The 123847-nt window shown below is 43.0% G+C and overlaps 3 protein-coding genes and 1 non-coding gene across 10 annotated transcripts; 3 read left to right on the top strand and 1 right to left on the bottom strand.

Moving 5' to 3' along the window:
- The first annotated feature begins 806 nt into the window (after nt 1–806).
- DGCR8 (DGCR8 microprocessor complex subunit) lies at nt 807–72559 on the top strand. 3 transcript variants are annotated; one of them, XM_067473186.1, is made up of 14 exons: nt 807–911; nt 48873–49863; nt 50192–50351; nt 50868–51010; nt 51604–51886; nt 52334–52531; nt 55274–55375; nt 56564–56662; nt 56931–57013; nt 57789–57889; nt 59509–59615; nt 62181–62308; nt 62747–62860; nt 64653–72559. In XM_067473186.1, exons 2-14 carry the CDS (start codon nt 49144–49146, stop codon nt 64734–64736), a joined length of 2322 nt encoding a protein of 773 aa, XP_067329287.1. In that variant the 5' UTR covers nt 807–911; nt 48873–49143; the 3' UTR covers nt 64737–72559. The 3 variants fall into 3 exon arrangements, with proteins under 3 accessions (XP_067329287.1, XP_060641694.2, XP_060641695.2); XM_060785711.2 differs by lacking the exon at nt 807–911 and adding an exon at nt 42646–42901; XM_060785712.2 differs by lacking the exon at nt 807–911 and adding an exon at nt 47626–48087.
- A 1090-nt stretch (nt 72560–73649) lies between these two features.
- Nucleotides 73650–91089, bottom strand: TRMT2A (tRNA methyltransferase 2 homolog A). Of its 4 annotated transcripts, none has more exons than XM_060785704.2 (12): nt 91007–91089; nt 87450–88079; nt 85788–85896; nt 84961–85142; nt 82215–82329; nt 81838–81953; nt 79152–79263; nt 78204–78326; nt 77469–77544; nt 76040–76156; nt 75141–75237; nt 73650–74239 (listed from the first exon to the last, which is right to left on the bottom strand). In XM_060785704.2, the coding sequence occupies exons 1-12, from the start codon at nt 91027–91029 to the stop codon at nt 74005–74007; spliced, it is 1935 nt and encodes a 644-aa protein (XP_060641687.2). In that variant the 5' UTR covers nt 91030–91089; the 3' UTR covers nt 73650–74004. The 4 variants fall into 4 exon arrangements, with proteins under 4 accessions (XP_060641687.2, XP_060641689.2, XP_060641688.2 ...); XM_060785706.2 differs by lacking the exon at nt 91007–91089 and adding an exon at nt 90549–90978; XM_060785705.2 differs by lacking the exon at nt 91007–91089 and adding an exon at nt 90523–90978.
- Nucleotides 91090–91530: 441 nt separating this feature from the next.
- On the top strand, nt 91531–105912 carry RANBP1 (RAN binding protein 1). 2 transcript variants are annotated; one of them, XM_060785709.2, is made up of 6 exons: nt 91531–91650; nt 98607–98743; nt 98847–99004; nt 99713–99841; nt 101311–101376; nt 103187–105912. In XM_060785709.2, exons 1-6 carry the CDS (start codon nt 91636–91638, stop codon nt 103306–103308), a joined length of 627 nt encoding a protein of 208 aa, XP_060641692.1. In that variant the 5' UTR covers nt 91531–91635; the 3' UTR covers nt 103309–105912. The 2 variants fall into 2 exon arrangements, with proteins under 2 accessions (XP_060641692.1, XP_060641693.1); XM_060785710.2 differs by having other exon boundaries at nt 103190–105912.
- Nucleotides 101856–101986, top strand: LOC132782231 (small nucleolar RNA SNORA77). Its single transcript, XR_009632064.2, has one exon. It is a non-coding gene; the product is annotated as a small nucleolar RNA SNORA77 (small nucleolar RNA).
- Nucleotides 105913–123847: the final 17935 nt, after the last annotated feature.

The following is a 123847-nucleotide window of genomic DNA, read 5'->3' on the forward strand; positions in this document are numbered from 1 at the left end:
AGGAGGAGAGAAAAAGAGGAAAGGGGGGAGAAAGAGGTAGGGAAAGGGAGAGGGAAAAGAAGGAAGGAGGGAGATGAAAGGAAAGGCAAAAGGGAGAGAAAGGAAAGGAGGGAGAAAAGGGTTAGGAAAGGGGGAGGAGAAAAAAGGAAGGAGGGGAGAAAAGAGGAAAGGAAAGGGGGGAGAAAGAGGTCAAGAAAGGGAGAGGGAAAAGAAGGAAGAAGGGAGATGAAAGGAAAGGGAAAAGGGAGGAAGGAAGGAGGGGAGAAAAAGAGGAAAGGAAAGGGGGGAGAAAGAGGTCAGGAAAGGGAGAGGGAAAAGTAGGAAGGGGGAGATGAAAGGAAAGGCAAAAGGGAGGAAGGAAGGAGGGGAGAAAAAGAGGAAAGGGGGAAGAAAGAGGTAGGGAAAGGGAGAGGGAAAAGTAAGAAGGTGAGATGAAAGGAAAGGCAAAAGGGAAGAAGGGAGGAGGGGAGAAAAAGAGGAAAGGGGGGAGAAAGAGGTAGGGAAAGGGAGAGGGAAAAGAAGGAAGGGGGAGATGAAAGGAAAGGCAAAAGGGAGGAAGGGAGGAGGGAAGGAAAAAGGAAAGGAAAGGAGGGAGAAAGAGGTCAGGAAAGGGAGAGGGAAAAGCAGGAAAAAGGGAGATGAAAGGAAAGGCAAAAGGGGGATGGAAGAGGAAAGGAAAGGGGGGAAAGAGGTAGGGAAAGGGAGAGGGAAAAGAAGGAGGGAGGGAGATGACAGGAAAGGCAAAAGGAGGAAAGGAAGGAGAAAGAGTTGAGGCTGAGCTGTGCGGCAGTCCCAGGGCAGGCCAGGAGGGGGAGAAGTTGGGACAGGAAAGCGAGGGAGGGATCCTTGAAGAGGCCCGCAGCGGGAGCGGGGCTTGGCGGCACGATGGCGGAAGCTGGGGGTCTGGACGAGTGAGTGAGTGAGTGAGTGAGTGAGTGAGTGGGGGGCGGGGCAATGGGGGCTCTTTGTGGCTGGCACCTATTGAGAGAGAGAGAGAGAGAGAGAGAGAGAGAGAGAGAGGGCAGCAGGAAGCCCTGCCTGGCGTTTCCAAACAAGCCAGTTCCAACAAGTCCTCCTTGCCTAACTTTCTGTGCGGGAAGCCCCGCCCCCTTGGGCCGCTTTGGCTCAAGGCAATGGCTTCCTGGTGATATTGCTCGACCACACTGGGAGCTGTAGTTTGGCAAGCCTCCTCTCCCCAGGAGGGCAATTCAAATGTGTGGCAGGAGGGCCTCTGCTGAGCATCTCAGGGCCTGGGCATCACCTGCACTGCCCTGTCATCCAGTTGAACTGCATGATATGAGGCCACACTGCTACAGAATGCCACCCCACTGCATCACATGGCAGTGTAGATGGGGCCACAGTCTGCCAGGTTTTTTGTTTTTTTTATCGTGTCAAAAGCGACTTGAGAAACTGCAAGTCGATTCTGGTGTGAGAGAATTGGCCATCTGCAGAGACATTGCCCAGGGGATGGCCGGATGTGTTACCATCCTGGGGGAGGCTTCTCTCATGTCCCTGCATGGGAAGCTGGAGCTGACAGATGGGAGCTCACTCCATCTCACGGATTCAAACCACCAACCTTCAGGTCAGCAGTTTAGCCGACACAAGGGTTTAACCCATTGCTCCACCGTGGTTCCTAGTCTGCCAGGTAGCCTGAACCCAAGCCATATAGGGCTATAGACTTTTGATTTCCTAAAAGGCTGTTGGAAACGCAACGCAGTCCTGTTTGTGTCTTCCGCCTGATCGCTCCACTTAAAATATAAGTTTCTATTCATTAAATTGGGAAGGTGTACAAGAGCGGAGGAAAGAAGTTCCTGGGTGCAGCATTATGCACTGGCCATTTGGTAAGAGTCTTGGTCCATGTGTTACAACACAAACATTAGTGGTACAGTGGCTAATAATAATAATAATTATTATTATTATTATTATATACTATGTAACAAAATTTGAAAAAAAATCTGTTCCTGGTTTGAGAGTGTTATTTCCTGTTTAATTGTGCAGTACAAGCTGGAATGTGTTCAGAGGAGGGGGACTAAAAGGATCAAGGGTCTGGAGAACAAGACCTATGAGGAGTGGCTTAAAGAACTGGGCATGTTTAGCCTGCAGAAGAGAAGGCTGAGAGGAGACATGACAAGGGCCAGGGCTGTAGCCAAGGGGGAGGGGGTTTAGGGGTTCAAATGGCTATATCTCTAAGGGCAGTCTTTCTTTGCGGCCAATATTGCGTCCACAAGGAACCATCCAGCGGAGCAGTTTCAAGTAGTCAGAGGGTTGTTAAATCCCATCTCCCAAGACGGGATCCCTGACAACTTTGCAGCTCACTGTGAAGCATTTGCTCGGTTCTTTGCGGACCAAGTTGCTCTGATCCACTCCAGCTTGGACACCATGTTAACGGCAATGTCTGAGGATGTAACACAAGCACCTGCTTGTCTGGTTTTGATGGCTTCATTTCAATTGGTGCAGCTCAAGGATGTGGATAAGATACTAGGAGAGGTGAGAGCAACCACATGCATCCTTGACCCCTGTCCATCCTGGCTGGTAAAGGAGGCCAGATGGGGCTTGGCAGAGTTGGTGAAGGTGGTGGTTAATGTCTCCTTACAGGTAGGTAAGATTCCAGCCAGCTTAAAACAAGCTGTAATAAAACCGCTGTTGAAGAAACCATCACTGGGCCCCACTCAATTCCTCAACTTTCAGCCAGCTTCCAATCTCCCCCTTTTAGGCAAAGTCCTGGAATGTGTGGTGGCCTCACAACTCCAGGTGTTCTTGGAAGACATGGATTATGTAGATCCAGTGCAGTCTGTTATCTAGATCCAGTGCAGCCTGGCTTTAGGCAAGGTCATGGAACTGAAACAGCCATGGTTGCCTTAGTGGATGATCTATGCCAGAAACTAGACAGGGGGAGTGTGTCCCTGTTGGTTCTGCTGGACCTTTCAGTGGCCTTTGATAACATAGACCACAGTATCCTTCTGGGACGCCTCGTGGGAATGGGTCTTGGAGGTACTGTTCTGCAGTTGCTCCGGTCCTTCCTGGAGGGCCGTTCCCAGAAGGTCTTTTTGGGGGACACCTGTTCATCCCCACAGCCATTGTCCTGTGGGGTCCCGTAGGGCTCAATACTGTCTCCCAAGTTGTTTAACATCTACATGAAGTCGTTGGGGGAGATCGTCCGGAGTTTTGGAGTTTTATTTCATCTGTACGCAGATGACGTTCAACTCTATCACTCCTTTCCACCTGCTACTAAGGAGGCTGTTCAGGTCCTGAACCAGTGCTTGGCAACTGTGATGGTCTGGAAGAGGGCAAAGAAATTGAAATTGAATCCAGACAAGTCAGAAGTACTCCTGGTCAGTTGTAAGGCTGAACATGACATAGAGTTACAGCCTGTGTTGGATAGTGTTACACTCCCCCTGAAGGTGCAGATTCACAGTTTTGGGAGTTCTCTTGGACTCATTGTTGAGCCTGGAACTCCAGGTTTCAGTAGTGGCCAGGGGAACATTTGCACAATTAAAACTTATGCACCAGTTGCCTCTGTATCTTGGGAAGTTAGACTTGGCCATGGTAGTCCATACTCTTGTTACATCCCGTATAGACTGTTGCAATATGCTCTATGTGGGGTTGCCTTTGAAGACTGTTCGGAAGCTTCAACTGTTCGGAAGCTTCGGAAGCTTCAAGTGGTCCAATGTGCAGCAGCCAGATTGCTCACTGGAGAGGCATACAGGGAGCGCACCACCCCCCTATTACATCAGCTCTACTGGCTGCCAGTCTGCTACTAAACACAATTTAAAGTACTAGCTTTAGCCTATATAGCCCTAAATGGTTCCAGCCCAGCTTACCTGTCCAAACACATCTCCCCCTATAAATCTCAGAGTTTAAGATCATCTGGGGAGGCCCTGCTCTCAATCCTTCCAGGCGCAATTGGCGGGGACAAAAGACAGGGCCTTCTCGGTGGTGGCCCCTCAGCTGTGGAATTCCCTCCCCAGGGATATTAGATCAGCTTCCTCTCTCCTGACCTTCCATAAGAGAGTGTAAATGTGGCTCTGTGACCAAGCGTTTGGAGAACTTGTGCAATAGATAGATATGGAATGATGTGCAATGACTATTGGAATGGCCTGGATTATGCTTGAGGATTATGTGATTGATTGTGAAGATATTGTCTTAAATGTTTTTAATTGTTTTAATGTATTTTATAATTCTACTAGCCGTCCCCTGCCATGCATTGCTATGTCCCAGTCTGGTGATTATAGAATTATAGAATCATAGAGTTGGAAGAGACCTCATGGGCCAGTCCAACCCCCTGCCAAGAAGCAGGAAAACTGCATTCAAATCACCCCTGACAGATGGCCATCCAGACTCTGTTTAAAAGCTTCCAAAGAAGGAGACTCCACTACACTCCGGGGCAGAGAGTTTCACTGCTGAACAGTTCTCACAGTCAGGAAGTTCTTCCTCGTGTTCAGATGGAATCTCCTTTCTACTAAAGATCAATAGAGGCAGATGGACCTCAAGGAGGGCGGTCTGTAAATCTCTGGCCTAATTCTATCAAAGAGACCACCAGAAGTCAGAGTGAAGGCCATAACATGGTTCCATAGAGACTATCAATCATGTGATCGCTCTACTTGTCTTCTAATTACACCTGAAGACAATTCGTGGCTCAGCGAGCTGTTAGCAATTCGATCTTGCTTAAAAGAATGGGGCATTACCATCAGAAAGGTGTTTGTGGATCCCTATGTTCGCCCCCTTGTTGACACAGTGGAACTTCTCACCATGTTCCATCTGCCTTAGCTAGCAGATGTGGTCTCCAATTCGGCTCTGGTCTCCCAGCACTTGATTGTGCCATGTTCCATCTGGTTCCAGTGATAAATCCACAAATAACTCACCGGTTAGGACCCCCACATCTGCACAGTATCAGTTTGAAACCCCAACTGTACTCGTCCCCACTCAATCGGCACACTCTCCTGCCCAAAGACACTACCTCTTTTTAGCCTTCTTAGTTCCCTTGATGATTCCCTTTCTACGTTGACATCGGAAACATCTTTATATGACCTCCAAGGGAAATCACACCCTAGCTTCCCTTCTTTAGAGAGTTGACTAGCCACTGAATCTAATCCCGGGGGGGGGGGGTTCCGGAGGAGACGGGCACCATTCAGGTCGTGTGGGGGAGGAGATTTGCTGGTCACCAACATCCCAGGGAGAAGCGCAACAGAGTTCTTGCGACCCTGGAGAAGGTAGGAAATGGTAGACTCCATGACAGACCCCCTGGTCTTAGGGTCTTGCTGGTAAAAATGCCAGATCCGTCAATGGAAAGACTGCTGCCATTCAGGACTTGATCCTGGATGAAGGGACGGATCTGGCTTGCATCACTGAGACCTGGTTGGATGAGTTGGGTGGGGTAAATCTCACCCAGCTGTGCCCACCTGGTTTTGGGGTGCACCAGCAGGCTAGGTCTGGGGGGCAGGGAGGAGGGGTCACAGTAGTCTTTTGGCAGTCCATCGCCACGATCAGATGCACTGTTCCACAATCTTCCGGGTTTGAGTGTGTTCACCTGAGTGTGGGGAACCGTGATGGCTTGGGGATTCTGCTGGTGTACCGCCCACCCCGCAACTCAGCAGTTTCCCTGCCTGAGCTAGCAGATGTGGTCTCCAATTCGGCTCTGGTCTCCCAGCACATGATTGTGCTGGGGGACTTTAACATCCATGCAGAGACCTCTTTAACAGGAGCGGCTCAGAACTTCATGGTCGCCATGACGACCATGGGGCTATCACAAGTTACCCACCCATCAGGCTGGACATACACTCGACCTAGTTTTTGTTGCGGACAGAGGAATGGTCAGAGTGGAAGAGCAAAATATTCTTCCATTGTCATGGTCTGACCATCATCTGATCAGTTTTAGACTTGCTGTGACCAAGGGGTGGAGGACCAACTAAGATGGTCCGCCCCAGGAGACTGATGGATCCGGATGGATTCCTGAGGAATCTTGGGGCTCTTCCTATCTTGGAGCCTGCCGATCCTGTCGACACCCTGGTTGACTGCTATAACATTGAGATGGCCAGAGTGATAGACACGATCATTCCTGAACACCCCATCTCGTTGCACAGAGACACACCATCTCCTTGGTTCACTGGGGAGTTGGCTTTGATGAAGCGCATAAGAAGGAGGCTAGAGTGCAAATGGAGGAAATCTCAGGACGTCTCCAACCGAACACGGGCTAGAGCCGCACTTAAGGCCTATACCATGGCTATTCGGGTAGCCAGGGAGTCCTTCACGACTGCCCTCATAGCGTCTGCATCTAATAGATCTTCGGAGTTGTTTCGGGTCGTTGGGGAACTCCTTCACCCCCCTGAGGTGGAGGAGGCCTTCGATGACCCGACAACTCGGTGCTGCGAGTTTGCGCACCATTTTGCAGATAAAGTCGCTCGGATACGCCTTGAGTTGGACTCCAGTTTAAATACAGTGCCAGGAGAGGTGACCGAGGCATCTGCTTATCCGGTTTTGTGGGATTCTTTCTGGCTTGTTCATCCTGAGGATGTGGAGGAGGTCCTTGGGGCTGTGAGGGCAACCTTGTTCACTCTGGACCCCTGCCCGTCTTGGCTAATTAAATTGGCCAAAAGTCGTTTGATTGATTGGTTTATGTTGATCATTACTGTATTGTTGGAGCAAGGGATTTTTCCATCTGGACTAAAACAGGCTGTGGTCAGACCACTCCTGAAAAAGACCTCCCTGGACTCCCCGGTCTTGGACAACTATATACCAATCTCCAACCTTCCTTTCTTGGGCAAGGTGTTGGAGCAGGTGGTTGCCTCTCAGCTCCAGGGTTTCCTGGACGACATCAACTATCTGGACCAGTCACAGTCTGGCTTCAGACCTTGTCACGGCACCGAGACGGCTTTGGTCACCTTGGTAGATGACCTTCGTAGGGAGCTGGACAGGGGGAGTGTGACCCTGTTGGTTCTCTTGGACATCTCAGCGGCTTTCGATACCATCAATCATGGTATCCTTCTGGGACGACTCTCCGGGATGGGCCTTGGAGGCACTGCTCTGTCATGGCTCCAGTCCTTCCTGGAGGGTTGTTCCCAGATGGTGAAGCTGGGAGACACCTGCTCGGATCCCTGGCCTTTGACCTGTGGGGTCCTGAAAGGTTCCATTCTGTCTCCCATGCTTTTCAACAGCTACATGAAACCGCTGGGAGAGGTCATCCGGAGTTTTGGAGTTGGGTGCCATCTCTACGCAGATGACACGCAACTCTATTACTCTTTTCCAAATAACTCAAAGGAAGCCCCTCGGGTGCTGGACGAGTGCCTGGCTGCTGTGGCTGTCTGGATGAGGAGGAACAAGCTGAAGATCAATCCTGACAAGACAGAGGTCCTCCTGGTCGATCGTAAACCAGATCGGGGTATAGGGTGGCAACCTGTGTTGGATGGGGTTGGACTCCCCCTGAAGTCACAGAATAAGGAAGCTCCCAGCAGTTTGGGTGTCTTCCTGGGCTCATCACTTACGCTTGAAGCTCAGGCGTCGGCGGTGGCCGGGAGGGCCTTTGCACAATTAAGACTTGTGCACAACTGCGACCGTACCTTGTGAAGGCGGATCTGGCTAGGGTGGTCCATTCCTTAGTCACCTCCAGTTTGGACTACTGTAATGCACTCTGTGTGGGGCTGCCCTTGAAAATGGCCCAGAAATTTCAATTGGTTCAACGGGCGGCGGCCAGATTGTTAACTGGTTCTCCTTACAGGGAGTGGTCAACCCTCCTGTTTAAGGAGCTCCATTGGCTGCTCTTCATTTTCCGGTCCCAATTCAAGGTGCAGGTTCTTACCTACAAAGCCCTAAATGGTTTGGGACCCAGCTGCCTGTGTGACTGCATTTCTGTGTACGAACCCACACAATCTCTCCGATCATTTGGAGAGGCCCTGCTCGCGTTCCCACCTCCATCGCAGGCGTGATTGGTGGGGACGAGGGAGAGGGCCTTCTCGGTGGTGGCCCCTCGACTCTGGAACTCACTCTCCAAGGACATCAGGCATGCCCCAACTCTGGCAGTCTTTAGAAGGATCCTGAAAACATGGTTGTTCCAGTGTGCCTTCCCAGAATAAGGAAACTCCCAGCAATATGTCCCTAAATGCATTTTATTAGTGATCCCTCTCCGAAAATTCTATCCTAGTTATATTTCAACTGGTCACGCTCAGCCTTATTTCTAAAATTTTAGTTATTACATTTGGCCCAGCCATAGGTTTTTAAATATCGTTGTGTTATTGTTAATGTTTATTGTTTATTTTCTGTTTATGAGTTTTATTTATTGTTTTGTATTAATGTTGTTTTTTGTTTCTACTGTTGTATTGTGGGCTCGGCCTCAAGTAAGCCGCACCGAGTCCCTTGGGGAGACGGTAGCAGGGTACAAATAAAGTATTATTATCATTATTATTATTATTATTGTAGTTTGAAGCCATTGTTCCACATCCTAGTCTCCAGGGCAGCAGAAAACAAACTTGCTCCCTCCTCCCTGTGGCTTCCTCTCACATATTTATACATGGCTATCATATCTCCTCTCAGTCTTCTCTTCTTCAGGCTAAACATGCCCAGTTCCTTAAGCCACTCCTCATAGGGCTTGTTCTCCAGACCCTTGATCATTTTAGTCGCCCTCCTCTGGACACATTCCAGCTTGTCAATATCTCTCTCCAATTGTGGTGCCCAGAACTGGACACAATATTCCAGATGTGGTCTAACCAAGGAGGAATATGGGGGTAGTATTACTTCCCTAGATCTAGACACTATACTCCTATTGATGCAGGCCAAAAATCCCATTGGCTTTTTTTGCTACCACATGACATTGTTGGCTCATGTTTAACTTGTTGTCCACAAGGACTCCAAGATCTTTTTCACACATACTGCTCTCGAGCTAGGCATTGTCCCCCATTCTGTATCTTTGCATTTCATTTTTTTTGCCTAAGTGGAGTATCTTGATATGTCCTTGTTGAACTTCATTTTGTTAGTTTTGGCCCATCTCTCTAATCTGTCAAGATCATTTTGAATCCTGCTCCTGTCCTCTGGAGTATTGGCTATCCCTCCCAATTTGGTGTCGTCTGCAAACTTGATGATCATGCCTTCCAACCCTTCATCTAAATCCGGGGTCCCCAAACTACGGCCCGCGGGCCACTTCCAGCCCGCCAAGGGCACTTAGCCGACCTGCGGAGGAGGAGCACCCCCCCACACACAGTGCCTCTCCCTTGGCTGGCTCACACTATCTGTCAGACCCGATGGGCAGCGTGAGCCAGCCATGGGCAGCTGCTCCGCGTGGCCTACTCGTGCGTAAAGCACCTCGCGAGTAGGCTGCGCGGGGCTGCTCCTTCCTTGGCAGGCTCACGCTATCCGTCAGGCCCGATGGGCAGCGTGACCCAGCCGAGAGCAGTTGCTCTGCGTGGCCTACTCGCGCGTAAAGCACCTCGCAAGGTGCTTTACATGCGAGTAGGCCGCGCGGGGCTGCTCCTCCCTTGGCAGGCTCACACTGCCCATCGGGCCCGATGGGCAGCGTGAGCCAGCAAAGGGCAGCTGCTCCGCGTGGCCTACTTGCGCATAAAAACCTCGCGCAGGGCTGCTCCTCCCTTGGCAAGCTCACGCTGCCCATTGGACCCGATGGGCAGCGTGAGCCAGCCAAGGGCAGCTGCTCCGTGTGGCCTACTCGTGCGTAAAGCACCTCGCGAGTTGCGTTACGCGCGAGTAGGCTGCGCGGGGCTGCCCCTCCCTTGGCAGGCTCACGCTGTCCATCGGGCCCGATGGGCAGCGTGAGCCAGCCAAGGGCAGCTGCTCCGCGTGGCCTACTCATGCGTAAAACACCTCGCGAGTTGCGTTACACGCGAGTAGGCCGCGCGGGGCTGCTCCTCCCTTGGCAGGCTCACACTGCCCATCAGGCCCGATGGGCAGCGTGAGCCAGCCAAGGGAGGCTGCCCCGGCACTCCATGCAGTCATGCCGGCCACATGACCTTGAAGGTGTCTACGGACAACGCCGGCTCTTCGACTTAGAAATGCAGATGAGCACCACACCCCAGAGTCAGACACGACTGGACTTCATGTCAGAGGAAAACCTTTAACTAGGAAAATTGTGGAAGATCCAGGGTGGGAGAAAGAACTTTTGTCTGTTGGAGGTAGGTATGAATGTTTCAATTGGCCACCTTGATTACCATTTCATAGCCTGACAGTTTTTAGGGAGAATCCTTTGTTGAGAGGTGATTAGCTGGCCCTGATTGATTCTTGTCTGGAGTTCCCCTGTATTTGAGTGTTGTTCTTTATTTACACTTATAATTTTAGAGGTTTTTTTAAATACTGGTAGCCAGATTTTGTTCAGACTAGAAATAGGAAGCTTTCCCATTCTCTGCTCCTGGAATTACTGCCTAAAGAGGGCTAGAAAGAACCCCCTCTAAGGGCCCTTCCACACAGCAAAATAAGATATATGCAATGTGCACAGGGTTTTTTAAATTGATTTTTTTTTAAATAGTCCGGCCCTCCAACGGTCTGAGGGACAGTGAACTGGCCCCCAGTTTAAAAAGTTTGAGGACCCCTGATCTAAATCATTAATTAAGATGTTGAACAGGACCGGGCCCAGGACGGAACCTTGGGGCACTCCGCTCGTCAATTCTTTCCAGGATGAAGAGGAAGCATTGGTGAGCACCCTCTGGGTTCGTCCATTTAACCAATTTACTGATCCACCTCACCGTAGTTTTGCCTAGCCCACATTGGACTAGTTTGTTTGCCAGAAGGTCATGGGGGACCTTGTCAAAGGCCTTACTGAAATCCAGGTACACTACATCCACGGCATTCCCCGCATCTACCCAGCTTGTAACTCTATCAAAAAAAGAGATCAGATTAGTCTGGCATGACTTGTTTTTGATACATCCATGTTGACTATTAGCGATGACCGCATTTGTTTCTAAGTGTTTGCAGATCACTTCCTTAACAATCTTTTCCAGAATCTTGCCTGGTATCACAGTGAGGCTGACTGTACGGTAATTGTTTGGGTCATCCTTTTTTCCCTTCTTGAAGATTGGGGCCACATTGGCCCTCCTCCAGTCTGCTGGAACTTCTCCCGTTCTCCGAGAACTCGAAAAGATGATTGCCAATGGTTCTGAAATGACTTCTGCTAGTTCCTTCAATACTCTTGGGTGTAGTTGATCTGGCCCTGGGGACTTGAACTCATTCAGAGCGGCCAGGTATTCCTGGACGACTTGTTTCCCAATTTGGGGTTGGATGTCCTCTAATCCCTTATCCACTCCATCTTGCTGAGGTTGAAGATGACTTTCTTTTTGTGAGAAGACCGAGGCAAAGAAGGCATTAAGGCTTTCTGCCTTTTCCCTATCTCCTGTCAGCATTGCCCCATCTTCTCCTCGAAGAGGCCCTATCGCCTCTTTGTTCTTACTTTTTCTACTGACATAAGAAAAGAAGCCCTTTTTATTGTTTTTAATGTCCCTGGCAAGCCTGAGCTTGTTTTGTGCTTTAGCCTTGCGGACCTTTTCCCTACAGGAGTTGGCTATTTGTTTGAATTCTTCTTTGGTGATTTCTCCCTTTTTCCACTTCTTGTGCATGTCTCTTTTGTGTCTTAGCACAGTTAGAAGTTCTTTGGACATCCATTCTGGCTTCTTTGCACTTGTCCTATTTTTTCTCTTTGTTGGCACAGTTTGCAATTGTGCCTTGAGTATTTCACTCTTGAAAAACTCCCATCGATCCGTAACTCCCTTGTCTTTTAGTATCTGTATGCACGGAATGCTGCTCAGTGTTTCCTTGATTTTTCGGAAATCAGCTCTCCTAAAGTCCAAAATGCGGATTTGACTTGTCATAGTTTTGGCCTTCCTTTATACCTCAAATTGCAGGAGCACATGGTCACTTGCCCCTAAGGATCCAACCACTTCAACCACATTGATCAGGTCCTCCGCATTTGTTAGGATGAGATCAAGAGTAGCCAGCTCCCTTGTTGCCTCTTCTACCTTCTGGAACATGAAATTGTCTTCAAGGCAAGCGAGGAATTTGTTGGACTTTGTACTCTTGGCTGAGTTTGTTTTCCAGCAAATATTGGGATATTTGAAATTGCCCATGACTACTACATCTCTTCTCTGTACCTGTTTGGTCAACTGTTGGCAGAAGACTTTATCAAGTTCTTCCTCCTGGCTTGGAGGTCTGTAGTAGACGCCTACAACGACATCTTTTTGAGTCCCAGTTCCCTTGATTCTTATCCAGATGCTTTCAAGCTGGTTTCCCAGATTGCTGTCTTGCATCTCTTCTGCAGCGTAACAGATTTTGACATATAAGGCTACTCCGCCTCCTCTCCCCTTTGTTCGGTTTCTGTAAAAGAGGTTATAGTCCTCCATGTCTACATTCCAGTGATAGGAGTCATCCCACCAGGCTTCAGTTATGCCTATGACATTATATTTGTGGTGGTGTGCTAAAAGTTGGAGTTCGTCTTGTTTATTTCCCATGCTCTGTGCATTAGTGTAAAGACATGTGAGCCCCTGAGATCTTCCCCTGAGCTATTTATTTGGGATTATTGTGCTTTCGGTTCTTGGTCCTCGTTGTATTTGTAGAGCTCTCCGCTTAGCCTTCTGGCGGTTCCTGACATTGGGGGTAAAGTACTGTTCCCAAGGCTGTTGTCCCCTTCCCCCAGTGGACCTAGTTTAAAGCGTGCCTAATAAGGTTTGCGAGTCTGTGAGCAAAAAGGTGTTTCTGGAACATAAAGTAATGAGAAAGTGTTGGATTCAAATATATGTAATTTCTGTATGCTTGTGAGTAAACAGTATTTCTTCTTCGTGAGTCTGTGAAATGCGCACATGCTGGGTTTTCCTGCGCCTGCGCAGTGATTTCGGAACATTTTAGCTCTAAGGGTTTAAGGGATATATATACCCGTATATATATACAGTATATAAGCCAGGAGGCGGGGCTTCACCTCCGTTCTTCTTTCCGAGCAACAGCAGCAGCAGCATTTCGGACTCTCTCCTTATTACTTACCTGACTTGGACTGTATATCGATTATCTCCCTTCTCCATCCCTCGACCACGGAATGGCAAAGGACAGGCTAAGATTATGGCTACTTTATCTTTTAAGAAGTGTACCGCTTGCGGAGCTAATCTCCCCGAATCTGACAGGCATACTAAGTGCCTTTTATGCCTTGGGGAATCCCACAACTGCTCAGTGTGCGAGATTTGCTGAGCATTCACCTCTCGAGTTCAAAAGAGCATGGATTCCCGACTAAAAGCTCTCTTGTACGAGTGAGCATTGGCACCAGAGGAGTCGCGCAAACCTCCTCCCTACAACCACTGTCTTCCCCTCTCTCCGGAGAGGCCCCTCCTCCCTAAATGTGGAGAAAAACTCTATGGCTTCAGCTCTTCCTGCCTTGGAAGAGCTGCCCCAAAAGAGACCCAGAGTATCCAAACAAAATGCTCACAAGAGCAAATCAAAGGATAAACAAACCGGAGCCCCCGGTGGTGCAGTGGGTTAAAGCCCTGTGCCGACAGGACTCAAGACCGACAGGTCGCAGGTTCGAATCTGGGGAGAGGCGGATGAGCTCCCTCTATCAGTTCCAGCTCCTCATGCAGGGACACGAGAGAAGCCTCCCACAAGGATGATAAAAAACATTAAATCATCCAGGCGTCCCCTGGGCAACGTCCTTGCAGACGGCCAATTCTCTCACACCAGGAGTCACTCCTGACACGACAAAAAAAAACTTAAAAGAAGGGACAGCAACTCTCTGGCTCACGGCCCCTGAGTCCTCCCCCTCCGGTACCGCCAGCTCAGCTGCTAGAGCTCTCCCACTCGGAGCATACAACCGCAGCTTCCTTTTTGGAGCTACAGGAGCCGCCTCAACTTCTCCCAATTGAGCTCCTTAATAATCAGTTTGACTCCAACCTCATGGATTCTCCATTTCTCCAGCCTGCTCAACCTCCCCCCTCCAGAGAACACGCTCCCTCCCCGGTACCGACGCCTTCCAATCTCCAGGAGGAGCCCAGCCGCTCTCGGCCGAGGCGCTCCTCCAGGCGTCAGAACCGTTCCTCTTCCTCTGACTCTTGGTCCCAATCCCACAGTCCCTCTTTTCCTCCAAACGCCCCCGCGGACCCGACCCCCGCTTTTACTATTCTAGTGACTATCCTTTCCCCCTTTACCCCCCTCCCCACTTTCCCATCTACCCTCCCTTCTATCACGGAGATTATACTAAACAGCAGGGTCCTCCTGTTTATCCCTACCCACTTCCCCATCCTCCTCCCACAGCTACTGTTTCCAAGCCTCCTCCTGAACCTTCCCCTTCTCACCATCAGGTGTCACCACACCCTGATCCTTCCACCCCTCAACAAGATCTCCAAGTGGAAACAGAAACTGTAGATCTTGAATCCTCTAGTGATCCCCCCCCCCCACTCCTTTTCCTCTACCTGAGGCTGATTCAGACCCTCTACAAGCAGTGGAGTTTAAAAACCTCTCTGATTTACTTATCAGACTCTACAGGGCGTCAAATCTCGCAACCCCTCAACCTACCAATGTTGTGCAGGACCCATGCTTTACTTCATCAGAACAACAACCTCCTATGTCAACTGTGTTGCCCACTTTACCATACCTCTTACAGATTTTAAAGACTACAGGCATCTCTCCAGCCTTAGTCCCAGAAACTCCAAAGCGAGCTGAAAACCTTTACCGTATTGACCTTACGGAAGCCTCCTGGCTTGCCAAGTTACCTAAGGCAAACTCAGTTGTGACAGATGCCCAACCAAAGCCAGTTGTCTAGTGTAAAACAAAGAAATCAATCTTCTCCTTCTGAAAAAGAAGGCAAGAAGCTGGATGCCATGGCAAAAAACCTTTATTCATCAGCCTGTTTGTTTGCTCGCATGGCACACTATGGAGTTTATATGAGTGTATATCAAACGTTCCTCTGGAACAAAATCTCTCCTTATCTTGACTCACTGCCACCATCTGATCAGGACATGGCCAAGGCCTTTGCTCAGGAGGCACTCCTCCTTTCAAAACTCCAAAAAGATTTGGCAAAAAACACGACCGATACCTCCAGTAAACTCATTGCTGGAGCAGTTGCCTTGTGACGCCACGCTTGGCTCAGGGCTTCCACCCTTTCTCCTTAGGCCCACACTTTGATTGAAGATCTCCCTATGGATGAAACAGGCCTGTTTAATCCAGAAACACTCCCAATTGGAACACTATCATAAAATGAAGCAGACTGTAAATAGGTACGACCAACAACCTTACCTACAACAACAGAGATGGGGAAATTACTACCAATACCCCCACTATCAGCGAGGATGCTACAACCCTCATTCCTATAGAGGCAAACAGCGCCCCCAACTCTCTTCAGGAAACACTGGGAAACCTCCTCTCCCTTTTAAGGGTCAGTATCATGGCACTAAACCTCCCGATAACTAAAAAGGCGCTTTTAGCCCCCTACCTTCCCCTCAAACTGACCCCCAACCCTTCCTCCCAGCAGTTCACAACAACTTACCTGTCACAACTTCATACTTCAATAGGCTCCATCCATTTTTATTGGCATGGCAATCCATAACCAACGATAACTGGGTCCTTTGCATAGTCGACCAAGGCTATGCCATCGAATTTGACTCCTTCCCCCCATTGGGAAGAGTCCTACCCACTCAATCCTCTCCTCTGCTTTGGGAAGAAATCCTCTCCCTCCCTCCTCTCCCATACCTTCTAACCAGTCACACACCTGCTTTCCCCCCGCTATTTCTTGGTAGACAAGAGGGACAGAGGCCAACGTCCCATCTTGGACCTTAGAGGCATCAGCAAATTTATTAGACCCCGCAAATTTCGCATGGTCACACTAGCCACCATCCTCCCCTTTATCAAAGGCGGAGCGTGGCTTGCCACGGTGGACCTTTGGGATGTCTATTTTCATATTTCAGTCAGACAAAATCACCGAAGATACCTTTGTTTTACACTAGACAACCACGTCTTCACGTTCAATGTGTTGCCTTTTGGCCTTTCATATGCACCTAGGGTATTTACGAAATGCATGGCAGTAGTAGCAGCCCATCTACGCCAACGCGGCATCACTGTTTACCCATATATTGATGATTGGATGCTCTGTGCAGACTTTCACTCTCAGCTCCTCTCTGATATCTCCTATACTTTGTCTCTCCTACAGGAACTTGAACTTGTCGTAAACCACGACAAATCCCATCTGATACCGACCCAGCATATTCACTTCATAGGTGCCCTAATAGACTCCATATCTCAACGGGCCTACCTACCAGACGACCGTTTCTCCAACACCTGCCAAGCCATCAACAACATCCGCTCATCAGGCCAATCCTCTTCTTGGGCCATCCAATCTATACTTGGCCATATGGCCTCCACCACAAACGTGACACCTTTTGCCCACCTCTGCCTCTGCAATCCTGGTTCCTCAAAGTCTTCAACCCTATCCAAGACTCCCAAACTATGATTCTCCACCCTCCCACCCCAGTTCTTCAGTCCCTCTTAAGGTGGACAAAGAAATCCAATGCGTGCTCAGGACTCCCATTCACGCACACATATACACACCCCGCCCATCCCTCTCACTAATGACAGACGCCTCCTCCCTGGGCTGGGGCACGCATCTCCAAGACCTGACGATCAGTGGCCGCTGGTCCCACTCAGAACAACAAGTCCACATCAATGCGTTGGAGCTGCTTGTGGTAGGCAAAACCCTCCGTGCCTTTGCCCACCTAATCTCCAACCGTACAATTCAGATAGTCACAGATAACACATCTGTGAAATTTTACCTCAACAAACAAGGAGGAACTCACTCCCCAACCCTCCTCTCCATTTCAACCAAGATCTGGGAATGGTGCATTCAAAGGAACATCTTCCTTATTGTGATCCATCTCCCCGGCAAGGACAACACCCTAGTGGATTGTCTAAGCAGAACGCCTACCACAAGCCACGAGTGGCGCCTACATCCCAGAGAATTCAAATTCCTAGCTCGTCACTGGGGCCGCCCACAGGTGGACATGTTAGCCTCCCTGGAAAATGCACATTGCCCTCACTTTTGTGCGAGGCTCCGCTCTCTTGTCTAAGAGATGCCTTTCTTTTTCAGTGGACCCAGGGTCTCCTATACCTGTTCCCCCCCACCCTCCCTCTACTCTCCAGAGTAATAGCAAAGGTCATAAACAACAGGGCCAACTGCATCCTTATAACCCCATGGTGGCGCAGACAACCATGGTTTCCCCTCTCCTTCAAACATCACGCAGAACCTTTCTCCGCCTTCGAGCCAACCCAGACCTCCTCACCCTACAGGATGGCCTGATCTGTCACCCAGATCTTCCCACCCTTCGCCTAACGGCCTGGAGGATCAAACCATGAACCATCTTTCTGATGCTGCACGTTTCATAATCCAGGCAGCACAGAAATCCTCCACTAAGAAATCCTACACCTATAAGTGGTCTAGATTCAAAGCCTTTACCCAGCCCCTAGGCTTTGACCCCTTCTCGGCCTGATACATGTCGTTTTGGACTTTTTTGTCCACCTTTCCTCTGTAGGATTCTCCTTATTATCTATTAAGTGCTATCTTGCGGCACTTTCCTGGTATAGGAGAAAGTCGGGACTACTGTCCCTCTTTCAAAACCCCTTGATACAACTGTTTGTTAAGGGATATAAAAATGTTCACCCCCCAGTTTCTCCCCCTCCAACGGCTTGGAGCCTTGAACTTGTGTTATCCCAACTTTCCAAGCCCCCCTTCGAGCCCATGTCCTCCTGTGACATCTCCCACCTTTCCTGGAAAACGGCATTTCTAGTGGCCGTCACTTCCGCAAGAAGGGCCACCAAGCTCACCGCACTTCGTGCGGATCCCTCCTTTATCAGGTTCCACGAAGATAAGGTGGTCCTTCATACTGATATCACCTTCTTACCTAAAGTTGTTTCCAAGTTCCACATGTCCCAAGACATTACCCTACCTGCCTTCTTTCCCAAACCCTCCACTCCCCTAGAGGTTGCTCTCCACTCTCTGGACGTCAAGAGACCTCTCTCCTTCTACATATCCAGAACTGCCTCCTATAGAAAATCTCAGAAACGTTTTCTCAAATACAGGAAAGACGCTTTGGGCTCTCCAATATCATCCCAGAGGCTATCATCCTGGATAATATCCACAATTCGCCTAGCCTACCAGTTGGCAGACAAACAACCTCCATCAACACTCCATGCTCACTCCACAAGATCCCTTTCGACGTCTCAAGCTTTCCTCTGGGGTGTCCCTGTTCATGACATCTGCAAAGCAGCAACGTGGACAACACCCTCTACGTTTGCCACTCACTACAAGCTTGACATCCTCGACAAGAGAGATGCAGCCTTCGGCAGAGCGGTTCTCTTCTCCTGTGTGGCATGACCCACCTCCAGGTTAGTAGCTTTTCAGTCACCCAACATGTGCGCAGTTCACAGACTCACGAAGAAGAAATATAGGTTGCTTACCTGTAAACGTATTTCTTCGAGTGTCAATCTGTTAAATTCGCACATTCCCGCACATCCTCCCCTCTTATGTCATGCCTCTTTCTTGGCTGCTGTCTGGCGGCAAGGAACTCAGGTGAAGCCCCACCTCCTGGCTTATATACTGTTTGGGAGGACGGGCAGGGCTTCCCTCAAACTCTTAAAACTAGAATGTTCCGAAATCACTGCACAGGCGCAGGAAAACCCAGCATGTGCAAATTTCACAGACTGACACTCAAAGAAATACGTTTCTTTGTCAGTGTTGATGTAAAGATTGTCTGATTTTCCTACTCTGAAACATGCAACATATAATTGTCCTTTAGGGGTCCCTTTCAAATCCATGATACTCTATCTGTCATATGCATATATGTGTGTGTGTGAATCATATCTATCTGTATCTATGGCTGGATGGCTCTTTGTCAGGAGGGCTTTGATTATGTTTTCTTGCCCTGGTGAAGGGAGTTGGACTGGATGGCCTTATGGCAGCATTTCTCAACCTGGGGGTCAGGAACCCTGGGGAGGGGGGATCGTGAGGGGGTGTCAGAAGGGTCGCCAAAGAACACCAGAAAACACAGCATTTTTTGTTGGTCATGGGGATTCTCTGTGGGAAGTTTGGCCCAATTTTATCATTGGTGGGGTTCAGAATGCTCTTTGATTGTAGGTGAACTATAAATCCCAGTAACTACAACTCCAAATATCAAGGTCTATTTCCCCCAAACTCTTATCTGTGTTCACATTTGGGCATATGGAGTATTCATGCAAGTTTGGTCTAGATCCTTCATAGTTTGAGTCCACAGTGCTCTCTGGATGTAGGTGAACTACAACTCCAAAAATCAAGGTCAGTGCCCACCAAATCCTTCTAGTATCTTCTGTTGGTCATGGGAGTCCTGTGTGCCAAGTTTGGTTCAATTCCATCGTTGGTGGAGTTCAGAATGCTCTTTTATTGTAGGTGAACTATAAATCCCACCAACTACAACCCCCAAATGACAAAATCAATTTTTTGAATGATGGTCACTCCTTGGGTTAGTAGGTGTCTTGTGACCAGATTTGGTGGCAATTTGTCCAGCCGATTTTGAGTTATGATGTCACTCAAAACGAACAGAGCATTTATATATATAGACTAGCTTTACCTGCCACGCGTTGCTGTGGCCAACCTTCTCTCCCTCTTTCTCTCCTTCTTTCAGTCCTTCCTTCATTTCCTTTTCTTCTTTCCTTTCTTCCTTCTCTACCTGTTTACTTCCTTCCTTAGCTTTTTGCTCCCATCCTTCCTTCTCTTTATTTCTTTACTTACCTCCCTCTTTCTCTCCTTCTTTCTCTTCTTCCTTTGCTCCGTCTTTCCTCCCTTCCCTTTTTTCTTTCCTTCTCTCCTCCTTCCTTCTCTTCCTCTTTCCTTCCTCCTCCCTTTTTTCCTTCCTCTTTCTCTCCTTTCTTCCTTCTCTATCTCTTTCCTTCCTTCCTTCCTTCCTTCCTTCCTTCCTTCCTTCGCTCTTGACTTCCAGACTTCCTTTTCTTTCTTTCTTTTCTTCTCCCCTTTCTCTTCTTGCTTCGCTTTTTCCCCTCTCTTTCCCTTCCCAAATTCCCCTTCCTTCCTTCCTTCCTTTTGACACCTTCCCTTCCCCTTTCCTTTCTTCTTCTTTTCTATCTTTCTTTCCTTTCCTCCTTCCTTTCTCCCTTCTTTCCCATCCTCCTTCTCTCCCTTTCTTCTTTCTTTCCTTCCTTTCTTCTTTCATATACCTTCTCAACTTCTCCTTTCTTACTTCCTTCATACACCTTCCCTTCCTTCCTTTCTTCTTCCTTTCTTTCTCCCTTCTTTCCCATCCTCCTTCTCTCCCTTTCTTCTTTCTTTTCTTCCTTTCTTATTTCATATACCTTCTCAACTTCTCCTTCCTTCCTTCCTACACCTTCCCATCCCCTTCCCACTTTTCTTCTTTCTTTCCTTCTTTCCTTCTTTCCTTCTTTCCTTCCTTGCTATTTACACCCCTTCCCCTCATTTCCGTCCTTCCTTCCCTCTCCCGCTTCCTTCCCTCCTTCCCCTTCCTCACCGATGGCAGAGCCAGACGGCGGTGTGCGGGGGCAGCCTGGGCCGGGCGTTGTGGTGGCCAATGGGCTGTCCTTGGCAGAGCCGGGCCGCGGCCTCTCCCGGCCGGGCCAGGAAGGCACGCAGCGGGGGACTCCCAGGCAGCCTCCACAGGTCGCGCAGCATCCTGGCCCCCAGCGAGCACAGTCGGCCGAGCTCCAACTCCCAGGCCGGGGCTTCAGCGTCAGTGGGTAGGCCGCGTTCTAGAACTACAGTTCCCCTGGCGTTACCTAATATAAAAAAATATTATGAAGCAAGTAGATTAAGTTTGGTTATAGAAGGAATGGTCAAAAAAGAGGGAATAGATTGGCTTAGTAATGATTCAGGAAAAGTGGAAGATGAAACTTGGAATATATTTTTTAAACAGTTTACTAGAAAAGAAATGAGGGAAATTAGAAACCCAATGTTGAGCAACATACTGAAAGTATGGAATAAATATAAGGGGAGGTTAATAAAGGAGGGATCAATCATAACCCTAATAGTGATGGAAAAGAAGTTCCCAAAAATTTTTAAAAAAGTAATGGATAAAAAGGTAAGGGAAATAAACTTAGATAGGATAGGGGATTGGATGAAGGTGGAAATGAAGAGGGAAATGATGTTGGAAGAGTTTAAAGAAATAAAATTGTCATGGTTTCATTGTATACAATTAGAACAATGGTTAATAAACTGGAAAAAAATTAATAGAAGTGGAAGCCAACTCAATCAATTCGAACAAATAATACAGAAGGGAAGGGCTGTAGAAGAACACGAAAACTTGAGAGGTATAATTAGCAAAATTTATAAGATACTAATTGAAATGAAAGATGAAAAAACAAAAAAGTACACCCTTAAAGAGATTTGGGAAGAGGATTTAGGGATAAAAATAAGTGAAATAGAGTGGCAACAATTATGGGGACAAAGACACTTAAAAAACTTATCGATACGAGTTAAAGAAAACTATTACAAGTTAATATGGAAGTGGTACTTGACACCGGTAAGAATAGCATATATGAATAAAAATAACTCAACAAATTGTTGGAGAGGGTGTCAAGAACCAGGAACATATATACACATGTGGTGGCAATGTAAATATGTAAATAATTTTTGGGAGAAAGTATTTAGAGAAATAGAAACTATAATGAATATAGAATTAGATAAAAGCCCTAGTATAGCCTTACTATCAATATATAAAGATAAGCAATTGAAAAAGGAGGATAAAGAAGCGATAACAAACTTACTAACTATAGCAAGACTGCTTATAGCAAGGAATTGGAAAAAAGAAATGAATATACAAATAGAGGAGTGGTATAAAGAAGCATGGAAAATAGCAATAAATGATAAATTGACATGTATATTAAAGGTTAAAAAAGGTATATGGAAACAAAGTGATTTTGATGCTGTATGGGGAAGATTTGTGGTAAATGGATTAAAAAACAAGGAAGGAAAATTACCGTCACAAGAAGAAATGAAATTTTGGACAGATGAAATGTAAGAATGGTGGCTTGAGACGGGTGGAGGGGAACACTGTGGTGAAAAAGGGGGGAAAAAAAGAAAAAAGGGGTGGAAATGTCAGAGCAAAACAACAAAACAACATGTTAAAGAGGTTGATGTACAAAATGTAATAGTATGTAATAAATGTGATAAAACAATAAAAAATTATTTAAAAAAAAAAGAACTACAGTTCCCAGAGTGCATTGTGTGTGTACTTCCTCCCCTGGGCACTGCGCATGCTCAGTTGGTTTTTGTAATTGTGAGTTTGTTTGGAATTTTGATGAGTGTTGTGCATACCTTGTGGGTTGAGGTATGTGCACGGCAAATTTGGTGAGTTTTCGTCGGGGTTTTTTCGCGTTTTGCTGTCCCGTTGAATGCCCTTTCCCTTTTTATATATATATAGATTAGCCGTCCCATGCCACGTGTTGCAGTCTGTGTATATGTGTTTTGTGTGTATATATGTGTGCGTATATATTTGTGTATATGTGTATATATATGTGTTGGCATGTTTATATATGTGTGTGTGGTTTTGTGTATGCATTGTATTTTTTAAAAATTTTGGGTTTTTAAGTCTCTTCCGCTGTGTTTTTATGAGTGATAGTCACTCATTGGCCTGATTGGCCTGAAGTATTGTGTCCAAATTTGGTATCAATTCATCCAGTGGTTTTTGTGTTATGTTAATTCCACAAATGAACATTACATTTTTATTTATATAGATATAGATAAATAGATAGATCTAATTAAATGTTTATTTTAATTGTATATTGTTTTATGGCATTGAATAGTTGCCTAAGTGTAAGCTGCCTTGAGTCCCTTCCAGGGAGGAGAAAGGTGGGGTAGAAATGTCATAAACAAATAAATGAATAAAACACCCCCCCCCCCCCAAATTCAGCTTAGAAAAACATAGTTTGCTCATGAATTTTAACTGGTTAACCAAATCCCCATGCCAAGCACTATCTCAAGCAAATTTTGACAGTTTATTCACTGTTATTACTTGCAGCAATAGCTGATATAGTGGAAGCAACCAAGTTGGCCCACTCATAACTGGCAGGCAAAGCCTAAGGCATGAGGGTTGAAGGCTTCATGAAGGAGACCAGACTTGGTGGGAGCAGTTGACAAGCTGTTTGAGGTTGTGCTGCCCCCCTGCTGTGCTCTTTGCTTCAGCGTGAGGTAGGAGGTAGGTTCCTAATAGGAGATTAGGCCTTTCCCTCCTTGCGCCCTTCCTCCCCTTTTGCAGAGAGTAGGGTTCCCATTGCTATGCCTTTGCCCCAAGGAAACACCCTACACTTTGGGCAGTTTCTGCCTTAGGCATTTATTGGCAGGGATTTTCCAACAGAACGTAAGGGCTGTAGCAGAGCTTTGCTCCCGCTCCTTTAGAATAAACTCTTTAAAATTGTTGCCTGGTTGCGTCACACTTTCTCAGCCTCAAATGATTGCTAGGCTACAGAAGAAGGTTGCAGACAACTCCTTCCTTTAAACAGTGGTTCCCAACAATGTATTCATACTGTCCTCCAGGTGTTTTGGACTTCAGTGGGTGTGATTTTGTCTTATGCCAAGCCTCATCCATTTGAGGGATTGTAACCCCAAAAAACTCCATAAGAAAATCTTAAGTTTAAATACACTTTATGATGTTTCCAGGTATATAACAACTGTGATCATTTGTGCTTGCTTTAAAAGTTTATTCTTTAATTTCTCCTGATTTATCAAGTAATTTTTAAACAATTAAATATCAGATTAAAGGTATTTGATGTAGTTTCTAAAAATTGTATAATCTGTATGGGCATTGATCTTGGTTTTTAAATATGCCAATTTAAAGTGTGTGTTTGTGTGTGCGTGTGTATATACACATACATATACGTAGGTCATTTTCAACACTTAAACGTTTGAAAATATACATAAGAAGCACAATGGGGCAAAAAAGACTGACTGGGCTTACAATTTATTGGTTGAGTCTGGTTTCTGTCAAAGTATATTGACATAGTTTTCAAGTGTTTCCAACAGACACTGTGGTATTCTTTTGTAACTATAAATTACCAATCAACAGTCATTTTGAGTTATTTTAAGACTTGAAACCTTGTAACTAAAATAGACAATTGAATTAAGTCTATATGAAAATATAGAATGAAGCATACTATTTAATTTTTTTGTATTATGATTTGCTTTTTAAAAGTTTCAACCTCCCCCCCCCCGGAATATTTTTCTGGCTACGGCCCTGACGTATCAAGATGTGAAAATAAGTCACAGGGAGGAGGGAGCAAACTTGTTTTCTGCTGCCCTGGAGACTAGGACACAGAACAATCGTTTCAAATTACAGGAAAGGAGATTCCACCTGAACATGAGAAACACCTTGTAGGCTATGATTCTACTAACTTTTAACTTTATTTGTGGTTTTTTATACCTTATAGCTGTATTCTCAATTCTCTTCTGACATGATAATGTTTTATACAGTTAGAATGTTTTTATACATTATAACTGTATTCCCAATTCTTCTGACTCGATAAATAAATAACTTTGAAAGTATCTGTTCTACTCCAGAAACTTTGTTTTCGTGGCTGCCACAAACTGTGTTGAATTGGTTGAGACTTAAGGAGATATTCATTGAAAAACTAGAGCCAAATGTGCTGCAGGATGTCCTTGAAGAACAAAGGCTTTGCAGTTTAATAAACTTTTTCCATTTTTTTGTGACAGAACCAATTAGGAAATGACATTTCTAACCCAGAAACAACAATCATGTCACATAATATAATAATAAAAAAGGGAAGCACCTTTGCAATGTTCCTGAACCAATACGATATTATGTTTATGTCTAGAAGAGACCTTTTAAAATCCGAGAGTAAGCCAGATCCCTGTTTCATTTTTTAAAAGGTTTCTTTTGGGTCTAAAAACACCTGAAAACATATTTGGTCCTCTTTGGGCATCTGCGGAGCCTCCAAAATTACCTTTGCTGCCTCCTGGATAATTCTTAGACCCAAGGAGAACAGACCCTTTGAATTAATGGGATTTACATAAATACCAATAGGCCGTTTAGCAACTGAACAAATTACACAATGTAACACAATTTTTGTTCTTGGCTTAGAAATGTCATTTCCTAATTGGTTCTATCATATTAAACTGCAAAAACTTTGTTCTTCCGGGACATCCTGCAGCACATTCTGCTATAGTTTTTCAATGAATATATTCTCAACCAGTGGTCTGCGGGCAATAACTAAAATATGGTCCGCAAAACATTTAAAATTTTAAATCTTTATTCATTTTAATGAATCCGTTGCTACGCGGGCAGCACCAGTGAGTAAGACGTGGGATGAGTGCAGAAGGCCAGGGGGATGTCAAGCGATTGATGTCACATGTCACATACTCACACCACCCAGCATCAGTCAATAGCATGCATTCTTTTGTCTTGCTCGACTATGTCAGTGATTCTGTTTTGCTATTTACTGATTCGACAGCTCCAGATGCTTTATTGACTGTGAGTCCTCAATATTCATATTAATTTTGAATCTGATTCTCTTGAGGAGTTTTGGTGTAATAAAGCATTTTTATACTAACATTCAAAGAATTGCCTTTAGCTATCTTATGTTCTTCTCCACAACTTATTTATGTGAACAAGGGTTTTCTGCTTTGGTGGTAATTAAAAACAAGTCCAGGAATTGATTGAAAATGAGTGATGATATGCGTGTAACTTTGAGTGATAATATTAGCCCAAGGATTACCCAATTTGTAAAGAAGAATGCAAACTCAAAAATCACATAGATGCAAACCGAATTTAATTTTCTATTTCAAATGTTCTTTTTATATTATAATAGTACTCATAATTCATGCTAAATATGCTAAAAGTTTTGATTAAAGTTTATTTTAAGATCAATACAGTTTATTATTTTTGAACCTTGTGGTCCCTGCTAACAACAATAAAATCAAAGTGGTCCCTGGTCAAAAAAAGGTTTATTTATTTATTTATTTACTGTATTTGTATACTGCCCTTCTCAGCCTTCAGGCGACTCAGGGCGGTTTACAATGGCAACAATTCTATGCCCAAAAACACCATAAAACATTTAAAAACATTAACACATAATATAAAACCATAACAAGAATATTTAAACATAGATCATTTGATCATAGATCATATTTCATAGTTCTATTTAACCATTATTTGTTAATAGAGCATTCTGTTAATGTTACTATTAATATTATTAATATTTGTATCCTAAACGTGGCATGTACATGCCGGCTTAGAGGAAAGGTCTGCGGAACACACTTATCTGACAAACACCAATGTCATTGGCAGAAAGGTTGAAAGCGAAGGCTGAAGTTGTTATGAGCTTTGAGAACATGTAGGAACAGACGGCTAACATTCAAGGGCGCTGTAGATGGAACAGGGCTTATGGAAAAAGACGCATGAAGGTTCTGTATGGAAGAAATTAAATTGCTTTCTTCAATCCAGAAGGGGCCAGGTGTTCTAATTTTAAAATCAATTTACTTTCCTTTTTTCATTGGAATTTTCTCATTACTAGGATTTTGTTTTTGGAGTGGTCAGAACCTAATATCTAATAAGAAATGCCTCATTAAACGGTGCACCTGCACTTCTCTTCTTTGTTTTACAAGATGTGCCCTTGTACAATGGATGAGAAGTAGAGTTGTTGTTACTTTGTGCCTCTGAGTCAACTCTGACTCATGGCAACTCTGTCCACTGTTTCCGGGCAAGGTTTCTTTAGAGCAGGGGTCCCTGAGGCCCATGGGCCAAATCCGGCCCCCCAAGGTTCTTTACCCGGTTCCGCTCTAAACTCTATTGCTGTTGTTGTTGTCGTTGTTATTTATCTCCCCAAAGGGGACTCAAAGCGACTAGGTTAGACTACCGCTGCCACCACTATTTGCGCCACTTCTTGCTCCACAACTCTCCTTTCTGTTCCTCTCTCTATCTCCTTTCCAAAACAGAGGGAATCCTCTCCATTCCATTCCCACTCCCTCCAAAACAGAGGGAGGGAGAAGGGGAGAAATAAAGAAAAAGAGGAAGGAAGGAAGGAAGGAAGGAAGGAAGGAAGGAAGGAAGGAAGGAAGGAAGGAAGGAAGAATGGAGGGAAGGGGAAATGGAAGAAAGAGAGTTAGGAAAAAGAGAGGGAAGGAAGTGAAGAAAGGAAGAAAGGTACGTAGGTAAATAGGGAAAAGAGTGGGAAGGCGTTTATAAAGCATGGTGTCGTGGTTTGAACCTCGGACTGTGGCTCTGGACCCACTGGGTGACTTTAGGTGAGTTACACATTCTCAGCCTCAGATGAAGATGACAGACAAATCCCTTTGGAAAAAAATCTTGACCAGAAAATTCTGTGCCTTAGGATCACCCTAAATTTGAAACTACTTGAAAGCACACAACAAAAACAACAGCAAACCATATTTCAGCCTCCAGCAGTCTGAGGGACCGTGAACTGCTCCTGTGTTTTAAAATTTGGAGGACCCCTGCTTTAGAGGATGTTGGCCAGCAACGTCCCTGTAAGAAGGCTGAGTGTGACTTCCCCAAGGTCAACCATTGAGTTTTTTGCAACTTGTTAATTACAGTTGCTTATTGCAACTACTAGTTTCTTTCCAATTACTATGTGTAACAAGAACAAATTTATTAAAAACCTTCCTAGAAAGAGTTATACCTGAAAAGTTAAAGTGAACACGAAAGGAGATACATTAAGTGGCAGTTGTTTTATAATGTAGTTACCTATTTCTTAGTTACTTGGAGAAAGGATCTGTCCAGGTTGGTCTCATAGTTCCAGTACTAGGGGTCCATCTCATCCTTTGGACCTTAGGATCTCATATGACCACTATACTGGTTAAGTTGATTGGTGGGTTCAATCTGCTTATGTGTCTCCCAGTCCTCCCTATAAATTCATCAGTTATTGTTATTGTTGTTATTATGTTTATTTATACTCCACCTTTTCTCTCCACAAAGGAGACTCAGAGTGGCTTACATTAAAGGCATTTCATAACCATTTAAAATAAAAAATATATACAAACATTAAAATAGAATTAAACATCAGTGATATTAATTTAAAATTAACAGTTAAAATCCATACGACTGATTTAAAAAGCACAGGCTGAATCCTTATTCCCTGATGTGCCTTCCGACTGATGAGGAGCACCTCTATCTTGTCTGTATTAAGTTTCAATTAGTTTGCCCTCATCCAGTGCATTACAGTTGCCAGGAAGCAACTAATTCCTTAGAATCAGATGGGAAAGATTAAGAGTTGAGTGTCATCTGCATACAGGTGGCACCGCACTCCAAAACTCCAGATGATCTCTCCCAGCAGTTTCATGTGAATGAAAACATTCAAACAGAACTGTAGAAAATAAAACCAGTATGGATTGATTTCCTAATAACTGAACTGAAGGTGAGGAGGGAAACAAAGGGAGAGAGGATAGAAAAGCAGGATTTTGCTTTGGTGGGGAGGTGTGGAGACTGCAATGGAAGAGAGGGTTGAAAAGTGGGATGTTGTTTTGATGGGAAAATGATAAGTAAGCAATGGAGGAGAGGTCCATAGGTTCAAATTACAGGAAAAGAGAGATTCCACCTGAACTTTAGGAAAAACTTTGATAGTAAGAAGAGCTGTTCAACAGTGGAACTCCTGCCTCAGAGACTGGTGGAAGCTCCTTCTTTGGAAGCTTTCAAACAGAGGCTGGATGGCCATCTGTCGGGGGAATTTTGATTGTGTTTTTCCTGCAGGGCAGAATGGGAATGGACAGGGTTGCCCCTAAGGTCTCTTCTAACTCTATGATTGTACGGTTCCACGAGATGTGACTGACTACCTAGTCTTGTCCAGTTTCTTGCTTCACAGTACAGACAGTCCTCAAGTTACAAGCAAGATAGGTTCTGTAGGTTTGTTATTAAGTTGAATTTGTATGTAAGTCAGAACAGATACAATTTAGTTTAACTCCAGCAAAAAAAAAAAATCTTAGAGAAGGATCAACAACCCTGTGAGGTCTCCTTTGCTGTCTGTGCCCCTGTTCAGAAGATTTCACCTCACTTTCTGTCCCTGAGATATGTAGTTGGATTTTGAAAATTTTAGCTTATTGTGGGTACAAGGATTAGAGATAAAGCTTCCATTGAGACACCTTTTCTCCATGGTAATAACTCTTCTAGGAGTGAATTTCCCTTCCGAGGGGTAGATTTCTCTCACTTCCTGTTGACTCATCCTCATTCTTAACTATGAGACGTTTGTAAGTCAGATGTTTGTAACTTGGGGACTGCCTGTAACTAATTAAATATAAGTTAACTGAAGCTAGTAACTCCCAAGCTCTGGTACCATTTACTTGTGGATATCTAGTCTCCATAGAAGGGTGTGTGTGTGTCTCAAATGTACGGTCTTATTGGGAGAAAGTGTTGGTAGGGGGAAGGCCACAGGTGCAGGCTCTAGCACAATGAATTGCTCAAAATTGTGAGGTTTTGTCTCTCTTCCTGTCCCCTGCAGTTCAAAAACATACAGCTATTAATGTGGTGCACCAACAGCATTTTAGCAATATTTGTATCCTATATCCTATCATTACATGTGCATGTCTGCTTAAAGAACAGGACTATAGAAATATCTGGTCTGAAAAACTCCAATATCATTTCTTGATGACTAAAAGCACATGAAGAGAAGGCTGAAGTTGTTATGAGCTTTGAAAACATGTTGGAACAAATTGCTAACATTCAAGGGCACTGTAGGTGGAACAGGTCTTATGGAAAAAGATGCTTGAACATTCTGTATGGATGAAATTAAATTGCTTTCCCAAGAACAGAAGGGGCCAAGAGTTTTAATTTTAAATTTAATTTAATGTTCTTTTTTCATTGGAATTTTCTCATTACTAGTATTTTGCTTTTGAAATGGCCAGACTCTGGTATATGTTCTCATGTGCTTTGTTCCAGGGAATGTCTCATTAAAAGATGCATTTGTGCTTCTACTCTTTCTATTACAAGATGTACCCTTAGACATTTATTAAGAAGTAGAATTGCTGTTACTTTGTGCCTCCAAGTTAACTCTGACTTATGGCAACTCTGTCAAAGTTTTCTGGGCAAGATTTCTTTAGAGCAGTGGTTCCCAACCTGTGGTCTATGAACCACCAGTGGTTCGCAAGAACGAAAATATGGTCCATGGCCTCACCGTTATTACACCGTTGCAACGAGAGCAACTGGTCTCATGAAACCCTCTTGTAGTGCCAAGGCTTATTAAAAATAATTTTCTGTGGGTGAGCAGTTGGCAACTACTGGATGGCATATATTCTGTATCAGAAACTAGAGCTGATGTACTCTATCCAATGCAGTTTTCTGAATCAGCACCCCAAATATCCAAACCGAATCTAACCCTTTGGAATTAATGTTGGAGAGTGGTCCCTAGTCAAGTGGTCCTTGGTCAAAAAGAGGTTGGGAACCACTGCTTTAGAGGAAGTTGATCAGTAACCTTCCTCTAAGAAGACTGGGGGGGGGGGCACTTCCCCCAAATCAAGCAATGAATTTTATGGCAAATGGTTAATTTCAGTTGCTTACTATAACTACAGCTACCCCCTTTCCAATTCCTATGTATAACAAGAACAAATTACTGTTAAAAATTCTCTAGAAAAGTAGCTGAAAAGCAAGGATTTCAATCCTGGTCTGGCCAAGTTCTAGAGTGACACTTCTTACTATATATTCAGTTATATGCCACTGTTTTGCTAAGATCAAAACCTATGCAAATAAATCATTCTGACCTCTATTCTGGGTGATTTCACTCTCCACCAAATGGTACCACAGTTTTTCAGATCATACATTTCTGCAGATCTTTTTTTAAAAAAAGTAAGCATGCAATGGCTGTATGAAAGGCACAAGTATTAATATGAATTACACTTAATAATAATAATAATAATAATCAACTTTATTTCTACCTCACCACCATCTGCCCGATGGGGCCAAGTCCGGACAACATAATACAGCAATAAAATCAAAGCATATACAACAGACAACAACAACATTATCAAAATGACATTAAAAATAATAATAATAAAATAAAATAAACATTCCAATAGACACAATCACGATAGGGATGACAATGGGCGGGCCACATATTCCAGATAAAAAACAACTAACAAACTATAATGAGATAAAATAGGAGCAGGACGTTTAAATGGAACTCATAAAACACACAGAGTTGTGGGACAAAACATCCTATTTGGAGGGCACGAACTCCATTAGCCGAAAACGTTGAGGGGGTGTAAAATATAATGCTGTGCACCTACTCGCCAAAAGCGCAGGGGAAAAGCCAGGTTTTGAGGTTCTTTTTCAATGTTTCCAGTGAAGGGGCTTTCCTGATCTCCCCAGGTAATGAGTTCCAAAGTCGGGGGGCCACAGAAGAGAAGGCTCTCTCCCTTGTGCCCACAAGACGAGCTTGTCAGATTGGTAGAGGTGAAAGGAGGACCTCCCCTGAGGAACGAAGGACCTGGGTTGGTACGTGGAGCGAGATACGGTCACGAAGATAGGCGGGTCCCAAACCATTTAGGGCTTTATAGGTGATAACCTGTACCTTGAATTGGGACCAGAAAATAAACGGCAACCAGTGGAGCTCCTTAAACAGGGGGGTTGACCGCTCCCTGTAGGTTGCCCCAGTTATTAATCTGGCTGCCGAACGTTGGACAAGTTGTAGTTTCCGGGCCGTCTTTAAGGGTAGCCCCATGTAGAGAGCATTACAGTAGTCCAGTCTAGAGGTAACTAAGGCATGGACCACCATGGTCAAGTCAGACTTCACGAGGTATGGTCACAGCTGGCGCACAAGTTTTAATTGTGCAAAGGACCTCCCGGCCACCGGCGACGGCTGCGCATCAAGCGTCAGCGCTGAATCCAGGAGGACCCCCAAGCTGCAGACCTGTGACTTCAGGGGGATTGCAACCCTGTCCAACACAGGTTGCCACCCAATACCCCGGTCAGATGAGCGACTGATCTGGAGGACTTCTGTCTTGTCAGGATTGATCCTCAGCTTGTTTGTCCTCATCCAGATCGTCACAGCGGCCAGGCACTGATCCAGTATTCTCGGGGCTTCCTTGGAGTCTGGTGGAAAAGAGTACTGGAGTTGGGTGTCATCTGCATAGAGGTGGCACCACACAAAATTCCGGATGACCTCTCCCAGCGGTTTCATGTAGATCAGTGGTTCTCAACCTTTCTAATGCCGTGACCCCTAAATAAAGTTCCTCATGTTGTGGTGACCCCCAACCACATTTTCGTTGCTACTTCATAACAGTAATTTTGCTACTGTTATGAAATGTAATGTAAATGTCTGATATGAAGGATGTATTTTCATTGTTACAAATTGAACATAATTAAAGCATAGTGATTAATCACAAAAACAATGTTTGGGGGAGTGTGGGCAACGGATGATGGGATGTGAAGTACCTTCAACCGATGCAGCTCTGACTTCCAGAGACCACTGAGACACCCCCCCCCCCCCAAAATACAGACCAGGACCAAACTTGGCACACAGAACCCTAATGACCAACAGAAAATACTGGAGGGGGTTGGGAGGAATTGATAGTGAATTATGGGAGAAGTAGTTCACCTACATCCAGAGAGCACTGTGAACCCAAATTACTATGGATCTGGACAGAACTTGGCACAAATACTCAGTATGCCCAAATCTGAAGACTGGCGGAGTTTGGGGAAAATAGACCTTGGCATTTGGGAGTTGTTGGGATGTATAGTTCCCCAGCCATCAAAGAGCATTCTGAACTCCAACAATTAAATTGGACCAAACTTGGCCTGCAGAACTCTCACGACCAACAGAAAACACTGGAGAGATTTTGGGAAAATAGACCTTGGCATTTGGGACTTGTTGGGCTGTTTAGTTCCCCAGCCATCAAAGAGCATTCTGAAATCCAATCACAATTAAATTAGACCAAACTTCAGTTGTGTGGAAGGGGACTGGGTTATCTGAGGCCCCTTCCATACAGCTGCATAAAATACACATTGAAGTGGATTATCTGGCTGTGTGGACTCAGAAATCCAGTTCAAAGCAGACAATGTGGGATTTCATTCAGCTGTGTGGAAGGGGACTGGGTTATCTCGATCCCTGTTCCTTCGCTCTTTCGCTTGCCTTGCAACCTCTTCTCTTCCCTTCAGTCTCCTCTCACGCTGTTGCTTTCCCCATTCACCTCGCGTGGAGGCCATTGGCGAGAGTGCAAGGCAGGCGACGGGGGGCTTCTGGGACGGCAGGCGTCGCGCGGAGGCCTCCTCGCCTGCCTCGCTCTCTCGCCGATGGCGACGGTGCAAAGCAGGCCAGGAGGCCTCCGCGCGAGGCCTGGCATTGCGGAAGCTCTCCTCGCCTGCCTCGCTCTCTTGCCGATAGCCATTGGCGAGAGAGCGAGGCAGGCGAGGAGGGCTTACACGACACCAGGCCTTGCGCGGAGGCCTCCTGGCCTACATCGCACCCTCGCCATCGGCGAGAGAGTGGGGCAGGTGAAGGGCGCTTCCGCGACGCCAGGCCTTGCACGGAGGCCTCCTGGCCTGCTTCGCTCTCTCACCAATGGCGATAGTGCAAAGCAGGCCAGGAAGCCTCCGCGCGAGGCCTGGCATCGCGGAAGCCCGCCTCTCCTGCCTCGCTCTCTCGCCGATGGCCATTGGCGAGAGAACAGGGCAGACGAAGAGGGCTTACACAACGCCAGGCCTCACGCGGAGGCCTCCTCGCCTACCTTGTGCCCTCGCTATCGGCGAGAGAGCGGGGCAGGCGAAGGGTGCTCCCGCGATGCCAGGCCTCGCGCGGAGGCTTCCTGGCCTGCTTTGCACTGTCGCCATCGACGAGAGAGCGGAGCAGGCGGAGGGCGCTTCCGCGATGCCAAGTCTCGCGCGGAGGCCTTCTGGCCTGCCCCGCTCTCTCGCCGATGGCCATTGGCGAGAGAGCGGGGCAGGCAAAGGGGGGTTCCATGACGCCAGGCTTTGCGTGGAGGCCTCCTCGCCTGCCTCGCGACCTCGCCATCGGTGAGAGAGTGAGGCAGACAAGGCGGGCTTCGCGCGAGACCTCGCTTGGCCCCGCCCTTGGGGCGGGGCCAACGAGGCAGCCTCGCGACCCCGCCGAAATGGCCAGGCGACCCCCCTGGGGGTCGCGACCCCCAGGTTGAGAACCGCTGATGTAGATGTTAAATAGCATAGGGCACTGAATAGAACCTTGCGGGACCCCACAGGTCAATGGCCAGGGGTTCGAGCAGGAGTCCCCCAGCTTCACCAACTGGGAACAACCCTCCAGGAAGGACCGGAGCCACAGAAGAACCATGCCCCTGAGTCCCATCCCAGCAAGTCTTCCCAGGATACCATGGTCGATGGTATCAAAAGCTGCTGAGATGTCCAAGAGAACCAGCAGGGTCACACTCCCCCTGTCCAGTTCCCTGCAGAGGTCATCCACCAAGGCGACCAAAGCCGTCTCAGTACTGTGTCCAGGTCTGAAACCAGACTGCGAACAATCCTGAAAATCAGTGTCATTGAGGAATCTCTGGAGCTGCGATGCAACCACCCGCTCCAGAACCTTGCCCAGAAAGGGGAGGTTGGAAATTGGTCTGTAATTGTTACATAGTCGGGTCAAGGGTGGTCTTCTTTCACAGAGGTTTTACCATCGCCTGCTTAAGGCAGATCGGGAATTTACCCTGGCCCAATGAGGTGTTTATTATTATTATTATTATTATTATTATTAACTTTATTTGTACCCCGCGAGCATCTCCCGAAGGACTCGATGCGGCTTACACAGGCCGGAGCCACAACACACAATACAATAGAAACATAACAAGTAATAACAAAGCAAATCAACATCAAAAGCGAAACAAATCAAAAATTATCAAACAGCAATAACAATACATCAAGACATATTAAAAACTGGTTCGGCCGGCGAGAGGGGTACATGGTTAAAGTGCTGAAAATGGCAGGAGGGGCATAGGAATTAAAGTACGGTGTGCAGCAGTATTAATTGTGCTAAAGTGCTACTAGGACTTGGGATGGGGATTCTTAATCCGGGAAGGCGCAACGGAACAGCCAGGTTTTCAGATTCCTTCTGAACACTGCTAGTGTGGGGGCCTGTCGGAGATCTTTTGGGAGGGCGTTCCAAAGTCGGGGGGCCGCCACGGAGAAGGCCCTGTCCCGTGTCCCCACCAAGCGCGCTTGCGACGTGGGTGGGATCACGAGCAGGGCCTCCCCAGATGATCGAAGCGAGCGTGTGGGTTTGTAGATGGAGATACGGTCACGCAGGTAGGGTGGTCCCAAACCGTTCAGGGCTTTGTAGGTGAGCACCTGCACCTTGAATTGGGCTCGGAAGATGAATGGCAGCCAGTGGAGCTCCTTAAACAGAGGGGTAGACCTCTCTTGATAGTGAGCTCCGGTTAGCACCCTGGCTGCTGCACGCTGAACCAGTTGCAGTTTCCGAGCCGTCTTCAAAGGTAGCCCCACGTAGAGCGCATTGCAGTAGTCCATTCTAGAGGTGACCAAGGCGTGGACCACCCCGGCCAGATCAGCCTTCACGAGGTATGGTCGCAGTTGGCGCACGAGTCTCAGTTGCGTAAAGGCCCTCCCGGATACCGCCGACACCTGAGCCTCAAGTGTAAGCGAAGAATCCAAGAGGACACCCAAACTGCGGACCTGAGGCTTCAGGGGGAGTGTAACCCCGTCCAACACAGGTGACCACCCTATACCCCGGTCCGGCTTACGATCGACCAGGAGGACCTCTGTCTTGTCAGGATTGATCTTCAGCTTGTTCTTCCTCATCCAGATCGACACAGCGGCCAGGCACTCGTCTAGCACCTGAGAAGCCTCCTTGGAATTAGGTGGAAAGGAGTAGTAGAGTTGTGTGTCATCTGCGTAGAGATGGCACCCAACTCCAAAACTCCGGATGACCTCTCCCAGCGGTTTCATGTAGATGTTAAAAAGCATGGGAGACAAAATAGAGCCTTGCGGGACCCCACAGGACAAAGGCCAGGGGTCAGAGCAGGCGTCTCCCAGCTTCACCATCTGAGTTCGTCCCTCCAGGAAGGACTGGAGCCACGACAGAACCGTGCCCCCAAGGCCCATCCCGGAGAGACGACCCAGAAGGATACCATGGTCGATGGTATCGAAAGCCGCTGAGATGTCCAAGAGAACCAGCAAGGTCACACTCCCCCTGTCCAGCTCTCTGCGGAGGTCATCCACCAAGGCGACCAAGGCTGTCTCGGTGCCATGACCAGGCCTGAAACCAGACTGTGACTGATCTAGGTAATTGGTGTCGTCTAGGAAACCCTGGAGCTGGGAGGCGACCACCCTCTCCAGCACCTTACCCAAAAAGGGGAGGTTGGAGATTGGCCTGTAGTTATTCAGCACCGTGGAGTCAAGGGAAACTTTTTTGATGAGTGGGCGAACCACAGCCTGCTTCAAATTAGATGGGAAAATTCCTTGTTCCAACGATGCATTGATAATCTGTACAAACCAGTCAAGCAACCCCCCTCTGGCTGATTTAATGAGCCAAGATGGGCATGGGTCTAGAGATGAGGTGGTCGCTCTCACAGCCCCAAGAATCTCCTCTACAGTTTCAGGAAGAACAAGCCTAAAAGAATCCCACAAGATTGGACAAGCAGGTGCCTCCGTCACCTCTCCTGGCACTGCGATGAAATTGGAGTCGAACTCAAGACGTATCTGGGCGACTTTACCTGCAAAATGGTGTGCGAAGTCGCGACACCGAGCTGCAGGGTCGTCAGGGACCTCCTCCACCACAGGAGGGTGGAGGAGCTCTCCCACGACCCGAAACAGCTCTGATGATCTATTTGCTGCAGATGCAATACAGGCGGTCGTGAATGATTTCCTGGCCACCCGTATAGCCACGGAGTATGCCTTAAGAGAGGCTTTAGCCCGTGCTCGATCAGATACATCTCGAGATTTCCTCCATTTGCGCTCTAGCCCCCTTCTCGTATGCTTCATCACAGCCAGCTCCTCGGTGAACCAAGGAGATGGCCTGTCACGACGCAACGAGATGGGGCGTTCAGGTGCGATCGTATCTAACGCCCTGGCCATCTCCCCGTTATAGAGAGTTACCAAGGCGTCGACAGAATCGCCAGGCTCCAAGGCAGGAAGAACCCTGAGATTCCTCAGGAATCCATCCGGATCCATCAGTCTCCTAGGGTGGACCATCTTAATTTGTCCTCCACCCCTGCGGAGGTTTAGGGTCGCAGCAAGTCTAAAAGTGATCAGATGATGGTCGGACCATGACACTGGAAGGATGTTTTGAAATTCCACTCTGACCATTTCGTTGTCCGCCACAAAGACAAGGTCGAGAGTATGTCCAGCTTGATGAGTGGGGCCAGATATTATCTGTGACAGTCCTATGGTCGTCATGGTGGCCATAAAGTCCTGAGCTGCGCCAGATAGAGTGGTCTCAGCGTGGATGTTAAAGTCTCCCAGCACCACCAGGCGCTGGGAGGCCAAGGCCGAATTGGAGACCACCTCCGCTAGCTCAGACAGGGAAGCTGCTGGATCTCGGGGTGGGCGATACACCAGCAGGAACCCCACACTGTCACGGCTCCCCACCTTCAAGTGGACACATTCAAACCCAGAAGCCTGTGGGACGACGCATCTGGTCACGGCGATGGATTGCCGAAAGACTACTGCGACCCCTCCTCCCCGCCCCCCTTGTCTGGCCTGTTGATGCACTCCAAAACCTGGTGGACACAGTTGGGAAAGGTTTACACCCCCCACCTCGTCCAACCAGGTCTCGGTAATGCATTATTGCCACAAACCATTCCAATAACCCCTCTCTGGCCAGTCACTAGGGGGCTCCCCAACTTCAGGAGGTCGAAGGAGCTCCCCACAACCCAGAACAACTCTGATGGCCTATTTGCTGCAGACACTATGCAGGCAGTTGAGAATATTTTCCTGGATGCTCGCAAAGCCCTAATAGCAGCTTTAGCTCGTGCTTGGTCAGATACATCGTGAGATTTCCTCCAGTTGCCCTCTAGACCCCTTCTCCAGCGTTTCATCACAGCCAACTCCTTGGTGAACCAAGGAGTTGGTGTGACTCTATGCAACGAGAGGGGACGTTCGGGAGCGACTGTGTCAATCGCCCTGGTCATCTCATTATTATAGCGATCAACAAGGGTGTCGACAGGATCGTCGGTCTCCAGGACAGGAAGATCCCCAAGAGACCTCAGAAGTCCTTTTAGATCCATCAGCCTCCTGGGGCGGACCATCTTAATGGATCCACCACCCCTGCGGAGGTTAGAGGGCACGGCTAATCTTAGACAGATCAGATGATGGTCAGACCATGACAATGGTAGGATATTTTGCTCCTCCACTCTGACTGTCCCACCATCCACAATAAAAACAAGGTCCAACGTGTGTCCCAACATGTGTGGGGCCAGATATTACCTGAGTCAGCCCCATGGTCATCATGGCAACCATGAAATCCTGAGCTGTGCTTGTCAACGTGGCCTCAGCGTGGATATTAAAGTCTCCCAACAACACAAGTTGTTGGGAGGCCAGGGCCAAATTAGGTTTTGGTTTCAGCGTTTTCAAAATTGAGGTGCCTGTTAGATTCAATTTTATTTATTTATTTATTTATTTATTTTTGGGTACTTTTACCCCGCCCTTCTCAACCCCCGAGGGGGGACTCAGGGCGGCTTACAAAAAAGGCACGATTCGATGCCTATACAAATTACACATAATGTACAAAACACCATAGTTAAAACAATTATCACAATTAAAACAATCAAACATCAATATACCACACATCATATAAACAATTCACATGCTCAGCGTAAGTCTTTCAGAGTTCTGATTTCCATTCCATTAGTCATTTCCTGTCCATTGTCAAAGTCCTTTCTTTATCTGCCTGACTGTCCGAATGCCTGGTCCCAAATCCAAGTTTTCAGTTTTTTCCTGAAGGAAAGGAATGATGTCGCTGATCTGATTTCCCCGGGGAGCAAATTCCACAGGTGGGGGGCCGCCACTGAGAAGGCCCTGCTCCTCGTCCCCACCAACCTCACTTGTGATAGAGGCGGGGTCGAGAGCAGGGCCTCCCCAGAAGATGTTAGATTCCGGGGTGGGACGTAGAGGGAGATCCGTTCGGACAGATACACTGGGCCGGAGCCGTATAGGGTTTTGTAGGTCAAAACCAGCACTTTGAATTGTGCTTGGAACTGGATCGGCAGCCAGTGGAGCTGACACAACAGGGGGGTGGTATGCACCCTGTATGACGCTCCGGTGAGCAATCTGGCTGCTTCTCGCTGGACTAGTTGGAGTTTCCGAACAGTCTTCAAAGGCAGCCCCACGTAGAGTGCGTTGCAGTAATCTAATCGGGATGTAACAAGAGCGTGGACCACCGTGGCCAGATCCGACTTCCCAAGGCACGGGCACAGCTGGCGCACAAGTTTTAATTGTGCAAAAGCTCTCCCGGCTACCGCTGATACCTGGGATTCCAGGCTCAGCGATGAGTCCAGGATCACTCTCAAGCTGAACCAATTGAAAAGAATCCAACAAAACTGGACAAGCAGATGCTCGCATTACATCCCCAGAGACTGCTGTTAATATGTCGTCAAAACCTGACCGGATCCGCGCAATTTTATCTGCGAAGAACCCAGTAAATGCTTCACAGCGAGCCACCGAGTTATCAGGGGTCTCGCTTTTCGGTGGGTTTAACAGACCCCTGACAACTCGGAAAAGCTCAGCTGGACGATTCTTCGCAGATGCAATATTGGCTGCAATAAATGTTTTCTGTGCCGCCGCTATTGCCACTTCGTAGGACCTTAGAAAGGCATTCAGAAGTGTTTGGGCTGGATTGGTGGGGTTCTGGCGCCACACGCACTTTAGCCTCCTCTTCTTTCGCTAAATCGCTGCCAGGTCCTCAGTAAACCAAGAGGCTGGTTTAGCTCGGTTACTCGAGAGGGGGCATTCCGGAGCGATTGTATCAATAGCCCTGGTCATTTCACTGTTCCAGCGGGAGACCAGAGCATCGACAGGATCGCTAGCCAAGGAGTCCTTGAGTTCATTAGACTCAAGGAAGTACACATAGTTGTACCTCTGTGAATCCCAGATGTCATATGCATCAGGTGTTGCCATTGCTGGCAGTTTAGGCAAGTGCATCTATTGGCCTTTTCAATATTACTCTTTGTGAGAGAGAGAAAAGGCAGGATACAAATAATAATAGTAATAACAAACATAACAACAACCACCCAGATTTCTCCATGAATTTGAAAATTTCCTGTTCCTTGTGTGTTAAAGGGAAGCATTTCTATGCATGTGAATGCAGCACCAGTATTCTGATATCTGCATTGACAGTATTTTAATGTAATGTAGCAGTGGGTGCCATATAACCCACAAGGGTTACCAGATGGTGAATTTGCTATCGCAGCTTAAGGAAGGAACGTTGAGCAGGCCTTTGGGCATGGCTCTAAATACTTCACTATTCTTTACTGCTTCTGAGAGACACAATTTCTCCATGTGGACTTTATTGACCTATCTTCCTATTGGATAACTGCCTGCTTCATTGAGGCTTCCAGGTCACAGGAGTTTTTGGCCAGCAAGTCTTCCAATCCAGATGCAAGCTGAGGGAGGGGGGCAGCAGGACATGCCATAATCCTGTTGAGAACCCTGCATTTGTCCATTTCCTGGTTAATTTGCATGGAAAACAATCTAGAATTGACAGAGAAAATAATCTGCCTTCTGCACACATCATGTGTCTTCTGTAGCAAGAACACATGCTTGCATGGCTAATAGTCTCTAGCCCACTAGTTCTCAACCTATGGCTATCTAGGCGCTTGGGACTTCACCACCAGAATTCCTGTGAACTGGCTGCTGGAAGTTGAAATCTGAACCATCTGGAGGACCAGAGATTGAGAACCACTGCTAAAGGCCAGATCCAGCACTGAGCGCAGAAACAAACCACTGATGTTGGGATCAACAGTTGAACCGAGGGAACTGTATTCTGCCCTGACCGTAGTTTCCAGACTGTCTTTGAGGCCTGGCCAATGTAGAACTCAGTAGTGCATTGGCTCGTGTATAAGTCTGCTTCACGTATAAGTCTAGAGTGCGTCTTGTGGCCAGAATTCTGGATTTTGATGTGCCTAGTGGATAAGTCTAGGGTTCTTCTGTAGAGAAGGGAAAGCGTACTAGTGCTGCCTGCGGAGGCTATCCATCCTTGGCCACTGCCAACATTTTCCCGCCTAGAGATTCCAAAAAAGCAAGACGTGGAGCCATGACAGAGAGAATAAAAGCAGTTGGCGCTTCTTTTAGCTTCTCTCAAGACAAAACTTTCACCTTTTCCCACTCTACACAGATAAGGGAATGGTTTCTTAATGCACAAGACTGACATTGACCCATGGCTAAATGGCTCTCATTTTTTGGGATTGGTTTTCCATTGTGTTCTACATTGGATGGTGTGGCTTGGCTTATGTTCTACATTAAGCTGCTCTTGAAGACAGTCTGGAAACATGGATTGACTTACTTGGGTCAATGCGAAAGCTTTTGTCTCCACTAAAAGAAGCACCAACCCCTTCTAGTCTCTCCATCATGGCTCCACTTCTGGCCTTTCCGAATGGAGGGGAAATGGCAGCTGGCGGCACTGGGGCTTTCTGTTCTCTGCAGAAGTGTCCCCGACCTATCAATGGCTCATATCAAAATCCATCATTTTGACCCCTAAACCAGCCCTCAACTTGTACAAGAAATAGATGTATACACCCCTGGATAAGTCGACCCTGTTTTCTTGGGGGGGGGGGGGGTGTTGGTTGGTTGTTGTTTTTTTACTACAATTTCAAGACTTGTATATGAGTAATTTCATCAGGCGATGGCTGGGACATATTGGCAGGAGGCCTGAGTCAAATCTCTCCAATGTTGTGAAACCTTGGGCACAGCTTTGCCTCTCGAAAGAACAACACGACTTGCACTCGCTTTTCTCAGACCTTCGGGATTAAAGCCCTTATGCAACTGGGGATCGGATTCCTCGGCAAAGGGCTGAAAGCTTTAGGCCAGATGCGCTGGGCTCCCGATAACCAGCTGCCTGTTTACCTTGTGGCACCACTGAGGGCTGTTGTTGCGCAAAACCCCGATTGTGTTTGACCCACTTCCGTGTTTTGATAGCAGGGGGATAAGGGAGCAGGGCTTTGCCGAACCGGAGGGGAAAGTCAATCCCTGAAGCCTCAGGGCAGCTCTTGGAGAGGAAACCCGAGCGACAAGTTCAACCGTAACAAGCTTCTTGGAGAGGCATGGGATACACACCAGTGTTCTCTTTAGCGCCCCCCCCCCCCCAATTGCCTGGCCTTCTCTGGGTTTGTTGTGTATTTTTGAAGCGAATTGGCCTTGAGTTTTACTTTTGCTCAGTGTCATTTGCCCTGTGGATCTTTATGGCATCAAAAGGGAACGAACTGTGAAGGGGGGCTGATATGTAGGGAACGCGGTTGGCGTCCTGGCTGTGCTTATTAAGCGGTTGGCTCATATTTCCGTGTGTGTGGACGACCACCCCACCTCCCCTGAGGGCCGGCAAGCGGCAACTGCGCTCCTACCCGTCCGCCGAATTTCCCCTCACACCGTTTTGGTGCCTCCCTCACGCCATTGGTCTGACCGTCTCCCCTCTCCCGCTCCTATTGGCTAGTCCGCCCAGTCCTGTCTTTTCTATTGGCGACCGCGCTCCAAAGCAGTTGCTGAGCCGGCGCTCGGCCAATGAGGAAAAAAAGCGGGAGCCGAAACCCGACGCCGATTGGTTGGGGGCCGCGAGGAGGCGGGGGTTAGGCGAGCTGACTTTAAAGATGGCGGCCAAAAAACAGCGGCGCTGAAGAGGCGCCGCGAGGGGAAAAGGCGAGACGCAAATTCTGGCCGGGACTAAGGAGAGAAGGCGTGGGAAGGAGCGGGCTTCGGCGCTCATCCCATTCCCTTTTCTCCCTTGTACTGGCTGCAGCGAGGAAGAAGAGGAGGAGGAAGTCAGTGGCGAGGCCGGAAGGAGCGGCAGGGACGCGCCGGGCCTCGGGCAGGTGAGTGCGGGACCTCTGGGAGGTTAGCGGAAGCTCTACCTTCGCCCTCACTTCCGGTCGCCTTCGCGGGGAAGCTTTGTCTCTCGGGGTCTTTGAAGGAGAGGCTTCGCAGGCGCCTGAGGGGCCTCGGCGATGTCCGAGCGGGCAAGGCTCGGAAAAAGGGGAGACCGGCTTGATTTGCAGCCTTGTCGGGCCGGGGGGGGGGGAGGGGGGCAGTCGCCTCGCGCGACCCTTTGGAATGCGCGCCCAAGCGGGAAAGCGCGTTTCCACTCGGCCAGAAAGGCTCCTTTTCCCCACGCGAGGGAAGGGTGCCGTGTCTCCTGGCAGAATCCTGCTTGGAGGGTTGGCGTCCAAGTTGAGAGAAGAGGGGCTGGCGCACTCGCTCGCCTTCCCTTCCCCTTTGCAGAACACGAGCCGCCCCTTCAGGCCTCAGCTTTCCAAACATTTCTCCTTGGGGACACGCTTTTTAGACCTGCAGCATTGAAGTAACCCCGTAATACAGTTTGACTCGCAAACTCTGGAGGGTGAAGCAACTCCTTGTAAGAGACTCGGGCAGGAATTGTAATCCCGAAATGTATGGGCAAACGCACAACATGTCTCATGAAAACCTTTCCATTTTATTTGTAATATATATGATATGCTTTGTAAGAGCATAACATCCGTTTCCAAGATTATCCAAGAGGAATATACTAGTGCAGGGCATCCTGTTGTTGTTATTATTATTATTATCATTATTATCATATTATCATCATCCACTCTCAACCCCTTTCTGCCCAGTAAACTTTTGTGTGAGCCCAAGTATATAAAAGAGGTATAACACTCACATTTTTACTGATACAAAATCAGCATTTGCAGGTTTGCTAAATCCCATGTTTCTCCTTTTTATGAAGTACAGCTGAAGCATTTTCTGCAGGGCCCACATTAAACACTTCACCTTTGTTGCTAACAGATTGGTGTAAATGGGTGAAACCTTTTCCTGTTGCCAAATTTTTCGTGGGCTTAGAGGACCCACAGTTGAAGTAGCAGCGCCCTAGTAATTGGCAGTTTTGCTGTGTAAAAAGGTGTACAAGTTGGTATTGCTTATTTCACATTGACTCGGACACACTTGCACACTGCAGCAGACTCACAATGACACACACAGTTTGGAAAGCTGTGCCCTAAAGGGTGTCAGGTGAACAGAGCCACCCCTCAGTCTCTCTTTCTCTCAAACAGTTCCTGTCTTTTGGGTCTTTTGGAGGCCATCTGTTAGGCAGGCCAAAGTTGCTAGGGTGGGATCCTCAAGGGAAACGCAAAACAAACAGGCTTGTGGTGTTTTAACTCCCAGATGGGGTAATGGGGAGTTTTTTTGCAGCAGAAAAGTTCATTGGCAAAGACCCAACTGATAATAGTCATTTGGTTTTCAGTGTGATGATCATGTTACACTTTGTACAAAATTTGTGAAGTTCTGTGCTAGGTGATAAGGAACTTAGTTGTTTTTATTTGGGTTAAATTTATATTAACTGAAATCTGTATAGGTTATTTAAGTTTTATTGTTGATTATTTTGTTTGTTATTAAGTTTAGAGTTAGGTTGCTTTTATATTGTTCAGTATGGTTTGTCCTGAATGAATTTTGTTTGATTCCCCCCCCCCCCACTTTTTTGGCATTGAATGTTTGCCATGCATGTTGGAAACTGCCCTGAGTCCCTTTGGGGAGATAGTGTGGTCTATAAATAATAAATATTATTATTATTATTATTACCTTTACCAACAGTATTTCTGTGACAAATCCTTGTATTTGTTAGCCACCTTGAGTCCCTATGTGGAGAAAGGCGTGATAGAAATAAAGTTAATAAACAATAATAAATGAATATGTAATTTACAGATAGTTGGTATACTCTTAAAGGAATGCTCAAAATGTTTTGCAATATAATCATAAAGAAATCATTTGTTCTTCACACTCAACTGGACTACTAAGAGGTACCTTTTGAAAGGTTCAATTTTCCTTAGAAAGGTGACGGGAGCTGGTTTTTAAAAGCACATTCTGCTATTATTGAAAAGAGTTTGGGACATTTTTGAATTGTCCGTAAAAGCTGCCCAAACTTCTCTGTTCTTGTAAACCAAACAATATCAAGTATGCCTTACAGTTCTCTTTTGTTTTCAATGGGATACATGCTTTTCTTGCGCTTTTTAGCTTCTTGTGTAATACCATTAAGGGATTCTTCTTAATTTTTTTATCAGTAAGAGTTGGTAACGGTTTTCTTTCCTTAGCTTAATTTCATTTTCCTGGGGTTTTGTTTTCTGTTTTCTAAACTTGTAAAAACTTCTCCAACCCTGTGCCCCATCACTTCATCTAGGAGCAAATACTGACCAGTCTTGCAGAAGCAGAGATCTACCTTTCCACTTACAGTTTTGTCTAAAAATTCCCTACAAGAGGAATGTGGTATTCACATGTATGTGTGCGTTCAAGTTACCTTAGGTTTCTATAGGGATTTCTTAGGCAAATAATCCTTTGAGATGATTTTGCCAGTTCCTTCTCCTGAAATATAACCTACAGCAGGCCTCTTCAACCTGCGGCCCTCCAGCTGTTTGGGCCCCAAACTGCCAGAAGCCCTAGCAAGCTTGTCCAATGCCCAGAAATTCTGGGAGTTGTGGACCCAAACAGCTGGAGGGCCACAGGTTTAGGATGCCTGTTCTGCAGCAACTGGTATTTGATGGTGGCTTCCTATTCTAGTACTAACCAGGGCTGACTCAGCTTAGCTTCCAAAATCAGGTGGGATTTGATGTCTTTCAGAATTTTAAATGTGTATTTCATAGTGTTGGAGGAATGACGTTAACTTTTTTGAGAATCATTCTGGCCCAAAACACCAGTTTTGTTGTAGTATGTGTTGCTTACTTTTGTTATGCAGGAAGTGCATGGCTGAAGTGTTGGACAGAGAATGTGTAGCATGTTCCTTCTGATGGAATCTTCTTCACTATTCTGGTTTAGCAGGGAAAGATCATTTGGTTCATTTTCCTTTTTATTCAGCCAACCATTCCTCTTTTCCACCAATGGCATTTTGTCTTTAAAAATAAGATTCAAATATCTTCCTGCTTTTTCAGGAGCATCTTGCGGACCGGTTGGTGGAGTGTTGGAAAATATATCTGCCTCCAGTTTACCAGTTGGGAAAGATAGGAGTTGCTTGTTCTTGTGTACTATTAAAAGACATTTAAGATGTCTGTGGGCTTTCTTTTTCTAGAAACTGGTTTGGGGTGATGATGATCTATGCAGCTTTGTGATCTAGAGACAGGACAGTTGAAATATCATTATGGTTTTCTTTCAGAATGTGAATGTCAGGCCTACAACGTTATGTGACTCTCAAGGGTGAGGGAACTACTGGCTTACAGAACCTGTTTCTGTCTGTGCTCACAGCAATGTCAGCTCTGAATTTTGAGCAGTTGGCCTGACCCTTATATATTCTCTTTTCGTCTCCTCTTTGTACTTGGCCATGGAATTTGTCAATACTGTACTTTTATGCTAACCAAAGCCAATTTAAGTGCCGAGGAAAAGAAAAGAGTCGTACCATTATATTTAAATAGTATAACACCATGCAATTGATTAAACAACAACTGTAAACCTAGATGCACTTTCATGTCCAAACATTGTTTCATAGTAGGTAAATATATTTAGGAATGAATAATTGCATACTGACATGAACACTATGGTTCTTGCAGCTATCCCATGTTCGGCATGTTTATTATTTAACCAGAAAATCTTCTAAGCTACATGTTATGACTGCAAGAAACATTGGCGTTGCAGTGCTGTTCTCCTCAGCAGATGTATGCATTTAGTAATTGATTTTATCCAAGCTTTGTAAACATGTTATACAATGTGTTTACAGGCATTCTTTACCATCTTTAACCTTTATGTTCACTGCAGAAAGTGTTGTTTATTTTATATTTATCGTGTCAGTATCAACCAGACAATTGTATTACATTTTTAACAAATTTTAACAAACGGAGAAAGTGTTGTTGATACATATGCACTCACGTTTCCTACAGCAATTGTAGTAATATTTAGTGGTGCACTTCACAGTCTGCATCTTTGTATTCCAGAAGATACAATGTAATGTGCAGAAAGTGTCATTATAGTATATCTCCCCACCCACGTCCTGCATCACATCTTAGATGGGCATTGGCAAGGTTGGGACTTTCCTTTTTCAGAAGAGTATTAATTCTTTCCAACTTATGTAGAGGTCTTCTTCCAGTTACCCAAATGGATGTGGTGAGGGTTCTTGAATATTCCTTACTTCTTATAGCAGGAATATGAGAGCTTTTCCAGATTTCCATCCATCTGTTTACCTGCCTTCCTTTTTGTTCTAAATGAAAATGTGTTCGCAAGATACAAGTTGTATCTCTCGAAGTCCTCAGTTTTTCTGATGCATTCATGAGTTGAAAGTACAGTGGGGAGAAGGCTGCTTATCTTGAGGTGGAGGAGATGGTGGTTGAATGTATTGTGTTTGGATGCATTTGATTCTCTTGAAATATTTGAAGGTATTATATACAGGCAGTCCCCAGGTTACAAAAAAGATAGGTTCTTTAGGTTTGTTCTCAAGTTGAATTTGTTTGCAAGGTGGAACAGATACATTTTTGATGTAACTCCAGCCAATAGTAATAATAATAATAATAATAATAATAATACAACTATTTGTACCCCACCCTATCTCCCCGATGGGACTCATATATATATATATATGGAGAGGGGGAGAGAGAGAGAGCGCTTTGGATAACACAGGGAAGGTGTAACACACCTGTGGTGTTCGTTTTGCTGTCTATGTCCGTGTTCAGAAGATTTAACCTCACTTTCTGTCCCTGTGATAATTGGATTTTGAAAAATTTGGCTTGTTGTTGAAACAAAGATGGGTGATAAAGCTTCAATTAAGACACCTTTTCCTCATGATAACTCTTTTCAGGGGTGACTCTCCCTTCATAGGGGTAGATTTCTCTCACTTCTTGTTGTCTGACCCCTGTTCTTAACTATGAGTCATTTGTAAATCGGATGATTGTTACTCAGGAACTGTCTGTATACTACTTGGGAAAAGTTTGACTTAAGCCAGTCAATGCAGCTGCTTATGTGTAAAGAGGAGTTATTGCTTTATTATCCTGCTGGTAGGAGGACTTAAAACCTCTGGGTATACATAGAGGGACTTGGTGAAAACAATTAGCAACAGGTAAGAAATTTCCATCTACCTCTACATGGTCATTGTTGATCAAATTGAAAAATTTGTGAAAATACGCATACTTGAGAAATTTTTGTGTTTACTATAGTTATCAACTGACAGTAAAATAATGTTTGGAATATGACAGATTTTTGGCAGGTTCTTTAGGATTAATACTGCTTTGTCTTGCGGGCTGTATCTAGTAAGATAAATGTCTTTGCTGGATGTCTCCCAGTCAGAGCAAGAAAAGGTCATTTATTTCTTTTGGTTGAGCAGATTATTGTAGTTCACGTATGCAAGGTCCCCTGTGACAAACACACTTAATGTGTTTTGCCATGCATACATTCTACAAAAAAAAAAAAAAGATTGAGAATTTGTACGTACCCTAGAATTAATACTTGTTGAAGTTATTTTTCAGATTGCCGTAGACTTGTTATTGAAGGGTCGTGCTTGATTTTAATTAAGAGTGCTTTTCAAAATTGGCATTTTCTGTATGTCAGTCGGTATTAGCTTTTCATAGCATAAGGAACAGTAAATGTGTCACAGAGCTGTTCGGCAATTTGTTGCTTAGATGGCAAGATGGTTTTGCATAACTGGTTAAAAATATTTATTCATTTTCATCCAATGACGTTTAATATCACTACTGTACTTAGAACATATTTCTAATTGTGATACTGTTTAACAGCCTGTAGGTAAAAGGTGTTCTTCTGAATGTTGTAGGTTAGAATTGCCCTATTTGTTCACAAACAAATCGGAAGTTAAAGCTTCTCCGTGACAACACATTTTTTTCTTCATAGGTTGAAAGAAGAAAAGGACACCTGCATTTGGCCAGTGAAGATGCGGTTTACTTCGATGCCAGCTATTTAAGCTGAATGCATTGTGATTTCCAGTAATTGAGACAGTGATTCTGAAAGCTGTCTACATTAATGAAAAGAACAATGTAGTCAGCTTAATTGAGTCATCAGTGTTGCAGATTGACAGACCCGATCCTGATGGACTTCTGCATGTTAGGAATAGATTTATTTGCCTTTAAGAAAATTAAATCCTTTTCTTTTGTAAGTTTTAATTATGGAGAGTTCTGAGATTGCACCTCCCCTTCCAAAAGAACCGGCAACAGAAGCGAATGTGGAGACTCCCTCTTGTCCCCCACCACTGCCTCCTAATGAACAGCCTCCACCACCTCCCCTGCAAACGTCCAGTGACGCAGAGGTAATGGACGTTGGCTCTGGTGGTGATGGACAGTCAGATAACCCTGCTGAGGACGTGCACACTGCCGGCGGAACACAGCTTCTCACAAAGGGATCTTCCTGTTACAAGAGTAGTCTTCTCATAGAACCTAATAGTGACCAAAGCCCAAGAACGGCTCGCCATGCGCCTTCAGTTAGAAAATTCACCCCAGATCTTAAGTTGCTTAAAGATGTAAAGATCAGTGTTAGCTTTACAGAGAGCTGCAAAAGTAAAGACAGAAAAGTTTTGTACACTGGAGCTGAGCAGGATTATGAGGCAGATTCAGATTTAGGTGTCAATAATATTAATGGGGATATGCATGCTTGTCCTCTTGCTGGGGAAAGTGATTGCCAGGCGGCTTGTTTAGTTGGTGAAAATGAGGACAAAAAGGAGGAGGACAATGAGGTAGATCAGGAAAAGAGAGTGGAGTATGCAGTTCTGGATGATTTAGAAGATTTTACTGAGAATTTGATGGAAATAGATGAAGAAGGAGGGTTTACATCTAAAGCAATCATTCAGAGAGACAAAGTGGATGAAGAAACTTTAAACTATTCATATGAGGTAAGTACATTTCTATTTTGAATTTTATGGGCAGTTGAAAACTACAAAATGTGTCTTGTGTTAACTGTCTATGGAGTAAAATATTTGAGGGACTTGGGAATCAGTTTTGTGGATTTGGGGCTCAACCATTTAAAAGAGATTTTTTTAAAAAGAATGCCAATAATGCCTTGTCTTCAATGTTGGTTTTATTCCTCTACTTTCTACCAATCATCACTTGACAGTATGCCAGATTTATTGTTAGTGCTTTATGTGTAAATCAGTCTTGCTTATCAGCTTCATCTGAGAGGAATAGCTATAGGGGCATGGTGTCTGATAATGTGTTTTTCAGGATGAATTTGATAATGATGTGGATGCTCTGCTGGAAGAGGGCCTCTGTGTTCCCAAAAAGAGGAGAATTGATGAGAAATACGGAGCAGAGAGTGATCATCAGTCTGATGGAGAAACAAGTGTGCAGCCAATGATGACCAAAATTAAAACTGTCCTTAAAGGTAAGTTACATTATTATGTTTGTGACATTGTACATAGACTGTTTGCAGTTAATGATGTGGCCATTCAATAAGGGCTCTGGGATTCTTCATAAATGTTGTGACCTGCTGTACCTGTCAGGCATAGCCCTCCCACCCCCCTTCTTCATAGGTATTTTCATTTCATGCACTAAAAGAGAATTCAAAATTAGGTTTACAATTTATTATTTCATTTTATTTGGACTGCAACTTCTCGTAGACGGAGGCAGGGTGTGTTCATTATATTGAGGAGAGAAATGGAGAATGTTCAGGTCACATATCTCAAATTTGGAATGTCTCCACAAGATCTTTTCTTCTCTATGAAATCTTCCATGCAATATGTTCATGCATTTTGAAACTTGAATAGCAACAGGGTCCTTCAAAAGTGTCGGGGTTTTTGAAGGGGTGTGTGTGTGTATTTTGATATTCTGACAATTTTAGAAAGGTTTCTAGTAATTATTTGAAGCCTTGTTCAGTAAATAGTCTCATTTTCTTTTAAAGGTCGTGGCCGCCCCCCAACGGAGCCCTTGCCTGATGGATGGATCATGACATTCCATAACTCAGGCATTCCTGTATATCTCCACAGAGAATCCAGAGTAGTTACCTGGTCCAGACCTTATTTCTTGGGAACGGGAAGCATCAGGGTATGGATCGTACTTCCGTAATCTTGGAAATTTATTAAATTTTCAATGTTTCTACAGGTGTTTATTTTTTTTGGTGGTGGTCTAAAACTATCACTGTTGCTCATGGAGAATTGATGAATTCTTTGTTCAAAGGCCAGATCTAATTTTATTTAGAATATTGATTTGTGTCTGTGATTGAATAGACCACATCAGCTCTAGTTTCTTCTATATGGTTATCGTTGTTTTCTATGGGCAAGCAGATGGTGACTGGTAGATGGCATATGATCTGTATCTCACAAACTAGAGTTGATGGTGTGAAACTGGTGCCATTTTTGGAATCAGGAGGTCAAATATACCCAGAAACAGGCATAACCTTTGAGGCACCAAAATGTGTACTGGCTAGAGTAAGACATGTCAGAAGGAACCCTTAGACAACCAGGTATATCTTTTTTCACATTTTTCACATAGTGAAGCTATTGAAAAATCTCATTTCTGGACCCTCACTAGTAAACATTGGGACATACATATGGTACACTTTGATCATCTTTGAAAATGACTTCATTTAGGTTTGTAATCTTGTTCTCATATTTTAATATGTAATCTTATACTTGCAGAAACATGATCCTCCTCTGAGTAGCATTCCTTGTTTGCATTATAAGAAAATGAAAGAAAACGAGGAAAGGGAACAAAGCAATGACATCACGCCAAATGGGGAAGTATCGCCTGTTAAGCTATTGGATAAGTCTTTGGAAGTGGACTGCCAGGCAGAGGAACCAGACTCCACGGCTGCTGATTCTGGGAATTTAGAAGAGAGAGAGACTTCTGCAGGAGATGCAGCACAAGGAGCTTTAGGTCAAGTGAAGGCCAAAGTTGAAGTGTGCAAAGATGAATCAGTAGGTAAGTGTTGAAATCAGTAGTTTGGGGGTTCTGAAAATCTGCAGCTACATATGTGATGGAAGCTAGAAAACCTGTGAACTGGATGGCTTCAATACTATATGATACCTAGAAAGTATCCCATAATTCAAGCCCTATTGAGTATAGATTGTTTATTTAATTTTTGAGCTTTCAGCTAGTATGTGATTTTTTTAGTGTACCATCTGTTCAGTATTATCATTGCATTGTTGGGACTTGATATATATTGTAAAGAAACAGGTTGCCTACTTTTTTTCTCCTATCCAAACTATGGCACACATAGTCTTTTCTGTGAGTTACAGCTCTGTGTGTGTTAAATAGCAGTCAGCTCTCATTTCAGACTTCATTGAATCCATGTCTAACTAAATGAAAATGCTAGCTTTTTAGACACATGTGAAATAACCAGGGGGCGGGTGGGATTATTCCTTCTAGATCTTGAAGATTTTAGACACTACCTTGAAAAACGCTTTGATTTTGAACAAGTAACTGTAAAGAAGTTCCGAACCTGGGCTGAGAGACGACAGTTCAATCGTGAGATGAAGAGGAAACAGGCAGAATCTGAGCGACCCATTTTACCAGCCAATCAAAAGCTTATTACCTTGTCTGTACAGGACGCACCCACCAAGAAAGGTAGGCATTTTTACTATAATCGTTTTAGAATTCCTAACTATATAATGTTTGGTTTTTTTAATTGAAAAAGTGTAATCAGGTTTGGTCATATTTTTCTTTCTCCTGTCCCAGAGTTACAAATTATAGCATTACAGTAGTTGGTTTTCTTTAGCTTCAATGGAAGAATGTGACTATCACACCAGTATGAATCTTGTTTTGTCTGTACTTCTGCTTCCTATTGTAATGAAGAGCTGGTTTCAGATAGGATACAGAGCTCTCTAAAGTTACCATTGGGGTTTTTTCCCTTATGCTGTCTTTTACATGCTTAAGGGAAAACACAAAGCCTCCACCACCTCCCCTGCAGGTTGTATGCTTGTTGGATATGTATCATGGTTCAGGTCCGTAGGGCAGAACTAAACAATTTGATGCCTGCTAGCTGTTTTGGGTTACATCATCCTTTATTATGAGCCCTGATGACTATGAGTTATCAAATCTGGAGTAAAAAAAACAAAACCAAACCAAACAAAACCCAAGATAGGATGTTAGTGTCTTGGTGATGTTGGAAAGGGAGGGCACCCATACCTACCCCATCCATTAGTTCAGAAATGTTATTTCTTGTTTGATTTTGCAATAGCTCAATTAGCTTTACAAGACATTGTCTTTCAAACCCTGCCATGCTATATGACTTATAGTTTAGATCAAAATGGAAAACAACGAGGGGTGCAGGGGTTGTCTTCCCCCCACCCCAAACTTGAAGTAACTTCTGTCCTTGGTCAGTTTTCATTGTTTTGTTTTGGTGATGGGAGGCTTCATGTATCTGATAATCCTGGATTTGGACTGATTGGGGGTAATTGCCCATCTTCTATCTTGCTTTCAAAGGTACGGCATAGACTGAAATGTTGCATTTGGCAGGTATAGGGTTGGGCTATTTGTTATGCATCTTTGGGGAACAAGAATTGTGCCTGAGAGAAAATGAATCCTAAATTACTATCTTTATGAGTCTTGAGGATGAAACCTTGGAGGTGTTTCGTGATGTATTTATTTCCAATATGCAGTGTTTGGGATTCACAAACTTCATCCCTCCAGGTATTTTAGACTTCAACTCCCACAATTCCTAACAGCTAGTAAACTGGCTGGGATTTCTGGGAGTTGAAGTCCAAAACACCTGGAGGGCTGAAATTTGCCCATGCCTGCACTAGACAGTTAGGTTGAAGTGTGAGGTAGATGCTTCAGGCGATGCTGCCTATTTAAAAACATTATGTTGGGCTGGATTAATAAAGGGTTAATCTGATTCTTCACCGTGGTCCCTGTGCGGCATATGAATGACGTTGCAAAAGCACAGAAGCCCTGTTTAGAAAGTTATAGAGCTCAACAGCTTGTTGAGAGCATCCTTGGCTCCTCCCTTCTATTGCGCGTGTCTCAAACATCAAGTGACTCTTCCCTCAGATTCACTTTGTCCACCGATGAAGAAACTCCCCTTTGGTTGCCCTGCTGCTCTTTAGCACCCAGTCCTCCCTTAATTATTTTCTAAACCCCCTATCTTTAATAATTTACTAATTTAGTTCATCTTTTTACTTGATCGTAAAAAAAACCCAAAATTTATTTCCAGTTTTTTGTTTTGGCTCTTGTACTTTCCCATCCTCTTATGGCCTCTTCAAGCCATTACAAACGCTGCTCCCGGTGCATCCGCAAGCTGCATTTGTGGGACGGGCATTCCGAGTGCCTTTTTTGCCTTGGAGAAGGGCATATTGTCGACGAGTGCTCCATCTGCCAAAGCTTCCTCCCGGAGACACTGAAAAGCAGGGCTTTCCGTCTGAAAGCTTACTGCTGGGAGCAGTCTCTACAAGTGGCCTCTCAAGCGGCAACTAATCAGCCTCTGTATACAGCTTCTGTGTCGATCAACAAGCCTCAAAAACGTCCATTAGTGCCTTTGACCGACTCTCTACCAGTAGCTGTTCCTACTTCGGTACCAACATCCACGACTGACCAAGTGGTTCCCATAACCCCAACACCTGTGGCTAAAGTTGCCAAGTTTGCAGTGCCGCGCAAAGCAAAGGATAAATCTAAACATAGAAAATCAACGCACAAGAAGTGTGATCAACCTGAGGAAACATCAGACTCGGACGAAGACTCTGCACCAGTTTCTCCCTCTCATCAATCTCTCCAATCTTCTCCTACCTGGGAAAGGTCTCCCTTTACTAAGGAGTGATGATATGCATCAACCAGGCAATCTTATCATGACAGTGAATGTGTCTGTCATCTTTCGTGTCGTGTCAGTGATTGTGTCTGTCATATTTTGTGTGGACATCTTACATCAATGAATTACCTTTTCTTCAATTACACAATGACTTACCCACTTTCCTATGGTAAGTTTCTTAGTTGCTCATTTGTGTAAGGCACAGAAACCATGAAGAATAATAGCTTGCTTACCTGTAACTATAATTATTTGCATGGTCATCTGTACCCTCACAAACTTACCCTACCATATCCCTTATGGGTCCTTGACACTTCGTTGGCAAATTTCAAAATTGAGGGAGCAATAGCTTGATGCTTGGATGTTCCCAATAGGCCGTTGAGCTGTAGATTTTTCTATATGCAGCTTTTGTACAAGCCCAAGCCTATTTGTGTGAAGGTACAGGTGACTGCTGGAAGAATCTGTTATAATTATATATTTTCCTCTTTGAACTCACCAAAGTTGTTAATGCCTAAGCTGCACTGTTTTACACTTAAAATTGCATTCATGAAATGCTTTTATATTTCTAGAGTTTGTTATTAATCCCAATGGGAAGTCTGAAGTTTGTATCCTGCATGAATATATGCAACGAGTCCTGAAAGTCCGACCTGTTTACAATTTCTTTGAATGTGGTAAGTGTACAGTCTAATACATTTGATCAGGTAATTTTTATGTGCAGTGTTTATACTTGATTTGATTCTACGAGTATTAGGGAAGTATATAATTTACAGTGCTGCATAAGATTTTCTGTGGAAGTATTTGCATTTCAGAATGTCAACAGGTGCACATTCTTCCTGTTGTAATTCTTTTTTATAATATTTGTAGAATTGTAAAAAGAAAATCTTAGTATTATAACATTCACATATGAGTTTTACTTAATTTTATTTAAATCACTTCCACCCAAATGATTCCCTGAATGGTTTGCAGCTCAGCAAAATCAAAGCAGTCAGGTGTATAACCTAAAGTAAAAATAGGAAAGGAAGGGGGATTGGTGGAGAAAAGGCAAACAAGCAAACTTTGACCTGTTTCTTAAACTTTTAATAGTATGAAATCTGTAATTTAATCACAAAGAAATAGCCTCCAAAACAATATAACATTAAGACATTGATTGGATAACGTAGAGTTTTAGGTTGCAAAATTTAGAGATGTATTCTTAAGAGAAGGGAGAGGGATGCCGGAAATAAGATGGGAAAACTGCCTTTAGCTCTGTTTGTGTTGTCTGTCCTTGTTAATTATATAATTGGTATTGAATGTTTGCCGGTTGTGTGTTCCGTAAGGTGCTCTTAAGTCCCCTGCATCGTGAGAATGGCGGGGTATAAATAATGTAAATAAATAAATAAACTTGTGTCCTCATACTTACAGATTATGTTAAAATTATTATATCACTTGAGGACTATCAGCATTTCAAAAATTACTTTTGGAGTAGTTCTGTCATATTAAAATAATTCTGAAAATCAGCAATTTTTGTGTAAACATTGTTTTGAACATCTCAATAACAAACATTTAGGGTTTGTTGGATGTGACACAGTAAAATGTTATATAATTTTCCCCTTGCCTCTATACAGTTTTCTTCACCCTCATTGACTTACTAGATATTTGTTAAGATTTAATTATCACTATCATAAGTACCTTACCTGTTCTCTTTGTCCTACCATACCCTCTAGAAAAAATATTTGGAAATTATTAATAAAAATCACAAAAAATAGCCCCCAAAACAATATAACATTAAGTCATTGATTGGATAATGTAATAATAAATAAAAGAATTCGGGCTTGTTTAGATCCTGTGCTTTGCAGTTTTTCTTTCCTCCCTCTTTACAGAGAACCCAAGTGAACCTTTTGGAGCCTCAGTTATTATTGATGGCGTCACATATGGGGCAGGAACTGCAAGCAGCAAGAAACTTGCCAAGAATAAAGCTGGTAATATATACATCAGTACTACCTTTTGAATGTTTTTGAGTGATGGCTAGTGCCTATAAGTTTTCGACTATAATTTCCATGCATGATGAAAATAAAATAGGCATGAAGTCCCTGGTTTAAAGTTAGCACTGCTTTTAAAAAAATTAAAAATTCTCTTTCCCATTTAAAATATGTTTTGTGATCATCTGGCTTCTTGAAAAGAAAGATAGACTAGCCGAATAAGTGCTTGCACCAGGATCTTAAGTGTTTCAATGATTTATTTGTATAGCTCGAGCCACACTGGAAATCCTAATTCCTGACTTTGTGAAACAGACCTCTGAGGAAAAGCCCAAAGATAGTGAGGAACTGGAGGTATGGTTTACTATACAGTCCTTTGTGTGGTTACTTGGCAGTTGGGTTTGCATGCATACTATGTATACAGGTTTTCAATTTAATGGGGTCTGATCTGATGTTCTATCTACTATTACAAAATGTCATACTGCTGGTTTTATTACAATCAGCCCTCTGCTGGGGTTTGGGGCACAGGTGCCTTTCTTATTCTTTCTCTCATCCTACCTTTAAAAACCATCTGTCCTTCCAGTATTTCTTACTAGTTTTTAATTTTAGACTTGTCAAATCTTCAAATGAGAATCAGGCTAACTCACCTTTTTTCCACCTTGATGGCTTCGTCTAGATCCTTGGGTTAGGAAGACTATTACAAGGGAGGGATATGGGAAGGTGGTGGTAGAAGTTAATACACCATTCTATACGAAGCACATATATTTCAAGTAGACAAACATAGGATTGTACTTCAATTATTTTAACCAGAATTTGATGGCTGTGTCTTTTTGTAAAAATGGAAATGTTCTGTTTTGAATGGCTATGCCTTAAAATACCTGCAAGCTGTCTAGCTAGCCATCTATATCCATAGATTCTGCATTTAAAATATTCCCCAGTCCCAAAAGCAAACCTTGATTTGGCAATATTATATAAGGAAAACATCCTGGAGCCAAATCCCAGCAGATGCCTAGGACTCACTGTATATCCAAATAAAACTTTAAAGATGTTTGGATATAACATTTAAGTATCTCAAAGACTACAGATAGGTGTTCGACCGTTAAATGACAGCATGCCCATTTTGTTGCAGTATTTCAACCATATCAGTATTGAAGACTCACGGGTATATGAACTGACCAGTAAAGCTGGACTTTTATCTCCATATCAAATCCTTCATGAGTGCCTTAAAAGGTAAGCCTGAATGCTTACCTTTTATCAATCAGGAGATGGTCTTAAACCACAGTTTTTGTAATACTGGGTGCTAGGAGGAAAACCTTTTAGTAACGCCTTGATTATGTTAAGAATCATATCCGTTCTTCCATTTTTCCATTGGGGAAGTCGGTGTCAGACTCGAGGGTTGAAGACAGCTTTAACTAGGAATTGTTTGGTGTTTAAAACTCAGGTGCCTGCTTGTGTCTGCTTTGTGGGCATAATACGAAATATCTGGCTTAATAATAGTAATAATTTGTAGACCATGCAGCATATAATGCATTCTGTTATGTGCAAGTACAATGAATACTTCTGGGAGAGGTCAATAGTTTGGTTATTTCCCCTCGAAGGGCTCGCTTTTAGTTTTGCTCACATTGTAGTATAGTCACAAATGAGAATGGGGTTTAGTTATGAATAGTTCAGCCAAATTACTTTAGAAGGAATAGCTAAGCATGGGACTGTTGTGATTCAGACATACTTAGGTTTAAATAAAATATCTATAGTTTATTTCTATGCATATATTAGAGCTACAGATTTTTGGGAGGCCTGTCCTTTTGTTGAACAGAACTATCAAAACTTCATGTTTTCAGTAATGTTGAGTAGAATATTATAAATACTTTTCCACCATAGAGAGAGTTATATCAGTCCAATGTCTTAGGCTTTTCTATTATTGGTGCCAAACCTATTTTAATTTACATCGAGAGCAAGCAACTGTGTAGAAGGACAGAAGATTGATGTTGGATCATTTTCAGTTCCAAGGAGTGATGTAAATATATTTGAATGTTAATATTGGGAAGGTTAGCATACAAACTGCCATGGTTTTGTGGTGTCTTGAGTGGTTTTTGAATTTTTTAGATGCAGTTTTAAAAAATAGGAGTCTATTATTATTATTATTATTATTATTATTATTATCTTTATTTATATCCCACCTTTCTCCCCATGGGGACCTAAGGCAGCTAACATCTGTTCACACTAAATAGTTTAAAAAGAGCAAGACAAGAGTTAAAAAACAAATAATAACAGTGTGATAAAAACAGAATTAAAATAGAGAAAATGCATTAAAATGGCCTTTGAAACTCATATTCCACCAACCCTCCCCAGAGCCTCCCCTTATCCAAAAACCTCCAAGAACCTGTTGGCAGAGGAGTCAAGGGGCTTTGGAGTTAGATAACATAGGCCAAAAAATGTCTTCGTATCTTGGTTTTTGGGCCTGTTCTGGGCTTATTTGGGGCACTGATTCAGAAAATGGCATTGACTGAACCACATCCGCTCTATGATGATAATCATCTTTATTTTTAACCCGCCCTCTCTCCCTGAAGGGGCTGAGGGCAGCTTCCAAAGGTGAAAAATAGCAAACATTCAATGCTGTATGCAATAACACAATAAAAATTATAACAGAAAGTTAAAAATAAACAAATTAAACACCTTGGCTCAAACATATAAATCAGTCAAGCATAATAAAAAAACACATTGAACAGTTAAATATCTATAAAAATATAAAAATGTAGCTCTTTAATAGGTTAGGGTAGTCTCTTAGTCCCTTAGATGGGGTTATCATGCTTTAAGATAAAGATACTCATGGTATTCTCTCTGTCCTTAAGAAATCATGGCATGGGTGACACATCCATAAAGTTTGAAGTAATTCCTGGTAAAAATCAGAAGAGCGAGTATGTCATGACATGTGGGAAACATACTGTGCGTGGCTGGTGTAAGTATGGCATTTTCTTTGGGAGAAATCTTGTTACTTGTAATTGGTTTGCATTATCTAGCTGGCAGCTGATTTAGGGTTTTCCCAGATCTGTCTTTTGTGTTCATCCTTTGTATTGTGTTTACACAGGTTCAATGGCCACAAGGTCCTCATTACTTTTAGGACATGTTTCCAGCAAGGGAGGGAACATTAGTCTGCAACCTGATAAGCCGAGCCTCCTGTAACAACATTTTAACTCCATCTGATGGAATGGTGGAATTTGTAGTTTGGTGAGAAACATAGAATCCCTGACGCTCACTTGAATTGGAGCTTTTTGGCAGAGAAGCTAAAGCCTCTCCCCAAACTAGATCACAGGATTTGATAGGAAACAACCTTGACAATTTAAGTGGTATCAAATTGTTATAAATGTGTAGTGTGGCTAAACCTTTGGATGCTGACTTAATCAAGGAGGAAACCATAAAAACAAACAAAATCTGGCTACCAGTATTTAAAAACTCTAAAATCAGGACAATAAATAAACAGCAACACTAAAAAAACAAGGGAATTCCAGACAGGAAACAATCAGGGCCAGCTAACACTACCCAATAAAGGATTCCCCAGGCAGGAAGCAGCCAGGCTTTGAAGCTGCAAGGTCATTAAATGTTTGCTATAGATGCCTTGGAGAGTTCTGAAATGATGTTTTAAAAGTTTGGTTTGCATTATTTTCATATTCCATTTGATTTCTTTGTTGTGGATTAGACAGGGAAAAATTCTGAAGATTTGACGCTATTGGGAAAAACGTTTCTCCTGCTTTTCTTCCTCTAAAGAAGAAACTTTAAATAATTTCCAAATGCAATATTCATCCTTTTTGCAGATTGAAAATCACTTTGTTACTCTGTTATGCACATGATTTGGCATAAAATCACGATGCTTCATGAATTAGCAGTTTGTTCAGGTTATACAACTTCTGTCAAATTAATTTCTTGTTACATCTCAGCTGTAAGAAACTTCTTTAGTTTTTGCCACTTCAAGGAGCAGCCAAAAAAAAAAAAACCCAACACTAAAAACAGAAGAAGCCATCAACATTAGTAAAACAGAAAATTCACCAATTCTCATAGTGTCAGACAGACAGAATTGCACTAATCCTCATAAAAAGAACAGAAAAAGCAAACCAACACTAGGGATTGTGTAACCATGCATGTAAGTCTTCCTCCTACATAGTTTTTAGACCTGGCTGTTTGAGCAGGCGTTTGAATAGGCAGTGTAACTAGTATAGAAATATGGAACAATTGGATGACGAGACTGGATCTTGATTTCAACTATGAGACAATATGAGATGTTGATGTTTATTGATTGTTATAATTGTTATTCTTAAACTGTTTTCACTGTTTTTATCATGCTTTATGTATTGTATTGTTGTTGTGAACCGCTCTGAGTCGCCCTGAGGGCTGAGAAGAGCGGTATAAAAATGCATATAAATAAATAAATAAATTTTTAGAAATGGGTTTTGGGGCAATAAATATATGAAAACCTTGTGTTAAACGTTTATAAATCAAGTTAAAAGAAAATGTATATATCTTGGTTGCTGTGAGTTTTCCGGGATTTATGGCTATGTTCCGGAAACATTCACTCCCGACGTTTCACCCACATCTATGGTAGGCATCCTCAGAGGTTGTGAGGTCTGTAGGAAACTAGGCAAGGAAGGGTTTGTATATCTGTGAGACGATGTCTAGGGTGGGAGAAAGAACTCTTGTCTGTTTGAGGCAATGTTACAACTGGCCACCTTGATTAGCATTTAATGGCCTTGCACCTTCAATGCCTGACTGCTGCTGCCTGGGGGAATCCTTTTTTGGGAAGTGTTTTATGGTTTTTTGTTGAAATTGTCCATGTTTGTGGATTTCAATGGCTTCTCTGTGTAGTCTGACTTGGTAGTTGTTAGAGTGATCCAGTGTTTCTGTGTTCTCCAATATTCTGTGTCCTGGTTGGTTCATCAGGTGCTCTGCTATGGCTGACTTCTCTGGTTGGATTAGTCTGCCGTGCCTTTTGTGTTCCAGACAGGAAACAATCAAGGTCAGCTAACACCTCCCAATTAAGGATCCCCCCAGACAGGAAGCAAGCCAGGCTTTGAAGCTGCAAGGCTATTCAGAGCTAATCAAACTGTCCAATGGCAACATTCCCACTTACCTCCAACAAACAAGAGTTCTTTCTCCCATCCTGGACATTATTCCACAGAGATACATATAAACCCTACTTGCCCCAGTATCCAACAGATCTCACAGCCTCAGAGGATGCGTGCCATAGATGTGGGCGAAACGGAATATGGAATATGGCCATACAGCCTGGAAAACTCACAGCAGCCCAGTTATTCCGGCCATGAAAGCCTTTGACAACACAGTGTAAATATTGTAACCCAGTTTTCCCAGAACCTCATATCCCTAGCTAAGTGATGTTAAATCAACTTTTTTTGCTGCAGAAATATTAGCAATGAAATACGAGAGCCAATACAGTAACTAAACTAGACATGGGTGCAAAATACTATTTAGTATGTGAACCTGACTTTAAGACTTTGTTTCATGGCGATTTTAGGTAAGAACAAGAGAGTGGGAAAACAGTTGGCTTCTCAGAAAATCCTTCAGTTGCTGCACCCCCATGTCAAAAATTGGGGCTCTTTATTGCGCATGTATGGAAGAGAGAGCAGCAAAATGGTCAAGCAGGTAAGAGTAATGTCTTGCAGGCTACTTAAATGCCTTTGTTTGCAACAGTCGGATTCTGTTGTTCATTCTCCCATCACCGCCTGAAATAGTAAAACTGCCTTGGTTTTAAGTTTAATGGGTTTTAATTGATTTTACATAGTTCTGTGTAGTAACCAGTTATGATTTCTTTGTGTCCTGTATGTTGGCGTTGAAATTTTGTCATTAGTATGTTGTAAACCGCCTTGAGTCCCCCTAGGGGTGAGAAAGGCAGAATGTAACTACAGTAAGTAAACGAATAAATAAAGTTTCATGGCTCCTGTCTTGCAAAGGAATGGATGAACTGACCACTGAAATGAACTTGCATAACAGAAAGAATTACATGATGGTGTTTTCAGAAATGATTTTAATCCTGGTGAAAATGAAGACGTTCAGTTGAGCACTCTTCATTTCTTTTTGCAGGAGACTTCTGACAAAAGTGTGATCGAACTTCAGCAGTATGCCAAAAAGAACAAGCCAAATCTCCACATACTGAATAAGTTACAGGAAGAAATGAGAAAGTTGGCACAGGAAAGGGTGAGCGGTTGCTTATGGCCATGCATTGCTGTTCAGTGCTGAGAACACTGAAAGTCAGTGATGGTTTTGTCTGGCAAACTTCTTTCCTGATTATTGCTACTTAAACATGTGTCAGATCTATGTGAGTACTATGACATTTAGGTATACTTTTTTTCCCCTTTTTATATAATTTTTTCTCAGCTTGTTTGAGTCGATGGTGTCAGTAGGTCCCCAGCTTCTCACATTGAAGGTTGATTTTTTTGTTTGGTGAGTCGTTACATTTGCTCACATGGCCTTGTGTTATTAAGACAACTCAGATTGCCTTACTTCTGTGGAAAGGATGGGATACTTTGCCTGGTGTCTCTTTCTTTCCAGAAAGAATGTTCCAATTTTCTATGGCTCGAGATATCATCCATTTTGCAAAGCCATCCCCATCATTGTCTTTTGCATCCATTGCACTGTTCAGGCTTTCTGAAAAGCTAGTTGTCTGTTACTTTATGAGAGTTCTTCCAAATTTCCTATGAGAGATTTGTTAAATGGGTAGTGGAGGCTATCAAGGTGGCTTACAAACTTGTTTATGAACTTGTTTACATCACAGTTGACTAGGTATATATCACACTAGCGTATCTACCCGGTGTTGCCTGGGTGTCGGAGGGGCCTCTGTCCCCTGCTTCCATCCCTTCTTTCTACCCTCCCCTCATATCTTTTCACCTTTCTCTTCCTTTCCTGTTTTTTTCTCTCCCTCCCCTTCCTTTGAAGGTCAACTTCACTTTATTACTATCAATGAGAAGAGTTCTGCACAAACATATCAGGTCTAAGGGTCGAGAGATTCAAAACTTTAGAACTTTAAAATAAGTGCACCCCAATCCCCTCCCTTCGGACTCCCTTCCCTTTTAATTCCATTAATTGTGTTGGGCTCTGATATACTCCTGTATATGGCTTTTGGCCTAGATTCTTGGGTTAATTGTCTTGATTTCCATGGCAATGGTGCCCTTCCTTTCATTCTCTTCTTTTTTATCTTGCATCCTTTTCTTCTCCCCTTTCTCCTTTCTCCTGCTTTGAGAAGGCTTACCTTTCAATGTTGCCTCCATGGCAACATGGCTGTCTTTGTGACTCTTTCCTCCCCCCCCCCCCCCCCCACACACACACATCACCTTTCTGTCTCAGTAATATCACCAAGGGCCGCTTCACCTAGCAGCTCCCTATGTGATACAGACAGACCTTGACTTTCCCATATATACAGGTTTCTATTTTGACCACGAACCTGGCTGATGCTTCCATTTGCTGGGTGGTCTTGTACTCTTACTTGACATGGAAAACATCCCCAACTCTTGTGTGCATCACAGAAATCATGAAGTGATAGTTGTGCCACCTTTAACTGTTGTTCATTGGTGGCCATTTTGGAGCTTACACAACCCGCCCTCCTCCCCTTTTTCCATACTTCCGCAAGTAATTTCTAGTGGTGGATTAGGAACTGAGAGGAATATGGTGCAGTTGCACCTAGCGTTCCTTTTGGTTTCCACCAAAATGTTCTGATCATGGCTGTGTGTCAGGAGGAAGACCCATGTATGTTCACCAAAGAACTTCAGGTAAATGATCTGTTCCTGTTGTTTTGTGCAGAGAATCCATTTTATCAAGACAAGTTAGGGAGAGGCAGATGATGATAATAATATTATAATTCCTTAGTTTGTCTCGCAATTGGGATATCATATGGCTGTGCATCCCAAATCCTGAATTTCTGTTTTTAAAATGTTGATTCTCTTGCATAGAGCACATTAATGTACAGTGATACTTGACTTCTTGTGTTTTTTAGGAGGAAACTCGAAAGAAACCCAAGATAACAATTGTAGAATCCGCTCAGCCCGGCAGCGAGCCCTTGTGCACTGTTGATGTGTGACCAGGAAGCGTAATCATTGGGGAGCAATAACACAAGTGAAGGAAACTGGCTTTCCCGACACCTTAAGAAATCGATTTTGCCTCTGAATGCAAAATAACAATCCAGACCGCTTCAAATATGCATTGTTTGTTTGCATCGTTAGGGCAATAGTACTGAACTTCACCTTTTGTTAATCGTGTGCATTTATTCAAGGGAATGATCAGTGTGTTGGCCAGGCTTGTTGGCACAAGATAAGCAAGCACTAACCCCCCCCCCCCCCCCCAGCAGTATCCATACTGTTTCTAATGGATGTGCCTGGAATTGATTATAAATGTATAGTATAGGAATATTGCTGAACACTTTCTTACGTGGTTATGCTGACAACCTTTTTTCCCTCCCATATCCTAGTCCAGGATAATATGCACTGTAAGACACTTTCGATAGCTACATTGGGGGGAAAAGTGTTCCTTAGCATCATGAAGGTTAAGCCAGTAGTACTGGCTAATTGATGAACTTTGGCAGTCATAGGATTTTAAAGAACTATCCTGATACACTAACCTCCTTTAGACAATAAAATGAACACGTGGCAATATTGAGCACCAAAGTGTCCCCCCTTTAATTACTGGGTCTCTTTCCTTTTGAATGCAGGAGTGATGAATGTTTACATGCAAGGCGAATGAAAGAGTAGGCACGATGCAGTGGACCTTGGGTTCTCCGTATAGGAGAGTCTTCCACAACATTCACCACAGTCAGAGCTTTAGGGACACCCCTAGTTACTTTTAAGCTAGTGTGAAAACACACTGATAAGTCCAATAACTAAAACAGCATCTTTCCAACAGATTAAATATTATGGATGGAGCTGGGAGACATCTAGATGGATAAGTTGTATCTTCTTATTACTGCCTCAGGATTGCAGAATGATCTGTTTTCCTTAAGTAGTCTCCAGCTCTGCTCCCAAGTTCCTTCCCTTTCCTCAAAAGCTCCCAGTTCATGAATAGGCGCATTTCAGCCACAGTTTTCATCCCCTGGACCATTTTAGGCCCAGCAGGTACTTTTTTTTAAAACAGGAAGCAGCTAGGCTACTGCAGCCCCCTAGCCTTCCACTGATGCCCACTTTTGCCCTGAACTAAGGTTCACTCATGGAGAAATGCTGCAATTTACTGGAGTATGTGCAGGCATTTTTTTTAATCTTAGACAGTATAATTCCTTTACAAGCTATCCAGAATATTTGGAATTCAAAATTAACTATAGGAAACAAAAGAAAGCTATAAGCATCACCAGTAAGAATAGATTTTCATACCACTCCAGCAAAGATGCGGCTTTTATGCAAGTATGTCTTTCACCTATACAGTGGGCTCTTGGTATCTGTTGGTGTTTCGTTTCAGGAGACTCAAATCCATGGATGCTCAAGTTGCATTATATACAGTGCCCGTCCCTTATATAAAATGGCAACATCATGGTTTGCCTTTGGGATAAATGGATAAGGAGAGCCAACTGTATATGAAGACAAGACTACAAGCAAACACAAGTTACATTTTTTAGGCAAGATATAATAAAAAATAAAACAAAACAGATCTGATAGCAGGGGAAGCACAGATTTTCCAGCAAGGAGAAGGTGCCCCTTTCTTAGCTTTATTATTGTGTGCCTTCAAATCCTTTTTGACCTGTGGGGATCCTAAGGTGACCCTATCACCGGAGAGGCGAGGGTGTCTCTACCTGGGCTTTTCAGTGCAATTTCACCACTATTAAGATTGCATGGAGTCATAGAATCATGGAATCATAGAGTTGGAAGAGACCTCATGGGCCATCCAGTCCAACCCTATTCTCCTAAGAAGCAGGAAAATTACATTCAAAGCACTCCCGACAGATGGCCATCCAGCCTCTGTTTAAAAGCCTACAAAGAAGGAGCTTCCACCACACTCAGGGGCACAGAGTTCCACTGCTGAACAGCTCTCCTTACATTTAGGAAGTTCTTCCTAATGTTCAGGTGGAATCTCTTTCCTGTAGTTTGAAGCCATTGTTCTGTGTCCTAGTCTCCAGGGCAGCAGAAAACAATCTTGCTCCCTCCTTCCTATGACTTTCTCTCATATATTTATACATAGCCCTCATCATGTCTTCTCTCAGCCTTCTCTCCTGCAGGCAAAACACGCCCAGCTCTTTAAGGTGCTTCTCATGGTTTTAAAGACTTTGAATGACAGCCCCCCCCCCCCAGCTTACTTTCAATAACTACCACATTTCTTCAATTTTAAGACACCTTTGATGATAAGACACATCCTAATTTCAGTGCCACCTCCACCATAAATATCGGATTTTCTGGCGTATAAGACGACCCCCTAGAGTGAGCCCAGGGCTGGGTCCAATGTCCTTTCCACAACAACTACAGAATTCTAGAATTGGAAAGGACTCCAATGGCCATCCAGTCTAACCCTAATTCTGCCAGGCAGGAACACACATCCAAGCCCTCCTGACAGGTGGTCATCCTGCTCTGCTTAATAACAATAACAACAGTAATAATAGAACCCTAGAATTGGAAGGGACCCCAATGGCCATCCAGTCTGACTCCAGTTCTGCCATCCAAACCCTCCCAACAGGTGGCCATACAACTGCTTAACAACAACAACAATAGAACCCTAGGTTTGGAAGGGGCTCCAATGGTCATGCAGTCATACTCCACTCCTGCCAAGCAGGGAGACACCATGCAAGCCCTCTCAACTGGTGTCCACCCAGCTCTGTTTAATGATGAGAGAACCCTACAGTTGGCAGGACCTCCGGCCCACCCCAATGTCTTCCAGGAAGGATACGGAGCCTGCAAGGGGTGGATGGGAGGTGGGGGCAGGGAGAGCAGGGGCGGAGGAGGTCCTCCCGGTTGCTCTGGCCCCACCCCTCCCCCGGTTGTTCTGGCCGTGCCTCTCCACCCCACCTGCCACTGCCCCTCCCCTGGCTCATGGCGAAGCAGAGCCAGCACCAGACTGGTGCTGGCAGGGACCTGCTGCTACTTTCTGCCCCTTCCTCCCTCCTTTCCTCCCTTCTCAGACGGCGCCACTCAGGGACGCCAAGGGCAAGGGACCCCATTGCTGCTGCTGCAACACCCGCCATTTAAGACAACCCCTAACTCTGGAGATTTCCCTGGGTTAAAAGTCATCTTATATGCCGGAAAAATCGATATGTATGATCCACCTGCGATTCTAAGACATACCCCATTTTTAGAGATATTTCTATAGGAAAAAACTCTGTTATAATTGAAGAAATACAGTCCTAATTAAGCGTAATAAATATTTCCCTTTTTTTCTCTTACAAGACAGCTCATAAATATGTGAAAGGGTGATGAATCATGCACTGAAGCTTTGGCTGGACTTGCTTAGTAGGGGTTTGGACAGATTCATTTTCCTCATTATTTTTAATGATCCATTTCTCATATCCTCACTTTTGGCAGCAATCTCTGGATGTTTAGCATGGCGTTTTAGCAGTATTCCCGTCTTGGTGGCCACAATCTTTCATTGCCATGGCGTAGTATACGTATCCATTGGCAGAGTTACACTAGACTCGCTCTACGCAAGGCTGATACAAGACAGTACCATTTGACAATGGATGTTCAGCTGTGGGTACCTTTCTACAACTGCAGGTCCACTCTCAGCTGACTGCAGCCCTTGTGCAATGTCAGCATAACAACAGTGCATGCGTTCAGCGATTTACGCTTGCATATATCACGAATGATATGTCTTCCAATACTTCTTGTATGCCTGCGGAAATTAGTCTTTCCAGGAGTCTATCTACTTCCAGCAGTACCAGCTAAGCCATATCTGCCATGTTGTCTTCCCCAGATGCTGTATGTTTAGACATTTCATAGAATCCTAGACTTAGATGAGACCCCCCCCCCCCCCATGACCATCCTGTCCAACCCCATTTTTCCAGACAGGGAGACACAACCCAAGCCCTCCTAACAGATGGCCATCCAGCTTTTGCTTAAAAACTTCCACAGAAGGCAGAAATGTATGTCACCCATAGACCCTTACTTACTAGGGGGCAAGTTGTGTCCCCATCCCACCCTAAATGTCTTACAGCTCCACCCAGATAATGGTTATTGGAACTCAAAATGAGATCCCTTTGGAGGTGCAATGGAAGAATCCAGACCCCACTTGTTCAATGTGGCGTCCTCCTGCTCCTACAATATTAAATCATGTTTATTGACATCCTTTTGGTGAATTATGATGGGACAAGTCCAGAGTTACGGCATCACCGCTTATATTTATGGTTTTTGCGGAGGTCAGAATCTTGCTCTGAACCATGCAGTGACCAAAATCCTTCCAAAACCGCCTTGTAAGCAGAGTAGCCCATTCAATACTGCCACTTCCACATTGTTGAAGAGCAGGGAGATGAGTTGCAGTGTATCTTGCTATTATACTGTCGCAGTGTGTTTTGGAGGGTCACTATCTAAAGAGAGCTTGCAAGGACCCAGGAGGTCTTTGGCAATGCCTGTCAGAGTGTGTCCAGCTGCAAGAAAACAGCTGGATTCATCCTGCTCTCCAACAACACAGAAATAGTTTGTGTGGAGGGGGGTTGCACTGCTTATAAGGTTAACTTTGGATATAGGTAGCATTGGGGGATGCAGCTATGTAGTATATATATATGTGTGTGTGTGTCTCCTGATCCAGGATCTTGATCATTTATTTATTTGCGGTATTTGTATACTGCCCTTCCCAAATCCAAAGGGAACTCAGGGCGGTTCATAGTGTTCCAGAGAAGTGGTGAGGCCTTCCTCATACTCTGTCCAACAAATTCTGAACTGATGTTGCTCTAGTAATGTATTCTGTGCTTTATAATGGGCAAAAGGAGGGCAGAGCTGAAAATTATGTAGAGAACCAGAGCACACATTCCTTGCCTTTATGAGTGGCAATGCTCCTTCCAGATGCCTCCATCTTGCCACCATGGTAAATCCTCGTAGCCCAATTTCTTGTGTTATTAGTCTTAAAAACCCTATTCCTATTGGAGATTGGTAACGTCACTGGGGTAATTTGAGCATGTCTTTAAAGCTTTTCACTAGTGAGTAGTTTCTGCTGTGCATATTATTGGAAATATTATTAGAAAATAAACCAGGAGACGTCAGGAAGATCTTCAATAGGTTTTGCAAATGGTACTGTTAATCCAATACAAAAGAGCTAACCATTTTAGAGCTGCAGACAGGAGTCCCTTTTCTGAAATACCTCTGAATATAATGTCTGACAGAGGACATGGAAGGGAAGTAAGGCGTCAGGAGGTAATTGTTACTTACATCTTTTCCATTATATTGCTGAGCTGCTTACTGTATCTACTCATGTATAAGTCAAGGGCAGGTTTGGGGTCCAAAATTATGGATTTTGATATGATGTGTGGATAAGAAGGGGATGGTTCCCCTTTTTAATAAGCATTCAGGTACAGTACTCACATTGACCTGTGCATAAGCTGACCCAGCTTTTGGGTTGTTTTTTTTACTAAAAAATTCTAGATGTATACATGAGTATATACAGGGTAGTTAGAAATGTTGATAAACATGAAGGGGGACATTTGTAAAGTGATAACTTAGCTGTAGGCTACCTATAAATTTTTGGTAAGCCAATTCTTTATCTTACCGAGGGCACATTTCACCATCTAAAATAAAACTCGGGAAACTGTAAGATATGGTTTAGATCTTAAGAGTTGGGAGGGATCCCAAGGTCCATCCAGTCCAACCCATCTTCTGCTAGGTAGGAAAACACAACTGAAGCACCCTTGAAAAGATACACATTCAATTGTTTAAGGAACACCAAAGGAGAGTTCACCATCTTCCAAGGCAGCCTCTTCCACTGTCACCAATCTTCCTAATGTTTAGGTGGAATCTCTTTTCTTGTAATTTGAATTCATTGATGTGTGTTCATGTGCTATCTTTTTCATGACATCCCTTCAGATGTTAAAAACACATGCTCTTGACAGGCCACGCTCCTAGTCAGGTGAACATAACTGCTTAGCAAGTGGTTGTTTTAATTGACCTGTATTTCTTAACACTCGGTACTGGAGTGCACAATGTCTTCATAGGATATTATTTGTAATAAACCAGCATACGGGAAACCAAATGCAATGAAATGCCTGGAGTGATATTGTACTGTATTTCTCTTCTGAACCAGAGGAGACAAATTACTGGAAAGCTGTCAGCTGTAAGCCTGTTTTTACTGTATCATGCATAGCCCTCGTAGTCTTGGCAGGAACCGTGTGTGCTAACATTGTGACTCGCAGCTACTACTATTTGGCTTTTTAGAATTCCGGTTTTCATTAGAATACTTGCCATGCCCTGCAATGCATTTTCTCTTTTAGAACATGCTTCAGTGCAGCTCTCTGGAGGACATGATTTTGAATTCATCATTGTTCTAAATGCACTGCCTCTGTCTGGCTTAAGTCTGTATCTTTTTACATAACTGATGCAATACTAAAAAGTTACAGGCTTCCCTACCTTTTTGAAGGTGTTTACATCTGTATACCAGTTCATATTTGCAGGAAAAAAGTCTTTTAATGGTACCCATTTGTCTTTCCACTTCAGAGCAGGCAAGATGCAGCCCTCTAGCTGTAACTCTCATCTTCCTATGTATGCTGCCTGAGGCTGATGGACACTCCAGTCCAGTGCCAGGAGGGCTGCCCTTGGCCTGCTTCTGTTCGATACTTCCTCCCCCTGCCATGCAACTTTCTGCCGGATTGGAATTATTTTGCCGGCTACCTGCATAATATCCATAGGTATTTATACCCTGCTGATCACCTTGCTTTAATTTTACCTCAGTCGGTCAAGACATAAATCCTGCAGAGATGACCACTGCCCTTAAAAACATCCAGATGTATCACTATGAACCAAAGGCTAGTACAAATTATGCATTCTTTTACAAAAACAGATCGACAAGTTGTGCTGCAGCCTCTTTGGCAAGATATTTAGACAACGCGCAATAACTGCTGGAATAAATCATGTACCTGCTGTCGTCACTGTGAAGTATTTTTTTTTTGTATTTCTGATGTTTACTATTGTTTGAGGTGTAAACAGTCATGCATTTGCACATAAGCACAAGCTGCTATGATATAGAGGGTAGATCGTTGCATTAACTTTGGCTTCTGCATGAATACTTCTGCAGTGTGATTCAAGACATCCAGAAGTGTGGTTCTTGTAACTCCCGTGTGTTTTTCTTCTAAGTAATTGGCTGTAATTGTTTAAAAATCTTAACAATGATTAAAGGAAAGCAACATGAAGCCCCTCTCCCCCTTTGTAGTGCAGTACATTCATGTGGCTGTATTTCACTTAACAAGCAACTGTTCTGGTCTCTTGGAAAGCTACTTTACATATGTGTGTGTTGCTGGAAAGCTGTAAGATACTGACTTCTTTGAATGTTTAATCCTAAGTGGGAGTTACTAACTTTGGTAGGAAATCTGATGCTTCCCATTTAGACTCGACTAAAGCCCAGCCACTTTCATGCATGGCTTCCAGTTGCTGGGGAAATGAACGAGTATCCAACCATCCTCACACTTCCAAAAATGTTTCCTTCAAGCCCTGGTTTGGGGTGGAGAACTGGGGAAATCTATCTGTGGGAGCACTTCCAAATTAAGCCTGCCTGGTCTGCCATTTGGGGCATCTTGCAGTGATCAAGTACACTATTGTATTTTGAAATATGAATGTGACCAACTTGATATTACTGGGTGCTGTATGAATTATATGTTGAGTCCACTTCCTTGATGCCAGTGCTCAATTTGTACAACTATAAAGCCTCCTTCATGAAGCCTCTGTGTTAGGCCTTTCCATTTCTTGTGTGTCTCCCAAATATTAGTTCTGAGCAATAAAGTTTGATATTGCATAACTATGTAACTCGTACTGATCTTGTTCTTTGGCTGCTTTCTCCAAGATACATGTCTCAAACTCAAGGTCTGCAAGCTGAATCTGGCCCACCATGGCCCTCCAAATGCAGGACTCCAACTCCTATATTCCTCATCATTAGATTTCATGCCTAGAGCTGATGGGAGTTGGGATACAGTCACATCTGGAAGGCTGTTTAGTCAGGATGGTGGGGTTTGGCTTTAGATAAAATGCTTGCGGATAATTAGGTCTGACTTTAAAGTGTCATTTAAAGTAACCTCAGAGCTGCAAGTGTAGTTGGGTTACAATTCCCATCACCCCTAGTTCCCATGGAGAATAATCAAAGGGGATGGGAGCTGTTGTTCAATAACATCTGGGGACCCAAATTGGGTAAAAGCTAAAGAGCACTGACCACTATCTAAAATAACAATATAGTTGGCCCTCTGTATTCACAAATTCTCCATCCATGGATCCAGTGGCCCTTTGAAAGCAACCATCAGGCTGATGGGCCCTCAATAAAATGAGTCTGATATCCCTGGTCTAAAGGGTGTGCTATCATTAAATACATTTTAATATCTTGAAATACAATGGTTATCCTGTCAAGAAAGAGCCCAGCAATTCATCCTGATTGTGTAGAAGGAAAACAAGTTCACTAAAATGTTTCATTGGATGTAGCTGGGATGTTGGACTTGTGTGGTCCTGCTTCATCTCGTGATGCCACACAGTCCAAAATTTATGCTGTCAGATTTTAAGGCACTGATAAATGGAATCTGTAGTGCTCTCAGAGTCAGAATCCATTGTGAACATGTGGGCTGGTTGTTGAGAGAGCCAAAGTTTTTGGCGGCCGACATTTGTTCATTAACTACTACTATAAACACACATCTCCAGCAGGTTCAATCCTATAAACTCAGTTCATTCCCACACCATTGAGTTCCCCATGGAAGGTACTGTTTCCCCAGTATGATGCTAGTACTCTATCCTCAATGTAGGTAGAGTATTGGCATATCTCTGTAACCATGTTGGTTCCTCCCCCCCCCCCCCCCCAATCTCTAGTTGTAAAGCAGAGTTGTATTTGAATAACTAGAATCACACTTAGCTGGAGGAAGCTCCCTAAGTCACAGCATCAGCTGATCCAGTAGGGCTCATTTATTATTAGTTGTATTGCTCTGGACTACAAGCTTCTACAGTGCTCCTCTGTATTCGATACACTTATTGCATGACTTCGGTATTTTGCATAAAACAGTAACATAGACACTACAAAGGTCTTCCTACATCAGACTTTTGTCTGTGCCAAGTTTATATTTGTCCCTTGAAGTGTAGGCACCATTCTGAAGTCTCGGGAACTGATAAGCCGTTCTGGAAGGAGAAAGCACCAGCAACTGGAAGTAACACTTTGAACATGAAAAACAGAAAATAGATGGCTTGTAGGCAATGGCTAGACCATAGCCATCACTAACTGGAAGATTCTGCAGTGGTGCTCACTTTTAGCATGTCTGTATTCTCGTCTTCCGCAGAAACCGTTGCTTCTGATTTTGCAGATGGAACATTGATTGTGCTCAGGGGGTCTATTCTTTCAAAGAACAACAGCAGCTCATAGTGCATAGTATGAGGGAAGAGGTCCACTGTCATTGCTCTCACGGGGCGGAAGGGGCTTCCTTTGACACGATTGGATGGTGCCCTGCAAAGGCTGGCAGAGAAAACAATGATAGGTAACTGATCTGTAGGGTAGGCCTTCTTCAAAGCCACTCACTGCAGGTATGGCGGCATTTACACTTGCATTCAACTAATAATAAATATTGCCCAGAGATCTGTGTTTGAAGTAGTCTGACTGAGTATGATTATGAGGGGCATGCAACATAGGGCCCGTCCAGACAAGGCCTTTATTACAGAAACTCTTGCAATAAAGGAGGGTTGTCCAGACAACCTTCTGGACAGTCCCAAATTAATTTCACCACAAACCAGGAAAACCCTGGTTTGTAGCAAATTAATTTGATAGTGGATTTATTCTGCGCCTTCTTGGAAGGGCGGGATAAATTACTATTTCTGGGTCTGGACTGCAAAATACTGCAGTCCAGACAGTATTCCCAGAGTTTACCGGTCCCCCCATGCCCCCAGACTCTAGAAAAGTAAGAAATACTTACGTGGCGTTTATTAGAAGCCTCGGCTGGCCTGGCTCTCCCAGAGCAAAATCCCTCCCCCCTCCCTCCCCACTCTCCTGGTGCATCATTTCTATGCACCACAAGAACTGGCTGAGGCTTCTAATAAATGCCACATAAGTTTTTCTTACGTTTCTAAGGGGTCTGGGGGTTTTGGGGGACGGGGGTAGGGGTGCCGGAAGTTCTCTCGGGCTAATCCCGAGATAATGCCTGGACACCCAACTCCAGAAAGTACACACTTTCTGTGGTGGATATGGACAGGCCCCCAGAAACATCTGTGTTATTTTAACGTGGATGCTTCTGGGATAAAGGCCTGTCTGGATCCAGCCATAGACATCTCACCAGCACATGGCGAAAGGTGAGGTATAAATAAGGCTAACACTAATAGTATGATGATGATGATGATAACAACAACAACAACAACAATCTTACTCAATAAAGTTGTTCATGGCAGCTCGGGGATTGCAGGACACATAAATGAGCTTCTTTAAGTGTTCGGACTTTCGGATGGCAAGAATAACTTTGGAATCTGGAATGTTACATTTGGACAAACACTAGAATTAGACTGTTTAGCAAAACCGAACTGCTTAGTGGTCCCTCTGATACTGCAAACCTGTATTCCCTCAAATAATAGTCTCAATAGCATAATAGCTGCACCCCCCATTTTGGAGGTCCTGGTTTCAGTATTTCTATTTTCCTTGCTTAATAGTCTCACCCTATTTTACTGGTGTTAAGCTTCCATCCGCTTGCCCATCTGTCTGCCCACTCAAAGACCCACCTGCATGCTTCACACACTCCCCCACCCATCCGTTTGCCTGCCCAAAAGCCCACCTTCCCACTCACTGATCCAGTCGCCTATCCACTCTCCTCCCACTCACTGCCCCATGCACTCTCTTATGCATTCACTTGGTTGTCCATTTATCCGTTGACCACCCCCTTCCAAGAACATTGCTTAAAGCAAAGGGGATAATCAGCAAATGGATGGGCAACAGAGTAAGAGAATGAGTGAGTGTATGAGTGAATGGGAGGGTGGTTCTCACACCTCACTTGGTCTTTTCCCATTACTGACTTTAACAGTTGAACCCTCTGAAATCTTGCAGTTGACCTTTCCAGCACCTGAAGCTAATACTGGAATTCAAATCATATTATGAGTAAGAGTGTAGATCAAGAAACATCTAAATTCTGATGCTGCCAGTGCCTAGCTTTGACTGCCAGCAGCGCATTGACCCATTTACTTCTGATACAACTGTTCACTGTTCCACACCCTCCTCTCTGGTCACAGCCGGTCTAAAACTTCTGACCTAAATCCAAAGTCACTAAACCAAACTTACGTAGCCCTGCGCGAGGAGGGTCCACAACTGTAATGGAATTCTGCAATGCAAAAGAGTTCACTAGCTGAGGAACAAGATCTTCAGCTTTTCCACAGTAGAATTCAACATTGTTGAGCTCTGAGGGTGACAAAGAACATATTGGTTTTATACTCATCCAAGCGATGCTTATTCAAATACACCCTACCACGATTCCTCTGTACTGATATCTAATGCCTTGCACATGTCAGTTTGGTTTTTATTTCACTGGCCAACACACATTTTGGTTCCTCAAATGTTAACCCTGTTTCTGGGTATGTTTGAACCTAATTCCAAAAATGGCTCCAGTTTTCCCCTATCAGCTCTAGTTTTTGAAATACAAAATACATGTCATCTACCAGTCACTCCCCAAAAACAGGATAACCATATCTGAGGCCCCTTCTACACTGCTATATAAAATCCAGATGATCTGCTTTGATAATTTTGATTATATGGCAGTGTAGAAGGTGCTTAAGAAACTACAGCTGATGTCATTTTCTGAATCAGTGCCCCCAAATAACCCCAGGAACAGGTCTAAAAATCAACACACCAAGAATTATTTTTGTTTAGGCTGTGTTATTGTAAGTATATTTTCTTCTGAAAGACAATTGTGAGTAAGCTCTTGGCTACATAGAGGCAAAAAATGGCATTTTAAAAAGGATAGATTCTCATTTAATCTCAGTGACAACTTCCTGTACTGAAAGAATCACGACTTACCTTCTTCAGGCACAATATGCAGATTAATTTAAAAATGCTCTAACCAAAATGGATTGCTTTTTAAGCAACAACTTCATGAAAACAACAGATACGAACACTGCACATCTTGGCCAAGATCCGACCAAGTCTTTGGGCAAACAGAAGATGCCTATAAGCAGATCTGACAGAAGGCCATTTCCTCCTCCTGCCTTGTCACATTGGAGCCTCCGAGAGAAGGGGAATCTCTCTCCTCAAAGGTAAGCTGACAGCCCTCTTCTGTAGCCTACAGCATGGACTATCTTAACTATAGTTGAACCCATTGCCAACTTGGGGTGGTTACCACCTATTTTTAGCCTTGTTTTTTATACACAGCTAGGAAAATGAAAGCAAAATCCATATTACAAGCACCAACTATCTGCAGTATACAGTGATGGATGTCAGGTCATGGCATCAAAAAGCACATAGTAAGCTCCATTGTTTTTCACCAAAGAGTTATTCAGAAATGATAACTGTTTAAAAGCTTCTTAGAACTGTTTACCATGGAAAATTTTAAAAAGTAATAACTCCAGTGCCACGTCACTCTCACACTACAAAGCTGTGAGACTTTGGACAGCTGTAGGCCGCGAAAGAAGAATTTTGTTCTCATTGCTGGTACATGAAATTTCTAGCAAGAGGTCTAAAATTTGGGAACGCTAGCCATACGTTGCTATTTACCAACCGTTCAACTGAGCATTCACTTTGGCATCTTCCACCGCTTCTTGGCAAAGTTCAATTCCAATAACTTTCTTTACTTTCTGCAAAACACAAGTGGCAACATGGCGTTTAGCACTCGGAGCAAATGAAAGGCTCAGGTCCAAACCCAGTTTTAATCCCAACTGAAATACACTGGTTGAAATGAATGGGAACATACCGGTATTCTATGTACCTTTCATTATCCAACTTAAAATAATTGAAGGGTTGGAACAAAAAGAACCACCCCTTTTGGGCCCAGAGCAGAGGCAAAGGAAAGAAACAAAACTGATTGACTGTGGCTAGGTAAAGTAGCCCTCCATCACAAAACTGGGAAAGGGAGCAAAGCTAGATGACATGTGTATGAGAGGCAGGAAGGAAGGAAAGAGAAAAAGAAGGGAAAGAAAGGAAAGGGATGAGGGGAGGATAAAAGAGAGAGAAGGGGGAAGAAAAAAGGGAAGAAAGGAAGAGGAAGAAGATGTATGAGGAAAAGAAAAGGGGGAAAGGAAAGCATGGAAGAAAACGGAGGTGTATGGGGGAAAGGGAAGGAGGGAGGAGGAAAAGAGCTACAAAGAGAGCGCTTTGCCATATTGTCATGGAGACCCCTATGGCCAAGCACCATTCTGACCAAGACCTGTTCCTCAAATGACAAGCAATTCTTTTCAAGAAACAAAAGGCAAAACACCTATCGGCTCAGTCCTTTGCATCAGGTGTGCTCTTTTACCTTGGCCAGGGTGATCCCAATGGTTCCAGTTCCGCAACAGATGTCCAGCACTGTAGTCTCAGGTCTGACCTGGGCCCAGTCCTGGATGGCTGAGTAGAGGACTTCAGCAGCCTGAGTGTTCACCTACATAACACCAAGATGCAGAGCAATCGTATCAGTATTCTGCCAGGAGAGAGCACCTCCAACAAAGTGTAAAATCATGAGGCTTGATAGGAAAACTGCCCTGATCACTAGCTATAATGCATCCAAATTGACCAGGAATTACTCGCAGCCAGAACTCAACTCAGAGCAGAGTATCTTATACCACCAAAAAAAATTTGTATCTCCCGAGGAGAACATACTTTCAAGTGTATAATTTTTCCACCAGAGGAAGGCCTGAGGTAGGCCGAAACCGGTCATGGTCGGCTGATCCACAAGCTACTTATAAGAAGAGACGACTGTACTAAAAGTTTGCACCATATTGTTTGTTGTCGCTGTGAGGTTAACAGTGCAGCATGTTTATATACTGTTGTTGAATTATATCATTGTTTACGTTATACAAGTGGTATTTTTGTTATTATTTTCTGATATGCCATCCAAAGCTTTTGTTGTTTTTTTCTAAATCACAGAAGCAGACATCACAGTCGTTTCACAAATAATGGTGGAATATATTCAGGCCTTCAAACTAAACGACTGCTTTAACAAGAGCCCTACTGAAATACATCAGATCTTGTATATATTTTTCTCATCCCAAATATGCATATTTGGGTTTGGTCATTAGCACAGATGCACAACAGGGTTTTAGCCTCTGCTTCTGAGGGTTGGACTGGATGGATCTTGTGGCCTCTTCCAAGTCGAGGATTCTATGGCTCAGTGGCAGCAATGCTCAATCAGCAAGTGATTCGAATGGCTAGAAAGCAGGTGACTGCAACACTAACTTGGAAAACGCTTACTTGAAAAAAAGCTTACTTGGAAAAAGGCATGGGGGGAAATCCGGAACCTCATCCCAAGCAGATCTTCATAGATGTACTTATTACCAGCAATGTGTGACAATGTTAAATCTTCACGATTGGGTGATTTTCTGGAGAGGAAGGAAAAAGGGGGAAATGGTTTTTAATCACGGCCAAGAATGGCATCCAAATCCGTTAAATCACATTCAAATTAGCTTAATAGGTTGGTGAGCTGGGCCAATGCTAACTAACAAAATGAATTTCAACAAGGAGAAATGTACAGCACTATGATTTGGAAATAAAAATGCAATGCACAGATATGGGATGGGTGACTTAAAAACAATTTATGTGAAAGGGATCTAGGCACCTTAGCAGACCACAGCGGAACATGAGGCAACTGTGTGATGTGGCCACTAGAAAGCCAATGCGATTTGAGGCTGCATCAATAGGAGTCTAGGGTCGAAATTGGAGACCTCGGTACACTCCTTCTATACCTGGGACGCACATGGAGCGGTGAGGGAGGAAGGGGACACCCGCCTAACCAGCCAGACCAGCCGAATCAACCCTGGCCATCAATGGGGTTGACAAATGTCGCAGCCAGATCACCCTCACATCCGGGTCAAGATTGAGGGAAGTCATCGTCCCATTCTATTTGGCTTTGGTCAGACCTTGCTTGGAGTAAGAACCCTGTGTCCAATTCTAAGCAAAGCAATTCAAGGAGAAGCTGGGCAAGCTGCAAGGTGTCCAGAGAAAGGCCACCAAAATGATCAAAGGTTGGGAAGCCGAGCCTTATGAGGAACGGCTGAGGGCACTGAGGAAGTTTAGCTTGGAAAAGAAAAGGCTAGAAGAAGGGGACAAGAGAGCCATGTCACGTTGAGGAGGAATGTGCAAGCTTGTTTTCTGCTGCTCTGGAGACTACGACACAGCAATACACTCAAACTGCAAAAAAGAGATTCCGCCTAAACATTAGGAAGAAGAGCTGTTCAGCAGTGAAACAGGCTGCCTCAAAGTGTGGAGTCTCTTTCTCTGGAGGTTTTCAAGCAGAGGATGGATGGCTATCTGTTGGTAGGGCTTGATGGTAACTTTTTGCCTGGCAAAATGAGGTTGGACTGGATGACCCTTGGGGCCTCTCCCAACTCTATGAGTCTAGGATTCTATGTCAGTACGGATAAATCTGCACAAAAAGACCAGATTGATTTCTGAAAGAGGTTAATTCAATCATTCTTTATCTGTGTACATCACAGAGGATCAAATACAGCTGAGGCAATGCTCGTTTTTATAAGAAGAAAGTATGCATGATTGTGCATGATGCCAACAACTAAGGGAGCCAGCTGCAGGATCCAAGAAGAGGTATTGCAAAATTATTAGGATAGAGAAGTCTATTTCCAATAGCATTTCACCATTATCCTCTTAGGAAAATTGAATGGAGCAATAGCTAGAATGGGCTTTATGATGGCATGCCGAGAAGTATTGCTAAGAAAACTATCCGTGTCTGGCTATTTTCCCAGTGACCATCAATATGCCCTGTATGTACTTTAATACCCCCAAAATAATACTCTAGAGACAAGACTAAATTTAACCAATTAAGTTTACTGAACAATCAAGGTGAATCAAAACAAGGTATAAAGATGCAGTTTGATTCTTGATTGTATAGAATTAGAACAGTAAGGTACAGGTAGAAGGTATAACTATGAGGTAAATATAGATAACAGGAGACTATGAGGTATAATGATGATATGTGCTCTGAGGTAACAACAAACTATATTATCTATGAGGTATATACTCTTCTATGATGGTACAGTTCTAATCTATGGGGCAAGTACAACTATAATCTTTGAGGCATGTACAACTATTCTTTATAGTATATATTATAATCTATAGACTCTAAGGCAAATATATTCTAATCTATATGGCAAATATAGCTATTCTATGAGGCAAATATGTGCTAAGGATGGCCTGTTCAGACTGCTAAGCCAGACCAGACACGTTCTGGCTAACTACTAAAAACTATGTCCAAAAGGTCCTTCCACCAGGCTATGAGCCAGAATGGGCTGAATCAAAAGACTGGGCCTATACAGGGAGCCTAAGCTCCCACTCTAAAACTTAGCAGAATGGAACAGTCCAACTCCAGGGAGCAAAGAGAGGGGAGTAAAAACTAGGCGGAGACTTCACAGGCTTTTCAAGCATTCCTAACAATTCATGCATGCGTTTTGTATGACAAATAGTCTTCATCTTATCCAATACTGTGTTAATGAACACAACCGTTTCACAAACTGTTGCTTGGAATCCTGAGAAGTTTATAGTGGTTTTCATTGCCATGGTGGTGCAGCGGGTTAAATCACAGAGCTGCTGAACTTGCTGGCCAAAGATCAGTGATTAGAATCCAGGGAGCAGGGTGAGCTCTTGCTGTTAGTCCCAGCTTCTGCCAACCCAGCAGTTTGAAAACATGCAAATGTGAGTAGATCGATAGGAACCGGTCAGGTGGGAAGGTAACAGTGCTCCATGTCGTCATGCTGGCCACATGGCCTAGGAGGTGTCTATGGACAACGCTGGCTCTTTGGCTTAGAAATGGAGATGATCACCACCTCCCAGAGTTGGACACAACTAGATTTAATGTCAAGGGGAAACCTTTACATAGGCCTCTAAAACATTGCACTTTTTGGGTTCCACAGTTGTTATATTCCCCTTTGAGAAACTGTACTTACTTTTGACCTTCTTCAACAAAATACAGGGATGTTATACCACTCTCTTTTCCGGTGCCTTCCATGAAGTACTTTGCCAAAGAGGTTTGCAGTTCAGTGAGCTCCTCTTTGCTTACTTTCTAAATATTTCAAAAGACAAAAAGTGCTCAGATGTTTGGGAATTTCATAGGCTTCAAAGAACGTATTGGGTTATCAATGTTTGCAGTAAGGGATAATTAAGGAGAAACACTGTAAATATGTATATGACAAAAATACAGTATTCTACATTTTGAAAGGGGAGGAGTTCAACACAATACACCCCTGTCACAAACTGTTTTTCAAAATGTTTTGACACCACAATGCATAAGTGACCCTCTTGTTACATATTTTGCATTCTGTACCTGTGGATTAAAATAAACAATTGCCATGATGTGCTGATTTCGACTGATGCGAACTGTCAGCTGTCTCCAGTGGCCTTCATAGGTTTCAGGGCTGTAAACATCATACGGTGTAGACCTGCAATTTTCAAACCTTTAATTATTAAAGTTAAAACATTGTAAATATTCCTGTTGCATTGAACAAGTGACCATTTTCCAATATAATCATGAAACAGTCTCTAAAGTGGTGCCTCTCGTTGTTTTGGACAAAAAAATAACCCAAACCCTTTCTCTTGCTCTGACCGGAAAGAGAAGATGTTGTAATATCTTCTGTGCCGAAAACATTATAATTTTCAGACTGCATGCATTGCATATTCTGAACATCTCTATTTTTGAAGTTATGTCTTCATATTACTTAAATTTACTGCCTGGCAGAAGGGGGTTGCCCTGGATGGCCCTTGAGGTCTCTTCCAACTCTATGAGTCTATTGAAAGGAACAAACCTATGAACTATAGAGTTCAAAAATGGACCCCCTTTCAACTTACAGAGAAATCTTTATCAAAGAGTGCCTGTTTTAATTTCTTGGTCTTCTCCTAGACATTGTCTTTCCAAGGAGTTCAAGATGAACTACTTAAAAACCCACAGTATTTTCATGTCATCCTACACATAGTTTATAAGATTTAAACATGTTGCATTTCTTGAATTCTAAGACGTACTTTTTTCCATATTGACATCTCAAAAAAAGGGGTGCTTATAGATAATACTCTACTTAGGCGATCCCTTGTTGTCCAAGTATGATGGCCTTTCAAGTGCAATGTCTTGGCAGTGGATACGTAGGAGACTGTGGAGCCCTATTCTTGACCTGCATGTTCTTCCACAGTGAGGAACTTCGGTTTGCAGATGGAAGGCTGTCCCAGTCAGGGTTGGCTTGATGTACCTTCTGCCTCTTGACATGTTTCTCCCTTTTGCCCTCCATTTGTGCATCTTCAAATTCCACAACACTGCTGGCCACAGCTGACCTCCAGTTAGAGCACTCAAGGGCAAGGGCTTCCCAGTTCTCAGTGTTTATGCCACAGTTTTCTGTCCACCAACATTCTGTTTTCCGTACTTGAGTTTGGGAGACAATGATTGGGCATTCGGACAACATGGCAAATTTAGTGGAGTTGATGGCATAGGAGCATTGCTTCAATGCTGGTGGTCTTTGATTCTTCCAGCACGCTGGCATTTGACCACCTGTGATTTGCAGGATTTTTCAGAGGCAACATTGATGGAATCGTTCCAGGAGTTGAGTGTGACATCTGTAGACAGTCCATGTTTTGCAGGCGTATAACAGGGTTGGGAGGACAATAGCTTTATAAACAAGCACCTTGGTCTCCCTATGGATGTTCCAATCCTCAAAATCTTTCTGCTTCATTTGGCAAAATGCTGCACTCGCAGAGCTCAGGCGATGTTGTATTTCAGTGTCAATGTTGACTTTTGTGGAGCGGTGGCTGCCAAGGTAGCAGAAATTGTCAACGTTTTCCAATTCTGCATCATTAAGCTGTATTTCTGGCATTGCAGCAGGATTCGCTGGTGACTGCTAGAAGAGCAATTTGGTTTTCTCACTACTCAATGAGAGGCTGAGCTTCTATTATTATTATTATTATTATTATTATTATTATTACTATTATTATTATTACTATTATTATTATCATCTGTCTTTATATATTGCTTTTCTCACCCCTGGGGGGACTCAAAGCAGTTTACAACATAATAAATGGCAAAATTCAATGCCTCACATATGTATAAAAATATATCACATATCTAAATCAATAACATATAACTGTAGATTGAAACCATTAAAACTATAAAAACATCAAACATAGACATAAGCATGAAATATGTTGTTGCTGCAATTAACAATGCAGACCCCTTCTCTTCCACCCACCCCCCCACCCCACCCCATCTCACTCTCCACAGCATTTCAGCACTTTTTATACCCTTCCTGCTCCCCTGATAATAACACAAAGTTATTTGGGTACAAATTGAGTACAGAATGGGGAGGGTAAAAAACGTCCTGGGCCATCTTGGGGGATGGTAAATGTGATATGAGGTCCGAGGGGGGAGATGATGGCAGTAGGTTACTGATCAGTTTGGTAAAAGTCCAGAAGAACATAGATTTTATCAGTTGTGGTGTCATAAGTAGATTGTGGAAGAGCACACAGCCAAAAAATGGCCAGTACCAAAAATGAATATTGCAGTATGCTTCTGCAAAGGTGTTTAGTGTGGTTTGTAGACCTTCTTCTGAATGCACAGACGTTATCTTCAGCATAATGGAGTTCTATAATAGATGTTGCTATTTTCCATCTTCATCACACACACACACACACACACACACACACACACACACATATATATATATATATAATATAGAGCGTATATACTCAGCTTTCCCCAGGTGTCAGAGGCTCACTGCTTTAAACCTTTCTCTTTCTTCCTCTTTCTTTCCTCTCCCCTTGCTAACATTAAACTGAAGTTTAAGTATTTTCAAAGTGTCAAAAGTGTATGAGAGGGCATGTTTTTGCCACAAAGGTCTTATAAACTAGAAACAGACACAAGGGAAAGCAACGGAGGCTTGGTTAAGCAGGAGAAGAATATACTATATTTTTCTTAAGCTTAGTAACAACAGGGACACCGATTACCCAATCTGGTCCCACAATCCCCAGTTAACATAGCCGTTTGGTCAGGAAAAACGTTACAGTCCCCATCATTCGCCCCGACGGAGACCCACCTTATGTAATCTTGAAAAGCCTTTGCTACTTTCTTCACAACAGCAGGAATGTGAATGGTCTCAAAAGGTTCCACTACAGCACACGTTCCGCCCTTGTATTTGCCAAGACGAAAACCCACGGTTTTGTCTTCTTGATTCGGGCCTATGCCAATTAGAAATTCACATTTGTTGCGATATTCAGTCTAAACACAAAATAAGAGGAAGTTCAGAACACCAGTTCAACTGCTTTAGGATACTGCATGCTTCCTAGGTGCTTCCATCCAGAAGTATCATTTTCAATGTGTCAGTTTATTTCAGTATTAAACTTTCTCTAATTAAAGACTACTTAGTTGACAAATAAATAAATCAATGATTCCAGAATTCTGACTAGACTGGAATTTATCTTATTATTATATCATAATAATGATAAATTTATTACCCACTCTCCTTTCTTTTAGACTTGAGAGAACTTTGAAAACAAAATGTTTTTCAAATGCATTAAAGAGATTTTATTAAGATGCAGGCAACAGCTGTCACAGGGATTTGAGAATATTTCAGAAATCCAAATCCATACAAAAGGCTAATAAAGCAAAATGGCAGATATCTCGCACACTGACTGAAGAATGAATTTACTACATCAGGCATTAACCTAATTAGCTATCATGTTATGGGTTACATCGGATATCGCTTGTGCCAGAGATTTACAGATTTTACAAATCTCTGAGGGTTGCTATGAACTGAGAATCTGATATGTGTATTTCTACATTCAGCATACATCACAGTGCACATATTCAGAAAAAAATGTAATAAAAAGGAACAACAGTGTTGAAGTTCCTGATATGCATGACCTGCAATGGAGATGATTTCACCCCCTCCAAAGGGGAACATAAGCCATTGTACTTCTCCTTCTGCAAGAACAGCCAGGGGAGCAGAGCTCGGTTGTTGTTTCCTAGCTCCCTGCAAAAGAGTTCAAGCTTTTTACTGAATCTAGGGGGGGAAATGCATGAGTGAACCTCCAATGACAAACAAACATTGAAGTCTGAGGTATACAGATTGTTGAGATGACACAAGTTCTTGGATTTCAAATCAAGATGACCCCAAAATGACTAGTGACACTTCATATAACTTTAAAACTGCATAATGATGAGACAGACTAGCTGTTGACAAGCAAAATGACTCCTGGTGAAAGCCAACCTGACGGAGTGGGCCATGCAGGTCTACCTCTCCTTCTGTTGCAGATGACCTCTAGAAACACCAAGATAAGCTGCTAAAGGTCAAGGAGAAGGCAGTAAAATGACCTATCTGGCGTATTTTTAAATCATACCCTCTGGTCAGCAGGCCCTTAGTACAAGTGAATACAAGTATTCACACTTCATATAAGAAACAAAGCCAGAGAATGGAATTTATGAATGGCGTTTGAATTAAAGAGCAGCTGGACTTTAAAACAACCCAAACCTAGTGGAATAGCCGTTTTTACCAGCTGTGCAATGTAGAACCCATCTCACAAAGCAATTACTTTATTCCCAGCTTAAGACTGTCGGTGGGCAACAAAAAATATTTAAAGATGGGCTGGAAGCGAACCTTTAAAAAATGACATCAATACCAAAAACTGGGAAGCCCTGACCCTTGAGCGTTGGAACTGGGGGTCAGCTGTTACCAACAGTGCTATGTATTTTGAAGAGGTGCAAATAGAGGGCGAAAGGGATAAATGTGCCAAGAGGATGGCTCTCTAGGAATTTCCTAGGTCCAGCAGGGCAAGTCCGTGGTAACTTCTGGAAGAAACATACTATAGCAGGCCTCTTCAACCCTGCTGCTGTTTTGGACTTCAGCTCCCAGCATTCTTGACCATTGAACAAGCCGATGAGGGCTTCTGAGAGTTGGAGGGTCACTGGTTGTGCAAGCCTTCTGTAGACTCACCTGGAAGACCTAGAAAACTCCTATAAAGGGCATATTTTGTTGGAGGCGGATAGGTCAAACTGTTGCTACTGGTCCCACAGGTATGGAAGTCCCACCACCTAGATAAGTTTGACCAGTGAGCACTCAGGTAAGATACACATTCCTATAGATTAGAAGGAAGCAGTTCTTTAGGGAAGAGCTTTTTAAAATAGGTATAAAATTAAATATTTACTGATAACGAATCAGCATTTGCACAGCTTGCTGAACAAGCTGATTTGTCTTTTTATGAAGTACAGCTGAAGCATCTTCGACAAGAGTCCACTGTAAACCCTGCACAACAGATCTGTGTAAATGTCTAAAAAAGCGACTAGGTGACATTGAGAATATTTTTGGCACTTCAAAATTGAGCTACTGGGACTCAATTTGGGGGCTTGACCCACAGTTTCAAAAACAATGCTTTTTGGGGGGCTTCATGGGTTAAAACCAGCACCTTTCCAAGAGGATAAATTCATCTCAGGAACTGATGGCATCCCTTTAGCTACATAAGGATCAGCATCCAGAGAATGAGTTTGCTATAAGTACATACAAAAGATTTGTTACCATAAAAAGGCTACCTTGTCAGTTTCAGCAGCACTTGCTCACATTCTTGCTTCTTCTTTGCCAGTTGCTCCTCATAGGGCATCATCCACAAAGGGGTCACCACATCCGCTATCTGTTTGTCGAGCGGCTCATTTTTGCCCTCCTTGGACAACACTGGACATTTCGCAGCTGCCGGGTCTTTGGTCTCCTCTCCCTCCTCTCCTTCTCTTTTTCGCTTCTTCATGATGGGATCAGCCTTCGGTTTTGCTAACCTGATGCTGAGGTTTTGGTTCTTCCACCGGACTCCATGAAGGACCTTCACTGCTTTGTCCCGTTCCTCCTCACTCTTAAATGTGACAAACGCAAAGGTCTGCTTCCCCAGCAATTTGATCTTGTGAGGGTTAAGACCATATTTAGCAAGGAATTTCTTTACTTCATGGAAGCCAATGTATTTGGGAAGGTTCTGGATTTCGACTTTATATATTTCGGAAGTAAATAAGTCATCTTTAATATATCTATACAAGCTTGAGGTGTTTGCTGCATTATTACCTTCGCATGCATCTCCCTTAGCTTCCTTCGCAGTTACCGTTTCCGTTTCCTCAAGAGAACTTTTTGCATCAGACAAGCATACACCATTATTATTTTCTTCCATTATGTCATCTATTCTGTAAATAAAGGTAACAAAATTTCCTCTTTCAGGAATGCCATGTTAAATCACATTAAAATGCCAACCTGCTCCTTAAAATGATCTTATTGTGTGTTGTTTTTGATATACAACTTTTCCCCAATCCAGAAGACAAAGCAGCTTACAAAGATTCAGGCAAATGTTAAAATCCATCTGATACAAAACTGAAAAATATAATTAAACTGCTTATTATTATTATTATTATTATTATTTCTTACCCATCTCTCCTTGCAGCTCAAGGCAGGGCACACCATAGTTAAAGCACTTCATCATAAGACATTATGTAAAATAGTAAAAGTAAAGGTTTCCCCTGACATTAAGTCTAGTCGTGTCCAACTCTGGGGGGTAGTGCTCATCTTCAGTTCTAAGCCGAAGAGCAGGCATTGTCCATAGACGACTCCGAGGCATGTGGCCGGCATGACTACATGGAGCACTGTTACCTTCCCACTGAAGAAGTTCCCTATTGATCTACTCACATTTGCATGTTTTCGAACTGCTAGGTTGGCAGAAGCTGGGCCTAACAGCGGAAGTTCACTCCACTCCCCAGAATCAAACCTTCCTTTCAGTCAACAAGTTCAGCAGCTCAGCGGTTTAACCCGCTGCACCACCAACGGGCCTCATATATTTAAACTTATGTCTATGAAGAAACTTACATATATTTAAACTTATCTCCATGAAATGCATATATTAAAATATATAATCAAATTCAAAGCAGTTTCAAGCATGAACATTTTTAAAACTATAAAGAAATGAATCGTGCTATACAGTCTAACAGCCAGGAAAAAAAACAAAATGGAGTCAGAGGCCTGCTGAAAGAACACTATTCTTCAAAGAGATGAAATCAGCAAATTCATGATGGGTTATTTCAATAAACTGATTTCATTTTTACACCACGATGGACAAGCTCCTTTCACAAAGAGCTCAGCATCGAAAGTTACAGTCCTGCGAACAGAGCAAATGTGAAAGGAAATGAAGGCAGCGACATACATTGAAAAGCTAAAGAATAGTTTTAATTACTTGGTTACATTTTACAGCTAAGATCCACATTTCCAATACTAGCAAAGATTGCTAAAATATGCATGGGTTCACGAAAAACATAATACTACAACCCAGATGATTTATCCAACTATAGCCACATGGGAAACGAAGGAAGGAAGTCCAAGTATAGCAGTGGGTGTATCTACACTGGGTGTATCTACACTGTCGAATTAATGCAGTTTGATGCCACTTTCACCCTCTCATGGCTCAATGCTATGGGACCCTGGAGTTTGTCATTTGATGAGGCACTAGCCCTCTTGCAACGAAGTCTAGAGGACTTGTAAAACTACAACTCCCCATATGGCAGTCCAAGTGGAGTTACAGTGCATTCATTGTACCATGTAGACATAGGTAATTGGTTCCGAAAGAGGAAGCCTTCCACATATTCCAGCCAATCTTACATACAGAAGTAAAAAAATGATGCCCCTCTGACTGCCACATAATCCAGTTCCTGAATCCAGATTCTCTGCTTTGAACTGGATTATCTAAGTCTACACTGCTCTATACTCCAGTGCAAAGCTGAGAATCTGGATTCAGAATCTGAGTTATATGGCAGTGTCGATGAGGCCTGAAAGGAAACAAATGGGTTTCCTTAAGCATCATATGAGGAAACAGAAACATTCCGAACCTTTTAGGCCTCATGTGCACTGCCAAACAATGCAGTTTGGAACTACATTATATGGCAGTGTAGATGGGGCCTGAGAGAAAAGTAGGCGGCTTCTTCGAGAAGTACAAAGAGACAATCTCGATTTTTCCCAGCAGCCTCACTTCCCCCTTTTTTTCTCTTAGGCCTCACGCACACTGCCAGTTTCAGAACCAGGAGTCTCTGCTTTGAACTGCATTATATGACAGTGTAGATCCAGCCTTACTTGCGTGGCTGCCCTTGCCTACTGCTCTTTTATAGCTGCCTCGCCTCAGACGGCGACTTTACAACAGCTTTGGCTCACTCTTCCACTGTAGGCCCTGAGAGAGGCGAGACATGCAGCTGTGTTGCTATGCTGCTGTTCTTCGACTTCAACTGCAATGCCTCTGATCCCAATAGCAGCGCTCTTCCAGGGCAGTGCTTTGGGGCCCTTCAGCGCGCTAGAACTTCAACTCCCAGAAGCGCCCACCAGCTCGGACAACAACCGGGAATTCTGGGAGTTGAAGTCCCCAACCTCTCGAGTGGCGGGCGCGAGGGCCTTCGCGGGAAAAGGCTGAGGGGGCGCGCGAGGCCATGGGAGGACGGTGCGCATGCGCGACCACGAAGCAACGGCCGGACGGGACCCCAACCCGAAGAGGGAACAAAGAGAGTCCGCGGCGAATTCGCGCTCCCCCCACTCCCCGGACTTGGCCCCAAACCGCCACGCCGCCTGGGCCTAGCCTTTGCGAGAGCCTTTCCTCACCTTTACAGCCCCGCGCCCGGGCTTACCTCCCGGCGCCGACACACAGGCCCGAGGGGCGTGTCCTACAGGAAAAGGGGCGTGGCCTAGGCGGCGCGCGCGGTCACCTCAAGATTCCGCCGCTGACTTGCCCATTGTTTCCCTTTCCAAAAAAGCTCCCTTCCCTCCTTCGGCCCTACGATGTGGACTCCAGCTCCCAGAAGGATTGCGTATCCCTCCGGCTGGGCGACGCTTCTGGGAGATGAAGTCCAAAACGCGTGGGCTTCCTCCGAGCGCCATTGTCCCCCCCACCCGGCCCATTTCAATACTTCTGACAAGGCAGATTCGACTTGTCCCTGACTAATAAAGCCTCCTCCCCTTCTGAGTCCGTCCGCTTCTGAGGATCATTTTTGGGAGAGAGAACGCCCCTCGTTTTTTACGACCCTCAATATCTAAGGTCTTTATGTCTCTGAGGCGTTTGAACTTTTCCCCAACTGCGCCGGCCCACCTTCGCGCCGAAGTGACGCCCATGCCGCTCGCCTGGGTGCTATTTATGTAGTCACGTGACCCTCCGTCCCGCTTCCTCTCTTCCCCCTCCCTGTCTAGCCGCCATTTTAAACTCAAGGGGCGGGGCCTGCGCTTTTTTCCGGCTTTGAGCCTGCTTTCGACGAACCTTCCCGGCAGCCTTTGCGCTGAGGCGGAACCCTTTCCCTGTGACAAGCTAATGTTGGCGCTGTGGGGAGATAGATATCATTTGTGTATTTATTTTCACAGTGTTGGGGATACTAGGTAAGGGCCTCTGCGGGGAGGGGGGGAGGGAGGGGGAAGAAGGATGGGAGTTGGAGTTCCTAGTCGGGAGGGCTCTCAAGGCGTCGAGCGCCATCTTGCCCGGCGCGGGGAAGCCTTTGTGTGGAGCATGCGTGCGTGCGTGTGGAGAGCCCTTCTTTTCCCATCGTCCTTTGCGGGCAGGGCGCGCGAAGGAGTTTAAGGGAGGGAGGGAGAGAGGGAGGAAAAAAACGGCCGGGGGCGTGGCCAGCGGGGGCGGAGCCGGAGCGCCAGAGCAGAGGGCTCAGCGAGGCGGGAGAGAGAGGCGAGAGAAGCGGCCAGCGGCGACGCCACCCCACCGAGGACGACGCCATGGCCGAGACGAAGGTGAGCGGCAGCGGGAGAAATGCCCAGCGGAGGCGACGGGGGGAAAGCCAGGCCTGCTTTCGAGGCTGAAGGAGAGGGCGTTACGGAGTAGGCCTTTCCCTGGGGAGGGGGAGGGAAGCCCTTGCCTACTGGGGAGGCCGCCATGGGCCAGAAGAGCGCGTGACGCCCAGCTTCCCACAGTTGGCGCCCGTTGCGTCGGTTAGAAGCACGGAGGGGAGGGGGAGGGGCCCACGTGCTCCTCCGAAGGCCCCCCTCCCCCTCCGAAAGGGATCTTGAAAGGCCTCTCTTCCCATCTGAAGGTCCCAGGGAGGGGGGGGGGGCGCGCTCTGGTCTCCAGGGAGAAAAAAAAAGCAATGGATGCTTTTCGGAATCACCTCTTGCTCCCCGACTCAAAGTCATTGTCGAGGCTGGGAGTTGGAGAACGTTGAACCCGCTGGAAAGCCACCCACGTGGACGATTTCCGTCTTGGCAGAAAAGGAAACCTCAGTCTGTAATTGTGTGTGTCTCTTCCCCCCCCCCCCCCCTCTATATCTATATAAATAAAAATGCAACGTTCGTTTGTGGGATTAACGGAACTCAAAAACCACTGGACGAATTGACACAAAATGTGGACACAATACACCTATCAGGCCAACGAGTGACCATCACTCATAAAAACACTGAAAAACACAGTGGGTGAGACTTAAAAACCCAAAAAAATAAAAAATTGCATTACAACACATGCACACATACATATGCAAACACACATATATACACATATGCACAAATACACACACAAAACACACATACACAGACTGGGCCACAGCAACACATGGCAGGGGACAGCTAGTATATATATGTATATGTAATGTTCGTTTGTGGGATTAACATAACTCAAAAACCACTGGACAAATTAACACCAAATTTGGATACAATACACCTATGAAGCCAACGAGTGACCATCACTCAAAAAATTGATTTTGTCATTTGGGAGTTGTAGTTGCTGGGATTTATAGTTAACCTACATTCAAAGAGCATTCTGAACTCCACCAATGATGGAATTGGGCCAAACTTCCCACATAGAACCCCAATAACTAACCAAAAACACTAGAAGGGTTTGGTGGGCATTGGCCTTGAGTTTGGGAGTTGTAGTTCACCTACATCCAGAAAGCACTGTGGACTCAAACAATGATGGGTCTGGACCAAACTTGGCACGAATATTCCAAATGCCCAAATATGAACACAGATGGAGTTTGGGGGAAATAGACCTTGACATTTGGGACTTGCAGTTACTGGGATGTATAGTTCACCTACAATCAAAGAGCGTTCTGAACCCCACCAATGACAGAATTGGGGCAGACTTCCCACACAGAACCTCCATGACCAATGGAAAATACTCAAGGCCATCCAGTCCAATTCCCTTGACCAGGGCAAGAAAACGTAATCAAAGTCTTCCTGACAAAGAGCCATCCAGCCATAGATATAGAGATGTATGATTCACACACACACAGATATAGTATCATAGATTTGAAAGGGATTCCTAAAGAAGGACAATTATATGTTGCATGTTCCAGAGTAGTCAAATCAGACAATCTCCACATCAACACTGACAAAGAAACAGCAAGAAATAGTTTACCCACAAGCATAAAGAAATTCCATATATTAAAAACCAACACTTGCTCATTATTTTATTTTCCAGATCACCAGGCTGGGCCACAGCAGGCAAGGGATGGCGAGATAGATTGATTGATAGATAGATATGATTAGCCTTTAGTCCATATCACAATCCCAAACCAAACAACAAAGCTTGAGACAACTTAATAAAAACCTATCTATTTAAGTTAAATAAGACCATAATACCATAATAATATGGTAAATAAGTGTGATAAAACTGAACACACATCCTATTTCCCTATCCCCCCTACAATTTACCCCAATCAGCCCCACATATGTGGATCTCAGGTGTATTGCTTTGCTGAAATACAGAGCTGTTTCATGAGTTACTTTTGAGTCTTGGCCACACATACACTATGTTCTGATGTGAGATTCCCAATAAATTTTCCGTTTGATATATAATAATACCATCTCTCAAAAGGGACTCGGGCGGCTTACAAAACAGCACATAATAATACTATGAAAACACATAAAATGCATCAACATTTGTGACAGTAACAGTATCAATTAACCTAAGACAACATTTACAAAAAAAAAGGAAACAATAATTTAAATAAAATACTTGATAAAAATGCCGCAATAGCTACTAATTAAAATGGGCAGTACAAGTCCATATATGGACTAAGGTACAAGACACTCACCATCTGATTCAATTTACAATCAGTGTGTGCTACAAACTCATATGTGTATATTATTACTATAAAATATATATGATAGTGATTATATATATATATATACACACACACACACACACACTTGTGTGCGTGTATATACATGCACATGTAATTATTACTTTTATTTTTATATTGTTTAATATGTATAATAATTCATATATACAGGCAGTCCCCGAGTTACGAACAAGATAAGTTCTGTAGGTTTGTTCTTAAGTTGAATTTGTATGTAAGTTGGAACTGGCGTGTGGAGTGTAACTCCACACACACACACACACACATATATATATGGATTTATACTTTAAAAATGTACTGGAGTACAATTTCAACTTAAGAACAAACCTATAGATACAGAGTTAAACTTTAAAAAAAACATACTGGTTCTGGCTTACATACAAATTCAGCTTAAAGAACAAACCTACAGATAGAGAGATATGTGGAGTAACACTTAAAGAGAACTATATTCAACTAGATATGCTTTGGATACCATAGAGAAGGATGAACACCCCTGTGGGTTTCCTTTGCCCCTCTGATAATTGGATTTTGACAAATTTAGCTTGATGTGGAAACAAGGATTGCTGATACAAGCTTCAATGGGGATACCTTTTCCTCAAGATAACTCTTCCAGGAGTGAATTTCCCTTCCTAGGGGGAGATTTCTCTCATTTTCGGTTGTCTCAGCCCCATTGTCCACTATGAGTCATTTGTAAGTTGGGTGTTTCTAACTTGGGGACTGCCTGTATATGTGTGTGTAAAAGTGTTGCTGCCACATCCAGAGAGCCCCATGAACCCCACTGATGATGAATCTGGACCAGATTTGGCACACCATCATGATCAACTTGAAATTGCACTGCGGCTTGGGGGACAATGGCAGAGGATGATGGGAGTTGCAGTCCCCCTGTCCCCCCATCCCCCCACACATCCAAAGAGCACTTGATAGATATGGATCAAATGTGACACACAGACTCAACACAACCATCTTTAAATAAGCTTGACCTAGCATGATGGGAGTTGTAGTTCACCTACATCCTTATGCATTTTCTATCCAGTCTATTCACCATAAAATCCGAATCCAGACAATAACCATTTCTAATGTGTACCATTGTAAAACACCTAACCTGGTCATCACTGGGTGGCTATGCTAGTCTATATATATATCTGTATTGTAGAAGAGGGAGGCTCAATCTTTTATGGGATTCTGTTGGTTTCCAAAATTTATCAAATCAGAAAAGGAAAAAAGTTATAGATGGCAGCATGTTGTTGGCTAGGAGTGAAATATGCACAGATCTAAACTATCAAGAGGCATTGAATCACTTTGGTACAAGGCTTAGACAGTTGCAATTTATAGCAAACAAATGCATATCCTCAGCATGTGTCTTTGATTCCTGAAAGTGTGTTTATAAGCTCTGGAGATATACACACACATATACACTAATTTTATTAAGAAGAAATAATGCATATTTTTGCATAGATGCAGGCAAAATGTCCCACCCTGCTCATTCCACAGATATATAAGCCCATTTTCCTAGTTCCAACAGACCTCACAACCTCTGAGGATGCTTGCCATAGATGCAGGCGAAACGTCAGGAGAAAATGCCTCTAGAACATGGCCATATAGCCCGAAAAAACCTACAACAACCCAGTGATTCTGGCCATGAAAGCCTTCGACAATACAATGCATATTTTTGTTATATGTGCCACTAAAATGACTACATCTTACAAAACTAAATTTAAAACAGGCACACTAAGCAAATACCTTCCTACATTAATATGCACCTACCCATAGCTACTAGAACTACCTTATGAACCTCACACTCATAGTTGGGTTGTACTCCTTATTAGCCTGCTCCCTTTAGATAATACTGTACAACCATACTTTTACATTGAAAACGTTCCTCTAATGTATAAGTCCAGCAGTTGAAATTTGTCCCCATCATTTCTGTGAAATGGTGATGAGAAAAGTCCCAATTGTTCTTGACATTGGTCAAAGATTTCTCCTTATTCATCATCTTGGCTGATTGACAAATCTTTGTCAGCCAGTCTTCTTGCTTTGAGGTAGCTGCAGTAATCTTATATTGTAATCATCTTCCATATTCTTTTTCCTAGTTGGTCATCCAGCATTCCCAAGAAGTAAAACAGGTTTCATCATGATGTTAAGCTTATGTTCTTGAGTCCAGTATTTCTGGACTCTTCTGCAGGACCACCACATAGGATAAAACATCTCCATAATTATTCTCATATTTCCAGTATTTGCCCATCTTTATACCTACATACCTTTATACAACTTAGGAAAAGCTCACTGGTGTCACATACCACCTATACATCTTATACAAATTTCTTTCAAATCATTGCTCATTTGTCCAGACCTCTCTCATTGTTCCAATTGAATTTGTGTACCTATATTTTGAGCCCATTTAACCATAAATCCTTTCACTTATTCTTCCTACTCAATCTGTACTTCAGACCGGATGCAGATGGGAGCATGCTGGAATTTTTTTGTATATCATTGATCACAGAGTAAGCCCTGCTAAACAGGGATGTGCACACATATATTTGATTTCTGTTCTGCTTTTCTATCTCCCAAGGTGACTGGAATGGGGCTGCTCCTACTTCAGACACGAAATCGCTACAAGATAGGAGCATATTCTTCCCCTCTACAAAATATACCATTCTGATCTTGCTGTTGTAACTTTCTACACAACAGTGGGACTTACTGAGAGAAATATCATAAGATCTGTGCTCCAAACACAATTTGTAGAGGTTATCTTTAAAACATTGCTTCCCAAGTTACTGGATGTGGGACACTGACAATTTTCCTTGTTTTAGTGGGTCAGAGACTAATACAGGCTTAGTATCCATTATCCGAAATGCTTGGGACCCAAATCTAAGCACAATATTTTTTTCATTTCATCTAGACCTTATAACACCCAGCATGAAAATAACATTTTGAATAATTTTATGCAAGGAATAAAGTTTGTGCACATTGGATACTCAGAAAGCAAAGGTGTCGATGTCTTAAGCCACTGAGGTGGGCAATTTTGGAATTCCAGAAAAAGGATATTCAACTCATACCATATTTATACCCAGTGGTTATGACTGTTTATGTATTTTAAAGAAATTTACAGCGGGCCAACAGCCAGTGGCCACTGCATTTAAATAGCACTGCTTTAGAAATATCAAGAGCTGGATTGTTGCATCTCACTTAAGAGGGCATCTAACTGAACTCCAATGAGGCTGACTCCCAACGTGAGGTTCCAGGATTCGAAGCCATACTTCTGTCTTCCTTTTCAGCACATATCTGTGCAGATGCTTGCCATGGGCACAAAATGGGGGCAGGGAGCAGAAGCTCTTGGCTCAACCTATGTTGGGATTTTATCCTAATAGGATTCCTAGTTAGTGGATGTGATGACTTTCAATCTGGCAGGAGGCTTTAAGGTGGCCTATTCATTATACAGTGCAATCCTGTACTCGTTTTCCAATCTTCGAAGCAGATAGAATATAGAAAATATTCTATATTCAGTGAGGCTTTATCCAAAATTTGCATGCCTAGTATTGCAGCTGTAGTATGATACAATGAATCAATTGTGGTACCTGTATTGGGGCTTGCCCTCTAGGGGTGCATCTAGATGCAGTTTGACACTACTTTAACTGCTATCGCTCAATGCTATGGAATCCTGGGAGTTGTAGTTTGGTTGGGGCACCTGCACTCTTTGTAAAAGTACAACTCCTGGAGCCAAGTGCAGTTCAAATGGTGTCAAACTGCATTAATTCCACACTAGGTTTCCTTTCACAAGCCAAGTCTGCATATCATAGCAACAGGTTTAACTTAGCTGCAATAGTATTATTCTTTTAAAGATGCCAAGCAACTTGATGTCTGTGTTCTAAAGTGATTGTAGTTCCATGTGAAAAGTTGGGTTTATTTTCTTATGTAGTTTCAAACTACATAATGCAGTAAAATATTTTTCTACTCCATTCTGTTTTTGTTAATGCAGCAGGATTTGTAATCAAGCTAACAGGACTTGATGTAGCTAAAAGCCCAACAGATTTTATCTGTACAAACAAATTTAGGCAAGATTGCCTTTATTGTGCAGTAGGTTCATATTTCTAATTTAATAGATGAATTCAGGCCCTTCGGATATAGATGTGTATAGATTACAACATGGAATTGTCTCATAAACATCATGTTTCTGTCCCTAAAATGTGTTAGCATTAGAAAAATAATGGCATGTTTTAAGATTCTGATTGTTGATACAATGAAGCAATCTGCCTTCCACTGTTACTAGGATGAAATATTTTCACAATAAAATGTACTAGAACTCACTTGGAAGCAACACTGTTATGATGGTGGCCATTAGCATACATTATTTTTTTAATGGGCTAGAGATATTTTTGGAAGATAGGTCTGTCAGTGGCCATTAATCAAAGTAGCTAAATGACTTCCCATGTCCTGAAGAAATATTCTGTGAATACCAAAAGATTGAGTGGAGAGGGGCACACAGAAATAAAAAATCAGAATTTATAATGTTTTGCATTTTTATTCCTGGATCTAATTAGGTTAGCGTCTTGGAGTATGGTATAATATGTCTTTGGCAGCGTAATGTACCCTCATTTATTTTCACATAATTTTCTACAGGACACACACGAGGAGCATGAGTCAACAACTGACAGCGTTGATGATTCTAACCATGATCCCCAGTTTGAGCCCATTGTCTCACTTCCTGAACAAGAGATCAAAACCCTTGAAGAAGATGAGGAGGAACTCTTCAAGATGTAAGTAAAATGGTGATGTCTTCCAGGGTTTCATGTAGTTAAATATTGGATGCAAAGTTTTGCACAGAAAGAAATTTATGTCTTCCATATTTTTCCTTTAAAGGCGGGCAAAACTCTTCCGATTTGCATCAGAAAATGACCTTCCTGAATGGAAAGAGCGTGGCACTGGCGATGTCAAGCTTCTGAAGCACAAGGAGAAGGGGACCATCCGCCTCTTGATGAGGAGAGATAAAACCTTAAAAATATGTGCAAATCATTACAGTATGTGATTTGGTTTACTGTCTTGGTACAGTACGACTGATAAAATTCTTGCATAACTGCCTGACATTTAGACCAAAAAACATATTAACAGTGGAGATGAAATATTTGCAATGTACCCATAAAGCACTTAATATATATGGTGATATCTAGGTGGGGACAAACCTTCTATATTAGTTATTCTGAGTTCCAAAGATGCTGAAAGCGGATATATATTTTTAACTGATATATTCAAAATACTTCTGGAATTAGGAGAGAGCAGAAACTTGCAATCCACCTTCTTTTGTGTAGTTGAGGCCCTGCAGATAAAGCCTCTCACAGATCGGTTAATCTAATGCAGACCACAGTATGCTACAAGCAGACGTCATACATAAACCACAGAGCAAAATAGAAAGGGGGAAATCAGCTATAGTGGACACAATATTAGTCTGTTAACTGAAGACTTGTGAAGCATACTGGCATGAGAAACATAAAAGTATACTGTGAATAGCTTTGAGAAAACAATCTTGGACATTTGTAGCAAAATTCTGGCCTGTCTTAATTGTAATAATTGCTCATGAAGTTGGTGAGTTAGATTTAAGTGTAAGTACAATTCTTTCAACTGTCTTGTGTATCAGTGATCATATAATTTCGTAGTCACAGTCTTATGCCTCAGCACCTATTCCTTACTTTGCTTTAGTTCCCATCCATTCTTTTTCCCTTTTCTTCAAGTTACCCCTCTGATGGAGCTGAAGCCTAATGCTGGGAGTGACAGGGCATGGGTTTGGAATACACATGCTGACTTTGCGGATGAGAGCCCTAAGCCAGAACTTCTGGCAATCCGATTTTTAAATGCAGAAAGTAAGTTGAAAGCAATTTGTATTAGTTAAATTAAGTATGTAAACACCAGGAGTTGTAGACTGCATATACAAACTGATTTTTCTCTATTTTGTTTTTATAGTAATTCTGCTGTTATGAATAGCTTTTTAATAGTTCTGTTATCTGTTTTATTTCACTAATTTAAATAGTGATTTGTTCCATCAGGATTGCATCACATTTCTAACCCATCACTATCCAGTCAGTTTTAAGTTAGAGGGTGAATTTTAATCTGTATTTTATCTGTGTATATTTGTTATATGTATGTTACTAGTCTTTTGTTTTCTCCCTCTGTTTTAACCATATTGTACCCTGCCTCAAGCTGCAAGGAGAGGCGAGTAATAAATAAATTGTTGTTCTTGTTGTAGAAAAACAGAATGTCTTGGAGGGCAACATGTAATGTGACTCATCCTAACTCTGTACCACATTATGTGAGAGTGAACTTTTTGTTTATGACAACGGGTTGTTATCCTTGTGTGTCCTGACTTGCTCAGATTTCTATGTGCGAAACGGTTCGAGGATGGGGTTAGCAGAGCCATTGGTCTTTTTAACCCTCCCACATAGGTTGCTATCAGGATCTGTAATGTCCCCTTTTTGTTCTGCACCAGTAAGAAGTATTGTTAGCAAGTTTAAAGATCTGCAATAAAGATTAACAGTGTGTGTATGGTAAGAACCTGTCATTCAGGATTTACAGTTAGTTAAGAGCAAGTGAGACACAGGCATTTGACAAAATTTTGGGTTCTGGTTTGCAGAATGAAAAGTTGCCATTTTTTCCGATGAATCAGGTGTGCACCTGTTATATTGAATAACACCAACCTCATGTCGCCATTTATGCTTAGTGGAGCAATCTAATAGTGTTGCACTACTGGTCTTCAAAATTGAGGTTCTTATAATGTAAATTTCTACTGAATTCCCCTGCTAAATAAAAACACAGAATAACAGTAATAATATTGTTACCCATTTCTCCTCATAGCTCAAGATGGGCACAACAAAGTTAAAACACATCACCATAATGTACATACAACAAAATGCATATATTTAAACACATCATCATAAATAAATAAGCTACCATTAATTAATTCATTTTCGAAACTGTATATACCACAGTTATTTTTGTAAAACCCCAGAGTTTTATTATACAACCAAAACAAAATTCATCAGCCAATCAACAAAACTAAAGCACTGGCATTTACATAATAAGAGCAAAACCCCTAAAACTTGCTTTTTACAGAAAAAAGTAGCTGCAAAGTATTGATGGCTGTAGTAGAAAACCTAATATACTTTGTGGATGATATGTATAAATGTAGGTTTGTTACATAATAGCTAATGTCTAGATGGGAAAGGGGGTAAGTGCTTTCCCATATCCTTCTTTAAGCAGCTAAGGATTAATATTATCTTTGCAATATCTAAATCCATTGCAGCATACTCATGTGTTTTTTTCTTCCTTGGCACAGATGCACAGAAATTCAAGGCAAAATTTGAGGAATGTAGGAACGAGGTTGATAAGAAGGGAAAGAAAGGTAAGTAAGGACTTAGACATGCTTCCTGCTCTCTTTTCTGTGCGATACGGCAATTAAGAAATGTCCAACATCTCTGTAAAAGTATTTTATTTATGTACTTAGAGCCAAGCGTTTGATTTTTCCTCCAATATGCATAAGAAATTAAAAAGCCACCCCTCCTTTGCTCACAACAATGTTAAAGTGCCAACGGTGTTAGCTCCTTTCTGCATCTTATACCTGTCAAGATAGCTATCTTGGTGATGTGTGTTACCCTTGCTTCTTCCGAGGCTTAGAGAGCGTGACTTGGCCAAGGTCATGCATTTGTCTGCCTTGCCAGCTTCTGCCAGAAAAAAAGATATTTTTGGTGTAGTGACGTGAAACTTGATGTTTGAGAGTCATGCAGTCACACATGATAGTAATTTTGATGTGTTCAGGCCTACAGTTTATGGAGAAGCAACTGATGATGATGATGATGATGATGATGATGATGATTCTTGTTGGCAGACTCACTCTGTGCCTGACTGCAATATTCAGTCAAGGTGCTTTTTAGGTCTGCTAGAGTAATGATCCAGGATGTTGTGAACATATCCCTGTTGTGGGACTCTGTTTCAATTGGTCTTGGCACATCATGTTCAGATTGGTTATTCATGTTGAATTTGAAAACTTAATGACAGCCCTATTCTCTTAAAGCAGGGCTTTCAAACTCATGGAAAGCCACATTAGCCTTATGGTTGCCTTCAAAGGGGTGTTGAATCCATGGATGGAGAATTTGTGGATACAGAGTACCAGCTATAATTTTTTGACATAGTGGCCAGTGCTCTTCGGTTATTCCCCAGCTTGGGTCCTCATATGTTATTGAACAAGTCCCATCCCTTTTGATTATCCACCATGTGGAGTGGGGGTGATGGGTATTGCAATCCCACAACCCTTGTAGCTGAGATTGAGGAAGGGTTAAACGACATTTTAGAGTCAGACATCCCATCCACAAACCTTGTATTTAAATCCCAGTTTCCTGATGAAATGGAACAAACTGCAGCCTTCCAGATGTATGGTTACTGTATCCCAACTCCCATCAATCTAGCCATGATGCCGAATGATGAGGACTACAGTAGTCCAGCATCTGCAGGGCTGCATAAAAAGACATGCTGGGATGGATTTGGCCCGTGGGCCTGGAGTTTGACACATGTGATCTAAAGTAATGTTGAGACTAAGATTAGTCTTAGGCCTTTGCAGAACTAGGTTAATAAAAGGAAACATATTTAAATAACCTTTCTAAGACAACAATTTAGTTACATTATTATATAAAGTTTATCATATCTAACTTTTACAAAAGGAAATGCAAAAATTTCTGTATTGCAAACAGCTTACATTATATTCTCCATTTTTGGGACAGCTTCAAGAAGTGTATTCACTTAGCAATAGGAAGCTGGGGCTTTATCTCCTCCGATCTTTTTTATTATGTGATACAACATATACCATTTCAAATTGTTTATGTTCACGGAATTCATCAGTCAATCACGTAAATAGAAAATATTTTTTAGTGACAATCCTGCCATGAAGGAAGTTGGAAAAGCATATATGGAAGGAGGGTAGGTCTCATTCTGTCATATTAAATCTTGTCAGGTAGATTTGGTACAGATTTGCCAGTATATCAAGGCTGTCTGAACTGCAAAGTACTTCAGTACCTTCGATCCAAATCCAGCATACACCATACAGGTTCTTCTCTCCAAACTCTTCCAAATAGGCTATTATTTTCATACAACTTTCCATAATGTTGCTTCATTTGAATTTTGATTACACTCTTAATGCTTTATCTTAAAACTTTCTTTAGCAGGAGCAGATAAAAATGATAGTGCTGATAAAGTTGCTAAGAAACTAGAAGAACTATCTGTCAAGGAAGAAAGCAAAGAATCTGAGAAGAAAGAAGTTGAGGAGAAGACCGAAAAGCAATAAATCAGCTTGGGCCTTGTGTTATTTTTCTTTTTTAATTTTTACAAGGGACTTTATAAAGAACTGTATTCCAGCATTCAATTTTTTTCTAAGCTTTTGCCCTTTTTGAAGAGATCTTCAGAAAATATCCATTCCCCAGTCATGAAAATGTACTGTACTAAACTTTCTTTTCCATAGTGGAAACACTTATTTATAGTCATCTAAGAGAGAATAAAGCTTTGAGAGTTGTATCGAAGGACAGAAGTGAGTTTTCTATATGCTTCAGGTGTGTGACTGCAATGACTACCTTGGGTTCTATTTTTGAGTGCATATCTTTAGAGGAGATGTAGTATAAGCAAATTATACTGATAGGAAAAAGTGCAAGTAAGATGTTTTCATATGTTGTGACTGAAAGCTGTAATGACTGAAACACGAGAACTCTGCTAAGATTCCTTTTCCTTCTAACTGGGGTTTGAGTGAACCTGTGTGTTTTTGTGTAGCTGTTGCCCTTTAAGAGCGGAAGGCCATCATCATAGAATGGCCACCTCTTTGGGGTTCTTAACGGTAACTTGTAGATATTGAAGCAAGATAGAACAAGCATTTTTTTAATTTGCCATCGCTGAAAATACAAATTGGCAGTGGCAACACTATAAAACTATATTTTAGAAATCTTCCTCACCCTGCAGAACAAGCATGTGCTATGTGGGGAAATCAGCAGTCTTTCCAATAGGTGTGGGATGTCTAAATTTATCTTTTTAAAACTTCAGGTTAAACCTATCCTTTCAACCAATACTGAGACTTTTCTAGTGTATGTCCTGGTCTACACTTTGCCATCTTACAGATTGCATTTACCATTCCTTTCTGGGGAGGATGAGGCAGAGACAATTGACCCACCGAAGCCTTAGGTTCTAAAGAGATGTAGAAAAGGACACTTTTAAAAGCAAACGCCTGGTGGCTCAAAGCATCAAAACAGTCACCAAGAAAGAAACTTGGTTGGTCAAGCTGAACTTCAAATAATTTACTGTCTTAAACACAAGTGAAATATGTTAGGTGTCTGATTAAATGGCATTGGTACTAGAAATGGTTTTCTTCCCTACTGTCAATGCCATCCACGTGGAGCCTTGTTTCCAGGTCAGTCAGTCTAGATTTTTGCCCAGGTGCCCCAAAGTGCGCTTCTGGCTAGGCATCTATCATGCATGAGTTACTATTTACATTGCAAAATAAGGCCATATGCCTGTCCTTGCGGTTGGATTGAGGCCCTTCCAAGCCCATTTTAAAAAAAATAAATCTTATCTCACCTCTTCTTTGTTTGATCCTTCCAAAATTCATGATTCTGAGATAAAGACAGACAGCCAATGCAGAGCCTAAAGATTCAAACTTTCTATGTGTGAATTTGTAGGTACATTCTGTTTGTATGCGCGGTACTAGTTTTGCATGTAAACCTTTCTTCAAAGGTATGGCAAAACGTCTGCTTAACATAAAGAATGTGGTGCACATCCTTATGTCTTTCAATTGAGTTGATTTTCAATGTCAAACAATGCTTCCTGTTTGCAGGGTGTTTATCTCCTGTTCATTGACATCTTCCGCATACCGTCAACCTCATAGCATAGTGTCCTTTTTTACTCTTAGCACTTGAGTCAGTCAAGACAGCTAAAAGTATCTGGACCTTTCTCTTGGAGTAGGGGAAGCCTACAGAATAATACCTCAAACTGGTCCTTGAAAAAACCTCATGTCGATTCATTTGACAGAAATGTCCTTGGTGGCAAAGCTTACCTGTATTTGGATAGTCCATCTGTGAAAGTTGCCATAAGTGGATTCTGATTTATCTTGTCAAAGGGAGTCCTTACCCTTCACTTTGAAATAATTTTCAACTTAACATTTTTGTGGGTTTACTTCTTCCTCAGTGTTTGAAACAGCAAGTGGTGTTAGATTGGTGTTAGAGAAGGTGCGACAAGCCACATGTTGTATGTGCCTTTTTTCAGTCCTAAGACACCTCCTCACTCAGTGTTGGTCCCCAATGTCCATTGCTTAGGCTGAAGACCTTTCCATACATCTGGTCTTAAGACAAAGTGTATCCTTTCCTACATCCTCTACCATGTCCTTGTGGATGTTTGTGATGGTTTTTAACACTTCCAATTTATGTCATTTTTAAATTCTAACATGCCGGTCATGAAACATTGTTATGTTAAAGAAACGGGTGCTTTCTGGATGTCAACATGTACAGCTCTTTGCAAATAACCATGCTGGGGCTGGGGAAGAGATGCTTGTGTGTGTTGAAGTGTGACATTCTTTGAATCTGTTGAATCTCTTTGTGTAAAGTCCAGAATTTTTATCCGTTTCATTCAAACTTCTGACACTGGGCATTACCTATTTATAATTCGTATCGTGCTTTCTGTGCAGGAAAGAAGTTTAAAAAACTGAATCGAAGCCATACTGATAGGATTTGTGTAGGTTTTTTCTTTTAACGTCATAAAATGTTTCAGTGACACTGAAAACCAAGTCTTGAGTATACTAAATTCAGATGCTGTAAATGAAATACATGCAGTTTTTTAAAAATCAAAATGGAATTGCAGTCCAGTCTACAGTTTGAAGGTATGGTTTGCCCTATTAAATTGTTATTACTGATTACTTTTGAGTCATGTTGTCTTTATTAAGGAGAGTTTCCAAATCGTTCTACAGGTCAAGGTTCAATATACATTTGAAGGAAGCTTTTGCCCTGGTGTCTCCACTGTGAAATGTCAATCATAAGCTTTGAGGCAGAACAACAAAAGAAGGGAAGGAAATGGTATTCTGAGGGATCATCTAAACAATATTTGAGGGGGAATTTATTGTATAGATAACTAACACAATTTCTCACATTTGGAAATGGGAACATCATCATAGGGGTAAGTGAGAAGTCAGCATTGGCATCTGAAGGGATGCTATATAGAACAGGGCTTCTTCAATTTTTTTCACTTGCAACTCCTTTCTGCCCAATAAATTTTTATGTGATCTCAGGTACGTAGGGTTATAAAATGGGATTAAAAAAAAACATTTACAGATAATCAAATCACCATTGGCAAGGCTTCCTAAACAGGTTGGTTTTCCTTTTTCTGAAGTACAGCTGAAACATCTGCAGAGTCCACTAAACTGCAGAACAGGTTTGTATAAATGTCTAAAACAGCCTCTAGGCGGCAGTCAGAAACCTTTTACTGTAGCCACAGTTTTCGGACCACAGCATTGAGCTAAAGCAGTAGTTCCCAACCTTTTTTTGACCAGGGATTACAACATTAGTACCAAAAGGGTTACAGATCAGTTTTTGGTCAACTTTAGATTTGGTTTGGTTATTTGGGGTGCTTGATCCTGAAAATTGCATTGGATAGACCACATCAACTCTAGTTTCTGATACAGAACATATGCCATCCAGTAGTCGCCATCTGCTTGCCCACATAAAACCATATTTAATAAGCCTCCGCACTATAAGGGTTTCATAAGACCAGTTGCTCTTGTTGCAACAGTGTAGTTTGCCTGACAACTATTTGGCATTAATTCAGAGTGTAACTTCTGTTTAATGTCACCAACAATTATCAGGAGAAAGGGGATTAAAATGAATAAAAATAAATATTGCACATACCATTCCACAGAATTAACTTTGTATTCCAGTTGTAAAATCGCTATGTTTGCAAAATAATAATAGATATTGCAGTTAAACAGAGTATCAAAATCGACTTCAGGTAGCAAACTTAGAACCAAGACCCTTCTCTAGTTTGCGAACAAAGCTTGCTCTAAAGTTCATCATCGAGATAATGTAACACTGTCCGCAATAAACCCAATGTGCTACTTAAAACAAAGGTAAAGGTTTCCCAGACATTAAGTCTAGTCGTGTCTGACTCTGGGGAATGGTGCTCATCTCCATTTCTAAGCTAAAGAGCCGGCATTGTCTGTAGACACCTCCAATATCATGTGGCCAGCATAACTGCCTGGAGCGCCATTACCTTCCCACAGAAGTGCTACCTATTGATCCACTCACACTTGCATGATTTTGAACTGCTAGGTTGGCAGAAGCTGGGCCCAACAGTGGGAGTTCACCCAGCTCCCCAGATTCGAACCGCCAACCTTAGAATCATAGAGTTGGAAGAGACCTCATGGGCCATCTAGTCCAACCCCCTGCCAAGAAGCAGGGATATTGCATTCAAAGCACCCCTGACAGACAGCCATCCAGCCTCTGTTTAAAATCCTCCAAAGAAGGAGCCGCCACCACACTCCGGGGCAGAGAGTTCCACTGCTGAATAGCTCTCAAAGTCAGGAAGTTCTTCATAATGTTCAGATGGAATCTCCTTTCTTGTTTGAAGCCATTGTTCCGTGTCCTAGTCTCCAGGGAAGCAGAAAACAAGCTTGCTCCCTCATCCCTGTGACTTCCTCTCACATATTTATACATTGCTATCATGTCTCCTCTAGCCCCCAGTGGCACAATTGGGTTAAACCCCTGTGCCGGCAGGACTGAAGACCAACAGGTCGCAGGTTCGAATCTGGGGAGAGGCGGATGAGCTCCCTCTATCAGCTCCAGCTCCTCGTGTGGGGACATGGGAGAAGCCTCCCACAAGGATGATAAAAACATCAAATCATCCGGACGTCCCCTGGGCAACGACCCTGCAGATGGCCAATTCTCTCACACCAGAAGTGACTTGCAGTTTCTCAGGTTGCTCCTGACACGACAAAAAAAAGTGTCCTCTCAGCCTTCTCTTCTTCAGGCTAAACATGCCCAGCTCTTTAAGCCGCTCTTCATAGGGCTTGTTCTCCAGACCCTTGATCATTTTAGTCACCTTCCTCTGGACACATTCCAGCTTGTCAATATCTCTCTTCAATTGTGGTGCCCAGAATTGGACACAATATTCCAGGTGTGGTCTAACCAAGGCAGAATAGAGGGGTAGCATTACTTCCCTAGATCTAGACACTATGGTCCTATTGATGCAGCCAAAATCCCATTGGCTTTTTTTTCCCGCCACATGACATTGTTGGCTCATGTTTAACTTGTCCACGAGGACTCCAAGATCTTTTTCACACGTACTGCTCTCGAGCCAGGCATTGTCCCCCACTCTGTATCTTTGCATTTTGCTTTTTCTGCCTAAGTGGAGTATCTTGCATTTGTCCCTGTTGAACTTCATTTTGTTAGTTTTGGCCCATCTCTCTAATCTGCCAAGATCGTTTTGAATTCTGCTCCTGTCCTCTGGAGTATTGGCTATCCCTTCTAATTTGGTGTCGTCTGCAAACTTGATGATCCTGCCTTCTAGTCCTTCATCTAAGTCATTAATAAAGATGTTGAACAGGACCGGGCCCAGGACAGAACCCTGCGGCACTCCGCTCGTCACTTCTTTCCAGGATGAAGAGGAAGCATTGGTGAGCACCCTCTGGGTTCGTCCATTTAACAAATTACTGATCCACCTCACCGTAGTTTTGCCTAGCCCACATTGGACTAGTTTGTTTGCCAGAAGGTCATGGAGGACCTTGTCGAAGGCCTTACTGAAATCCAGGTACGCTACATCCATGGCATTCCCCGCATCTACCCAGCTTGTAACTCTATTGAAAAAAGAGATCAGATTAGTCTGGCATGACTTGTTTTTGATAAATCCATGTTGACTATTAGCGATGACCGCATTTGTTTCTAAGTGTTTGCAGACCACTTCCTTAACAATCTTTTCCAGAATTTTGCCTGGTATCGATGTGAGGCTGACCGGGCGGTAGTTGTTTGGGTCATCCTTTTTTCCCTTCTTGAAGATTGGGACCACATTGGCCCTCCTCCAATCTGCTGGAACTTCTCCTGTTCTCCAAGAACTCTCAAAGATGGTTGCCAATGGTTCCGAAATGACTTCCACTAGTTCCTTCAGTACTCTTGGGTGTAGTTGATCTGGCTCTGGGGACTTGAACTCATTTAGAGCGGCCAGGTATTCCTGGACGACTTGTTTCCCAATTTGGGGTTGGATGTCCTCTAATCCCTCATCCACTCCATCTTGCTGAGGTTGAAGATGACTTTCTTTTTGTGAGAAGACCGAGGCAAAGAAGGTATTAAGTAGTTTTGCCTTTTTCCTATCCCCTGTCAGCATTGCCCCATCTTCCCCTCGAAGAGGCCCTATCGCCTCCTTGTTCTTCCTTTTTCTACTGACATAAGAAAAGAAGCCTTTTTTATTGTTTTTAATGTCCCTGGCAAGCCTGAGCTCATTTTGTGCTTTAGCCTTGCGGAACATTTCCCTACAGGAGTTGGCTATTTGGTCAACAAGTTCAGCAGCTCAGCTGTTTAACCCACTGCGCCACCAGGGGGCCCTTAAACATTGTTGTTCTGAAAACAAGCCACCAAGTATTGTTACAAAGAGACACCTTTAGAAGACTTCATACTATACTCTCACAAAGACAACAATCATGGGCCAAGCTTCTAATCAAATACAATATATTACAAGGTTAATTTACATACAGTAGAGTCTTGCTTATCCAACAGAAATGTTGGATAAAAAGCAGGGATTAAGGAAAAGCCTATTAAATGTCAAATTACATTTACAAATTAAGCAGTTACAAATTACATTACAAATTTTACAAATTAAGCAGTTACAAATCGATAGAAAAAGCAGTTTAATACATGGTAACGTTGTAATGTAGTAATTACTGTATTTACAAATTTAGCACCTAAACATTGCAATGTATTGAAACAGCTGTGGATCTAGGCGGGAGGCAGACTGCATTGGATAATACAGAACGTTGGATGAGCAAAGGTTGGATAAGCGAGACTACTAGAATATGAGACTGAACAATTTAAAGGAGTCACTATTCTATGCCCACAAACATTACAATTTGTGTGTGTGTGTGTCACTTAGCACAGCTCTTCTGCTTTTTAAAATAGGGATCTGTAGTTTTAATACATCTTGTGCAGCTTTATGAGGCAGAACTGGATGGCCTCTGCTGACAAACTTGGCTACTTTTCAGTTTTTAGCAGAAATCAGGAAGGGCCTTGGTGCGTGTGTCACCACCTGGGCTTATTTCACATAAGTATCTATTTCTCGTCAATATTAGATGTTACTCTGAGAGCCCCGAGAATCCCATCTATGTTGGATCTGGACCAAGCACGGTAGACATACCCTTCATGCTCCAATTTAACACAATGGCAGGGCAATGGAGGGGCTGATAGAGGATTATGGGAGTTCTAATCCACCCACATCCGAATATATATATAATCTCAGCACCTGTTTAGTTTATCTAACTCTTCTTCCCACTTGTCCCGATGTTCATCAGTTACTTTGCTGGTGCTCCTCCCTCCCGGCCAACACACATGGCCCTCCATATTCATGGAGTCAGTTTGAAAATATTCCAAGAGAAATTCCACAAAGCAAATCTTGATTTTGCCTATAAGGGGCACTGTATTATTATGCTATAGTATATAACAGAACTTGAGCATCCACATATTTGATATCCATGATGTTCCTGGAACTAAACCTCAACAAATGCCAGGGTTCCACTGTATTTATTACAACAAAGGAGCCCCCGGTGGCACAGTGGGTTAAACTCCTGTGCCAGCAGGACTGAAGAACGACAGGTCGCAGATTCGAACCCAGGGAGAGGCGGATGAGCTCCCTCTATCAGCTCCAGCTCTTCATGCGGGGACATGAGAGAAGCCTCCCACAAGGATGATAAAACATCAAATCATCCGGGCATCCCCTGGGCAACGTCCTTGCAGACGGCCATTTCTCTCACACCAGAAGCGACTTGCAGTTTCTCAGGTCACTCCTGACATGACAAAAAAAATTACAACAAAAAGGGACGCCTAGACAAAATGAGCTCTGGTGCTTCTCTTATTATTGCCACAATCCCATAGCCTTGTTTTGCTTTTGGCAGAAGAGACCCCAATCTCTTCCTTATTCCAGGACATTATTGATTGTAATTACTTGCTGGTACATTTTTATGAACAATGAAAACATTGAATACATTGCTACTATCGCTATTACCACCTGATAAAAGTACCAATCTGACAACAATGATGATAATGAATGAAATGTCACATAATAAATAGTAATACAATTAATATAGAAAACAAAGGAGGGAATGTAGAAAAACCATTTTGAGTGTGTGAAAAGTGCTTATGAAGTCTCCTAACACACCCGCCCCTCGTCTGCGCTACGTTGCAAGCAAAAGCTGTAGTGATGTGTTAGAGAAAGTAGGATCATGTTCATAATGCTCTCTGAATAAAATGCAAAACTTGCCTATCAAGCAAGCTTTAGGTATTGAAAAGAATCTAGGGTTGGGATGTATAGCGAGGGAGTCCCATTTGCTGATCACAAGGAATTATTTTGAGTGGAGACAACAGAAATGCATTGCACTGGCCAAACTATCGAAGGATTCCTTTCTTAAGAAAACCCTTATGAAATGCAAGGGATTGCAATAAATTGAAGAGGCAGCTTGAAGGTACACACAAAGAGCTCTAGAGGGCTCTCTCTCTCAACATTGTAAATGAAAATGAAATTTAATCAAAGGCAATCTCAAATGATACATGTTGAGGCAAAATAAAAAAAAACTCCCAGGTTCTCTCGTATACTAAAAGAATTTGAGCTAGGAACAAGTGACCGAGGGAAAATGTCAACCCAGGGTGCGGCCGCCATAGAAAAAAAAGCAAATGCTAAATTGGGCATAATTAGAAAAGAAATTAGAAACAGCACTGACAATATCACCCTACCCTAACACAATTCCATGTGCATACAGTTCAAAACACTGCCCTTAAAAAGGAATGTTATGGGAGGGTAACAAAAAATAACCAAAGAACTGGAGCAACTGGTGTATTAGGTGAAATTGCAATGTTTGATCTTGTTTATCTTAAGGAAAAGGCAGGTAAGGGGAAACATGATAGGGATGTATCAAATTATGGATCTCATAATCCTAACCCATTCACTAAGGGTGAAAGATCTGGGACAGCTAAAAGTAAGTACACAGAAAATTAAGTGTGCCTTTCATTGCCACAAGATATTGTACTGGTCACCAGCTTGGGTGGAAGATGGGTCCACCAACGGCTACTACTCAAGATGGTGCTATGTCACCTATGTTATCAGAGACAGTGTGTCTTTCTGGATCATGTACTGGAAGATTATCTCTTCTTGGTCTATAATCTAGGTAGTGAACAGCAAGAAATACTACTTTCATTGCATAATAGTCATATGCCCCCTTTTAATAAAAAAAAAAGAAGGGTGTGACTATTACATGAGGGGAAAAATCTGCCTTCGCGTCTCTAATTTCTCTTGTTTTTAAACAAAATGTCTTATCTCTGAAAGGGGAGGAGGAGGGATAATCCAACTCACAAGTAAAGTTTCTCTTTCTTTAGCGTTTTTTAAAATGCAGAACCATTTGGGGCTGATTTTCCTTTCCTCTGAAATGGAGGCCTCTGGAACTCAGATATTCTCACCTTCCATCTTTATCCAGAGAACTCTATTTCAGGTTTTGTAAACTGCCTTGAATCAGAAGAAGGAGGCAGGAAGAGAAAATTAGCCCCAAATGGGGGTGTGACTATATGCAAGGAAAACAAAAATACAATTTTGGGCATCAAAAAAATGGGGATCCGACCATTATGTGGTGGTGACAATTATGTGATGAAATACAGTAACTTTTGTAACTAAGAACAAATGAATATGTAAATTTGCCAAACAAAGGAATGCCAAAAAACTCTCCCCTATGTGGATTTCATGTCAACATGTAGCCTCCAGTGATTTCCAAAGTAGGTGATTCATGAGGGCAGTTTTAGCCTTGGACCAAGAAACCATGGCATACAGCCTCTACGCTCATCAGATGGAACCAAACTTCGGAAGGACAAAAAATCAGTTGCACTACATTGGAAAGAACATTACCAAAGCCTCCTGAATCGCAGCTCCAATGTGGCTGAAGAGGTTCTCTCACAAATCCCACAAGAACAAACCAGGGATGAGCTTGCAGTACTGCCTAGTTTGGAAGAAGTCAGCAATGCCATCAGCCAACAACAACAACAACAAAAAAAAAACAAAGCCAGCGGACCTGATGGGATCCCTGCTGAAATCTTTAAAGAGGGAGGACCTGAGCTGACAGAACAACTCCACCAGCTCATTGAAAAAGTGTGGGTGACCGAGAAAATCCCAGCAGATTTCAAGGATGCCACCATCATCACCCTCTTCAAAAAAAGGGGGAAAGAACAGATTGCGGAAACTATTGCGGTATCTCCCTTCTAACCTCCATTGGGGAAATCCTCGCAAGAATCCTTGCAAATCGCCTTCTACCCCTCTCAAAAGACACCCTCCCAGAATCCCAGAATGACTTCCCCCATCCAGAGGAAGAGTGGACATGATCTTCACTGCATGACAGCTCCAAGAAAAATGCAGGGAACAAAATCAACCTCTGTACAAGGCATTAATTTATTTTGCAAAGGCATTCGACACAGTGAATCGCAGCGCCCTCTGGACCAACCTCCAAAAAATCGGGTGCCCTAAAAATTTGTGAACATTCTGCGGCTCCTCCATGATGACAAGATGGCAACAGTCTTGGGACAGCAGTGGCTCCCAAAGTGACCCATTTAAGGTGGAATCAGGTGTCAAACAGGGATGTGTTATTGCCCCAACTTTATTCTCCATCTTCATCGCTATGATACTTCATTTTGTTGATGGGAAGCTTCCCACCGGAGTGGAAATCAGGACAGATGGCAAGCTATTTAACCTCAGCAGACTGAAAGCCAAAACCAAGGTTACAATAACATCTGTTATAGAACTCCAGTATGCTGATGACAATGTCATCTGTGCGCATTCAGAAGAAGATCTACAAGCCACTCTAAACACCTTCGCAGAAGCATACGAGAAGCTCGGCCTGTCATTGAACATCAAGAAAACCAAAGTCCTCTTCCAGCAGACACCAGCCAATCCCTCTCCAATGCCAGAGACACAGCTTAATGGTGTAACATTAGAAAATGTTGACCATTTCCGAAAATTTTGACCATTTCCAAAGTCAACATCGACACTGAAATACAACACCGCCTGAGCTCTGCGAGTGCAGCATTTTTACTAATGAAGCAGAGAGTGTTTGAGGACCGGGACATCCATAGGGATACCAAGGTGCTTGTTTATAAAGCTATTGTCCTCCCAACCCTGCTATATGCCTGCGAAACGCCGACAGTCTACAGACGTCACATGCAACTCCTGGAACGATTCCATCAGCGCTGCCTCCAGAAAATCCTGCAAATCTCTTGGGAAGACAAGCGGACAAACGTCAGCGTGCTGGAAGAAGCAAAGACCACCAGCATCAAAGCAATGGTCCTCCGCCATCAACTCCGCTGGACCGGCCACGTTGTCTGGATGCCCGATCACCATCTCTCAAAGCAGTTACTCTACTCCCAACTCAAGAATGGAAAACGGAATGTTGGAGGACAGGAAAAGAGATTTAAAGACGGGCTCAAAGCCAACCTCAAAAACTCTGGCATAGACACAGAGATCTGGGAAGCCCTTGCCCTTGAATCAGGGCCGTAGCCAGAAAAAAATTCGGGAGGGGTTGAAAATTTCAGGGGGGGGGGTTTTGAAAATTTGGGGGGGGGGTTGAAACCTGCCTCGTAGCTCACGCTGAAGCAAAGAGCACAGTAGGGGGCAGAGCAGCCTGCAATAGCCTGCAGCTCTGCCCCTGTCAACCACCTCCACCAAGTCTGGCCTCCTTAATGAGACCATTCAACACTCCCCCCCCCCCGCCCCAACTTGGTTGCTTCACTACATTGGCTATTGCTGCAAGTAATGACAGTGAATAAATTGTCAATATTTGCTTGAGATAGTGCTTGCAGTTCTGGAGGGACTCTTAATTTTTTGCGTCTCATAGACTTAGCATGGGGATTTGGTTAACCAGTTAAAATTCATTGAGTAAACCAGTTTTTTTTTAACCTGAAAAATTTGGGGGGGGGGGTTGAACCCCTGACCCCCCCCCCCCGGCTACAGGCCTGACTTGAATGCTCCAGCTGGAGGTCAGCTGTGGCCAACAGTGCTGCAGAATTTGAAGAGGCACGAATGGAGGGCAAAAGAGAGAAACATGCCAAGAGGAAGGCGCGTCAAGCCAACCCCAACCGAGACCGCCTTCCACCTGGAAAGCAATGCCCTCACTACGGGAGAAGATGCAGATCATGAATAGGGCTCCACATTCACCTACGGACCCACCAGAACACTGATCCTGGAAGACTGTCCTACTTGGCCAACAAGGGATCGCCTAAGTAAGTAAGTAAGTAGCCTAAATAAGTAAGTAAGTGCAATGGGGGGGGGGGGGGGCAGTGAATCAATATAAGGGGGCAGTGGAAACATAAAGAAAGAAGGTATTTTTTTAAAAAAACAACAAACATTTGTACATGTTTCAACTGTTGTATAGCATAGTGTTAGAATTGTAGCGCTGAACATACAAAATGAAAGTTATAACTCAAATCTTCAGACAGGTCTTAACAAGCAAGGGTTGGCAGGTGAGCATGTCATGCATTGTCGGGAAATCCTTATGTGCATATAATTACTTCTTTACAATGCAATAATATAAATAGACAACATGTTAATTGTAGTGCAAGTGAAATAAGTATTTAAAATTTTTAATCCATGCTGCTGATAAAAAAACAGAACTGAATGTTATTACATAAACAGAAGCACACCAAGTTAATCTTTCTCATTTGGGTTATATTAAAAATGTACTTTTTATTTGAATATTATTCTTGCTTTTTGGAGTATATATATAAGCCGGGGATGATTGAATCCATGGATGCAAAATCTGTGGATATGGAAGGCTGACTGTAAAGCGTCACTGATTTCAGACGGGAAACATTAGAATTCATTTTTTGAAAGCAGACAGATGTGCCCGAATACATGTAAAACCTAGTGAATTACCTACAACAATATTTGTGTCTCTGTGTTACCACGCTCATTGTACTCTGTCTTGGGTGCTTTTTAAAAAAAATAGCAAAGCCGCATTGAGAACCTAATATGAACACAAGCATCTTGTCACAGCATGATCATTATTTCACTTACTAATCTGAGAAACATTTCTTTGGCCCTTGTGAATATGATAAAACACATGGCAACATAATTGTGTAGAACAAATCACCCTTATTAATAGTTGCTTGTTCTCCCAGAAAGCATTTACTCAAAAACCTTCACTGCCATATTTCACCATCGTCAGGCTTCCACATTCTTTATGGGCAGAGGACCTCACAAAACTGGGAAAAATGGAAATAAAATAAGTTTTTTAAACGGAGGGAATAGCTTTACAAGAATTTCTAGTTCCTCCAGCACAATTCTTAGGTCAACATCTTACAGAACTTATGGAGGACCTAGACATTCCTCTCTGGCAATTTCTAGGACCTCCAGCACAATTCTACAATCAACCTTTGATGGATGCGAACAGTCTTCTGTGTTCCTCTCTCCATTTATAGGAAGGAATTAACTCTCCAGCTTGGTGGCCAGTGTTATTTGTTCCTATGTATTTGTTATACAGTCCAACACAGATTTTGGTATATTGTTAGTGTCTGGTCTCATCCTCTCCTATGCTGGGACTATCTTACTGTTTTAACCCTGTTGTACTCCGTCTCAAGCTGCAAAGAGAGGCAGATAATCTGTTGTTGTTGTTGTATGTCTGGTCTTGTGATGGAACATGATGGAGCATCTCATCCTCTCCTATGCTGGGGCTATTTTGCTGTTTTAACCCGATGGTACTCCATCTCAAACTGTCTTTAATTACTGAGGCGATCCCTCGTTGTCTTAGTAGGATTGTGCCGTCACACCCAAACACCTTATGATGTGCTACTCTCTTTGCCTGGGCGGACCGCTGGGGTCTTTCTTTAGAGGCTCAAACCTTCTGAGTAACTGAGTCCACTTCAGGTTTAAAACAGCAAACAGGGTATTTATTAACAAAGTCCTTGTAGACTTGGCTCAGCTTATTAATGTTACCAATAGTCAATGAGTAAAGTATAGAGATGAATTTATATACAGATATTGAGGCAGCTTTCCTCCAAAAGGTATAATGAATTGTGGAATTCTTCTACCCTAATCTTGAGCCCCTATGGTAAGAAAAAGCAGGTTTTTCTCCTATCTATAACTCAAAATCAGCTTTGGAGGCAAATGCCCAATACTATCTATCTAAATACTCAATAGCTCTTCTATTGATCTATCTATAATTTCTCTATAGCATAATAAACTCTATCTGTATTCAATTGTTCCCTATAGCTCAATAACTCAATGAATCTATCTATCTATCTATCTATCTATCTATCTATCTATCTATATCTATCTACCTATCTATAGGTCTCAATTACTCAATATATTTGTTTTATTTTAGTACTTGCAATGATTTCTCGGAGCTTCCTGAACAGGCCTCTAGCACATCCAATTGCTTCTTTAGAACTGAATGGGGCAGGGAAGGCTCCAAAATGGAAGTCTGACCTGGTAAAAGGGGCAGGCTCAAAAGTTACTCTCTGGGCCAATCATTGCAGAGACCCTGCAAACTGGCCTTCCTGCCTCTGGTTGCTAACTCTGCACGCTTTGCAAAACAGCAACAGCCCTGAAACAAAACAGGTTTCTTGGGAGACGGAACAAGGATAATCCTCCAGGGTGGGTCCGTAGGTGACTATGGACCCCTATTCTTGATCTGCATCATCTCCCACAGTGAGAGCATTGGTTTCCAGGTGGAAGGCGGTTCCAGTTGGAGTTGGCTTGAAGCGCCTTCCTCTTGGTACGTTTCTCTCTTTCGCCTTCCATTCATGCCTCTTCAAATTCTGCAGCACTGCTGGTCACAGCTGACATCCAGCTGGAGCTCCCACAGGCCAGGGCTTCCCAGTTCTCAGTGTCTATGCCAGAGTTTTTAAGGTTGGCTTTGAGCCCATCTTTAAATCTCTTTTCCTGCCAGCCAACATTCCATTTTCCATTCTTGAGTTCAGAGTAGAGCAACTGCTTTGGGAGACGGTGGTCAGGCATCCTGGACAATGTGGCTGGTCCAGCGGAGTTGATGGCGGAGGACCATCGCTTCAATGCTGGTGGTCTTTGCTTCTTCCAGGATGCTGACATTTGTCTACTTGTCTTCCGAAGAGATTTGCAGGATTTTCCAGAGGCAATAGCTGATGGAATCATTCTAGGAGTTGCATGTGATGTCTGTAGACTGTCCACGTTTTGCAGGGTTGGGAGGACAATAGCATTATAAACAAACACCTTGGTATCCCTATGGATGTCCCGGTCCTCAAACACTCTCTGCTTCATTCGGAAAAATGCTGCACTCACAGAGCTCAGGCGGTGTTGTATTTCGGTGTCGATGCTGACTTTGGTAGAGAGGTGGCTGCCAAGGTAATAACACATCCCTGTTTGACACTTGATTCCACCTTAAATTGGTAACTTTGGGAGCCACTGCTGTCCAAGACTGTTGCCATCATGTCATCATGGAGGTGCCGCAGGGTGTTCACAAATTTTTAGGGCACCCGATTTTTTGGGGGATGGTCCAGAGAGCGCTGCGATTCACTGTGTCGAATGCCTTTGCAAAATCAATGAATGCCATGTATAGTGGTTGATTTTGTTCCCAGCATTTTTCTTGGAGCTGTCGTGCAGTGAAGATCATGTCCACTCTTCCTCTGGATGGGCAGAAGCCATTCTGGGATTCTGGGAGGGTGTCTTTTGAGAGGGGTAGAAGGCGGTTTGCAAGGAGTCTTGTGAGGATTTTCCCAGCAGAGGTTAGAAGGGAGATACCTCAATAGTTTCCGCAGTCTGTTCTCCCCCCCACCCTTTTTAAAAAATATATATTATTAAATTTTTATATAGAATACAACGAAAGAGTGAGAACAATAAGCTATAGAAAAGTGGAGAGAAATAAGAGAAAGGAAAAGGCAGTAAAGTAAAAAGTAAAAAGGACATCCTAAATAAACCCTAAAAAAAAGATTATATATATATATATATATATATACTACAAAAATACATCCACACACACAAAAAAAGAAAAAAGAAACGAAAAAGGGTGACTTCTATTCCATCTTCTTGGATAAAATATTCTTATTATTCAAAAGTATATATAAAAAAATTATTAAAGATAATAAAACTGTCTCTCTTGTTTTTTATTTTTGCAAATTGTCCAGATAGTCATGAAGATTGTCCCAATTTGTTCTTTTTATTATAATGCCTGTATTTTTCTTCAACAAAAAAGTCAATTCGTCCATGTCCTTTATTTCTCTGATTTTTTCCACCCAATCCTGTACGGGTGGTACTGAATCTTGCTTCCACTTTCTAGCAAAAACAATTCTAGCGGCGGTTGTTGTATATGTAAAAAGTTTGTCCTCTTGTTCTAGCAGTTGTAAATCCAAATCTGTAAAGCCCAAGAAGTAATACTCTTGTTTTCTTGTAAAAGTTATTTTTAAGATCTTTTCCATCTCTTCATGAATTACCCTCCAAAACTTTACTGCTTCTTTACAAGTCCACCACATATGGTAGAAGGAGCCCTCTTGTTCTGAACATTTCCAACACTTATCAGAAACTGTTTTATACATTTTAGCAAGTTGTTTCGGTGTGGTATACCATCTATGGAACATTTTTATCCAGTTTTCTTTTAAGTCCGTTGCCTATGTATATTTTAATTTTTTGTTCCACATCTGTTCCCACTCCCTCATTTGAATTGGTCTTCTTAAATTTTGAGCCCATGTTATCATATAGTTTTTAATCTGTTCTTTTTCAGTCAGCCAGGTAAGTAATATATTATAAATATTGGATATTACTTTCTTTTCCAATTTTAAAATTTTATCCCACGCTGTTTCCTCCCAGGAAAATATAAATTTTTTATCTTGATTATAATATTCTTTAATTTGCATATAATGTAACCAAGTAATATTAGAAAAACTTTGTTTTAATTCCTCATAAGACTTAATATTGTTCATAACTTTGTTTAACAAATCTTTGTAGGTTGGCCATTTTCTCCATCCTAAAAGTCTTCGCTGGTTTGCTTCCATGGGAGAGATCCATAAAGGTGTTTTAGAAAAAAAGTGTCTTTTATATTTTTGCCATACTCTTAATAGGGATGCTTTCACAAAATCATTACCAAAACTCTTTTCTTTCTTTTCCCTTTCATACCATAAATAAGCATGCCATCCTACTCTTAGTTCATTTCCTTCTATATTCAAAAAATCCTCTTTATTCAACAATATCCAATCTTTTATCCATATCAACGCACATGCATCATGATATGCTTTAAAGTCCGGGAGGCCCAGACCTCCTCTATTCTTCTTATCAATCAAATTATCATACTTTATTCTTGGTCTTCCTTCAGCCCATATAAATTTCAATATTTCTTTTTTCCAATTTGTGAAGAGTACTTGACTTCTGATTATCGGGAGGTTTTGAAAAAGGAACATCAATTTTGGTAAAACATTCATCTTAATCAGAGAGATACGGCCTAAAAGTGACAACTTCAGATATTTCCACTTTTGTAAGTCCTTTTGTATTTTTTTCCAGAACTTCTTCATAATTATTCTTTAGTAGTTGTCCATTTTTTGTCGTGATCCATACTCCTAAATATTTAAATTTCTTAACTATTTCCAGACCTGTTTGCTCTTTAATCATATCTTGTTTTTTCTTTTCTACATTTTTCGTCAGTATCTTTGTTTTTGGCATATTGACGTTAAATCCTGCAACGGATCCAAACTCTTTTATCTTCTGCATCCATCTTAGTATGTTTTTACTTGGGTTTTCCATTATCCCAAGTACATCGTCCGCGAAGGCTCTTATTTTATATTCGTATTTACCAACTTTAGATCCTTGTATCATTTGGTCTTCTCTTATTGCCTTCATTAATGGTTCTAATACCATTATAAATATCACTGGAGACAGGGGGCATCCCTGTCTAGTTCCCTTCAGTATATCAAACTCTTCCGTCGTTTGACCATTTATTCTTAATTTAGCCTTTTGTAGATCATATATTGCATTTATTGCATTAGAAAATGTATCTCTCATGTCCAATTCTTGTATTAAAGTCTTGAAAAAGTCCCAGTTTAGGTTATCAAAAGCCTTCTCTGTGTCCAAGGCTAGTATGGCAAATTCTTTTTGATGATTCTGTTCATAATATTCTATTAAGTCCAATACCAACCTTATATTGTCCTTCATAAATCTGTTTGGTAGGAATCCTGTTTGGTCTTCTTCAATCCAGTTTCTTAAGAAATTTTTTACTCTCTCCGCCAATATGTTCGCCAAGATCTTATAATCAGTATTCAATAAAGAAATTGGTCTGTAATTTTTAATATCTGTCACGCAGGTTCCTTCTTTATGAATCAGTACTATTTCCTCCTTCGTCCAAATTTCTGGAATTTTCTGCTTAATCATCACTTTATTTAGTACCTTTTTAAATAAAGGTATTAATTCTTGTTTAAATATTCTATAAAATCCAGCCGTATATCCATCTGGGCCTGGAGCCTTGTCTGGGTCCATCTTTTGAATTGCCTTTTCAGTTTCCTCCTCCAATATCTCTTTGTTCAATTGTTCCCTCGTTTCCTCATCCACTTTCTGAAATTTAAATTTATTTATATAGGCCATTATTTCTTCTTTATCTATGCAGTCTTTTGAATATAATTGTTTGTAATATTTCCTAAACTCCTCCATTATTTCTTTATCTGTTGAGATAATTTTATTTCCCACTTTAATCTTCATAATTTGTCTAGAGTGTTGTTTTTTACGCACTTCTCTGGCTAGCCATTTTCCAGGTTTATTCGCATTTTCAAACGTTTGTTGTTTCAAAAATTTAATTTGATTAGCTTGAAATCCCAATTCCAAATGATTCTTCTTTTGTTTTAATGTCTTTAGTTTCTTTTCCAGTTGGACCTTCTCAGGATTCTTTTTTAATTCCTTCTCCATATTCATTATTTCATTTGTCAAATCTTTAATTTCTTTATTCCTTTCCCTATTCCTGTTGGAGTTATGTTGAATGAGATGTCCTCTCAGGACTGCTTTCATTGCGTCCCATGTTATTTGAGCATTTGTCAGCTTCGTATCCTTAATTTCGAAATCGTTTTGAATTATTATTTTATAATTAGATCTATCTACTTCCTTTTTTATCAATTTTTCATTCAGTCTCCATCTTCTAGCTCCCTCTCTTTGAAATATAGTTAACTCCATTGGGCAATGGTCCGATAGGTCTCTAGGGAGGATGAGAGCATCCTGCGCTTTTGTCATTAATTTTTTTGTAATCCATATCATGTCAATTCTCAACCAAGACTGATGCCTATGGGAATAAAATGTATAATCCTTCTTTTCCTCGTTTCTTATCCTCCAAATATCTTCCAAATCCAACTCTTTTTTCAAGTCCAGAAATTTCTGGGGTAGAGTACTTGTTTCTACTCCCCCCCTTTTTCTTTACTTTCATCTTGTCCAGTCGAGGTTGCAACACTCCATTAAAATCTCCAAACAATAGAAGTTCGTCATACTCAGCCTGTTCCAAATTGTTTTTCAAAAATTCAACAAAGGATGACTTAGGTCCATTTGGTGCATATATATTACATATCAATAATGTTGTATTTCCAATGAGGATTTTAACTGCAAGGCATCTGCCTTCTTGATCCTTGAATATTAATTCCGATATCAAGTTATCTTTTATATATAATACTACTCCTCGTTTTTTCTTGTCAAATGAAGAGTGGTACATTTTTCCTAATTTTTTCTCCTCGAGATGGGATATATGCTTGTGACATATATGTGTTTCCTGGAGAGCTATTATGTCGTATTTCTGCCTTTTCAATTTATTAAAAATTTTCTTCCTTTTCTGTTCTTTCCCCTTTTTTGAAGAGGGTGATGATGGTGGCATCCTTGAAATCTGCTGGGATTTTCTCGGTCACCCACACTTTTTCAATGAGCTGGTGGAGTTGTTCTGTCAGCTCAGGTCCTCCCTCTTTAAAGATTTCAGCAGGGATCCCATCAGGTCCGCTGGCTTTTTTTTTTTTTTTTTGGCTGATGGCATTGCTGACTTCTTCCAAACTAGGCAGTACTGCAAGCTCATCCCTGGTTTGTTCTTGTGGGATTTGTGAGAGAACTTCTTCGGCCACATTGGAGCTGCGATTCAGGAGGCTTTGGTAATGTTCTTTCCAATGTAGTGCAATTGATTTTTTGTCCTTCCGAAGTTTGGTTCCAGCTGATGAGCGTAGAGGCTGTATGCCATGGTTTCTTGGTCCATAGATGAGGTCTTTCTTCCCTGGAGTCTGCGCTTGGGGGCAATCTTGATAGCCATCGTGGATCGGATTAGCCTGTGGTCTGTCCAGCAGTCGTCAGCACCTGTCATAGCTCTTGTGAGAAGCACGTCACGGCGGTCTCTGGCCCATGTGATTTCGTAGTCTAGGAGGTGTCAATGCTTTGACAAAGCCAGCGGTCCTGATGGGTTCTCTGCTGAAATCTTTAAAGAGGGAGGACCTGAGCTGACAGAACAACTCCACCAGCTCATAGAAAAAGTGTGAGTGACCGAGACAATCCCAGCAGATTTCAAGGATGCCACCATCATCACCCTCTTCAAAAAGGGGAAAGAACAGATTGCGGAAACTATCGCGGTATCTCCCTTCTAAACTCCGCTCGGAAAATCCTCGCAA

This window comes from Anolis sagrei, chromosome X, assembly GCF_037176765.1.
Source record: "Anolis sagrei isolate rAnoSag1 chromosome X, rAnoSag1.mat, whole genome shotgun sequence".
Taxonomy (NCBI): Eukaryota; Metazoa; Chordata; class Lepidosauria; order Squamata; family Dactyloidae; genus Anolis; species Anolis sagrei.

What these genes read in the sequence shown, in the direction of transcription:
- DGCR8 (XM_067473186.1), top strand. Translation starts at nt 49,144, where the DNA reads ATGGAGAGTTCTGAGATTGCACCTCCCCTTCCAAAAGAACCGGCAACA. An exon ending in AATTAAAACTGTCCTTAAAG is followed by an intron (nt 50,352 to 50,867) that starts GTAAGTTACATT and finishes TTTCTTTTAAAG; the next exon opens with GTCGTGGCCGCCCCCCAACG. An exon ending in GTGCAAAGATGAATCAGTAG is followed by an intron (nt 51,887 to 52,333) that starts GTAAGTGTTGAA and finishes TATTCCTTCTAG; the next exon opens with ATCTTGAAGATTTTAGACAC.
- TRMT2A (XM_060785704.2), bottom strand. Translation starts at nt 91,029, where the DNA reads ATGGGCGTCACTTCGGCGCGAAG. An exon ending in CCCTCCTCGCGCAGGGCTAC is followed by an intron (nt 75,238 to 76,039) that starts GTAAGTTTGGTT and finishes GTAACATTCCAG; the next exon opens with ATTCCAAAGTTATTCTTGCC. An exon ending in GCCATGAACAACTTTATTGA is followed by an intron (nt 74,240 to 75,140) that starts GTAAGATTGTTG and finishes TTTCTCTGCCAG; the next exon opens with CCTTTGCAGGGCACCATCCA.
- RANBP1 (XM_060785709.2), top strand. An exon ending in GAGGAGGAACTCTTCAAGAT is followed by an intron (nt 98,744 to 98,846) that starts GTAAGTAAAATG and finishes TTTCCTTTAAAG; the next exon opens with GCGGGCAAAACTCTTCCGAT. An exon ending in CCGATTTTTAAATGCAGAAA is followed by an intron (nt 99,842 to 101,310) that starts GTAAGTTGAAAG and finishes TCCTTGGCACAG; the next exon opens with ATGCACAGAAATTCAAGGCA.